Source organism: Parasteatoda tepidariorum, chromosome 10 (assembly GCF_982258835.1).
Source record: "Parasteatoda tepidariorum strain Cologne lab strain chromosome 10, Ptep-v5.0, whole genome shotgun sequence".
NCBI classification, from domain to species: domain Eukaryota; kingdom Metazoa; phylum Arthropoda; class Arachnida; order Araneae; family Theridiidae; genus Parasteatoda; species Parasteatoda tepidariorum.
In genome coordinates, this window is record NC_141764.1 from 86,947,680 (window position 1) to 87,091,858 (window position 144,179).

At 28.1% G+C, this 144,179-nt stretch overlaps 4 protein-coding genes across 4 annotated transcripts; all 4 read right to left on the reverse strand.

Moving 5' to 3' along the window:
• Positions 1-3,931: 3,931 nt before the first annotated feature.
• LOC107441398 (uncharacterized) lies at positions 3,932-13,170 on the reverse strand. Its single transcript, XM_016054637.5, has 3 exons — positions 12,978-13,170; positions 9,167-9,222; positions 3,932-5,232 (listed from the first exon to the last, which is right to left on the reverse strand). Exons 1-3 carry the CDS (start codon positions 13,057-13,059, stop codon positions 4,528-4,530), a joined length of 843 nt encoding a protein of 280 aa, XP_015910123.3. The 5' UTR covers positions 13,060-13,170; the 3' UTR covers positions 3,932-4,527.
• Positions 13,171-21,327: 8,157 nt separating this feature from the next.
• On the reverse strand, positions 21,328-28,915 carry LOC107441396 (uncharacterized). Its single transcript, XM_021146368.4, has 3 exons — positions 28,686-28,915; positions 24,115-24,173; positions 21,328-23,424 (listed from the first exon to the last, which is right to left on the reverse strand). The coding sequence occupies exons 1-3, from the start codon at positions 28,723-28,725 to the stop codon at positions 21,871-21,873; spliced, it is 1,653 nt and encodes a 550-aa protein (XP_021002027.3). The 5' UTR covers positions 28,726-28,915; the 3' UTR covers positions 21,328-21,870.
• A 14,102-nt stretch (positions 28,916-43,017) lies between these two features.
• Positions 43,018-44,886, reverse strand: LOC147803070 (SCAN domain-containing protein 3-like). The gene is made up of 3 exons (XM_087152876.1): positions 44,152-44,886; positions 43,473-44,094; positions 43,018-43,409 (listed from the first exon to the last, which is right to left on the reverse strand). Exons 1-3 carry the CDS (start codon positions 44,884-44,886, stop codon positions 43,018-43,020), a joined length of 1,749 nt encoding a protein of 582 aa, XP_087009002.1.
• A 21,459-nt stretch (positions 44,887-66,345) lies between these two features.
• On the reverse strand, positions 66,346-110,787 carry LOC107448282 (uncharacterized). Its single transcript, XM_087152877.1, has 4 exons — positions 110,553-110,787; positions 96,745-96,800; positions 87,110-87,433; positions 66,346-69,441 (listed from the first exon to the last, which is right to left on the reverse strand). The coding sequence occupies exons 1-4, from the start codon at positions 110,605-110,607 to the stop codon at positions 67,624-67,626; spliced, it is 2,253 nt and encodes a 750-aa protein (XP_087009003.1). The 5' UTR covers positions 110,608-110,787; the 3' UTR covers positions 66,346-67,623.
• Positions 110,788-144,179: the final 33,392 nt, after the last annotated feature.

Here is a 144,179-nt window from a genome sequence, read left to right on the forward strand (position 1 = left end):
CTTTTTGAACGATCCAGTTTATAGTTTGCATGTGAAGCCATTATTCATTATTTAATAATTCTTTTATCGGTATTATAAATCAGAAAAACAAATTACAATAAAAAAAGCTAAGAACAGAATAATAAAGTGCTATTGAGATTTTCAGAAACTTAGAAAGCATTCTTACTAAGTCTTGTTTGGTCATTCTGCTTAAAATGCTCCAATCAGATTCTCAATTTCTAAATGTGTATTTCATGTGAGTTTCTATGTGAATTACAATGAATAAAATGAAAACTGAAAAAGGGCATGAAAGATGTAGAAATGAACAGTCTAAAAGCAACGCCATCTATCATTTACAAATGAAACGATTTAAAAATCTAAGAAACCAAATCTTTACCTAATACATTTTCAACAATTTGCTTATGGATTAAATATAAAGGTTATTTACATCGAGATGAGGGTAAAATGTTCACGCAAAAATTATGTTAGAATTCTACATTTTACCTTTAATTTTTAAATGTTAAAACTTTTTTCTTCAAAATACTCAATTTTTGTATCTCCTTTACCAAGAAATGTATTACCTATTAAAATTTAACATCAAGAACTAATTAAAAGTTATTTTAAAATAAAAATTTAGAGAGCTTACAAAAAATTTAAAACCCGAACAAACGTTAGATCAAGTAGTGCAATCATCTAAACAATATATATTTTTTTAATTTTGCACAAATATGTAACTATTTTATAGCAAGCTTGATTTCTTTTTTTAATTTTCAATTTTGTACAATTAAGAATATAAAAGGTGAGGAAGTTATGTTGTTAATTTAAGAGATGGAGAAGCAAACAAATTTATTATATTCACTACAAATTTATTTGAATTCTTGCAACATTGATCTTGAACTAAAAATGACAAAGAATCTTAAGAGTTAAATTTAACTAGGTATACATGACTGGTTTTTTTCTTTTTTGGATTAGAAATTTTTATTTACCTATATTTAAATTCTACTGTAAGCATTAAATTCTAGAAAGAAAAAAATTAAGAAATTTTGCAATGAAAATAAATTTAAAGTTAAAAATAATTTGAAAAAAAAATTATCTTAAAATTTACAAAGAAAAGTTTTGGTCACGCTAAAACATGCATTGTAGTAAATTTATCATTCCTTGTCGTTTAAAAGAACGTCTTTTAAAATTCAAAGCAGCTTAATTTATTCATTGCTGTATAATATACTTTAATATTAAAGAACATTTGCAAAATTTTATGAAATATTTTTGTTATTATGTAACTTTTAAAGTATTTTACAATCTCTTAAGAATTTTGTTATACTTATTTAAATCATAAGTAAATGTAATCTTAGTAAAAAAAGAAAAAAAATATTGACTTTTTTTCTATTAAGCTTAATGTTGTTCACTAGTACTAAAAGAAATATTTTCTATCAGTTTACATTAATTATTTTTTTTAATGTGTAGCAAATATTTTTGAAATTGCTATCTTTTTTAATGAAATATCTAGAGTGAAAAATTGAACTGGACTTCAGAAAATCATTTGAAATAAAATAAACAAATTAAAATCAGTTATTTGAAAAATAATTTCTAAAAAAACTGCGAAAAAGCTTTCCAAAATGTGTCCGTTTTCAATTAAAAATTTTTACATAATCTTATTAATTTAAAATTAAAATCAGTAAATCGCCCGAAAGCGTATTTTTATTGCACCTAATATTAGTTTCAGTACAATATATTTGAAAAATTATGTTTTCTTCTTCTTTTTATTTTCTTTTGCTTTAAATGCAAGTTATAGTCATATTGTATAACATTCCCCTAAATGAGCAATGCTTTTAAGCTACACCAAATGATAATTATTATCTAATTCTCTTTAAAATGCGTTTTTTTATAAACCCTATATATTTTGAATTTAAATCAGAAAATAAATTGCTTTTCTGATCCACATATAAATGATCCTGTTATAAAAAAGTATTGAGTATTAAGAGTATTAGTATTTATTTATATTAGACATTTAAAAGAGTAATATAAGATTTATGAATAAGTTAACAGAAATAATAGTTTATTCCAAAAAAAAATTGAAAAAAATGCCTAAAGCTTTACATAAAACAATTCATGCGATTTGAAATCATTTTAAAATACCATATTTACATATAATAAATAAGTCATATAAAACTGTCGAACATGTTTCCAAAATGTTTAATTTTTTTTTTAAAATTGAAACAATATTTTTTTACCTCCGTACCTAAGTTGTTTAACGACAGCTAGTTTTTTCAAACAACTTGTATTATGAATGTCACTATTTTGGGTATCTTTTTGTTTCAATTTTCAGAGTCTTACGTGCTTTTGCATTTCAATGCTGACTTTATTTATGCTAAAAGAAGTCTTTTTTTTTTCTTATTTTAAAGCCGCTATATTTGACATTGTAAATTTTTTTCAACTATTGAGGTTTTAAACGTACTTTGTGATTGTGGCTGTACTATCTATACGTTGAAAATTTCTTACTTTCAATATGAAATATAAAAAGTTTAAGAGCCTAGTCTAAAATGAAGTAAGAAATATACACATTAATAATCTCGTTTTAACGTGTTTTTTTTAAATACAACTTTTATAACAATTTACAAAATTATTGTATACCAAAGCTAGTTTTAATGTCTAGAGAAACTGAAAAAAGTTTATAACAATCCCTCTTGCCCTCATTTTAGTTTCCTCCTCCAATGAAACTGATTTTAAAGTTTTTAATCACGTCTTCCAATGTTATTATCCGTCTGAATTTTATAACGGATTTTTTTTAATCCCTGGTGTTTACATTTAACTACAATATTTACAAAATACCTAAAGATTTATATTAAGGGTGGTGATTTGGAATCAGTACCTAATTTCCAACGATGTTCAAGATTTAGAAAATAAAACTTTTGCTTTTTTTCTACGAAATAAATTTTTATATGCTGGTGAAATACACCGGTTAGCTTTTCTTTTAAGCACACAAAAGAAAGAACCGTGCTTGCAGAAAACTGAAGCATTGGTTTTCTCATCCCACAAAAAAGTGTCCCCCTATTTAAAATATTCAACAAAGCTTACAGAAATAGTTATCCACCAAAACTTCTGCATTATTTTTTTTATCGTTATTAGAGTAGACCATGAAAGTTGTAGTGATTTAATTCTTAGTATGGAATGTTTATGCTAAATTTCAGAGATCTGAATTGATATCTTCTGCCACCTTAATGGGCTATAAATTATGACAATCTGACTAAAAATACTTGTTTTAAAAATTATATGCAGAAAAGACATAGATTTTATTGATCCCCTTATAGTAGTGCTTTACAAGTTACGATTTTTTAATACGAATATGAGAAGAAAGTTTAAAGTTATAAGTTACTTTTTGCAGACGTCTGAACAGCATCATTCACTGAAACCGCAGATAATATCGATTCGGATTATTCAATTCTGCCGCCTGTGTGGATCAAACTTCGATTCTAATGATGTGATAGTAGATTGAATAACCAACCAAGAGTTTTTTGTGATTTTGAGCCTAGAACTATCAACTTATGAATTTTTGAATTTCAATTCCGAGTCAATTTTTGGTTATTTCTTGACGATGATTAACAATCTTTCCATGTTATACGTAAATATTAAAAATACTTATACATTTTTCTCCTGCCTTTTAAAGGCAATTCTAAAAAATGTTTTTCACGAAATTGTGCCAAGATTTACCTAGTTTATCAAATATTTAAAGAGTTTATTCTCTATTATGCAAAACAATAAATAAATAAATAGAAAATTTAATGTATATTAATTTTTCTACAAAATACGTTATTTAAAAGTTAACTCTCTTGAAGATATTAACTAGACTTTGATATGAAAAAGTATTGAGAATTGGAGAAATGCCTGTGAATATTCTGTAAATATTCACAGGCATTTAAGTCAAATCAAACATATAAAATACAAGTTTCTCCTATTTTTGTATAAAATATTTTTTATTAATTACATTATTTTACATAATTACAATCATCTATTTACAAGCATTGTAGTAATATCATGAAATCTCCTCATAAAGTCTAATACTTTTTTCTATATTTGTGACGCGTGTAGTATTAATTACATATAAATAATCAGTTATACATAACATTTTAAAATAGTAAAAATTTTCGAAAATATTTTTTTAAATGCTTCAGAAAAATTCATAAATTTTAACATTTCCCAGGCTGCAAATATTTTTTCATATTTAGTTTCTAAATAAAGAGACACTTATATTTAAATGAATTCTGAAAAAATTGCATATTTAGAAGCACTGAAAATACTTCACTGAACCAGTTCTACTATCTTTTTAAAATTCGCAATCGATAAACACTTCTTAAAATTAATAAATGGGGGCGTTACTTTAAAAAAAATTTTTCGTTCCCCAGGACTCTTATTTCATCTTCATTTCTATAAATACAATACTGATGCGGTAATTAAACTTCTAAAAGTTGTAAATTATCTGGTTGGTGGTAAAGATACCAACTTCAGGTAATAACTTTAAAGACTTTTACCAACTCTTTCTACATACTTGCTTCAACCTAATTTTACCAGGGGTTTTGCCCCAACAGGACCGAAGTAAAAATTATTTCCGAGCTCAACACCAAACATAACTTTACCGCCAGCTGTTAAAACTTTGAAAATTCTGGGCAACAAACTAATGAGTCCTCCAACAGAAGTAATTGGTTTACCAGCTCCGATTTGAATCGCTATTTCCTTCCCTTGCTGTCCTCCTGCATAATTATTCCCTCCCTGATATCCATTACCAATACCTACTCCTCCCCCTGATTGATAACCATTACCAATACCTCCTCCCCCTGATTGATAACCATTACCTAAACCCAACTGAATACCTATACCACCTTCTCGACTTGATGGAACATTTTGTTGGGGTTGGTATTGCTGCACTAAGTTATTTTGGTAATTGAGATCCACAGATCTGGGTTGCTGCAGCTGTTGAAGTTGCTGTATTTGCAATTGCTTGAGTTGATCTTGCTGCTGCTGTTGTTGCTGCTGGAGCAGATGCTGCTGTAGTTGATGTTGTTGTTGTATGGTTAAATATTGCTGTGATGGGGCAGCTTGCTGCGTTTGTTGAGACTGCTGTTGTTGAGATTGCTGAGCAACAGGGTTTCCATTTAAGAAATAGCTCACTAAATCAAACCCACCATCTTGCCTTCGACTTATTGTCTGGTTTGAGTTTAGGTTGTCAATATCTGTAATATTTTCATTTTTTGCTCCTACCTAAGTAAAAACGAAAGGTATAGATATAATTTATTTATAATATTTAAAAAAAATTTAAATAATATAATATTTATTTTGTATCAATATTTAAGCATGTAATTTTATTTCATAATTAATAAATATTTAATATTATATAGCACCGTTCATAAAATGTTAGGTTATGACCTAAATAATTTGATTATATGCTTACATTGGTGCATGTCTTTGGTGGAGTCGAGATTTGAATGGAATTTTTGCGATTTTTCGCCGACCTTGTTACATTTTTACCTTGGCATATACAATTGCCTAATTTTAAGGTCATATGTTAAAATGGATTTATAAAGCAAAATAACGTGAATAAAGGACAGAAATGAACATATTGGATAATTTTGGTTCGATGAACACGAACCTTCTTCAGTGTCGGAACACAAAAATCATTGTGTTTGAAACTGAGAAAGGTTCATGCTTACGATGAATTCATAATTAAAATCACTAGAGTGTTTTTGTAAATCAAATAATTTTAAGGTAAGTAGATAATCTACACGTTATTTCTATACATTTAATAGTTCCTATTTATTATCTATAATGACTGTTGAAGACAAAAAAAACAATAAAAATCAACATAATTGTGTAGAAAATGAAATTTATATTACTTTTCTAAATCTTTGCATTACTCATTTTTAAACTTTGAGTTGAACTATTTGAATTTAAAAATGTATTTATTTACAGTATTTTAAGTACGAAACATAGTGTCAACATTATATCAAATTTGCATGAACTATTATCGTAATTTAAAAACAGTTTAAATAGCCTTTTGTAACTTACGTTTCTACTTATTTTTAAAACAACTTCATTTAAATAAGAATTTAGGCTTACTAAATAAAAGAATTGCTTATCGGGTCGGTATTCTTTTTAAGTCATGATAATGCTTCTCTGCTTAAATCTTGCTTGAAATTTAGCCTATTTACTATTTTTCTGCTTAAGGTTTTCTGTGGAACACTTTTCAGTAATAGTTGACCATTTCTGCATAAACTGTTTAGAGATGAGCTAAATAGCTGTAGCAATGAGCTGCTTAGGGATGAGCTATTTTTCTGCATGAAGCATAAACTGATATTTCTATTGTCTGTCACACTTCTTCATTATAAGCCGAATGATAAGTGAATTTTAACAAAGATATAGTAACTTTTCTAACAGTTAAGGAGATAGGAATTTTTTATTCGACACTGTAAAAGGTTCCGAATCAAATTCCGGGAAAAATATCGGCACCCACTTTTGCAGCTGATACTTTTTACAGTAGAATTTCGTTTCTAATTCTATTCTTTTTTCATTGAAAATTAAGAATTCAGGAATAAAGAATTAAGTATTAAACTGTAGCGTCGGCTTAGTTATCCCATACATATTCATATGTTATTCCATTAATGCCATTTATGTAATTTAATTTAATATTAATGTCTAGAACTTTTTACTTCTTTTCAATGGATATGAAAATAATAATTGCAATAAACATTAAATTAATAACTGATATAATTAAGATAAACTCATGACATAAAAAGCACATTTGTGTTTTCGATTGTCTATGGTTTCTGAATTAAATCCAATTTTGTTTTTATTTTATTTTAAGAATTATCTTAGCAGTTAAGATATTTATAATTGATTAAGTGGCATCAGACGCAAGCATCCACTTAAAAAAGTTGTAAAGAGACAATTTGTCTCCATGACCTTCATTATTTCCATATATTTTACATATTCTTTAATTTTTTTAAGTAAGTTAAAAACTTTATAGCTAAGAAAAATTTATCTTATTAATAAATGTTTCAGGGATGGCTAACAAGATAACATTTATAATATTCAAATAAGGCATAAGGAAAAGTAATTAAACGAGTGACATAAAAGAAAAAATATAAATTAAATTTCCTAAGGCGCTTTTAACATTTTATAGTTAAATGGAAAAATGAGTTGAAATAACGATTAAAAAATTTAAAATAACCATAAATTAACACCAGAGAAAGTTAAAATAGAAACCAGAACTTAAAATAGCAAGCGCACCATTTTACTTAAAGTTTTGTTAATAGTTCATTTTTTTCAACGTATTACTTAATATTATAATATATTTTAAAATTTTGATTTTATAAAACTAAAATCTGATCTCACATTCCAAAACAATAATATTCTCCTTCTCAACTTTCCATTTATTTTTTCGCGGTATTTTTACCATCGCTATCTCTCTACTCGATAAATTTTTCCATGCTCCACATTCTTGGATCAATCACCCAACAGTAATTTTGTCAAGAAATTGGGGATGAAAGACCTTCAAATAACTTTCTTTTCTCTAAAAAGAAATACCTTCTTCCCTTTCTTAACAATCTTGTTTATTATTTTCAATGTCGATGAAGAGCTTGAGTAACATAATGAGTGAAATTATGTTCGTAAATTTGAACAAACAGAACAGAGATATCAGGAATAACAAGATAACCAGGTTATTGAACGAGCAAGTAACTTATGTTTCAAACTTCGTTAACTATTTTAATACTTACACGTAGTGTTGCTCGCAAAAAATTACTGGAAGAACTATCAGTTTTATGCCTGCTAATTCATTTTTCCCTGATAAGTTGTCAAATTAAGCGGAAAATTGTAGTTCTTAAAATGTTTTTGCTAGAAAGTTTGTTAAGGTGGAAATAATTTATTTATTTGAAAAAATGATAAATTTTTTAATTAAATTGCCACAGATAAAATTTTTAAGTTAGTGTTTTAAAATAAAATTTTTCAAAACATTATATTGCATAAAAGGAAATAAAAATTTAAGTCTTAAAACAGTGAAACAGTCCCTTCAGAAATTTAACGGTGCTAAAAGATATACCGAAAACATAAAAAAATTATGTTTAATTAAAAACCTAAATTTTATCTATACATTTTTTCAGGGGACTCCTCAGTATTTAATTTTATCTTTTCAAAAAAGTATGGAGGTTGAATGTGACAAATTTATTTAAATTCAATATAGGCTCAATAATGCCTATAAAATATCGGAGGAATCGGAAAATTCTATATATTATTCACCAAAATATATTTTCATTAATAGTAGCTGGAAATATACGGGAATATATATAGATCTTTATAAAGGGTTTTCATTGGCTGGATAATTGCTATAATTTATCGAATGGATCAAATATTTATATACAGGTCCTATTTTGGCAGATTTGTGGCTAAAAAATATAAGCTACATTGTACAATTATAAACAAGTCCTATAATGACTAAATAATGCAATAAAATATTGATATTTTTATTGGTCCAATAAGATGAATGCTAAAATCAGAAAAAAACTGATATTGAATCGTATAAGCTCATTTTTATTAGCCTTCTTTATATAATTTTATACATAGGGCAAGCTTAATTACTCGCAATTTGAGAATGGATTACATGTGTGAAATTTAGATTTGAGAATAGATTACAGGTGTGAGATTTAGATTTGAGAATGGATTACAGGTGTGAGATTTAGATTTGAGAATGGATTACAGGTGGGAGATTTAGATATGAGAATGGATTACAGGTGGGAGATTTAGATTTAAGAATGGATTACAGGTGGGAGATTTAGATTTGAGAATGGATTACAGGTGGGAGGTTTAGATTTGAGAATGGATTACAGGTGTGAGAATTAGATTTCAGAATGGATTACAAATGGGAGATTTAGATTTGACAATGGATTACATGTGTGAAATTTAGATTTGAGAATGGATTACAGGTGTGAGATTTAGATTTGAGAATGGATTACAAGCGTGAGATTTAGATATGAGAATGGATTACAGGTGTGAGATTTAGATTTGATAATGGATTACAGGTGGGAGATTTAGGTTTGAGAATGGATTACAGGTGGGAGATTTAGATTTGAGAATGGATAAAAAAAATCTTTACTTTAAATTGTGACGACATAATTAAGTTAGATGTCTGAAGAATACTTACTTTCGCTTTATTAATTGACGATTGTGCGCTTGTAGCATCTAATAAGAGGAAACCAACTGAAAAACAATAAATCTTATTTATTTTTATACAAAATATGGCACAGTTAATAAATTTCTGATATGTATTTTTAAATAAAGTATATGAATTTTGAAACAAAATCGAATATGAATACTTGAATGCATTATCGTATTATGCAACAGTCATATTAACAATGGGCAAAATCAATGAAAAATTATAAAAATTCGTCTAATTGCTCACTAGTAGATCTTTTAAGTTTAATTAAAGCAATTTAGTTAGCTTAACCTTCGCCATAAGCCTAAACCTTTTAGAAGCAGTTTTAAACAATGTTCTATTTTAGAATAATTTGGTCTAATTACTATAATTAAGAAGAAAATGAAGTTGTAGTGTGATTCAAAAATATTTTAAAACTATCTTTATATAATTTATTATCAAGATACAAAAGTAAACTAAATTTGAAATTTCTCCATTTTTTCAACAAAAACTATATTTAAACTACGTTTAAGATTTAATTAAAGTTTAGGGGAGAATTTTAGTTCTGAAGCGGACTCGAGCAAATGTCTCGAAATCTTCTATTTCTTAATTTCGAAATGTTTGAAAGCCTAACTTGGATGAACAGCATTATATTTTTACTTGATACATTTACCATTTATGCCAAATTTATTTGTTTGACAGCTATGACTCAAAACAAAATTTACTTTAAAATGTAATCATGATAGAGATAGCAACCTCGAAATATGATCGAATGTTTCTAATTTCCATTGAAGTCCAAAGTTTGAAAATAAGTTCAAACTTTGAAATACTTTAAGTTCTATGCCAAAAAAACTGCTGAATCAGCCGGTCAACACAGATTGCCATTGTATTGCACTTTAAGATTTTGCTATAAACTTTGTTATAATCTCTGCTATTATTTTTATATATTTTGGGTTATCGCCTTCTGAAATACGTTTTGATTTTACATCTAATTTACTGTTGCTAAATAAATTTAAATATAAATGTATGTAGTCAAATAAAAGAAAATTTCGCTGTTTATTTCAGACTTTTAAACTTTTGCTAGAATTTCCATTGCTACAGTCTCGAATCCTGGCTGAACAGTTTATATTCTTAAGACAGTTTTAGAAAATTCAAAAAGAAAAAAACGAAAGAAGACATAAATGTACTGTTAGCTACTTTTTATTCCGTATACTAGAAAATCAGTTCTAGATTTCTAGAGATAAATAAATTTTCCTATAACAATACATAAAAAAATTATTACTCAAAGTAAAAGAAATACGAAAGTATTCGCGAAAAGCATTAAAAACTAGAATTTATAAATAGAAATCGACCTAAAGTCATAAATAAAAACGACTTTTCAACCCAGTTGAATTTTAACGCTCCAATTTATGTGGACTGTTAAGCGGCCCGCATGGTATTTTTTACAAATTTTCCAATTACATTCTCTAACTAAATACTCAATTTTCATTTTTTTCTGTACATTTTCCTACACACCTTCGTATTTACAAGTCTTGAAGTTTTTATGCAGTAAAACAAAACGAAACGTTAAGTTGATCACTTTAAACAGTAATGTTATCGCTTACACTGAGAAAAAAAAATCTGGTAAAATTGCTGTACTGAATGATAAGGATATTTCTGTTGAAAAAAGTATTGCTTTGGTTTATTAAACCAAAATAAACAGTATTTAATAATTTTTTCTGCTCATATGATAAATGTTTATAGGAAATTCCGGCATTCAAAATTATAGTACTTATTACCACACATTTAGTAAGAAAAACAAAATTGGAAAGTAAATTTAACCGAATAAACGATTTTTATGCTAGGTTTTAAGATATCATTATAAAATTAGCCAAATTTTACTACAAGTCTTATCACACATTATAAAATCATATTTTATTCCAAAACAATGCATAATAAAACCATAGTTTATTTACGAAAACCATTACCAAAGTGTTTCGATAAAAATTACGGTACTTTTTGCTCTCATTGAGCAAAAATAGGGAAAACGTTACCATATTCTGGTAGTTTTGACCATACTTTCTTTTCAATGTACATTTTTTTTTAAATGGAGAGAAAAATATAGTCTCAATTACAATCAAAATATTAATCTCGCGGATAATTATATTCTAGATAATTAATTCCTTGAATGAAATAATATAATTTTCACTTATTTCCTCTAAAATTGCATTTATTTTTAATAAAATTATTTAAAACAAAAAACTTAAATATTATTGTTTATATATAGACTTATTTTCGTGGATTAACTCTTATTTAAAATAATAAATTTCCATAAAATTTCAAATATATTGAGATATTTACTTAAATTCCTAACATTTTTGTTATATCTTCCTATCTTGATGACCTTTCATTCAGATCGATAAAAAAAATTCAAACTAACTTTGATTATTATAATTTCGATAATGTTTGTAACAAACAGTTTAAGAAATTTCTATAAGGGTCTTATCTAAACTTTTTCACCAAGTTAAAATAGAATAAATGGCTTTAAGGAACTAAAATTATCTATATTTATTTCCAATTCGATTTCATGTTTCCAAAAACTAAACAAAGTATTTACAAATCTTAAACGTGTATAATTATGTACAGTAAAAATAATCCGAAAATCAATAAATTAAACGCATAATCTTTACCAAGATTAATTTGTACAGAGCGAACTACAAGATAAATTTCTAGTTGCGGAAAATAAATTGTTCATTTTTTCTACTCAAATATGCATAGAATTATATCCGTGTATGTATTAGTTGAGATACTTGATGTTATGAATTTTTAACTGCTAGTAATCAACTGCAACGAATGTGTTATTAATTAAATTCTCTACGCTGTGGCCTCAATTGTATGCTTAGTTTTGATCAAAGTTTTGTATTTCGAAAGCATTTAAATTTTGATTGTTCATTTCAAATTCGATTACCAACAATAAAGATTACATATTTCATTTTTCAAAGAATAAAGTATTTCAAAACCTAAAAATTTCCTCATAATATTAGTATGATCCTCAATCATGACTATTTTATGACAAAAGTATATTCAAAATTTTGTTAAAGTAGTATTTATTTTTAAATCACTAAAATTGATGATCAATAATCAGCTTATACTTGCGCACTGGTAATTTAATGGAAAATGCAATTTTTTTTTAAACCTCGACTTTTTATAAAATTTGTACTTTCAAATGTAATAATTTACAATTTTTTTTTCTAGTAATCAGTCATTTTATGAAAATAATTGCCTTTAAATTAATCAGAGATTCTAAGAAAAGGCCGGGGGAAATCTTATAAAGTTAATAAACAATTTTATTTTGAAACTAAATTAAAATATTTATAAAAAAACCAGTAAATAATTTATTTGAATGTTTTCACACGATTGTTTTTCATAGAGTATAATGGAAAGAAAAGATCAACTTACTTTAAATATATCTGTATTTCCATAAAAAAATTTATCAATTTTACAAAAGCCATTATTTAATTAATAATATTCCTTATGCTAAGCATTTGCTTTATGGGTTTCAGTTGCACTTATATTTATAATATAACGATGTTTATTAACTTGAAAATAGTAATAAAATGTTTAAGAATCAGCAAATAATCAACTAACAACTAAAATCATAAATAAATTAACGTTCTATTAATCTAAAAAAAATTTTAAAAATTAAATATCAAATTAAATTTCATGTTAAAAAAATTCTTAATCTCATAAAAAATATACCAGATTAATAAGCTGACACTCATATAAATCAATATAAAACAATAACTTTCACTTCAACCGTAACGAAAGCTGAAAAACTTACCACAAACCATAATACACAATGCCTTCATGTTCAACCAATTGAAATCCATCGTATCTTGTGATGCTACACTACTGATCCACATGAGGTTCTATGAGGAAATGTATTTGCTCTATTTACTTATTATATATGAATGTTTGTCACGTGGGCATACGTTTTCTCTGATTGGTCCAGATCTTCTATCTGGCGGGAACAATAGAGTGAATTAGCCGGCGAACGTTTTTTTGTTTTTCTGTTCTTTGTGAACCCGTGGTTGTTGTCGATTCCTAAGATCCACCAAGAATTGTCTGCAAATGAATAATTAACTTCACCAAAAACTAGGTTTCCTTGTATAATGGTCGAAAATGATATAGACTTATCAGGAAAAAGAATGGACCTAGAACAAAATATTTTTCTTCAGACGTTAGAAAATTGTTTTGATAATTTAGGCGACTTCCGAATGCATTTTACCATTCAGTTCCGCCAAGTAACCACAGGCAATCATTAAATTATTTCTCCTCCGTGATTTACTTTCACTCTTTTTTTTCTCATTGCGTGCAAGATAAGAGATTTTATAGCTTAAAGATGACCAATCGAATCATGGTTCAGTTATTTATAAGCAGTAAATAGAATTAAACACATTTAGATAGACTATCTAATAGATAATAGCAAGCAGTCATAATTTTGTTTGCGCGTTGACTTTATCTCAATTAAGCGAAATATGTTAGTGTGTATAAGGAAATATTCGACTTTTACTACCATTTTGAATTTATAATTATTGTTTACAGGTATGGAAAAACAGTATCTGATTGTTAGATATTAATTAGTGATACTGCGCACCAGAATCGGAATGATCTTAAATTTATACATAAACAATATCTTAGGTTTTAATAACACTACCACTTTAGTTGTAATCATATTCACCATTGAACATTTTTAGTTAGACAGACAGGAAAGAAATATTTTTCGCAGTAATAGCCTTCTTGGTAATTACAGTTCTTAAAATGAAGAGAGGTAGTCTGAAAATAAAAATTTTATCAGCAAAACTACTTTTTAATAAAATTAATAAATTCATTCAATATAAAACTTTTCTTATAACAAAGATCTATCACCTAAATTTATTTTCCACTAAAAATATATACTTTTATAAATATATTATTAATAATTACATAATTTTGAATTGAATGGCAATTGTTGCGTTTTCTTATAGACAATAAATTTTTGTTTCTTTTTTCTTACTCATTTTACGGAGACATTGAGTTATTTTAATGCGTCTGCATTATTTTTATTTTCTTCAATTTTTATTTCAGGCAAAATTAATACTTAATTCTTCCTTTACTTCAGTGAATGCAAAGATCCAATAAAATGAATAATATTCAAACATTACACGCATTAGAACTCGCATTTTAATATTTAGACAAAGAAAAATATAGTGTCTCTCTTTTTATTAGCTATTTGCTAATAGGTTATTTTTTTATTTAGATACTTATTTGAGACACTAATATGTGCATTGGATTTTAGCTCTGAAGATTTTTTTTCAAAAATGTTTAAAATAATTATTAATGTTTTTTTTGCTGAATGCGTGATTTTATTTAATTTCCTGTATGCTTAATTTTCCAAATATTAATTGTTTTTTTTTTCAGTGTTTTAATTTAATTTCTTTTATAATACTGTAAATAATTTAAAATGATTTCAAGTTTATAAAATTAATTAAACTGCCTTTCAATATTGATATTTGATTAAAATCTGCCTAACCATTTGCACTTATTGAACACAAATCTGTAAATTGAGTAAAAAAAGATGTCAAACTTAATAATTCTTTTTCTAATGATCGATGTTTTCCGAACTGAAACCCACTCTTAGTGACTCAAAGTGATAAACTTCAAGTGTGCAAATAAGCTAGGATTGGGTTATGAAAGCAGACAATTAATCAATATGTAAGTAAAAAATATTTTGTAACAATCTATCTATTCCTGAAATATCCTTGTGTAGATTGTAAATGTAGGGTAAATAACCAGTGAAGGAACACTTCAGCTTCGCTTGCCTTTTAAAAAAATCCTATAAATTTCAAAATTCGTAATTTTAGTTAAATGACAGTGTCAACATATTTGTTACTAATTGCAAATTATGTAAAAAAAATTGTAGAGAACTTACAGAATATTGTTTTAAAGTTTTGGAGGTTCAAATAACAAGTAGTAAGAAGACCAAGTGAAGGAACAGCTCTTACCAGTGAATGAACACCCAGTAAAGGAACACTTAATTTTGGTTATTTTTTAATGATCTTTATGAATTTATTAGCCATACAAATATTTAAAAACAAGCCTATTCTTGAAATTGTAACCTATAAATACTTGGAAAATGTTAACTTTTTTTTGTAATCATGAATTGAAAATTAAAGTGTCAACATATTAACACATACTGTTTATTCACTGGGAAATCTATGCCCAGTAAAGGAACATGTCTGTTCCCTCACTGGTTATAAGTTGTTTTTCGTATTTTTAACATACTTTTGATGCGGAACATCACTTAAGATACAAGAAAATTAAAGTTTATCTCTTATTTTCATTAACTTAGAAAAAAATCCAGTAACGGAACACTTGTTCCTTCACTGGTTTCTCATCGTTCCAGTGAATAAACACCCCCAGTGAATAAACACCCCTTTATCTCAGTACTTTATTATGCTATGATGCTGAAAAAAAACGTAACTTCAATAACTATATTTTGAATTTTCTTTTTCACAGTGAGAAAAATAAAACTATTACATGCAATTAATTCCACTTCAAACATATAAATACAAACACTCACGATCAAATAACTAATCTTGACATCGATAGGAAGACAGCAACTACTCTCATCAGACTAAGAACAAAACATCATAAAAACATGAAAATTTCTACAGATGGGACTAGAAAATATCAAAACTGTGGCAACTGTCTTAATGTGGAACTGACACCATATCATGTTTTTAACTGCCCTGCAGTCGCTGCAGGCCTTCACCTCTTAAACTACCCCACAGAAGAGGATTTGTATTCTTTTAATGCCATACAAATAACAAAAACTATTTAAGCACACAATGAAATATGATTCAATAGAGGATACGACACGAACCAACCAACCAACCAACTCACCTTATAATTTTTTCAAAGAAACAAGGTGCTGCAGAGATAAGAACAAATTCAAAAAATTTTTCAGAGAAGTCTATTTGACCAGGTAATCCAAAACATTGCTAGATGACTTCCTATTGCTTGGCAGTAAAGCTATTGTTACCTATCAATCTAAAGAAAAACTTTCAAATTCTTATTTTTAATGAAATGTTCCTTCACTGGGTAGTGTTCCTTCACTGGTTGGTTTACCCTACTAAAATATTTTTAAGCTTTTATAAAAACATAAACACATAACAAACTACAACGCCTTATTTCTCAACATACATGGGGTAAAATTGCATAAAATATTTTTAAGAAAATATTGCCCTTTTAACTGTTTTACTGAAAACCTTTAATAAAAAGTATTTCAGTAAATAAAATATCAACAACATTTTTTTCCGATGCGAGGGTTTAAAACACTAACTAAACATTAACAGTGAATAACATATATCTGTGGATATATCTTTGCATCTTTTCTCTGCGGGAACATTGTTTTTCTAAATATATATAAAAAATTTTATTTATTTAATTAATTTTCTTAAGTGCTTTTTTTTCCTTTTTTATATATATTGGAGAATAATTCATATTAAAATTTAAAATAAATTTTAAGTTTGAAGGACTCACTTGAATGCACATGGAAAAAAGTTCCGGTAAATTACTATACTATGAAACAATGACATTTCAAGTAAAAAAAAATTATATTTCTGATTAATAAAAACGAACTATATGTATTTAAGCCATGCATTTGGTAACGATTTATTGTAAATTTTAGTATTAAAATTTATAGTTCTTATTACCATGCATTTAGTAAAAAAACACAAAACTGGAATGTAAATTTATCCAAACAGATAATATTAGTACCATGCTCAAAAGTATCATGATAAAGCTACCAAATTTTACCGCATTTAGCAAATATTATCGTATATTTTAAGATTTTATTCAATTGTTATAATCTTAGCAAAATCCTTAGCAATACTTACAGAGCTATATATAGTGTTCCCCTAGAGCCAGAAATACGGGAAAATTTTACCATATCCTGGTTAGTTTGACCATGCATTTTTTTCTCAGTGCATGTAGTGAAATAATAATAATTGGAAAAAATTCAATACAAAACTTTTGTTAAGATATTTTGCGTTTTAATAAATGAACATTTCATAAATAACAAGTCATAAACGTTTTAATTTTGATTAAAAACATATCTGCCCAATGTTTAAATGTAAGTGTAATGTGAAATGTTATAAATAAGAAATATTTTTATATTTGGACTTTATTTTTAAATTAAAATTACATTTTAATGCATTTATTATAAAGTAAGTATAGAAATTGGCGGAAATTAAATCTTAGACGGAACAAGATTCCACCACTAATTTTAAATGCCACATGTCTTCATATGTTTTCAAATGTGCATGCACATTCCTTGAAAATTAAATTAAGAAAAAAAAATAATTGATAGCTATTCATTTTTATGGGTTTGCCAAAATTCAAAATTTGAAAAATAGCAGTTTCATCGTCAGCAGTTTTTAAAACTTTAGTTAACGATTTGTCCGTAAGATGGAGCTGCTAACGGTTCGTAGGTTTTTTTCCTTACTGAATGATATAAAAATAATTTGACTCCTTACCACTTGTTTCCTCTTTTTGTTCGACGCTGCTTACATGATTTTTTTTCACGTGTGGCTGAGCAATTTGATATTTCCCACAGTCATTCATCAGAATATATTATTCATAGTCTTCAGTCATAACAAGAATTTATTCACTTCAGAATTTATTACATTTTTAATGAATCTCGGAATAGTTTTAAATAAATTATTTTTTTTTCGAGACTGGCAGAAGTTCAAAACCGGAAGTCGGATGTATTTTTAATTAATATGAGTAGAAATTTCACATGGCTATTATATAACTTATTTAACCATTTTATAATTGAACAATTGAAAAGCTATTGTTCTAAAGAAAAGTGAATACATTTTTCATTTAAATAAGATTCATATTTAATTTATTACGAAACGAAACCAAAATACACCATAAAAAGTTTTGTGCTAATTTACGAAAGAACTCTTATTTCATAAATTGTTTTTGTTTTATAATAATTTCATTATTGCCTTCCCTTTTCCTTCGATTGTCAATATTTACTTTTCACAAGAATTTTTAAATATTATTAATTTAAAAAACATATAAAGATGCTTTAAAATAATGAAGATCATTGGGTTAAAAAAGCTAATTATTATTATAAGTGTTCTGCCCATATCTTACAAAAAATGGTGCTTAGAGAATTTAGCTTCAAAAACATTTTGACAAGTCTATATGATAATAAAAATAATAATTTGGAAAATTGATCCAAAATCAAATTTTCTCATGATGCATCGACTAGTGACTGCATAATTTTAGACACTATACAACAAAAAAGCGAAAGCGAATTCATCTTTTAATAAAAATGACAGTAAACTAAATTTTTATTGATATTTTGGATCAATTTCACTACACGTAACACAAAGAAAGTGTATCTTATTTTAAAATTTTAAACTAACTTTACGTTCTTAAAAATCACCAAGAGAATTTAAAATTCTGACCTAATGATCAAAGTTTCGACCTAATGATTGAATTTTCTCGTAATTTGACAAGCAATTTTAACGGTTCGGTGGTAGGCCCTGAATATACGAAGTATTTGATACAATATTTTATAACTCACCAAATCAGATACTAATACGTTCTTTCTCTGATTAGACATACCTTTCTTTTCGGATGATTCAAGAATTTGAGCCTCATAATATGTTTCAATTTGAAAAATATCGTCCCGGCAATGTAGCCAAAGCTCTTGAATATTAGATCTTACTACGATAATTTTTGTCCTTGTCTTTTTCCTCGACTATTTTTGTCTTTGTCTTTGTAAATATTTTTGCGAATTAAAATAGTCTTCCAGATAATCGACAATATCTCTTTTATCTAAAATAATTTTATGCAAGGTACATTCAGCATTTTTTTATTTAAATTAAAGAGAGTGAGATATACAAATTTTTACATCATTTAAAATGACGGAATCAAAACCTTACTTGAAATCGATTGGATATCGTTTTCAACATTAAAATTCCAGAAAATTCGTATTTTTAAATTTTATTAACTATCTTCGTTAATGAGACTACTATAAATGGGTAGTATTTCTTAAGGACTCACAAAAATATATCCTATTATGATAGCAATTGATTTTTCAATTAATAGTTGCTGGATTAGCGGAATTGGGACACGAGTTTAATGGTGCTATCAGGGATGTCTGTAATTGGAGTAAGTTGTTGAACTTTTTTTTCTGTTAATAATACTTCATTGTGTCTAATTTTACTGGCAAAATGGTTCATTATTTCTAGTTCATGATTAGTATCATACTTATTTGCTGTTGAGCTATTTGATCCGAATGCTAATGTGTAATTGAAATTATTAGGTTAGATACTAGACTATATTTTCAAAAATCTTAAGTTGAGTATTATAGGTTTAAAGCAGGTCAAACTAAGAAGTTATGTGCTAATTTTTTATGTAATAGAAATATGAGACAATAAAAGAGTGTGATAGTTAGCTAATTTTTCAAATTGCTCTTTAAAGTTTTTGCTCTTCAGAAAAAAGAGATTTGAAAATCAAATTCGAATACGAAAAGTAATGCACACAGCTTAATATAAAATAATTCGAAAAAACTTCTGATTGGTAATAATCACTAACGAAAAAGTATCGTAAAAATTTAGCGAACCTTGGAGGTATCACCTTGCTGATCATTATCCAATAGAAATTCATAGTAATGATAAATATACAGTTCATATTTCATCTGTAGAGCTAACAGCATTAATATAGAAACTAAAACTAAATTTCTAAATTATAATACCAAGACATTCCAATCATTAAATCCTTAAGATATTCGAATCATTAAATTATTAATATTTGATACTAAATTATTAATCATTATAAATATTTGGGAATCAAAGACATGATTCGTGTTTTATAATTACGAATTATTCTTTCTGATAAGTTTTTTAAAAATTTTAAATATTTAAAAATCATAAAAATAAATCTTGATCAGCCGAAAATTTTTTATAATACAAAATTATAAATATGTTTAAAAATTTTATTTTATATTTAAAAATTTAATAATCTGTTCTAAATCAAATGTTTACATAGTAATAAGACTAGCTGAAAATCAGTCAAAATTGGGTTTCAAAAAACTCTCAGGAAAATCGATTTGATGTTGAACCATAACAACCGTACCTTTATCCATAATATTTGTACCTTGAGTCAGTCTATAGAACAAAATTGCTTTTTTCTTAATAAGGTTTTATGGTGAGCGCTTTATTCTTCTGCAAATTGAACTATATTATCGTATAATGAAGACGAACTAATTTTTACAATAATACTGTTCAACACCGTATAAAGGCTACAGAAAATTCCAAAGATATTATAGTTCTATATTAACCAAACCTTCTAACAATGTATGATATAAAACATGACTTCAAATAACAACATACCAGAATCTAAATTTGCTCGAAGTGTACTTACTCAAAATTTAAATCTGAACCACTGCGAGCAGAATTTAAATTGCTCATAAAAATTTCGACTTAACAAATTTTTGACTTAACAGACTAACAGACGCAGGAATAAAAATGATAGAATAATATAATGTAATATTTAGGGTTTTATTTTTGTCAGATTTAAAAAGATGAACCTTGGGTAACCACCGCACATTTATTACCACCGAAACACTTCTTTTCCCCAAGCTTTCAAAGTGGGTATTCGATGATATTCGTTTTAGATTTTTCCCAAAAATAGCTCTTTAATCCACCCTAAAAATATGGTTTTTTAAATTGTAATTTATTTGAATATTATAAAGCATTAAAATCAAATCATTAGTTAAGTAAGTGTTCATAATATTGTGTTTGGCATATGTTTGGTTAGTAAAGAATGCAAAAGTAAAATTATACATGAATCATACACTATTTTTTATAAATTATTATGAATGTCGAATACGTTTTTCGAAAATTCATATTTTTGCTGCCTGCTATGTTTATTTATCGAGATATGTACAAAGGAATTATTCAGAAAATAATTTATTTTGTATATTTTTATTTGTACACTTCTTTCTTTCGTTCTGTAGATATCTTCCTAAATTTTATTTAAAAAAATTTATTTCTTATTTATTTATATTAATATAAATGAAAAAAAGACTTTTCATAATTATCTAGAAACAATAAAAATTCACAAAATATAATAAAATAATAAAATATTTTATTTTTTAAATAATTACAAACATTATTTACAAATTTTGGCTCTGAATATATACAAGTAATTTACACCTATAAACATGACTTTCATCATATACAAAAATATTCACAGTTTATACACCTAATGCCTTCAAAATGATATAGCGTTGCTCTAAAGCATAATGGACTAGTATATTACATATTTACAACAACCATGATAAAAAAGTTTAAACAGAAATAATTTCCTTTTAAATGTATACTTTATACATATTTTTTCCTACATTGTATTTACATCTAATATTATTTTTTTCACAACTTTGTACTGCCACAAATGAAATGCTAATGTGAAAAAATTCTTTCTATAAAAGATATTTTTTTGCTTGAAAATACAATATAAAAATTTATAAAAATTTCATATAAACTTAAAAAACTCCTAAACATAAAACAGCTGAATAACATATAAAGTTTTAAAATAATAGATTATCACAAAATTTATTTTACAAAATTTATTTTACAATTCTATTTACTACCTTTTTAATATTATTATTAACCTATTGGTTTAGTTGTAAGACCAGCGTTTTTGCCCAACTCTATTCCAAAGAAGATTTTACCATTCAGATCAAGTAGTGGGCGTGGTAAGAGGGATAGAAGTTTTAAAAGTACTGTTAAAGGATCAGGTATTGGACCTAAATTGAATGCCAAACCCGATCCTCCACCATCTCTGCCCGTAATGTAATTACTTACTGCTGGTACATCACCACCTCCTAAATTTAAAGCTAAATTTCCTAACCTAGACAACAAAGTCGATGCTGGAGTATTACTGGTTGCAAGAAGTTCTCCGGCTTTTTGCACACCGCTACCCAAAGGAAGAGTGGCTAGAATCGTATTGCTAGTTTGTGGGTTAAAATTACTTGTTTGTGGGTTAAAATTACTTGTTTGTGGGTTAAAATTACTTGTTTGTTGATTAAGATTGCTTGGTAGCGGATTAAGTGGAATATTGTTTAGTGGCCTATTAAAATTTTGAAAGTTTGCGTTTGGTAACGGCAATTTGTTTTGGTTTTGTACCAAATGATTGTTGCTTGCTAGAGGTTGTTGATTTATGTTTGAACGATGTGGATTTGGGCTAGATAGGATTTGCTGACTCAACAATCTTTTCAGAAATTCATTTGGATCCATTTTTGAATTTGAAGCAGGAGTAATTGCTGGTGGTTGAGTCGAGCTTATTCTTGACTGCTGTTGAATGAAACTTGCAAGCAAAGGAATCTGTTTATTAAGGTTACTGATAGTCTTTGAATCGCCGTCAATTCCTGAGCTTGGCAAAGGTTTATAGTTGCTTGCAACTACTTGGCGAGAATTGTCGACAAGTTGAGTAGTGCCCATAGAATCATCGAATTTAACTTGCTTTGAATTTCCGGGAATAGTTGTTGGATACAGATATGGTTGGGCTTGAGTTACAGGGTTTGTCAGATAGGGTAATTCTCCGATTCTTCCAGTGATTTTATTCGTTAATCTATCTCCAGAATCTTTCGCAATGCCCTTTGGAGTTTCTACTTTGTCTTCCATTTTATTATCCGCTGAATTGGCATTATTCGCGTTATATTTGACGGATTTTACAGTTGTCGTCTGCAGTTTATCTTCAGTTGTAGGTGCAGTTGTTGTGGTTGTAAACTTGTTTTTGCTGGCCAAACCAAACTTGGGTTTTTCTCTTGCCTTAAACTCAATCTTGGGTCTTTCTGTTGATCTCGTCGTGTATGATGTTACGAATTTTTGAGAACTTTCTTTTCTTCTAGCATCCAGCAAGGCTTTTTGACTGTTCCAGAAACTTCTGACAGCTGGCTTCTTGGTAGAAGGTCCAGGTGTTGTTGGTGGAGGGGACAACATGTATGGTTTTTTTGTAGTTTCTTCGGAAGTTTCTTCATATGTGTAGTAGTAACTGGTGTCTTCTGAGCCATCAGCTTGCAAAGTAGTTTCCGTATAAGGAAAAGGATAGGCTGGCTGGTTTCTAACGATAGAATGCTGAACACTAATGGATGTTTTTGGTGACAAAGATATTGTGGTGTAGTCATATGGCTTTGAAGTCGTTATGTGGGTCGATGGCAGCTGGAAAAAAGAATATGACACTATTGAAATGTTCACTAACTCACAATGTACATATTTTAGAAATATTTTTGCTAAACACGCCTCGCAGTTTGATAAATGACAATCATAGAAGTTTTAACAGTTTTTACTTTGTCAAAAGCAAGCGGTGCCAGTTTTTATTCTACAGCCCTTGAAAATATTTACAAATAAGCTATTCTGCCATCATATAAATTTTACGTACAATATATAGTATTACCCTGTGCTGTATGCTAAACATTTCATAATCATTTAACTAAATATACCAATATAGATCAAAGGATGATCTTTCGTTACTTTTAAATAATTTTTCATGTAAAGGAAGTTTTATCTATAATTCTCCTGAACACAGATTACACACTGATATTCATTAAAAAATTTACTTAATAAAGCAAGAAATACATATTTAATATTGAATTTTATCCACTATTGATGAAATTTAAGGTTAGTGTTACAATACTGTCTTTTTGTTTATCGTTCTTATATTGCGCTACTAGTGAAAGGATTTTGTTGTAGTTAAACGCTTTTATCATATTTTATTGATACCATCATAAAGTTGGTATAAAAATAGCAATAAATGTACAGATTATTATAGCTTCTAACTCATTCGGTGTTTTAAATGTATAAGCTTATGCTTAAAACAATTTTGAAGCAATTTTTTTTAATCTACTGTACCTGTTTTGGTCTTTGAACTGTTGCATACACTTGATTCAGTTGTGCAGAAGCACTGTAAGCTGTAAAATAACAAAATAGGTCAGTAATGTCTAAATTGACAAAGATAAAACAAGATAGCAAATCTTTATCATGTATGAAAGATTTACTATAGCACAATAGAAATTCCGAGGAATCATATAAGGCTTCTTCGTAGTCACTGCCCTTAATATATATTTAAATCCAAAATTGAAAACAAAATTAAAAATATTAATTTAAACGAGAAAAAACAGAAACATTAGTGAAATATGACGAATAGCTATTGAGTAAAGCATGCTTAAAAAAAACAAAACGAGGTTGTTAGCTTGTAGAAATTTCAAGGTGTTTGTGATAATTCTTGTCACTGCCTTTGCTTATTCAAACATGCTTTAATGTTTACAATCCAACTTTCCTCAGTAGTGATTCGAAAAATTATCGTAATACTTCAGCTTTTCCTTTATGCGTGAGCTCTTAAAAATATATATATTCTTGAAGCATATAATTATGACGTTTATTACAAAGCAGCCTATGAATAGGTTTGGAATGATTTTTAAGTAGAATTATAATTAACAAAAATGAGGGAAATTATAAGATTATCTTTCTCCATAGTTTTTCTGCATGTATTGACATCATTTCATTAATTCTTATTCAATAATAAGATCTGCAAATTAAAGATGTGACGCTTTCAGCTTGCAATTTTCCTAGATTGGTTAAAACAACACTTTAACCTTAAAATGGTCGATGAAAGTCACGTGAAGGCCAACAGATTAGACAGTCAACGAATTTCTCACATTCCATACCGACAGTTACCGAACTAAAATTACGCATTACAAAATATCAGTCAGATTCATGAGTTGAAGCATATGAACTTCCAAACTCCATTTAGCCTATTTTTATTTTTTAAGCAAATTGGACTTGGTGTTTGTTAAATCTGTATAAGCTGTCCTATTATGACTTTTCCTTAATCTTCAGTTCTAATGAAGTCAAAGATGTATACACACTGGAGTTCCCGAATTAATATTTCAGCAAAGAAAAGAAATAAGAAAGATATTAAACCTTAACGCATCGCTACTCGATAATGCGGGGCTAAATACATCTAAACCTGTTTGAAGTTTAAAAGAATTTTTAAAAACCCATCCATGTCCCTTCAAGTAATCAAGCTGGTTTTGAGGCTTTACATCCCTTTTACCACAATAGCGATTGGACAGATTTTAAGATGGAGTATGGTTTTTCCTCGTCTAAATAGTAGTTCATGATCCTTAGTCTATTATCTTTTTAGTTTGCTTTTAACAATGATTATTTATATTAACCTCCTAACCATCGGTTAATTTTTAAGAAAACTGTCATAAAAGTGCCTATTTCTTTATACACGCATAATATACACGTATTTGATTAGTGCTGACATCTAGTTTAAAGTAAACTAACTATCTACAATTACCTTAAAAATATCCTGGTACTGCCATCTGGTGTGTGAAATGAGAAATAAAATGTTTTTCGGTCAAAGGAAATGAATTAGTTTTATTCTTACTGGCGTGTTACTACTGAACACTCCAGTCCGGGAATAACACGAGAGCGAGAAATAGAGGGCGAAACCTCACTCCGTCATTTTCACGCGAGCGAGAAGGAAGGGGTTAAAGGGTGGTGATTACTGTACACCAAGCAATCATTTGTGACAGACTACTTACCTATAACCTAATTATTAACAATTATAATTTATAACTTCAATTTTATTCCTTAAGCAGATAAACATTCTTTCCCATCAATCTGGAATATTCTAAAAGATTGGTGTTTATTTTGTTCAAACTATAAACTTTTTGTTAAGGAATCTTATTGACCTTTTTCAACCAAACGTATCAATTAGAAGAAAATAATTTAAAACACATTTCTATTTTTGTTTTATGTTAGCTGAATTTTTGAACTTCTTCATAGTCTTATTAAGAACAAAACACACTATAAGTTACACAAAAAATATATAATAATTAAAATGGTAATATTGTTTGTAGAAAACATAGACTAAATGATAAAAGTGTTTCAAGATGCATGCGTTTATTTGTCAGAATGTATGTAAATGATAGATTTATCTTACATTTTAGTATTCTTATGGAAGACAAACATTTTGAATTTTCAGTATGGTTTTCTAACTTTTTAATGCGACCCTAATTTTAGAAATTTTGTAAAATTCATTTATTGAAAAATATTTACTAATTTATACCCAGTACGATGTCGATATTTTACTAATTTATAATTTAAAATTTATTTTTAATAATGCATAGATGAATAAAATCAATTTCACGCATTCCTTTTCAATGAAAGAAAATCTTGAAAAAACTTTGGAAGTAATTTATAATTTTTTATATTTTTGAAATTTATTACATTTCAATTCAAGATATGCGTTATTATTCAAAATTCATTGCTTATTTCAAGCAAAATATGTATATTTCATGGTTGTAAAAATAGTGCAAAATAAATTATAATCAATCCTTTGTCTCAGTGTATTAACTGTGACACGATAGATACATAATCAGGATCAATTATGCAATTTTCTCAGCTTTGTAAGATTAATCATTCTAATTTTATTAAAATTAAAAATATGTTTCAATAATAGTCTTCTTGCCAGTCTTAATAATAGTCATTTAAAAAAAAAATTAGTTTTTGCTAGTCCAGAAATTTTAACCAATATTAAATCTCAATTGGTCATAAATATAAAAGCTGTCGATATCCGGTTTACAGTATGTAATCAGAATTAAAGAATCAAAATGTGAAAATCAGAAATGAAATAAAAAAAATTTCCTAATGAAGTTTTTTTTTTGCCGTTCCTTATATTTTTATAACAAAAGTTTAAAAAAATATTGCTAACTATAAACCGGTTACTTTTCTTCTTTTTTTGAAGGAAATGTTTTTTTTTCCTTAGAAATTTTTAACCACTTCCAATATTGTTTAAATGAATGCAAAAATTATTTATTTTTATTTCTGTTTATCTTAAATAATTATACTCTCATAATAAAATAAAAGGATAAAAATGCTTGCATGACATTTTAAAATTCATAACTGTAAAATTATAACGTTTGATTGCTTTAGAAGGATTTGTATTTCTCTTTGTAGTTTTTTTAGCATTTGTTATTTACAACGAAAGAGTTCGAAATGTTACAATACAATTTTGAATGTATTTTCAAGGAAATAAAACTTATATTTATTCGTGTTCTTTCGGATTTAAAGGAATATATACATAATTCCCTGTTTAAAATAGTTGTTCTCGTTAGATTTTAGTCTATAATAAATATAATTTTTTGATGCGAGCTTCACTGCCTTTTGAAACGAAGAATTTCGAATTAATACCCGTCTATACAATTTTAATCTTTTATAGTATTATTCATTTTTACCTTCCTTTTTAAATTGCAATACTTATCTGTCACTCTGTACACAGCAAATATTAGGGCTTAAGTGAATTTAATGAAGGACAAAGAATTAAATTTATTCTGACTTATATTAATTTTAAATGTAAATTATGTTTGAATGAAAAATACATGTCATTACAAAGTATCCCTTTTTTTGAGAAAACTCAATACAGACATTAAAATATTAATTAGTATTAAAATTTAGTTCATAAGAAAATATGTATATCCATTTAAAATATTTTATTAATTTGAATAATCTTCAGTACTGTTAAAACTTAATTTATGTTTAAAAAAAATCAAACATTATGTAGGTACTTGAGTAAAATAGATTTATTACTATTATTTTTAGTCAAACAGGATTAAAATTTTAAGGAAAAGGGCATGGTGAACTAGCTTTTTATTCAATATAACTTAAAGCTAAACTTAAGCTAAAATCATATGATTTTAAAAATTTTAAAAAAGCACTTTTCTCGGGCATTTTGTTGTACTAATATTTCATGATAATTCATAATATTTCTTTATATTTCATGAAATTGGTGTCTATCTTCATAAAATGGCATGAAGTTTCATTTTAAAACAAAAAAAGCATGCAGGTTCCTCATTTAAATAGTCCAAAATAAAGCTGTTTAAAAATTAATAAATTTTGAAGAAAAATTTTAGATAAAAGACCAAATAAATAATATAAAAAAAGTTCTATTTTTTGGCAACTAGTTGTAATTTTCTTTAAAACCTGAAATAAGCTTAAGTTAAATTTTTAAAAAAAATTGATAAAAGAAATTTGATTTCCTAAATTATTTATTAAAATAATCTGATATAGCTTGAACTGTCATTGAAATAAGGAGAAAGTTATAATTATAAAACCTAAGCAATAAAAGAATTTTTTTTCTGGACATGCAGGACATTTTCTGGACACACGTTTTTTGGGACTATAACGCAAAATAGTGTATGAAATAAAATATATTTTTATAAATACGATGCTATTGCTAAAAATACCATTTAGATATTTAACTAATTTTATTACAAAAAAAATTATAAAAATGGGTCATAAAAATAAATTATAGCAATAAATTTGATAAAAAAAATATTTCTAATAAAAACAGTAATTTTTTTTACTAAAACACTAACTTCAAAACGCACGAAACAAAACGTATGTTTACTTACCGAAGAAGGTAAGAAGAGCAAGAATCACTTCCACTTTCATTTTCAGTTCTGAATCTTTTCTCAACTTTCACTTATGGCGGGAAAACAAACACTAAAATAATCCAGCAAGGTTGAGTGAATTTTGTTTTATACCGCTTTATCTCAAATTCTCCCGACCATGTCCAATCACCCAAGAACTTTCTTAATACAGTTTGTCGATGCAAAATGCATTTCCTATATACCTTCACATGAAATCACTTTTCGACCAATAGGAAGGGGTGTTTTGTCGGCCGGTAAATTTAACCACTTGACGCTTTTGATTGAGCTATCTTGTTGATGCCCGCTGTGTCTTTTTTTTTTTTTTTTTTTTTTTTTTTTTTTTTTTTTTACTTCTTTATTATCTTGTTTTTAGCGTAAATAAAGATGGTGAGCAATTGTTTTCCGGTTAGTGCTCGCAAACTCTTTGTAATTGGATGGTCATCATTTGAAGATATTGTCCGTAGAATTATTAAGCATGCTAATTCATCGGGACGGATATTTGTTTAGTTTAATTAGCTGCCGTAGACTTGCAAGACAAATTAAGGATGTCTACCAGGCAGCTGTTACATTTTCCCTTTGCATTTTAAATTTTACTTGATTATGAAAATTAGATGTCTGCACGAATTGATTATGCTTGCTATTTTGAAAGCAATAGTTCCTCAATAAGAGTGAAAGTAAATTGAAGTTTATGACATTTAAATATATTTGTCTTACGTCCGCACCAAAATCGCAAGTATTTCTCTATTTAAGTTATAAGAACTTTAAAGTTTTTATTAAAAGCTTTTTTAGTCAAAATAAGTCTTATTGGAGGAATTAAAAATATAATCTCAACAATAGATTGTGTAAAATGCAATAATACCACAACGGTTTCAGATTTGAAAAAATAAATTTAAATATATTTACAAAGTAGACTCAGAAAAAAAGTATGGTCTGAACTACCGGTATCGGGTAAAATTTATCGTGTTTCTGGTTCTCTGAGAACACCAAAGGCTCGGTAATTTTTACCGAACCGGTTTGTCGATGGTCTTGGAAAAATCTTAATAAAATATGGTTCTATAATATGCATACATGCCAACTTTTAATCCTTTCGAGGATGATTTTTCCCAGTGATAGTAAAATAGAATTTAAATTACAATTTTAGGCAGAAACATACGCTGTATTTTGAGAAAGCTTAAACCGACTATCACGAAAGTATTACATATTATTATATATGCTTCATTTTTTAAAAAATAGTGGTGGTCAAAAAGATTATAAATTAAGTTAATAAATGCAAGGAGTATATAGAAAGCATACAGTTTACTACCATTTTAAATGTAGAAATGTGTAAAAATTGGCAGAAATGCGTAAAAGTTTTTAAGCCAAATGCGTAAAAGTTGGCAGGTATGAATTTATGATGAAATTTTGGTAATTTTATCATGATACCTTAGAGCATGGCATAAGAACCATTTATTCGATTAAATTTAATTTTCAGTTTCGCATTTCTTACTAAATGTGTAGTAATTAAAACTGTAATTTTCAAATCCAGAATTTTTTGTAAACCGTTACTACACTGTTAGAATTTTCATTCTAAAATTACGGTAAAATAACTGGCAGCAGTCTGTCCATCCGATTAATAATAAAGTTTATGGTTAGGAAAATTCTTTTACTTTTACGATTTTTAAACTGTTTACAACTGGTAACGTTAAAAGAAGAAACATAAATTCAAAACTGTAAAGTTTCGTAACCATTGTTAACATAGTTTGTATCCACTGTTAATATAGTCTCTAAACCATTAAAATAAAATTCAAACGTACTTTGTAGCTCTGTTTGTGCTACCATTTATGCGTGAGTGATAGTTTCGTATACTAATAATCCAGGTCCACCGATTGAAGATTGCAGGACACTGGAAACTACTCATGTATTGAGCAAATGTGAGGAATATTGTGGTGTCAAAGCTGGGATCCGAAACCCTATTCAGATCGTCAAGAAATTGAGTAGCACAGAACAAAATGACTTCTTAAGGAGGAGCTAGCTCGCGCGGATAACATTCTGGTTGTTAAGCAGTATTAGTTAAAAACAATGAATAAGCGATTTTCTCACAAATAACAGTTTGAATTTCATTTTTATAGTTATTTGATTGTTTGTGTTAAATATGGTAAAATAATAATTGAGTAAATTGCTATTTAACCATTTTTACCTAAAAATTTCTAACAGTAGGGGAGAGTGGGGTCAATTGTGACAGGGTACGATTGTAACAGAGCAAAAATTTCGAGTGTCGGGTTCTAGATCTGGTTCCTAGGTGGTGCACAAGGTGTATTTAACAAATCTACATGTACACCCCTGATGGCAACCATTTTTATGTACTTTTGAAAGAGTTACATCACAAAAGATATTTTCACGTCACGCAAGTACTTTTTTTTGGTATTAGAATATTTTATTGTAACAAAGTAATTTTGTTTAAACAAATAAAAATTAGTAACCGAATATGTAAGTGGACATCTTAATTAACATTTCAATAAAAAAAAAGATTTGTTTTGCTAATTAACTAGCATTGTTTTTAACAAATGAAGCTGAAATGGCGTCTTGGGGACAATTGTAACAATAAGTAAAGGGACGATTGTAACAGCTGAAAATAAATAATCTTATGTTTACAAACCATTACTTAACTCTTTAAGAACCACCAATAGTTTCCTATAGCATTTATATTATGTTGCATGTGCATTATTTTATTTGTCACCTTTCACAGCATAAATTAAAATTTTTAACCCCCTAAAGTTAAAAGTTTAACCCTTTAGGTCTCTGCTCATTATTATTTTTACTCCTAAAATATCACTACTATTTTGATCAATAAAAAAATATATCACAACTATGATAATATATATAATTAACTATGTTTTAGTTGAATTTATGAACTGTTACAATTGACCCCGTAAGTGGGGACAATTGTAACAACTGCACGACTGTCAAAAATTGTTAATAACTAGTATAATAATATTTAAAATCAGGTATTTAATTTTTTTTCTAGTAGAGGATAGTCTACTTTACTCGTCTGTCAATGAATACTAACAATATATTGGATTTTTTGTTAGTTAAAAATAGTTAAGTAAAAAATGTTACAATTGACACCACTCTCCCCTATATATGAACCGAAAATTGTGAAATGAATTCTTTAAATACCGCATATATTTTTTTTTAACCTGAAGTATGTTTTTTTCATCCAGAATTATGCCTTTTTTCAACAAAAATGTTCTTACTATACAATACGGTAATTTCACCAGAAATTTTTCGCTGTGTATTAAGTATACTTTAATTGCGAAAATTAAATACCTTTGTGTAAACATCGGTTGTTATTGCATTGTCTAATCTTACAATTTTTCAATGTAATTTAGTATGGAACTTCATATTTTAAAGGAATATGAGATTAAAAAAGCTTTCCCTGTTCAAAAATTTTAAACAAATGGATTTTTTTTATTTATTTAAATTACTTTTTGGAAGCGCTTAGTATTTATGAATGTTCGTTTATTGCCCATTGGCAAAATGGGTCTTGGTTTGGATTTGATGGCGTCCTCACATTTTTCAACTACAATAATCAAGAGTAATGGTAAACAGTGCTCATGCGTCGTCATTGCATGCGTTGCTATGGCGACCGCTGCTGTATAATAAATTTTTTAGAATTCTTTTTTACACTTTTAATTTTGCTATGCATTAAGTTGGTGGGTTTATTTTTGAGATATGGTACCAGAGAGATCCCATAAATACTTCTTGAGTTGTGAATAAAAGAGAATTTCCTCATTTGAAAGATATTTTTGTTTTTATTGCTTTAATTAAGAATCAGAAATTCTAACCTACAGTTCAAACTGGATCATTTTCAATACTAATTCAGGCGAATGTCACAAATAAAGAGGATCCAAACTTTTAGGACGTTTTTACCTAATTTTACAATTATCGCAGAGTAAAAGAAAGATACTGAAATTTCTTTTTTTTTAATTAAAAGATAGCTCTAGATATTTTTTACCAAGGAGAATTAAATTGGTGTCCCCATTTATCTGCACAATTCCATGAATTTCAATATTTTTAAAAAATGTTTTTAATGATATAATATAAAATGCAGTTTACTCCAATTAACCTGAACCAATCAGCAGTATAATAGATTTCCAATCATTAAATAGAATTTCGCAAACTTGATACCTGGGGAGGCATAATGACAGAAATCGGAAGTAATAAAAATAGATGGACACATCCAACCAATCCTTAGTTTTGAGCATTTTTGTAAAAAACTATATTGTGAGATTCTATTAATTCCAATGCTTGTGGTAATTATGATTGACTATTTTAAATCTTAGCGTGTTAGAATTTGTGCATATGGAACTTATCTTTGGACACATTTATTGTTTCATATACTTTCTTTCCTACATTCTATACTATAGCCTTCTTTTAAGAAATAATTAGTGGCCTTTTTTAATAGGCCACTTACAACAATTTATAATTAAAGGATTTGGGGATACTTCTTTCGATAAATTAAAGGTATATTATGAAACCTTTCATAATTTAAAATTAAACTTATATAAAAATTCTGTTGTATGTAACTTAAATTTAATCTTATATAATAAATTTAAACTTATATCATGCGACGAAACATACACGGAGGAAACACTTCTGCTGAAATTACTAACGTACTGTATGGCAAGGACATTTAGCATCTATGTTTCCACAGTTCGGTAGTATGCAAATCGCTACCGTACTGTAATAGTATGGGTTTTTTCACAAAACATGCGTAAAAAAACAAGATGTTGGTAATAAAAATACAAATATACAGTATTTAAACAATTCATTAGGAAATTTTTTCGCTCATTTGATAACGGTTTAACAGAAATTCTGGTTTCAGGATTATAGTCCTTATTACCCCACATTTATAAAAACATTCAAAACTAAAAATTAAATTTCTTGAATAAATGATTTTTATACCATGCTCTAAGGTATAATAACAAAATTATCAAATTTCATCACACATTATTTAGCAATTCTTTTGTCCATTATATATGTTTTATATCCATTAAATATTAACCAGTATGTATGTTAATTTTGCCAAAGTCTTTACAAAGAGCTTTGGTAAAACTTATCGAGTTTTTTATGTTCCTATAGAACCAGAAACACTGTAAATGTTACCATATTCTGGTTATTTGGATCAAACTTCTTTTCTCTCAGTGTACCAACAGTACACAACAATTTTATTTGAACATTTCGGTACCGACACAACGAATTTTTTTTTTGCTTCTGAAAAATATTATTAACTTGCAAACGTAACTAAATATCTCGCGAAAATTTGAATTTTGAATAAACTATTCAAAATTTATTATCAAATTACCTAAACCTTTATTCAAAAAACAAAAAAGTTAACGTGATGATCATTTAAAGTTGAGATGGTATTCTAAAAATTTACTAAGAGTAGGGCATAGCTTTTTGATTATAAAGAAGACGCAAAAAGTTTCTGCACTTATTTAATCTGTTGATTTTCAATTTTTTAATTAGGATCCCGATTAAATCCGCACTGTTCCACGGTTGACCAAATCAGTCTAACATTGAGAAGCTTTAGAATCGTTTTAAGAAAACCTAATCTTCTGTAAGCTATGTGGTCTGAGAAACTTTGACTGAAAAGTGACTTCAAGTTCAAGAATAATATCTTACATCTTCAAAAACAAATTGTTCATTTTAAGCAAATAAATAAAAGCCCGACACTTACGTGTATAAAGAATTGATGAACCTTGCTCAAGATAGTTTTGAGGAAAATTTCTTAACTGATTCTAGTTTTTATTATGTACCCCACATGGTTTGTTAGATTATAAAAAATGGTTATTAAAATAAGTTTCAATAAGTTACGTTGATGCATGATTGAAAATTTCATTGGCTTCCAAAAGATATTAATGGAAAAAAACGAACGACATGTTTTAAGTACTCAAAGGTAGGCTCCCATTTTCCAGACTTGCCAGGTGAGGTAACAAAATGATTTGAATTATGAAACGAAAACTCGTGTTTTACTCATATGAATGCTTATTCCTATGTTAACGACATTTGTTCCTTACCTATAGCATGTGGAAATGTATTTTGCTCTGTTTTACCACTTTTAGCTACTGTGGTTTTTCTTGTTCGTTTTTTCACCTCTTTTTGCTCTAGCAATTGTAGTTTTTCTAGTTTTTTCTCAAGTTTTTTTTTTTCATTTTTATTTGGCAACTTTTAGTTTCATATTTGAAATCACTTTTGTTTCTTCGCATTCACGTATGGCAAATCTTGAAAATGGTCACCTGTTTTTGCGTGCTTAAAACATGTTGTCTGTTTTGATCTATTGATACATTTTTTCAGAGAAGGAAGTTTTTAATCAGGTAAATTATTAAAGCTCATTTTAATAGCCTTTTTAATAATCTATCATATCATGCGGGATATATAACAAAAATTAGAAATCTTGTTGAGAAATTTTCCTCAAAATTATCCTGAAATTAAGTTATCCTGAAATTATTGAAATTAATTATGTTAAGAAAAATCCTCCCCAATTACTTAGCATGCTTTAGTTTCTTGGGATTATTTTTTTAAGCTCTAATATTCTTACAATTGATATATGCATAGGTATTTAGCTATAATACAATATGCTTCGTATTTTAATTATTAAAATTGGATTTCAAAAGACAAAATTCAAATCATTAATAATTGAATCGTCACTTCTCCAACCATTCAACTCCAAATCAGTAAAATTTCAGTAATGTATATTTGATTTTGAAAGACTATTATTATAGTGAATTGAGTGAAGGTGTTGGAAGGACATTCAAATAAAAAACTTCTAAATTTATCGTTCAAATGTCTAATATATTTCCATTAAGGACAAAATAGTGATGTAAATTGTGAGTTAACCTTCCCTATCAGATTTAAACGCATCTCATTTAATTTCAAAAGACTCCACTACAAAAGAATGCAAGGAATTTCATCATTTGATTGACTGAACATTGAGGTAAAGGCAAGAAAAAGCTATAGTACTCATGCGTATAACGTGGGAACAAAACGTTTTACACCAATTATAGATTCATGATCTGTCCTTTATTTTAAAGTAAGCACAAATTTTCATTGAATGGACAAGATTTTTACGTAAATTTACTTTAAAAAAACTTGCTGTGAATCAGAGTTAATAAATTTTAAAGACAAAGTTAGATTTTATCTCATTAATTAAACCTCTTGTGATGATCTTATTACTTAAGAAGTGCGGTTTTTCAAGATTACTCGGTTTTCAAGATTTTAAGTTAGGTTTCTAAAGATTGTTTCCCCTCATAAAATCATTTTATTAGAAAAAAAGAAGCTAATCGATTTTGACCCTGTCAATGAATAATTTCAGGAAATGTATTAAAATTAATAAACTTTTTGATTAGCTTTTGAATTAACTTTTTTGATACTTTCTTAGCTTATAAATACGCATCAAAAGTGGAGCGGAGTCTTGTGGAATTCTTTTCATAATCCAAATGTTGCAAAATGTATGATAGAAGTGTTCTACAATGGGTCAAAGTCTCAAAAAATCTATAATTTTTTATGCTATCTATATATATATTACTCTTACACGGCGATAAAAAAAAAGCCTCATTACAACTCTCCGAATGGCAACGTTAGAAAATCAACCAATAATTGCTGCTAAAAATGTCACATGGCAAATGTCACATGAGGTGGCTCAACATATAGCGCTTTTAAAAACGGAAACAATAACCAGAGTGAGCATTATCAGGTTGTTCTATTCAGATTCATGCCCTAAAAACATGAAAATATTTAATTTAAACTCAATTAGGAATTAATTAATTAATTGAAGTGAGAATGCTTTAAAAGGCCGCTGTTGAATTGATATTTTTCTACTGGGAGCTACCTAAACGTCTAAGTGTTTGTACTAAATGCATTGAATTTCTTTATATTTCGCGTTTATTTACGCATTGAATTTTCACGCTTTAAAATGCAGAATATTAGTGAAGCTGCTAGGGCTTTTAAACGTAATGAAAGAAAACGTGTTCGAAGAGCCCAAGAAAGTGTTGAGGAATGTTATGGAAGACGTAGATTGCAGAGATCAAGTGCAATAATAACTGTTCAAGATGTTACAATAGATGTCGAAGAGTATAATATCTGCCAAAATCAAAACTCCCCGATTAGAAATGCAGCATGGCGACCTCCACTTGGTATTTCTCGGGTAATGCTAACAGCCATTCATTTTAATTTATTGTATGTAAAACATCCTTATTTTGTTCTAAACTGTTATGCTTAATTTTGTTCTAAATGTTGCTTTATCACAAATGTTAATTAATACAGAAATTGATTTCAATAATGCTGATCACCAAAAAATATTTCATTTGGCGATAAAACAAATTTTTGTGTTCTTGAAAATGAAAGACTTTTTGAGGATTATTATCTCACAAGTTAGGGTTTAAAGTTTATATTTTCAAATAATAAATTTTTTTTCTAAAACTTTCAAAATTTCTAGCATTAACTAATTTATTATACACATTTAGTTGAATTTAGGTGAGTAACTGCAATATTTGATAATTTATTTTGCTAATATGTTTCTCATTTAGCTAATGTTTTGATTTTTTCACCATGTACAATCTAAATAGCTAATAAACTTTTTTAAAAGCCAATAAGAACATTGATAGAATTCTTCTACATAAGTGCAATACTATGTCTTTGATGATAAAATACTATGTCTTTCATGATAATATACTATGTCTTTGTGCTAGAACAATGCGTTCATTGGCGAGCGAGCGCAGCGAGCCATGGTTCACGGCGTGAACCACATAGGATTGCGTAGCAATTCTCGGGGGTTGGCGAGCGTTAGCGAGCAGGGGGCGGAGCCTCCTAGTAATTATTATTCCCTTCAGCTCTAGCGTCCCAGTACATTTCTCGTCTTTAAGATTTTTAACGGCTAAACCCAGCTTAAAAATACGTGCCTGAACCTTATGTAATAATAATAATACGTGCAAGAATAGAAACAAGTTATATAATTTGCTCAGTTCATATCAACACGTCCGCAACAGAGAAAATTAAATAAAAATTCTAGTCCTTTGAGGCTAAAAGGTAAATGCATCTTTTATTTTAGAATCTCATCATATGTAACTCCTTATTTCATCTTAAAAGTGTTCCACAGTACAAATTAGACTCTTCCTGCCCAATTCAGTACTTTAAACTGAAAAAACTATTTTAATTTTGCTTAGTTACAGCTTGGTTTCCTTAGTCATAGCTTGCTTAGTTATAGCTTGGTTTAGAACAATTTTTTATTTGTATTAATGGTAATTTGTCGAATGTTATATGTTCCATATTTAAGATACTTATTTATAATACATTGTATCTAAGCAGTCATTGGTTTATTTATCTACGCGATTCAAAATTCAGGGTCGAAGATGTAAGAAATTTAAAGAAATGATTTAAATATCATAAAATGAATAATAATATTGCTTTTAGAAGTTTTTTACACTACATAAGCAAAACATACAATTTACGTCATTATGATAAGCCGGAAACGAGAAGCGAACCCCAGAATTTCACGATGTCATCTCTGTACTTGATACACTGAGTCATCGCTGATCAAATGGAGTAATTTTGTATAACTCAGTTAAAAGAAATGTGCGAAATCTTTTGATAGTTTCCTATAGATAAGGCGATGCATACAAAAGAGAAAATTCTCATTAAAAGGCTCAAGCTCTTTACCGCTCTCAATCAAATGTATTTGAACCATGTTACTCAAAACCCCGAACTGTTAAATCTTAAAAATCGAAATTTCTTTAAAAAGAATTATGTTGATTTATAGAAAGTGCATACTTGGATCTGATTTCATTATTTTAAATATCATTTATATCAATTAATGAATTGATTGAAATATTTCAGGTCAACTCATCAAACAATTTAGATTCTAATACAACAAACTAAGAAAAACCGGTTTAACATTGTATCATTGTATGGTGGTACTTTGAACCATAATGTGGTACAAATTTTCCGCAACTTAAATATGTAACCATGTTACCGTTAAAGGTTAAGTTATGATAACATTAGTCAACTCATCAACGTATTCATGTTGAACCATATTTTAATTCACCCCAAAATTTTGACAGTATGCATAAAAATCAAATCTTAAGTTTAAAAATATAGTACAGTTTTCTTATAATTTTGTATAATATTTGCTCAATAAGCGATTTTCTGCATTATTAGAGCTAACTATAATTCGTCCACGTAGCAGTAGAGTTCTTCAGAACATCCTTTGGGAACCACTGCTCTAAGCAACCCCGTGATGAATTCACAGCCATTTGTACTTCGTGACGGTAAACAGACTGTTAGAACAAAATTTAAAAAAATTAAAAACCTACAGTCCCTTTCCAAATTATGAGACGCACTAAAGATATTAATTATCACGATCACGATCTTAATTATCATGTAATACTGTACAGCTGTATTGTTTTTACGCGACTGAAACCGGTTTGCACTAATTTACGTCCGTATATTAATTGGTTAAATTAGACGATATATAATATAAATTAGACGATATGTTATATAAATTTAGAATATTTATTATATCAAGTATTATATTAGTATATTACAATAATTCAACCAAATTATTAGACGCATTGTAATTTTTTTAATAATTACATGTTTTGCTCGAGTTTATGGGCAATACTTTTATATTTAAACATAAATGTAATGGGTTATTATTCAAGAGATTTTTATATACTTCCTATTTGTATTTATTTCTAAAGCATTGCATTACAATGCTAACCAATTAATATGCGAGCGTAAACAAGTACAAATCGGTTTTAGTCGTGTAAAAACAATAAAGCTGTATAGTATTACATGATAATTAAAATTTTATATAGAATCTTTAGTGCGTCTAATAATTTGGTCAGGAGCTGTACTCAATTAAAAGTTTTCAAAAAGACAACATTTATTTTATTATATTAGTACAGTTTTAGTTTCACAGATCCATTTTCCGATTATAAATTAAAACAATTCGCATTTCCGCAATAACTATACGAAAAAAAAGTCTGGTTAAAATACCGGTCTCTACCGTAATGACGTTTCTGGTAAGAGAAAAAAAAATTCTGATAACCAAAACCAAACTTTACAATATTTACACCATTCATTTGGTACTTTCCCTTTCATATGGTAAGAGTTTACCGGAAATTTTGGTTTTCTGAATTATAGTTCATATTACCCCACAATTGGTGAAAAATACAAAAGTGAAGAGTAAATTTAGAAGAAAAAATACTTTTATACCGTTCTCTAAGGTATCACATTTACTAAATCTTATTCCATTTAACAATTTTTACCACATACTATTAAATAACATTTATTTTTTTGTTAATTTTACCAAAATTATTAACAAAGCGTTTCAGTAAAAGTTACCGAGATTTTGGGTGTTCCCATAGAGCCAGAAACACAAATGTTTTTAAAAGACATACAGCTGGTTATCTAAGATAAAATATGCTAGTAAAAAATATTGAAAGAGCTCCGAACACTTAAATGTATTTAGTTTTTAAATAAAATAAAAATTACAACAAAACTTTATTGAACGAACCATTCATAAAATTGCTTATCAAAAAGAATAAATATGGAGTTAGAATTTAATTTTAACTCCATTCATCAAGAAGAAAAACATACATATTTTCTCACGCGACTTATCACCTAAGAGATAGCTCAAAATCGCTTTAGGATCAGGAAAAAATTCGTTGGGTTCTGATTTAAATGTCTCACTTAGTTAAACTCATTGTTGAGAGGAAATAATCATTTATTCCTTCAGGGTGTTTTCAGGTGACTGAGTTGTAATTACGAACCACAAAGAGATTTTTCATTTAAAACCTCAAAACTGTTTTAACAATAATTTAAATTGAATTGTACGTAATTTGATTTTAAAGATGTCAAACTAAAACACAAAATCAATAGTTATTATAAACATGTTTTCGTGGAAAGGCAATTGTTGTAGTAAAAGGAATATTTCCCTAACTTTTTTCTTCCCTTTTTCACAACCTGGGAGAGCCACGCAATCTAAAATAACAAGGGGAAAAAACAAAATAGAACGAACTGAAACTCCTTAATTTACTTTTGAATTTCTTGTAAAGTAAGCAAAAAAAGAAAAAAAAACTGACCTGAATAATTTTCGATCTAATGATCGGATCTTAATGTTTTAGGACTTTATCTTAATGGTTCAAATGGGTGAGCTCAAATATGCTAATTAATTAGTACAGACGATATTTTAAATTATGAAAACTGACACAGAAATGTACTTTCTCTGAATAAACATACCATTTTTTTGACGGATACGGGTTTCTAATCCCCAAACTATAGGGGGTTGCCACAATCTGGGAAATGTAGCCCCAGTAGTTTGATCAGGAGAGCGGTCCAAAGTTTGAGCCCTGTAATGTTAATTTTATTTTGCGTGAATTTCGCCATATCTCAAAAACCGTTTAAGCGAAATGAAACATTTTTGTACACAATTATAAAATATTTTACAGATTAAAATAATTCCATAAAAAAAAGTTTTTAGTAAAGCTTTAATATTTTTTATTGTTTCATTTAATAATTGTCGAAAAAATTTGTATTGCGTGTATATATATATATATATATATATATATATATATATATATATATATATATATATATATATATATATATATATATATATATATATATATATATATATATATATATATATATATATATATATATATATATATATATATATATATATATATATATATATATATATATATATATATATATATATATATATATATATATATATATATATATATATATATATATATATATATATATATATATATATATATATATATATATGGGTCATTCTCACAAAAACAGTCATTTTCATGTCCCCAGTATATTTTATGTTTGTTTTACAACTTACAAAAAAAAAACTTCAGTGAAAGTGTCCTTCGGAATGCAAACTAACAAAAGAATAAAAATAAAATTATCAATTTTTATTTTTTATTTATTTTAGGTAATTAAAATATGCCAATATGTCATTCCCTCACTTGTCCCCACTGCTGATTTAAAAAAAGAAAAAAATTGTTTCTGAAATAAAAGTTTTTTTTTACAAACTCGTGTTTTTTATTTCAGAATACTGAAATATAGAATTCAAAAAATCAATTTTATATTTAACTTCTGATAAAAATATTAACACATCACTATTTTAAACTTTGTCCCCAGTGTTTCGCGTCATTCCCTCACAACAATGTTCTTATCACCTGCAATCTTCTTAGAATAAAAATATTTTAATAAAAACTTCAGAAGTTAACAACTGGCATCATAGAACAAAATTGCAGTATGTTTCCATCTTCAACTTAAATAAGCTTTGCTGTGGAATAAATTTGAATGAATCAAACCAGGTAATTTTTTTACATTTGTCATTCCCTCATGTCATTTTTTAGAGTAAACTTCATCGAGAAAGTGGATAATTATATGTTGCTTTCTTGTATGAATATAATTGTATGTGATTGACTTTAGAAATTAATTTGGCCTAACTGTTATTTTTAAATTTCATTGAATTCGTCATTCCCTCACTAGTGTATAAAGTGAGGGAATGACGCTGAAGTGAGGGAATGATTCAAGATGAGTATATTATCAAATTTTTTTTGTTCAATCGTGCCAGCCAATTTTATTTCCAAAACCTGTAAAAACTATTAAATATATAAGACTAAATTATAATAAATATTAGATATACTTAGTATGTTATCATTTTCAAACTTTAGGTAGATGTAACTTAGATAAAAACATGTATTAAAATAAAATATCATTCCCTCAATATTAGTGTCATTCCCTCACTTTTTAAATAGTGAAAATAACTAATTTAGTTATTAATTAATTTTAAAAATAAATTAAAAAATTAATAAATTAATTTATTAAATTTATTAATTTATTTATTAAATTAATTAATTAATTATTAATTATTATAAATTAATTAATTATAAATTAATTATTTAAAAATTAATTAATTTAAATATTAAGTATAATTTATAGGATATATACTTTCTTTATAATGCCATTACATCAGTGCTTTCCAAACTTTTTGTACCTGCGCCCCCCTCTTTGGAAAAAAAATTTGTTGTGCCCCCCTTAATTTTTCTAACAATCCAATTTCATAAACACTCATCTGATATTGTAATTTATTTAATGGGCTACAAAATAATATACAGTATTACGTATAAAAATACATAAAAAATAATTATCTATTTTAAGAAATAATAATATAATGTAATAAAAACAAATCTTGCAAAAGTACAAAAAATAGAATTCAACATTAATACAACATTATAAAAATTTAATGTGAAGGGTGAGCTTGTTTTTCAGCACAAATTTTGTCAAACCGTGGTATCATTGAAGATATCGCGGTTCTCAGTTCCTTTTCAATCTTTAAGCAAGATCGATACTTTGTCTTTAAGACAGCTACTGCAGAAAACCCAGTTTCACATAAGTAAGATGTTACAAAGGGCAATAAAATTTCTAAAGCTTCATTTGTTAAAGTAGGAAACTCGTCCTTTACTCGTAACCAAAACGTGACAATATTATTTTCGTGTTGAAACATCTGCTTTAATGTGCTGTCACTAGATAAGTCAAATATCATTTCCTGCTCTGCTGTCGTAAGGCCAAAATCATCATATTTTTCAATCACAAACGGGTTTCTAATCCATTCATATTTGGACATGTCAAGATCTTTAAAGTAAAACGAGAATTACTCCCTTAAACTGGTCAAGTGTTTATTAATAAGAACTTTACTTTCTTCTATTTCATCTGCAAGACAGGTAATTTTAAAAGTGGGAAACATGTCGAAGTTATTATTTTTCAAACTTATTATCCACAGTTCCAATTTTCTCATAAATGCAGTAACCCTGTCTTTCTGGACAAAAGCATGAATTTGAGGCCCTTGCATTGATTTATTTAATGTACTGAGTCTTTGAAAAATATCCACTAAATACGCAAGTTTTACAAGGAATTTCGTGTCATAAAACAAGTTTGTTTCATCTCTATTATTATCAGTAAGGAATATGGCGATCTCTTCTTTTAGCTCAAACACCCTTTGAAGTACTTTGGAACGAGAAAGCCAGCGTGCCTCACAATAATATAGAAGTGATGTATATTCTGAACCCATGTCATTACACAGTTTTGCGAAAAGCCTTCCTCTTAATGGGCTATTTTTGATAAAATTTACAACTCTTATAATAACTTGAAATACTGTTAGTAAATCTTCACCCATATCTCTTGAAACAAGTGATTGTCTATGAATGATGCAATGCGTCCAACTTGCCCGAGGAGCCACCTTTCGAACTAGTGCCTGTAGACCAGCGTTTTTTCCTGCCATAGATGGAGCTCCATCTGTGCATAGTCCAACACAGTTCTCCTACAGAATGTTATATTCATTGAAAAATTTATCAATCATATTAAAAACTTCACTTGCTGTAGTATTGCCTTCAATAGGTTTACAGAATAACATGTCTTCTCTAACATCAGTTTCCACAACATATCTTACATATGTAATCAAGTGTGCATCCTTAAGAACATCTGTAGCCTCATCTACTTGCAACGCGAAAGAAGATAGTTTTACTTTTTCTATTAATTGATCGCAAAGATCTTCAGATATATCGGATATTCGTCTTCCCACCGTATTATCTGCAAGTGGGATGATTTTAAGTTGATCAGCATATGATTCACCTAGCATCGTAGCTACCATGTCAATAGCTGCAGGTAGCACTAAAGTTTCTCCTATTACATGGGGTTTTTTGCATTTAGCAATTCTATAAGAAACCTTATAAGACGCAAGCAATGCTTTTTGTGTAACAGACATGGTCTTTGAAAACATTTCTTTTTGTTTATTTAAATTCTCCAATTTCCTTTGGAAAAATTCTATTGTCTTGCCAACGTGATCCGCATGTACGTTTTCGAGATGCCGTTTTAATTTATTTGGTTTCATGCTGTCTGAGGCCAAAGTATTGAGACACAGCAAACACATTGGTCGTTCTTGGCCATTAATGACTTTACATGTAAATCCAAATGATAAGTACATTGGATCATATTTTCTACATTTAGGTTTACTATTTTGCGAAGATGTTCCGCTATTTTCGTTACCTCTTCTTTTGCCGTCTGCTTCTGCTTCATTCAATTTTCTTTTCAACCCAGTTACGTATTTATCCATCTGAAAGGGTTTTTATTTTAAATCAAATAAAAATACTTTATAACAGTTTTGAAATTTACCTCAATATTAATTTAGAAGTGTACCAAAGCGAGTTTGTAGACAATCTACGTGGAAACGGTCGAGTTTAACCAACGTTTCTTAACGAAATGCCTCGTGTCTGCTCTCGTCTGGGCGCACGCATCCAGGTGTAGTCGCGTCGTCCGAGTTTGAAAAACCCCGCAGTCGCGCGCAATTGCTGATAGTTCCACACCAGATGTAATCAGCGCTAACGTCGTCGAATTAACGACGGCCTTGGCTCATAAGCCTTGTCGGGGCCTGCTGCCTGCTTCTGTTTACTGAAGTTTGGCGGGAGTAACCCCGAGAATACCCGGGATGATCCGAGTGCTTATCTAGTGTGCGGCTCCAAACGGGAAAGCAAGATGTTTTTGTTCCAGCAAGAGTATGGATGGATTTTTTAGCATTTATACCCGAGAAATTCGCGGCGAGGATTGTGGATTACGTATAACCGTTTTTCTGATTAATTTTTTTGACACCTATTCGACTTTTTTGGTTTGTATTCGAAAATGATATTTTGGAATCAGCTGCGTGCCCCCCCTGCAACAGTCTCGCGCCCCCCTAGGGGGGCCCGCCCCACAGTTTGGAACACACTGCATTACATATTTCTATTAATATAAAAAGTTTCAGAGCTTTTTATTCACTTTACATTTTTGGGATTTTATGAACTGAAAAATGACAATTTTCGTGAGAATGATCCATATATATATACAATATATATATATATATATATATATATATATATATATATATATATATATATATATATATATATATATATATATATATATATATATATATATATATATATATATATATATATATATATATATATATATATATATATATATATATATATATATATATATATATATATATACAGTAAAACCTCCGGCGAACATTCAAGGGATCAAAAAAATTGTCCGTTTATGAGAGTTCTTCGCTTACGGGAAGGGTGCCCTAATAACGAAGTTTAACACTATTGTTTTTAGAATATTTTCAAAGATGTCAAAATAATTAAATAATTTACAATAACTAACTACAAGGATATTTATTTTAAACTTTAAGAAAGATATTAATATTTATATATATATTGAGAAGTTTGATATAAATACATAATTCTAGATGTAGCTACAGATAAATGAATACAATTGTCCTATTAGCATAGATACTCAATTCAGACATATGATACCGAATTGGAGCTTTCAGTCCTCAGTCGATTTCAATTATTAGGTTTACATCCCCTTACACCAACCTTTCATTTCATAGGGAACATGGTTAATACCTTATTGAAAGTAAACCTCCCATGATTTACAGTTAAGTCATTAGGACCTATGGAGCTGATTATTCACAATTGATCAACTATCAAGCGTCTAAATAAGTGCTTCATTTATATGAACATATCGAAGATTATATTTCTGTTCTCTTTTTTACCCCAGCTGTGTTAAATATAGTCTTCAAATTTATTACAAAATTTAAAAATATTTCAATGGGGAAGAAGCATTGAGAGCATTTAAGATGTCATTTTAACTCGAGGGGACTCATAGCCTGTGTGGTCCAGGTGAAAAGATTAAAAGATGCCGCTGTTCGAATTATTTCAAGCGAGCAGTATCATTTTTACTCCTTTGCTTACAAAGGTGACAGGAGAAAGACTAACTCTTCAGTATTGAAATTGCTTAACAATATATTTAGTTATGATTAAGGAAGAAAATTTACATGTTTTTAAAATAGCGAAAAGTTGCATTTTTTCCCTTGCAATTTAAAACAAAAATAGCTTTTTTTCAAACTTAGAAAAAGTAGTGTCCGGTTTGAAGAGATAGAAAATAACGTTTCAGGGTAAAAATAAGTGTCCGCGTCCGGTTACGGGAGTGTCCGCTTTGCGGAGAACATACATAATGGTTTATTCATAGAAAATTCCCGGGGAATTGAAAATATGTCCGTATTGAGAGGCGTTCGTTTTGCAGGAGTGTTCATAACAGGAGGTTTCACTGTATATATATATATATATATATATATATATATATATATATATATATATATATATATATATATATATATATATATATATATATATATATATATATATATATATATATATATATATATATATATATATATATATATATATATATATATATATATATAAAGTTTGAAATTTTGGTTATCTGGTTGACATTACCTTGGAATTGCCCACAATACAAATATAGCACAGAAAAGTAAATTAAACTCATGCCTGAAGAGGGATTTGAACCTATGTTTTACCAGGCACAAAGTCAACTCCTTAACCACTACATAAGCCAGTCGCCTTTTTTTTGAACGTCTAGTCTTTATCCTAGTTTCGTCATTCTAGTTAACAATTTCCAAAACACTATGATGGACACTATGAACACTATGATTCGAGGACACATTTTCGTCAAAAATTTGAAAGTTCCTATTTCGTTACAAATCACGTGATTTTGAGTAGAAATAATTATTAAAAATAAGGAAACTTTGCTCATTGTCGCAAGTGAAAGTTTTATTTCTGGGAGTATAATAGAGTTTGAACTAGACTTGCTTCTTAAGAAACATTTACTAAACTACGACTATTAGGGCACCTTATATTTGATAGTCTATGAGTTTTCAAAAAATCATTGCAAGAAAAGCTTTCTTAATTTTTGTTTTAAGCGATCTTATTACCTATGTATAATGGTCAGTATGATTCCACTTGAATACTGTAAATTCATCTTTGTTTGACCTTTTAGTTCAAATAAAGAAAAGAAAATAAGCGAGTAGGCTTTGCTTTTGTATTTGGAAGTAAATTATGATTTAAATGCTTATTGTTAGACTCACAATATTAGTTAAAATTTGTTTTTATTTCGCTTTCATTTATATAAAGGTTTAAGATAAGCCATCTTTTACTACTTTTGCTTTTTATTAGAAATTTTACGACTTCATCTTCATCATAAAACTTTGGCATAACATGATCGCGTGAGATTTTTACGGAAATAAATATATTTTAAGCAACGTGTGCCTGGGAACACTTTTAATTTTTTACCTGCCTCTTAGTCTCTCTTATCTAAAAGAAAAAATAAACGTTACTTGAGAAGAGAAAAGCAAAACCAGGAGAAGAAAAAAAGGATATTAAAAGTTTCACTTTCTAATAATTAGTTTTATTTTTCCACATAATGGGCAGTAAAAGTTTATTCCTTTGTTATTGTTACTAGCATAATTTATTGCTATATAAATGAAGAAAAAAAGTCTTCATTTGTAGGTTAATTTTTCAATCATAAAAATATGGGCAATTAAAAGATCTTTTTTTAATTCTGAAAATGAAATATTTGATTTGTAAATTTAATAATTTTCTTTTTTTAAAAAAATTTATTAATAAATCGAATTTTCTAAAACCCTTGGAATTATTTGTAGTAAAAAGGCAGCTTTTCCTCACTTTTGCAGCTTATTATTTTAAAAAAATAAAAATTACACTTTTCTTGCGCCTATTAATCAGTACTGAGTCATCATTAGGGAATGATTCAGAGCTCCACCGTCTTTCTAAATAACCCCCGTGATTGATTCGCAACCATTTTTGATTCTTAACTGTAAACAGAATGTTCGATCAAAATTAAAACACACTCAGCTAAAAGAGAATAACATTCCTTTTATTATAGTAATGCAATTTTAGTTCCACAGATTCATTTTCCGATTCTAAATTATAACAATGCTACGACTTTTACAAAAATAGAATAAATATTAATATTTTCTTGTAAATTGTTGAAAAATATAAATATACAAACGCATCGCAAACACATATTCTGGTAAAAGTTCGAAATTTTTATAACACATATTTTAAGATATACGAAATCTGATCCTGTTTAATTTTGCATTTCATTCATTTTGGTGAACGAAATTACATTAAATATCAGTCCGTTTGTTAGTGCTTACTTTATATTGCACTCCAATTTCGAATGCTTTGAGGTCTGTCAGTGTTGTTCTATAAATGGAACAAACTAAAGCTTGGTAATGAAGTATTAGTAAGGATAAGTCTCATTAGCAAAGAGTTAAAGAGGAAGATAGTCAAAAAAGGTTTACCTTGGGCTAACGTGATTTATAATTAAGAACTGTTTGGTGCACGTACTTATTTGTTTGTTTATAAATAAAATGGTAAAACTTGAATAATTTAAAAGTCATACTGTAAAAAGTTCAGGATAAAATTATGGTAAAAAGTGACGAAACAGTTAGAACTCTGGTTCGTTTTACCGTAAACTCCTATAAGATAGCTACAAATATGATAATGCAAATATAAAAATGTTATCGAAAAGCAATAAAAATATTTTTTATAATTCTTTAAAAAATTTAATATTCAACTTATTAATAGCACCAAATTTTAAGATTTATATCTTTTTTGCATTATTAAAAAAGTTTAATTAGTAAATCTAAAATTTAAACGAAGCCGGTCAAATTGTTTTGAAGGAGAGATAATTTAAGAACAATTACATAAAAAACTAAAACTTTTTTACACCAAAATTATTAGACTGACCCAAATTTCGTATTTTGCCACTTAAAATTGCATATTTCAAAATAAAGAAAAAATCTGAAGACCTTGCAATATTTAAAGCAATTTTAATCCTTATTAAATAAAATAGTAAAAAAAAAATTATATCTTAAAAAAATATATTTTACTTAAATCTTTGAATGAATATGTTTTACAATTGCATGCAAAACATTTTTGATTCAAATAAATAGTTTATGAAATGTAGAAAATTATACAAACAATTAAAAAGACGTTAAGTTTCTCAAGTTTTCAGATCATGTTTTGTAGTCTACCCATCTACCCATTTCCTAATTTGAGAAGAAAGAAAAAAAAGCATATTCTTTCAGAAAAAGAATGCTTATTTTTGTCTAAATTTGTAGCTAGTAAAATAGTCTGCAATGATTAATTAGCATATTTGAGCACCGATGAAAAAAATATTTGAGATTATGGGGGTTCTTATGATTAAAATGCAATAAATGAGTACAAATTTAATTAAATTATCTTAAAACGAAAATATAATTAAATATTTAAAGCAATTTAAAATTCCTTCCTTTAAGTTCTGCAAACTTTAAACTTCAATTTGAGTCTTAAATCTTAAGACTAAAATTTTAAAATTTTAATGTGTTTCTCGATTTAATATAAGTTTTTAAAAAAGTTTTATTAAATATAAGTAACATAAAATATTTTTCGACATAAATAAAATAATAGTTAAATAGTGCATTTCCTAAATGAATGCCTTTATTTGGCAGGCATTTTAAACACGCAAACTTTTAAATTTATCTTTTGAAACAAAGTTATTTAAAATTACTTTTTAATTAAAATGAATTAATTAAATTAATTTATGGTGCAGAATGACATCAATAAAAAGTAACCACTATTTAAATTGTATGCATTAAAATTACACTTTTATATAACCCTGATACGTATTAATAGAATAGCTCCGGACAATATAATGATAAGCCACATTTTCAAATAAGCTATGATGGCTCAGGGGTTTAGGCAATAAACTGTACTTGTAAATTACTAAGGTTAGGGTTCTAGTGAAAGCTTAAAGCAAAACCCACTTGATCGATAAGTACCGGTTTGTTTGGGAAGTAAAGGCGGTCTGCGCGTGATGAAACAATCACACTGTTGTTGCTCCTGAAATTTTGGTACCTTAACATTCGTAATCCTCCTGGCCTACACCGGGCTGTTGTGGGATTACTTTACTTCACATTTTCACATAGTTAGAAAAAGTATTTTTTGTGAAATAGAACTATGATTTCTAGGTTGGTTTTTAGTACTTATGTAGTACAAAATCATGAAACCTGTGAAGTATTTTTCTGGATAAAATGCTAAGAAGCACTTTTCGTAAAAAGTTTACTTATGGAGAAATGTGACTTTTACTAACCTAATTTTTATTAAACACCTAATTTCTATTGGAAAATAATTAATCATTTTACTTTGTTTTTATTTAATTAACTGCAAAATCAAATTAATTCGATGTTATTTATCAAAATTATAATAATGAAACATGACGTGAAAATACATCATAATTCATGTTTCGTGTCTTTATTGTTGTCGAAACATTTTCGTTTCCTTTCTTTATGAAGCATTGCGTAACAAATTTTCACTTAAAAATATTCATTATATCATCGCCAAACCATCAATTTTCATCACATAATTTCTCTTACATCCGGATTATATGTAGAATTTCAAATATGGTAAACAAAAGTACGAAATTCAGTTCGCAATAATTGTTAAAGGAAAACCCAACACAACTTTATTGGGGGTAACTGCCAACGGAAGAATATGTTTAAAAGTTTTCGGAAATTGGATTCTTCCCCTGGTAAAATAGACAAAAATACTTCCCTCAATCAATTCAATTTATTCTCTCATATAACGTGAACAAAAAAGCTTTTTCCCGCTTCCTGTTGGTTGCCACTTCGAAGTGGAAAATGTCGCTTCACAAACTCCATGTTTCCATGCCAAACAAATTATGGTCAGTTCGTCATTTTGCTGATAAAGCTGATACAATTTACAGATTGAGTGCATTTCTCTTGTGAGGTGATACGCTGTGTTGGAGGCCTAATTTTAGGATCAAGTGTGCGATAAAGATTGCTTAAGCGATATAAATGGAAAATCGGAAATCTTGTCTTTTTTTTCCCTTCGTATTAGATTTATTCTGTAGTTGATTTAACTGAAGAGAAAATGCTTCTGTAAAAATAAACTCAAGCGGATTATAACAAATGTAAGAGTTTATCAAAGACTCAAGCATTAACGGTTTTTCTGACATTATCTTTGTTTATTCACACTTTTTTAGATTCATTCAAATGGTCTCTATTTAGTCTCTGTTTCTGCAATGATATTTCAAATAGCTCTCTTTAATTTATATTTTAATTCAAAATTTTAGAGCAAAATCGAAAATTTTAGTTTTTTTCAAGCTAGTTAGAGACACACACAAATTATTTTCTGATTGTAAACAATAATAGAATTGTTATTTGCTTTTAATTAGTATTGCATACCGTTGAATAATTGACATATCCCGTGACAACAATTATGATCAGTTCGTTATTTTGCTGATAAAACTGATACAATTCATAGATTTAATGTATTTTCCCTACGAGTACAATTGATTCACTGTGTTGAAGGCCTAACTTTAGAACAAGTGTGTGACGAAGATTTCTTAAGCGGTATAAATGGAAAATCGGAAACAATGTCCTGTTCGAAACAATTTTTTTGAATTAGATTTATTCTGTAATTTATCTAACTGAAGAAAAAACTCAAACACTAATGATTTTTCTGACATTATCTATGCTTTTTCATGCTTTTTTACCTTCATTAAAATTACTAATCTCTACTTCTGAACTGTTTCCTTAAGTTGTTCCCTTGCATTTTATATTTCAATTTAAAATTTAGGAATTTTTGTTTAATTTAAATCCAAAAATTTCAGTTTTTCTCCAAACAATTTCATGTTACCTAATTAGAAAGTATGAAGCACAAAAATAATTTTCTTATAGTAGACAATAATCAAATTATTATCTTTATTTAATTAGTATTAAATACCGAGAAATAAGTAATAGAGGCCCTGCTCAAATTATAGGCTTTGCAGATTCTTTTACTTAATGCATTTCAGTAAAACTACTACATTACTACACAACTTTGTTTTTTCTTTAAATTATTTTATTTCTTCTGGATTCATAACTTACAGTGTTCCATTGTAAAATCTAATCATATAGTAAACATTTATTACACTATAAAATATTCGTGAAAAAGTTAAACTCTCCAAATATGTACCCTAGAAATTTTTACATTCATGAATAAAGTATGTCAGATTGTGTAAAAGCAAATGAAAACACGAAAAAATTCAAATAATAAATTTTTCCAATTAAAAATACGAAACAAATAAGTTCAGAGGGGAGAATCATCCAATTAAAAAGAAAATTGTTGATGTGAATTATAAAAAAGCCCTTCTGAAATCAAACATATTTTATATCATAGACTATTATATCATAGACTATTCAAAATTTTCAATAAGTAAAGCATATCTAAGATTAATCCATAACTAAATGTATCCTTAAATTTCATCAGGATATTCTTTCCTTCTGTTTCACCTTTTCGCCAGAGTATTCTTGTCTGTTCACATCCAGTGTTTTTTAAGAACCAATCAATTCAGTCAATTCCCAGACCGACTTCTAATTCGGGTACCAATTGGATTTAACATGGTTTTTCGAATCTCTTTCACCAATTAAAATAAAAAAAGTCACAGTTACGGTACCGTATACTTGAAGCAAAGCAATAATTTTAAACTACATATACTGTTTTTCCGTGAAGAAATATCTGGGCTTAAGAATAGACAAATAACTTAAATATTTTAAAAATTATTAAACATTCTTAAGCATCGTCAATTTATCGACTTATTTTTCCTCCAAAACTATCAAAATCAATGCCTTATTCTCATTGTTTGCAATTTTTTTTTTACTTTCCAGATAATTCAGCATTGGAGAAAAAATTTCAAATAATAAGAAATTAAGCCAGAAACACTTTTCATTTTCTCGAAACTCCATATGGATGTTTTACGCCACTTTCAGAATGTGCATAGACAGTGCTATCTTTAGATAGGCTGAATTTGATCTAACAGTCATAAGTAACTGTCGCAAACTCACAGAAGTTATAAAAATAGCGTATTATTCACAAAGAGTATCATTTCTTGTGATTACGCAGCCTTCGAAAAACTACCTTATTAAAGTTTACGGTTTTTTTAAAGGATAGGTCTATTCTGTTGCAAATTCTATGCGATTTGCTTTAATCGAGTTGTTAATATCAGGGGGTCTGTCCAGACATTTTGTGAAAGGCCCGTTTTTGTATAATTGTGAGAAAATTACTCGTAATTTGTGAATATAAAATAAACGGTAAACCAGGAATTCAACCAGGGTCCGCTTTTGTGAATTTGTGCAAACAGGGTCCGTTATTGCAAAAAAGCTTTTTCAAGGAGTTTTTAAATTGCAAAGACATACAAGAATATGCTCAACACTGTAAAATTTTACTTAAAAAAATTACATTTTCAAAAATAAACAGCAATTGCAGCTACTAAATGAGCGATGCAACATACAAATATTTGGTATTTAGGCTATGCTGCTGAACGCAGAATATTCATTTCGGACGAATAAAGGAAGAAGCGTCTGCCGAAGACAAATTTTAGTTCGTATACACCTGTCTTTCTCCCCCCCCCCATTCCTGGGAAGGGTTTATTCGATTAACAAAACAATAATGAAGATAAACAAATTTGTGAAGTTACCGATTAAAAGATAAATTATTTTGTCAAGGGTCCGTTTTTAAGTTAAAATATTTTGCGAAGGGTCCGTTTTTATGAAAAGATATTTTGTGAAGGGTCCGCTAACGGACCCAAATTTCTCTTAAACAGATTCCTGAATATCTACCTTTTCATAAAGCTCTTACAACTCAAAATCTAAAAAGCGAAACAAAATTATTGCTCATTAAATTCACTATGAATCTTTAGGTAATCTTGCAACTATTTAGTAAGTGATAATTTTTATGATAATAATTACTTAGCAGGATACTATTTGCAAATGGTGGCCTGGAAACAAGTGACCCTTTAAAAATGTATCTTTCTAACCGTTCTATTATTTCCTCGCATTCTTGTGCACCCAACAGGGGATCAAAACTGGATTACGAAAGTAATTTATATTAGTGATTACGACCATGTATGTTTAATTTAGTGATTCTAATCAGCTTAATATAATTCAGTGATTAAAATCAATTAATCAAGGGACTTGAATCCATTGATTATATTTTCCATCCATATATAATTTTTCTAGATATCCTTTTATATATTATACATATATTTTTCCAAGATACATTTTTTGCTAACTAGACCAAGATATATTTTTGCAACTGACGCATGCTTATTTTAAAGAATTTGTAAAATTGTATCACATAGTAACAATATTCTGATTATGTTTATTCAAGCATGCATAAAACATCCTCTCAACTGATACCGATTCTCGACCAACTGCGTAATATCTTACTTTATAATCATGTTAACAAGATAAACCAACTGTTTCATTGTTATTCATTCATGAAACTGGAAGAATAATATTAGTTTTACTATCATCTCACAGAGCTTTGAAGAATATTAATGAAGTGAGATTAGAAGGAAAAATGAATAGAAAAGAAGTTTTAAAATTCTAAACATTTCCCCTTTTTTCCTTCATAAAAATTTATTTTATTACCTTCATAAAAATTTATTTAAAAAATTTAGAAATTTATAGTGTAACTTTTACGTCCTTGAAATGACATGTAAATTAAATTAAAGAATTCTCAGTTTAAATTATTCTTAAAAATTAATCACATTTTAAAAAATTGTGTGATGCCACTATAGGCATTACATATTTCCTAACTTTTAAACGCTTTTTTTTAATTTCATAAATTTGTTTTTTTTTAATCATTCCTAATTCAATTATAATTAAATCAAAGCAATTATTTTATTTTATCGCATTTTATAAAAAGCGAATATAAAATGCATATTTTATTATTTTTTTAACAATCAATGTTACGTCTAACTTTTTAACTTAATGCAAGTGTATGACTCATTAATTCACTGTCGCAACAATTTGAATATCAAAATTTATTTTTAACTTTATTTTCCTTAAGCTGCTCTGTTTCTATAACCACAAGAATGTTTCGGTTTCAGGGTTTCATTAAATTCTCACGGTCTTTTTGGTGATTAAACTGTTACCAGATTATTTAAAAACTAATATTTATAAAGTGGGGTTGGCTATAGTATCTATCGGTAACTCGCCAATCCCCTGCCCCTAGGTGTGCGCTGGTAACTATTCATTCACAGGTATTTTAAAATTCTTGGAGTTAGAACTAGAATTTAGTCCCTCAGTTCGACTACGTAGTAATCTTTCTTTCATCACTAAGACGCAAATGTACTAGGAATTACCACTACAACAACCACCTTCACAAAACTGTAGGAAATCATCCTTACCCAATAAAACTGGAAATAGTACCTCCATAAGTAAATTTTAACATCATAAAGAAAGTTGTATTTACTGAAAACCAATAAACATTTATCAGGTGCTAACGAATTTGTTTCTTAGCACGGAATAAGTCGAATAGCGAAATAAATTCAGGTGTCAACGAGGGTTGAGCTATTTAATTAAACAAGAGATTAACAAAATTATCAAAGATTTTTTTTTCCGATTATGCTATAATGATATTTTTTTATTAATTGAATAATTATTTTAAAACTACGCAATCATATAAACAGTATTACTACATAAATTTTCATAATTACATAAACTACACAGATTTGAAGTAAAAATTAACTTTTTACTTCCGTGTAAAAAACTTTTAGTAACCAAGATAATTTTTAAATTTTTGTAAAATTATTTTTAATAACGTTCTAACATAATGTGACCAAAAATGAAACAGGCGACATTTTAAAGGAAACTATCAATTTTTTTAACTTTATAGAAGTGGAATAAACTGAATTAAAACTGAAAATAAAACGAGTCAGAAGTAAGGTGAAAGGTTTAGTGAAATTTTTATATTTTTGCATCTGCAAGAGGCTCCCAGACGTTTCCAATATGCATTATCCTCAAAATATTTATAATTCATTGGAATCCCATATCACATAATTTTTATCAGCTGTATAATATTTATTATATATTGTATGCATAATGCGTGTAAGACTATAGAACAGATACTCAGGAAGTAAGTGGGGAGAACGTAGTTAATAAAATTTATAATGAAAAATCTCACAAGTTCTGATATTTCACAATTTTTACAGTTAATATTTACTGTAAATCACTAATTCGCTGCAATTAATTAATAACTACTGTGAAAATTACAGTATATAACTTTACGGTAAAATTGATTTAATGCATGCTGTACTCCTCAGGATGCGTGTATTTTTTACCGTAATTTGTTTCGGGGCTTCTAACAATGTAGATTTTTCATTTAAGACAGCAAACTTGCAAAAGTATATTTCTTTCTGTTCCTTCTTTTTTTCTCTTGAATTTTTTTTAAAATCAAATAAGTTTACTTTGATACTTGTTTCCCTTAAAAAGCAACATTGTACTTTTCAAAAAAAATTACATTAGATTTGAAAATATGTGCAGTGCGAAAAAAAACTGATCACCTGCATAACTTTTAATCTAATGATCGGATAATCACGTTTTAGGACTCATTCTTAATGGTTCAAGAGGGTGACTTCAAATATGCTAATTAAATAATGAAGACGATATTTCAAGTTATGAAATCAGAATCTTTGAAATCGATGGAATCAATTCACCTAGATTCAATGACTTAGTTGAATACAATAAATTAAAATTAATTTTTAATGTTTGTATATTCAATATTCACATTTCAAAGGTACCTAAATTTAAAAGAATATTATTTTGTAAAAGTTAGATTTGAATATTACATATTATTTTCATATTTTGAATTTAATATCGGTAAATGTCTATTTAATCACTATTTACTTCTTTCATATTTAATTATGAAGTTAATGTATAATTTAAATTGGTTTCAAGTAACAGCAATAACATACCTTAATTTTTATATGATTTAAATGAAAAGTTTTTTAAAAGACTATATTTTTAAAAAGGGAATTTTTACTAATTAAAACACTGTTATTCAATACAAAGCTTTTAAGAATCTACTAAATAATAGCTAGCATAATTATAGATTGTTTTTGGATTTCGGAAAGATCTTTTCGGAATTTATATTTTATTAAAAAATACAGTGAGCAAAACAGGGGAACACTCGAAATAACTTTTAATCTAATTATGGGATTTTTAGATACTGAGACTCAATCACAATGATTTCAAAACTTTTTAATGGAATTGAAATATTTTTGCACATAATTTTAAGATTTATTTAGCAAAACATAACTTCATGCTGGAATATTTAATTAAATTTGATTTGAACTATTTGCACCACAACACTCTTTTAAAAATATGACTGTGCTTTAAAACTGTCTTGAGAAATTGTCCTTTGCTGGATGGTGAGGAATAATTCGCATTCCAAAGAACATAAGGTTATTTTTGCTCCCCTCCCCTATATTTCAGGAAGCAGTAGTGTTCAACTCATAACTCCTAGAAGTATATAAATTATGTTGCTGATGCTGGCCCACACGGTTAGCGGAGCTAAACCAAGTCCATGACTCCAGAGACTCTGAGCAAGTCTGTAACAAAAAGTGGATCTGAAAAGAGGTCCACTTTAGAGATATTTAGGCATTGAAGTATATGTTCAGGAGTAGCTTGTTGGTCGTTACACTTAGTGCAAACAGGGAAAACTCTTGAACCATTACTGAACAACATAGTTCTTAGGTGACCGCTTCGAAATCTTGATATAACCGTCTGATCCCGCCTGCTGCACTGAAGGGTCAGGCTACCACCTGGGCGGTTACACAGATACCAATGATGAACAGGAGGGGCCACAGGATCACGAAGCCTGTTAAAACGGGAGTGGAGCTCCGAGAAAGTCAGAGATGCCGAAGAATGCAGGGGCAGATCAGTTCCGCTCTTAGCCAAGGGGTCTGCAATCTCATTGCCCTCAACATCGACATGAGATGGGATCCATTGCAAGTGTATATTATGGGAGAAAGAAAGGGTCTTCAGCTTGGTTATAATATAAATTATATTATATTATAACCTTCGTTGAACAGCCGACCCAATTTATTTTTTTGGGGGGGGGGGGGCGGGGGGATTTACGACTACTAATGTTCAACTCCGCAGCCTTGCTATGTTGAACCCAATCCAGAAGACAACGAGACTCCTGGATCAAGTATTGGGAGAAATTTGCCTTCAAGGAGGGCTTTTTGATGGAAGTAACCCGCATTTGCGTTACATGGAGAGGAAGACCACGGGAACCTCCCACGGTTAGTCTGACGGCAAGGGGACTTTAACCCATGATGCGTCTACCACTGAGGATATTTCAAGTCAGCACTGTGTTCGGTGTAAGCCGGATGCGGAATTCGCCTCGACCAGCCATCGCCGGGATCGAACCCCAGTTCACTTCATTGGAAGGCGAAAGCTCTATCCTCTGAGTCATCGCGGTTCTCTATGAATTATTGTCGTTTTACTCTTTGCACAGTAGAACCCGAAGTTCCCCCGATTTCAAGTCTCTCTATCCACAAAAGTATTGAATTTCACGATGCCGACTAATAAGAAGTGAATAAATTTCACAATAAGCTTTTTTAAATTTTCGATCTGATTCCATCTGACACAAATTTTTTTTATTTCAATTTGAAAAAGGATGAATGTTCACTCATATAGTTTATGTTCTTACCAAGAAACACAAGATTTGAGGCAATATTCAGGTTATTATTATATTATATTAAGAATAATCGACACTTTAAAAATTTATTTTTAGCTTTAAAAACATTTCAAATAAAACTTTTATTTGTAGTGAGGAATTCATTTGACTTGAATTATCTGCATCATTATGCTAGAGCTGTTTTGAAAATTTGACTGTGCTTTAAAATTATCTTGAGAAATTGTCATCTTCAACCTGAAATAAAATTCCAATAAATTTTAAGTCCTAATTGAACATGGCAAAAGTCAGTTTCATTTCAGTTCGATTACTTTTTGTTCCACTAGTTAAGCTGTCAATAGTTATATGAACATAATTGATTTGTTTTCTAATATTTTAAGTTCAAATATATAGTAATTGTTTGATTTATTAATATAAGTCCTTATTATTTAATGCTAAAGTACTTTAATTTCGGAGTGATTTTTAAAATATAAAAAACAGATGTATGTTAATTTTTATTTGCATGTGACTCAAATAATATGAACTTGGATTTTTAATAAGTTTAGATAAATAAAAAATAAATAAAAACTTTACTGTATAAATTTGCATCACCAAACTGTAAGAAAACTACACCTAATTTTTGATACATTTTCTGAATATATTAATTAAATAAAACGCCACCACTTGGTGTGAATGTTTTAATAAAAAATTCGTTAAGAATTCTGAACTTTTTAATTTCATAAGTTAGGTGAGAAATAAATCTCTTACAATATTTGTAAGGGTTTTATTATAGATTTAAGCATCTAACTGTACTTGTTAAATATTTTTTCTCAGCCTAAAATATTATTTTCGTTTATTTATTGGTAAAACAAAATGCTTCACTGAATTACTTTGTTATTTAAAAGAATTGTTTAAAAACATTTTAAAATGTTCTTCTATTTCAAATATCCTGAGGAACTAAAAATTATTTTTACTTTAACTAAATTGTTCTCCCTATAGATATTTTCACTTCCTCTAAATATGTAGTAGTTTCGTGACAATTGAAAATCCATTTCATCTTTAATCCCCCATATCGTGCTGCTAACATGGCAATAATTCATTCATAAAAATACCCTTACTTCGCCAAAACAATTACTAAAAGTTAAATATAAGAACCACCTTTTTAATAAACGTGACATTTAGTTAAATATAAAAATCGCCAATCTAAATTTACATCACCAAAGTAAAAGAAGACATTACTGTTCCTTGTTTCGAGGCGATAAAACTACAGGAAAACGGTATCCAATTGATTTCTGGTGGCTAAAAGGAAAAGGGCTATTTAGAGCAATTGAAAAAAATTAAATTGGAGAAATAAATATTGCACGAAAAGTCGCGTGCCTATTATAATCTGTCAAATTGCCCGAAATAATTTCGCTTTCTAAACTGAACTTGGTTTAATTTCTAAAAAGGTAATCTTCTTGTTTATGTCATGGTTTGGTGCCGCTTACGGCATTTTATGTTCATCATTTATAGAGGATAAGTTTTTGTATCGTATCCGGATGTAATACAATACGCACGTGTGAATTTTTGCGGAAGTGGAACACTTCTTATCCAATTTGAAATGTGATATTGATGTTTTAGATAAAATTAATTAATAATTTTTGTTGTCCCTAAAAAATTAATCATTGTTTAATTGCAAAAAATACAATCCCCCATTCTTCAGCTTATTGTTTTTGTTTAATAAATTTTAAAGCTTAATCATTTAAAAAAAATGTTTATCCTTTATAGAAGATAATTTTTCAAATTCAGAAAAGAGTTAATCTAATTCAAATGCAACGCTATTCTCATTTGTGAATATCAGAGGAAATAAAACACTTGTCATTGCATTAGAGTTTATAAAGTAAATTTGACAAAAGTCAATGTAATGCGTAAATTGTGAGAATAATTTATATTTTTCTCGTATCAATTCAAGCTATTTTTTAAGAATAGTCTCATCTTAATAACTTCCACTTTATTAACTTCTTAATGTTTCAGTAGTGAAGTTAGGGGTTTAAGAAAATTTCAGTTTAATTATTTAAAATTAAAAACAATAATTAAGGCTTGTACGGACTGCAATATGAAGAAAATTAAGCAAATTGCTACCGAGAACTTTTTCTTAATAAATTAGGTAAAATTTTACAATTCAAACTAAACTCAACCTTAGCAAATGTTTTTTTACACTATTAAATTACTTTTAAGTTTAAAACCCAAAACGTAAAATAAAATAATTCCCCACCCAAAATAAAGAAATTTACTGTGTTTCTGACTTCATGGGAGCACTGAAAAGGACAGTAACTTTCACCGAAGTACTTTTGTAATGGCTTTTGGTAAATTTAGCAAAAATATATTGTTTTATAATGTGTGATAAGCATTTATAAATGTGGTAACGTTTAATAATTTTATTTTACCTTAAAGTCGGGAATAAAAGCTTTTTTTTTTTGGTAAAATTTGCTTTTCAATTTTGCATTTTTACTAAATATGTATTAATAAGAACAATTATTTTAAAAACCGAAATTTCCTGTTATATAGCATTTTTTTTTACCAAAACTCTCTTTTTCTAATATTGGACGATGATTTTGCGAGAATATTTTACCTGTGCAGTATCAATTGCACTTTAAATAAGAATTTCTAATGTAGAAAAAATACTTGCCTCGGACCATTTTAATTTAAAACAGCTATTTTTAACAACCAGTGTGTACAAAGATTTGCAATGTTTATGTTAGTTCTACGTTTTCCATTCACTTATTGTTATTACTCTTTTTTTTTTCAATCCTAAATAGAAGGTGAAAAAATTTATGTGTAATGTATTTGACATTCTAAAAGAGCTTTGAAAATTTTATTGCAAAGAAATACACAAACAATTGATTAATATTTTTGCTCAACCAGAACAATTGAATAGATAGAGCGTTTGCTTATTGCCTAGATAAAACATGTTATAATAGTGGCTGAACTCTTATCTCGATCACATTTTAAGCAGATTAGATTTCTAATTTAGTGTACTTCAATGAGCCGTGGTGGGTCATAAAGCATTCGCCTCCCTGTAAAGCAAGCCTGGTTTAAATATTAGAGATGCTGATTCATACGAATTCAGCTCCCGGCTCGCACTGCCCGCAATGCTCACATTAAATATTTTCAGTGGTAGATGGATCATGGGTTAGAATCCCCTTGCTGTTGGGCTAACTGTGGGAGTCTTGTGGCTTTCCTCCCCCATGTAAAGCAAATAGTGCGGGGCCCTCTACGAAGGCTAGTTTAATCTAAGGCTTGATCCAAGGGTTCCCTTGTCTTCTGGATTGGATTCAAAATAACAAGGAGCTGAATTTTGATGGTCGTTAACTTGGAATTAGGTAATCTGTTTCTATTTGTTCAAAAGTAGTATTTTTCATCTTATTTGCTTTGAATATTTAACATGCATAAATTGTTGTAGAAAAATTGTTTTTTTCCTCACGAGATCTTTATTTCTTTTTTATCTAAGCTCGCGCTTGAGTAAATGCTAATCAAAAGTAGCAAAAAATAGAGAGTGAGAGAGATTGCATGTTGCCAGACCTTAGCGTTCATAATGAAACTTAAAAGAAAGTAATTAATAAATAGCGATAAAAATCCTTCATAAATCAACCTATAGGAATTATTATAAGTTTCTTGAACAAGTAAAATTACTTTGCATTTATTTCCTCTTTTTGAGTTCGCAATCTTTATTCCTTAGGTAGTTTTTTTTTTCAACTGAGGATGATTATTTTCCAAATCCTGGTAATTGTCTATTTCGTTATGATCAACACATTAAAAAAAATATTCTTACAAAAAGTTTCTACTATTTCATACTTAAAAACCGAAATATTCAGTATTTTTGAAGAAATACTTAGATTTAGGAAGAAATTGACAATGATGAATTGAGTAGAGGAGCGACAAGGTGGTGAATCCTTCTAGATAAGAAAAATTTTTCGCCATCAAGCCTTAAAATAACGAAATAGCACTAACTAAATTGCACTAAGTAAATGGTTACCTGTCTATAAGGAATAATCAGGTAATTTTTACGTGATTCTTCATAGTATGGCGTAAGAACCAATTTTTCTGGTTAATTTGCTTTTTATTGTATTTTTGCTAAAAGTATGAGTAATAAAAATTAGAACTTAAAAACCGAAATTTCCAATGAATCCTTACCATAGCGAACAAAAACTACGAAATAAATTACATTAATTTAAATACTAAATTTTCCTATCGATTGAAAATTCTCGTTTTTTCTTTCATTAATGTCTTTCCCATATAAATATTGTTCTTATGCCAGTATACAGCAGCCTGTTTGCCTAATTTACCTCTAAGTTTACGGTTAGCAACATTTCTTTACCTTTACGGGTTTGGAATCATTTACAACTGTCATGGTTTTAAAACCGTAAACATGAAATTTAACTGGACAATAGAATTAGGTTATGTTAGGCTTTTCATTAGGAAGTGAACATTTAAATTAAGTTGTGGTTGAGTTTCGTTTTGTAAAATGAGCAGTGGAATGTGGCTCAAATAATTCATCTGGTGATGCCATCTATCGAGAGAGATTGGAAATACTAGACTTTTTTGACTTAAGCAGCTTTGTGTCGCTGCCGACTACGTGTGAATGAGAGTTTCATGTTTCAATAGTTCAGGGCCACCAATTGATGAGTGCAGGAGCTGAAAACTTTTCATACGTAGTAGAAATGGAGCAAATCTAAGTTATTTATATTATTAATAAGTAGTTTAAAGCTGAGATTCGCACCTACGTTCATGATATTGACAGATTAAGTCTTTCGCCTACAGCATGCAACCAGCTGCAAGGAACTAAGTGACTTCCTAAGGTGGGTCTAGTTGGTGCAAATAAAATTCTGGTTGTTTATCTGTATTAGGTGAAAACGGTCAATAAACGATTTTTCAAATAGTCAACAGTTTGAATACCATCTTTTTTATTGTTATCTGACTGTTTTGATTGAATATAGTGAAAATAATAAAATTAATTGTCATTTTGCAATTTTTTTTTTTCTGAAAAATATCGAACAGTGCAGAGGATGCAGCTGGGCTAAGAACAACTAACAATTTATTTTAGAGGAAAAATATTTCTAATGGAGAATCAAACATATGGCATAATTTATTTATAGTAGTTAGTAGTTATATAGTTAATTAGAATTATGATATGTTCAGCTCTCTTGCAATATACACAAAAAAGCCCCGAATATTTTAAAACTTTATCCAGAATTTTGATTGTTTTTAAAATTTCCTTTCGTGCTATAAATTTCAAATCAAAATATTTAATTTAAAATACTATTTTTTTTCTTCTCGATCTTAATCTTCCGCATTTTTTGAAGTAAAATTACCTCAAAAACACTGAATCACTCTAATTAAATAAATAGTACTGTAAGAATTAAGGTGTAATATATTAATATTTTAAGGTAAAAATGAATTTCACGTTAACATGGATATTACGGATAATGTACCTAAAGTGCTGGTACTTCATAATGCATACGGGCCAAATTTTTTGTTTAAAGTAATCACACATATCATCAAATCATACTTTATCGATGATAAGTTTTCTCTATACTTAAATATTTAATTTTTCAAATTTGTCCAAGTTTACCAGGAACGTCTTATCTTTAGTAATTAGTGGTGGAACTTAATATTAACCCATATATCATTTAAATTACTGTGTTGGAAAAGTATATTTTCCTGTTTCATAAGTATCTACTTCTTTTAATCAACTTTTGCTTTTACTCTTTCTCCTCAGAAACAGTCATTGAGTAGTCTTTTATGAAATTTTTGTTGTTCCTTATGTGTTAAGGAATATTTCAAGTGAAATAAGGTTTTTCTTAAGGATTTACATCTAAGATATATTATAGTATCTTGGATGATAATAAAACGTTAATAAAAGTATTGTTATTGGAAATATTAAAATAATCTTGTAGAATGTCATAATAAATACTAATCTATTGTGTGAAAATTGCAAAAAAAGTTTTTAAAAATTTTTCAAAAGCAAAATAATTGTCAATCTACTCAATGATAAAATATTCACCCATTTTTGCTACCTTGAAAATAATTGCAAGTATAACTATGAAAATACTTTATGGACAACTTAATTAACAATTAACTAACATTTCAATTTTTAGAACTTAAAATTCACATAAAAAATTACTAAGAATATAGAAAAAGTTAAAATTTATCATATATAGTTGTAACTTTGTAGATTAAGATTTAAACATACATTGTTTAGTATTCGATCGAAGTAAAATAAGTTTTATAATTACCATGCATACTTTAATTAATAAAATTGCAATATACCTGTTCCAATATTGATCTTGTTTGAATGCCTCAAGCGTATAAAACTCACAAAGCTGTAAAGATAAATCTACAAATTTCAAAGTTTAGATGCATGATCTGGTTAGAATTCTTTATTTTATGAGGTAATTTTTATTGAGAAGGGCATTTAAATAGTCAAAGTACTATATCAGAAGCATAACAAAAAAGTGAATTTTTAAAGTAAAATAAGATAACATTTATGAATTTATGAACAAACATTTACAAATTTATAAACATAAATAATTTACAAACTTAAATTACTTATGGATTTCTAAACTTGAGTTGATTATTTAATTAGGGAGCATAAATTATAAATAAATTTATAAATTGCTAATTACCAAAGTATTAACAGTGTAATTTAAAAATTTAAAAGTATTTTTATGAACATTTTTTAAAAAATTTAATTATCTTTTTTGTTTGTGTTTGTTAATTCTGTAATGTAAAAATTGCATCGATATTTTCATATCACAACACTATCTTTGGGAAATATCATGCAGTTTATAATACATAATTCAGTTTTTTATATTGCACATCGAAATCTGTTGATAATATTCTTCTATATTTGTGAAATATTTGTGACAACTTACGAATTTATCGATAATTGTATCAAGATGTTACTACATTTCTCTTTATTTTGTATTTATTATATCTATATTCTTCATTTATTTTTTTTTAAAAATAAATATTTGTGTATTAGAAAATGAAAGAGAACATTTTTATAAATAAAATTTATTTACAATGAATCAGCATTCCATACATTAGAATGAATACAAAAATATATTTTCTACAAAAAAAATATGCTTTACAGTATTTACAAAAAAAAAATAACCAAAATTATATATAGTTAAACAATATGATAATGAGTTTAAGTTTCATTCAAAACTGAACTACATTTTTTCAATATCAAACAAGGATTGGCTGAGCGCATTTAAGCATTCAAAGCTATAACGCTTTTCTCATGTAACAATATTAAAGTTATTTTTTAAGGTTTAATAGTTTAGTATACCTTGTTATTTTTGTTACAAAATTGTGTACCACTTTAGCATTCAGTAAGTCGATAAAAATATTATATTTTATGAATTTAAATGAATTTAAATGACATGAAATATTTTAGCTTTCTTTCAAGACCCATCATGTTATTTATCTTCACTGTTCATTAATTTTAACATTAACATGTTAGCATTAACTTTAATATTAACTTTAACACACACGCGTCATTAACTTTAACATTCACGTGTAAATACTAGTCGTTTTAAAGAATTAGTAATTTCGTCTTAAAAGACTTTAATTGCGTAACAAATACTTGTAATTCTATGTAAAATTCTATGTAAAATTGTAAAAAAGTAGGTATAAGCAAAACATATAAAGATATATCAACACTTCATTGCATAATCACCAATAGGCATATAGTTGCCATTACGTTATTTACAAATTTTAGTTTTCTGTTTTCTATATCTGGGATACAAACGTTTAAGTAATAATGTTAAGAAACAAATCTCTCCAAACTTCAAAAAAAGGCACTTTTCCATTTATTTTTAAAAAGATTGTTCAGATATTTTCCGCTTCTTTCGATTATCAATTCAAATAACAAAAAAAGTTATTATTTTTAAAAAATTTCTAAATTAATTCTTAATAATCTAAAGCTAATTTTTAAAATCAACTAAATATTTAAAAAATTTGAAACTATACAAATTACATAAATTTTACAACAGTATTCTATAATTCATTAATAATCTTTAATTTACAGTATTTATTTCAATATCAAAATGCAAACATTTTTATGTTTCAAAATGAGATATCAAGAATGAAAATGTTTAGTAAAATAGTGTAAGGATTCTGAAATAAATAAGTTTCTTAATCTATTTTTTCTTAGCTATGCTTCATTTACAGTTTCTCCCCTTCACGTTTGACATTTTGAGACTCACAATTCACTTCTTCTAGACAACTTCAGTCTGTTACTAAATAATCAAACCCTTTTCAATCTTATGGCAATATCAGCAATAAGCTGAATTAGACTTCAATGTAATTTTTTTTTCAGCCAAAATGTTTGACTGTATGGCTGTAAATATATATTAAATTTGTTATTATCGTCCAATTCCTGCATTAACCTTAACGTCTTTCCCTACTTCTGCTCCTAAAAATAATCTACCGTTAAGGTTAAGTATTGGCTTGGGCAGAAAGCCAACTGGTACAAGGGGCTCAACAACTGGAGGTGCGGCAATGGGTTTAACTGCAATGGGATTATGTAACTGAGGGAAAGGTTGAATTGATTGAGCAGTAGGTTTTGTAATAGCTACATCTACAGCTGGTTTTATACCCACATTTACACCGACTCCAATAACATTCCCTCCAGTCGATAAAGAAGTTCCTGGATTAGCCACAAAGGAAGTTGATCCTAGGTTTTTTGCTTGCTGTTCATTGCCAAGCTTTTCTATACTAAATTCATTTTCGTGGTTTGGTTTATGAATGTTTTGTTGTTGCTGATTATAATCACTTAATTCCTTGTAAAGCTGGTCTTGATTAGACTGTTGCAGTCCTTGAATTCCGGGAAGCTGTTGATTAGACAAAAGTTGTTGAATAGAATTTTGTAATCTTTGAAAATTCTCATGTTGTTGATTGGACAAAGTATGCTGTTGAGGTTGTTCTATTCCTTGATGTTGCTGGTTGGGCGAAGTCTGCTGGTTAGAGTGCTGTAATCCTTGAAATGCATTCTGATTTTGGTTGGATAAAGTAAATTGATTTTGTTGTGGCGCATGAACTTGTTGATGAAAGTCTATCAAACTCTTGATACTGTTCTGGAGATGTTCATTTGAAATTCCTTGGTGCGCATGTTGAAGCTGTGGAATACTTGCTTGCTGATGGTTTAAAATGGGAATTTGCTTTTCTTCAGAATTTAAAGATTGTGGCTGACTATCAAATAATGATTTAGAACCTAGTGGAGTGTGGTTATTTGAATAACCTTGTTTTGTTGTTTGGACGTCTTGGAGCTTCTGTTGATGGTTTGCTAAAGAAACTTGACTTAGCAAAGGCTTATTATTTTGCTGATTAAAACCAATAATTTGCTGAATACTTTGAAGTTGGGGCTGCTCATAAGAATTACCTACATTTGTTTGCTGAAATCCGGGAATGGAATGGTGTTGCACTGATTTAAGTTTTAAGTCCTCTTGGTGTTGTTGCTCTTGTAATTGCTGAATTTGTTGCTTAATTTTCTGTTCTTGTAACTCCTGAATTTGCTGATCACGATACTGCTGAATTTGGTGAATTAATTGTATTTGTTGTTCACGCGTCATCCGAGAAAGCATTTCATTTAAAAATTGCAATTGTTGTAGTTCATCAGCCGATAGTGGTTTATCTAAATAAAGGTCGCCCAAACTTTCCTGGCTGCTTTGATACTGTGGCTGTCTCGGATTCTGATGGAGAGATGAAATTTCTAGAGGATTTTTTTCTAATTGAGTATTGGCCTTAACATTTTGATTAGGCGAATAGAAACTTTTCTGGAGCTCTTGGAGCTGTTGTAAGTTTTTTAAAAGTTGGTGATATTGCTGTAAATTTCTAAAATTATTCTGCTCGTTTATATTTACATCAGATGATGATTTGCCTAAATTTTCACTCTCAGATTTAATTCCACTTGGCAAATATCCTAGAGGTAAGTGGGGTTGATTTGAATAAGTTATTTGTGGTGGTGAGTTATATGAAGTTGCACCAACACCATTTTGGTAATTCGGATTGTTTTCTTTAGAATAAGATTGGCTATCACTTTGACCTTTTTCAAAAATATCTTTAGTATTGTTATAATTAAAACCTTTATTTCCAAATACAAAGTCTCTTGGATCATACTCTCCGTTATACGCTTCGCCAATCCGGTTGGTCAGTAAAGTTAACGGCCCACCAGCCTGAGTGGCCTAAAATGTAGAAATATTAAATAAAAATCAAATAATAAAGTACACCCTAAAATAAGAAGGACACCGTTATAAAACTAAATGCAGTGAAATCTGTTTAAGTTGATCTCCATTCTCAAGAATCGCATTTATCTGACGTAATGAGAGGGCAGAAAATCATAACTTTATAATTTGTCTATCTTGTATATTGACCGTTGAAATGAGTCAAATTTATTTGAAAATACTATTAAATCCCCCTTGATAGGAAGAACAAAAAAGACTTTTTTCAGGAAATTTTTTATGCTGTTATGCTACATATTAGAATTTTATTGAACTTGTAGAATAGTAATAAAAGCTAATTTAAAACCCTTTCTGAGATGTTTATGAAGGATAACTATTAAAAGGTTTATTTACAATATGTTTGTAAGTATATGTAACAAAATAAATTTTTAAATGATGAAAAGATTATAATGTTAAATTTTCTAATTACATATTCTTCTGAGCTAATATTTAAAGAAATTATTCATAACAAGTACTTAGCATATATCACTAAAATAAAATAACTCTTTATTTTTTGTAAAAAAATATCAGTTTAATATTAAATTTAAGCTCCAAATGATAATTCACATTAGCAGTTAATAAATTGAATTTCTTAAAATATGTTGGATGCTTGTTGAATAAAATTTTTTGGTTATGTTAAAAAATTAATTGCATTTAGTTATATATTGATTAATGATTTTAAAGAAATATGCGAATAACAAGGTAAAAATATATATATGTTCAAATTGCTCATAAAAAATGAATATTGGAAGATATATAAAAATAACATGATAAAATAAATGAAGATAAATAACAACTCATTCTTTTCTATAAGTTGAATCCCTATCTAAAACAATGCACCACCAGTGCTTAACTTATACAGATTTCACTGTATATGAATATGCAGGTAGTTCAGTATTAGATACCCTATATATATATTTCTGGAATCCTTAGTAAAAATGAAGACAAGAATTATATACATTGGGAGAAAAATAAAAAAGCAATTAAATTATGGCGAATTCCGACTGAGGAAGCATGAAATATCAAAATCAATTTTATTTTGTTGAATTTTGAGGTTATTTCCATGCGGAGAAAAAAAATCAGGTCAAAATTATAGTACTCTACGGTAATAAAATGCCTGGTTAAAAAAATGTTTTTGCGGTTAATAAAACCAACCTACACGGTATTTAAAACATTCATTTGGTAGCTTCTCCGTTCCTGTGGCTCATGGCTTACCAGAAACTCTGGTGTTCAAAAATTGCGTAGTTCTTATTACGGAAAACTTAATAAAATATTCAAAATTGAAAAGAAAATTTTACCGAAATGATTTTTATGCCATGCTCTAAGATATAGTGATAAAATTAGCAAATTTTGCCACATTTACCAATTTTTTTCACTTATTATAAAACCATGTTTTATTGTTAATTTTACCAAAATCATTACCAAAGTGCTTCCAGAAAAACTACCGAACTTTTCGATGTTATCAAGAAGCTTGGAAAATTTTACTATATTCCGGTAGTTTTAACCATTTTATTTTTCTCAGTGCAATAATCGTCTTTCATTTCCACCCTGTTTCTCCTGTGAAACCACAGAGGAACCTTTTGTATCTTCCTTAGTTATCATTCGTCCGATTTCAATAACATTTCTCGCTTAAATAGTAAGTTGCGAACCCATGTGTCTGTTGGGGCTTCATTTTTGACAATGATTCTGATAATATATATATATATATATATATATATATATATATATATATATATATATATATATATATATATATATATATATATATATATATATATATATATATATATATATATATATATATATATATATATATATATATACATATATATATATATATATTATATATATATATATATATATATATATATATATATATATATATACATATATATATATATATATTATATATATATATATATATATATTATATATATATATATATATAATATATATATATATATATATATATATATATATATATATATATATATATATATATATATATATATATATATATATATATATATATATATATATATATATATATATATATATATATATATATATATATATATATATATATTCACAACATGGGAGTATAACAACAATATTCCTTTTTTTCACAACATGGGAGAGCGACACAATCTAAAATTGCAGGGGAAAAAAATAAAATAGAACGAACTGAAACTCCTTAAATTACTTTTGAATTTCTTGTAAAGTAAGCAAAAAAAGAAAGAAAAAAACTAACTGGAATAATTTTCGATCTAATGATCGGATCTTAATGTTTTAGGACTCAATCTTAATGGTTCGAGTGGATGACCTCAAATATACTAATTAATTTGTGCAGACGATATTTTAAATTACAAAATTAGGCACAAAAATGTACCTTCTCTGAATAAACTTATCTTCTTTTTTTTTGACGGATGCGGGTTTCTGACCCCCAAACTATAGGGGGTCACCACTATCAAGGAAATGTAGTTCAGTAGTTTAGTCAGGAGAGCGGTCCAAAGTTTGGGCCACTTAATGATATATATATATATATATATATATATATATATATATATATATATATATATATATATATATATATATATATATATATATATATATATATATATATATATATATATATATATATATATATATATATATATATATATATATATATATATATATATATATAATATTAAGGGTGATCATTACAGAACACTCTGCATAGTTTACAAATTACAGTTTCAGTTTTTTAGTTTATAATTACATAAAGCTTATTTCCATGACTCCAAGGAAGTGCGACTATTCAGTGCATTAATCCACATGCATCTAATGCCATGATTTCAGAACGTTAGAAATTTCATTTTTTTTTCTTTTGAAAAAAGGAAAAATCGTATTTGAAATTAGAAAGAATGAAAAGCTACATTCCATTCTCCTTTTTAAAACTTTGAACTGAGTTGTTTTTTTCTAAAGGAATTCAAACCATTTTTTGAAGATTACACAATTTTTCAAGACTCGATTCTCGATATACTTTCAGTGTTATATTCAATGTTTCAGTTCAAATATAAAATTAAAATTTCCTTCAAATTCATATTCCAAATATTCGTGAATAATAATTTCGTGATAATAAAAGCGCTTTCGACTCTAGTAAACTTCACACAATTCTGAAACAGGTTAAATTGGTTTAAAAATACCGTTAAGGCCGTTCGCTCGCTCGATCGGGAGAAAAGCAACCCCCATGTTATTCTATGGACAGTTCAGCCTTACATAAAATCGTCAATTTTCAAGATAATAACATTCTGTTTTTTGAAAACGAAAGAAAATAAAAATATCTTAATTAATGTGGAGGAAATTAAAAAAAAATTTTTTTTTTACTATTTTTTAAATTCAGAAAACTCAATCCAACTTCAAACAATTTTTATCGATAGTAGTTTTTCTCTCATCGAATTCTTAATCCGTGTAAATTAAGATTATATTCTTATCTTTCATTTAAAAAAAAAAAACTAGAAATATTTTGAAATTGGACGAAGAAAAATTGCGCCGAAATTTGAACTTTAAATCTAAGCTATCTGAGTTATTGTGCTGCCATCTACAACGAAGGCGTCTATTTACCTAATTATGCGAAGAGAAAAAAAAGCAACCCCTTAGTCCCCTCGGAAAGAACTGGTAATTGATTGGTTTAAGGAATGGCGGTTCATTCGAAAGAAAGTAGCCAAAATTTAACCTCTCCTTACTGGTGGAATAAGTAATTTTCCTTACTTGTAGAAATTTCTTAATGTTTTGCGAATTTTATTTTGGAAAACGCTTTACGTCTTTGATGTTTCCTTCGATTCTTAAAGTTCAGAAATGAAAGATCAGAATTAATATTATGGGTATGCATTGAAATCTGGTATTATACAAATAGAAAGACACTATACTTTATTATTATTATTATTGTTTAGTCAGCAGTTAGTAACCCCTCACCGAGCTTCGATACCGAACTAGGCAGTGCGTCCGTCTCATAATCAACCCCCTTCCCCTGAATGAATGATTCTGTATTTTTTTCATTAAATTATAGAAATCTACAAATCGGAAAATTTGCAAAAGTTTTTAATAAATTATTTTTGAGTTATCGGTAAAAAATTTCACAAATTAAAAACATTAACTATGAAATTTTCTGTTTTACTCTCAATAAATTTTATTTAAATCGAGTTTGCAAAATATACATTTGCCCATACATTAAAAACAGGAATTCAGGGGGAAAGTTATGTGAAGCTTTATTTGGAATAAATTGATTGTGCGATTTTTGCAACTTTCAGGTTATTATCAAAATACAACTTTTTTTTTTATTTCAACAAATAGTAAACATTATTTTCTTCTGAAAAGTAAAAATATGTACTGTTATTAATTTTTTTTATTATTCGCAATTTTAATAGCAAAACGGCAAACTCGCAAAAAAAAAAAAAATTTAGAAAAAATATACATTTTCTTATGGGAAATTGAATGGAATAATCCAATTTCGATGGAATGGGAAATTACATTATTTAATAATTTTAAATTTAAGTTTTGAAACTAGATACATGAATTTATATTCAGAAAATAACACATGATTTACCCCTTCAATAAATAATAAATTTTCGAAAATAACACATGATTTACCCCTTCAATAAATAATAAATTTTCGAAAATAACACATGATTTACCCCTTCAATAAATAATAAATTTTCTTATAAATAATAAATAATACATTCAATAAATAATACATTTGTTACCGGGGTAAAGTATAAGACACCGGCATTCCATGACATTGCATGGAATGTCAGGTTTTTTTTTTTTTCCTCCAAACATGAAATATGAGAATTATTACATATTTTCCCTAGACACTATATGTAATAGCTAGGCATTCTATAGAATGACAAATGATATTTAGGCAAAGTAAGAAAAAAGATCATGATAAGGCTACTATGTAAATCACGCGCATTCCTCAATAATTAAAATGTTATACGCAAAAAATAATGAGAGAGAGAAAAAAATAATAAAAAATAACGTTTATTAAATACTGCCATTAAATAAATGTATTCAAGATGCGTAGAGAAAATGAAAGTTGGATAAAACAAAATTTATGCCTTGTAGAATCCATGCCATATAAAGGGAAACAAAATTTTCATATACAAATGAAGAAATTAAAATTAATCTACTTGCTCTGATATGGTAAGCTTCAAAGACGTTGAATTACATTTCATTACATTCGAAACGAATCATAGGCATATTTTATACTTTGCAGGTATTTCATTACATTGAATGCTTAGAAAATGTGAGAAATAAGAGTCCTTTCAGGCACTGGCTAGTTTAGGTATAACAACGCCTTGACATTCCACAGAATGTTGACTTTCAAACTTTGCCGGTAACATACATATCAAAATGGAAGAGCCGTGGTTGCTCAGGGGATAGAGTGCTCTCCTCCAAATGAGGTGATTTCGAATCCAAGTGATAGTTAGTCATACGAAATCCGCCCACGGCTCACACCGAGCGCAATGCTAACAAAAAATATCCTCAGTGTCAGACGAATCATGGATCCGTCAGACTATCCGTGGTAGGTTTTCGTGGTTTTCATGTCCACCTAACGCAAAGACGTGTTAGTTCTCTCAAAACGTTCTCCACGAAGGCAAATTTTCTCCCAATACTTGATTGAAGAGTTACTTTGTCTTCTGGATTGTGTTCAAAAATACAAGGCTACGGAGTTGGTAGTCATAAACTGGAAATTGGGTTGGCTGTTCAACGACAATTACTAAAAAAAAAAAAGAAGTAAAAGAAGGGAGGGAAAAAAATGGAAATATTGGAAACCGGTAAGAAAATCATTTCTTATTTTTAATCCATAAATATCAATATATTTTCGGACAGTTATAATAAAGATACGGGACAGTTTTTTTATCCGAAAAAAATAAATGTTGATGAATATTTTGTAATCACAAATAGTGAAATCTTATTTTATTCCTTATGATCTTAATTTTTTTCCTGACAGTTTCCAGTTTTTTTTAAAGAAAATAGCAAAATATAATAAATCATTATTGATAAGATTTCGGAAATAAATAATTTATACAATTACAATTTTCAGCTGTATACAATCCTTATCCCCCCCCCCTCCATGTATTCGCATCTCGCCTCCGTCGCGCGTTTACTTTATATTTTCGAAACAGCGTAAACAGTAAGAAACGAAAACTGAAAAAAAAAGAAAGTAAATAAGCTAAATAATGAATATAAGAAAAACAAGAAACTGTATCCATCTCTTCCTGTTACTATGGGGTATATGCATAAAACCGGTTTTTTCTGGCTATTCAAATGTGTAGTTGTACTAGCAGGGACTGATATAGGGGAGAAGACGATTTTTCAAAGCAAAGCCTACTATGATGAATGAGATGGTGGATTACTATGAACTAAGATGCCTCGCTTGCTTAGCTTTTATGTATAATAAAACTAAAATAAGACTTTCTGATGCATAATAACTGAATGCTAAACAACTTTTAAAATATAAAAAAATCAAATTGTTTTATAACACAAGTTCAATTATATTAGTATGTATACGATTGTTATTTCATATGATAATCAACGTTATTGACATGATTCACAAGCTTTTCGCTTATTGTTTTCGAATAAGGTATTCAGAAACATTATTTTTGGTTCTTAATTTTCTACCGGTCCCTCAAATCTCTAAATGCTTTAAACTTCAGTAATACATAGGAAAAAACGCATGACTTTAACACTTCAAAAGCTCTAAAATAATTTTCTAAGTATTCCTTGAGAAATATGAAAAAATACGTTGGTATTGGATTGTTTCGATTATTTTGACGACCTATATATATATATATATATATATATATATATATATATATATATATATATATATATATATATATATATATATATATATATATATATATATACACACACACACACATATATATATATATATATATATATATATATATATATATATATATATATATATATATATATATATATATATATATATATATATATAAACATTTCAATGTATTTGTTTTATCGGAATCTTCCATAAAAAATGGAATTATATCTGTCGTATATCTGTATATATAAAAAATGTAATTATATCTAATGAAATGTCGATAAACTAATACCGCTGCTTAGTTTTCTAATAAGCATTTAATTTCTGGTAAATCCTTTTTTCATACAATAACTTTAAACTACTAAGGATTGCCAAATATTTTGATTACATATTCATATTTTTAAATATTCTGAGTACATTTCTTACTATAAAGATTATAAATTTGAAGAAATTTTAAATGAGCACGCAGAAAATATTTATATGCCATTTACTACGCGCAACGATTTGTCTTCAATTTATATAACAGACATTCAATATTTTCACAAGTAGTGAAGAATCGACTAATATTAAGTTTATCATGCTAGATTAAATTAGTTTATAAATACGTCTTTTAATCAGAAATTATACAGCAATTTTTTTATAAAATTAATGTTAGACTTATTTTAATTAGTTATAACTTTTAAAGTCTCTTATCATTTCGAAACTGATTAATCTATAACAATACAACCGAATTCAATGGAACACCTGGATTATATACTCCTGAATCCAGCATTGGAACAAACTAACCTTCGTAGCTTCATTGAACTAGTAACCGGCATTCACATTACATGGCGAAGAAAACCACAAAAATTTCCCGCAATTCGCTCAACTGAAAATGGAATTCTAACCCTGAGCCGTCGACCACTGAGAATATTATGTATCAGTACTGTGGTTGGTGCGAGCTGGGACCAGAATTCTTATCAACCAGTCACCTCTGGGTTCGAACCTGGGTCTCCAAATTAGAAAGGGTATGCCTTATCCCCTGGGTCTCCGCAGCTCTATTTATAATTATTTTACTTAATTTTATAACCGGTGTTGAAAAGCCGACCTAGTTCTCAGTCTACAACTATCATTGTTCAATTTAAAAGTCTTGTAATTTTGAACCCAACCCAGAATACAAAAGAACTCTTGGATCAAGCATTGGGAGAAACTAGCCTCCGTGAAAAGTGTTTTGATGGTACTAACACACGCTTGCGGTACATAGGGAGAAAAACCACTAAAACTTCTTATGGTTAGCTCAACTGAAAGGAGACTCTAACCCAGAGTCCGTCCACCACTGGATATATTTTAAAACAGTACTGCGGTTGGGGAGTCGCAGGGTGCAAAATTCATATCGACCAGCCATCACTGAGATTCGAAATTGGTTCTCATTTGGGAGGCGAGCTTTTTATCCTGAGTTACCACTGATCTTTTATAATTATTTTTTATAACCATCGTTGAACAGTTTACCCAATTTTAAATTTACGACTACTAATGTTCAACTCCATAGCCTTGTAATTTGAACCAATCCAAAAGACAAGGAAACTCCTGAAGGACTTTACGAATCGGCAGATTTAACGTGCATCAGTCACCTTGTCAACACAGGGAGTGTTCGGCCGGTTGGGGTCGAACACACGACCTTTTGGACATGAGCTCAGTGCCCTATTAACCAGGCTATCCCGGCCCCTTTTATCATTCTGGGAATTTTTCTGATTCAATTACTTATGTATTTGTTTTTAAGAAAAATGCGTTTCTGAGTTACGTCTAAAGAATAAAGTACTCACGGCATCCCTTGTGCACACGATATATGTATAAACTGTTGTTTATTATTTTTTTTCTTTGTTTTATTCTTCATTTTGAACTTATATATATATGTATATATATATATATATATATATATATATATATATATATATATATATATATATATATATATATATATATATATATATATATATATATATATATATATATATATATATATATATATATATATATATATATATATATATATATATATATATATATATATATATTATATATATATATATATATATATATATAAGTATTATCATGTTATCATGGTTAAGGTATTTACCCAGATCCCCTGTCTTAATTATATTATTCAAAAACTTTAAAAACTAAATTCGATAAAATACCTTTAAGTGATTTATTTTTAAAAGTTAAACATAATATAATTAATGCTTTTCACTCTTCGAAGCAAAACAAATTAAACAACCATTGAAAATAGTTAGCTTCTTCACAGATTCTACAATGTATTTTTAGAAAATTGGGAGTACATCCTTCTGCTTGCAGTCGCTCTCAAACTACTCAATTACTCGTGATATTGTTCTAATTCACTTTTTTCACTAATACCCCAGTTTTTATAGTTTAATTTCTTTTGCACTAAATTTTAAATGTATTGTTGGCTGTTGTCATCGGAAATAAACACTGCTGATAGTCTATATATAGGATATTATCACATATCGAGCAATATATTATATATTAACACATACCGAGCAATGTATTATATATTAACATATATCGAGCAATATATTATACAATATTTAAGGGGCCTACATGCCCGAGAGCTTTCATATCTGAATTATTGGAACTTTATTTTCCAGATTGCGGTTACATCTCATATTTTCTAGATCACAAATGAAAATCAATCTAAAAGGATACATTGTGATAATATGAATTACTAGAAGGCTTTGCTTCATACTCGCTTCGTTCTCCAATCCTCGCAATTGCCTGTTATTTTTAACATCCTCACGAAATTAAATACTTAATATCCCCTCAAATAATAGTATACTATCCCCTCAATGAGGGGATAGTATACTATTATTTGAGGGGATATTAAGTATTTAATTTCGTTAGGATGTTATCGAATTAGGAATACTTCAGTGACCCAATCTGTCATCTTGATTAAATAATATAACTACAGATGAAAAGGGACAATGACTTGATTTAAGAACTTCACTTAGATATTATCCGAGATTTTGATTTCAAATACTCTTTAACGCATTTATTGGATTTTATTAGTTAAAACACTATGGCATAATAAACATGTAAATTAGAAAAATATCTTCGTTAGTTTTCAACTCTTTCATCACTTTTCTACATCTTATACATTTTTGTAATTAAATGGATTGTAATTAAATATCAAGAGCAGATTGGCTTGCTTTATTGTAAATGTCTACTAGTTTTAGTGTTTATTAGGTGAGAGTAATTGCATTAATCATGGAATTTCTTTATGTATGTCATATAATTGGATTATAAAGTGAATTAAGTTGGATTTTAATTTTTAAATTTTTTTACAAAATTTGAAGAAAAAAATATTAAAAATTAATTTTAATAAGTATGCTTTTCATGCTAAAGCATTGATGCGAAAATAAAAATAATAATTTAAAAAAATAATAATGTAAAATAAACTGAAAATAATAAAATATTAATAATAAAATAAACTAATTTTATAAAAATAATATTATAAATTATAAAAGCATTAAAAAATTACAAAAAAATTACTATGGATAATCATTAAAATAATTATTTTTATTCCCTACTAGCTCATGGCTCTGATTGAGGCTGGTTTCCAAAAGCCTTCTTGGCACTTGTTTGGAAACAATTCTTAGGGGTCAGGGTTTGGGGGTCGGGGGTCAAGAACCAGTTTTACTCTCCCCTGAACTAGGAGGGGGAGGGAGTGTTACTTCCGCGTCATTGCAAATAGTCTGAGAATAAAATAATAAAGAAAAGAGGATACCCTTTTACTACCCGCTAAACATTTTTATTTGGAAAAGTATGCATGGAATACGTAGAGTTTGTTTAAAATACATTATTATCAAAATGATAATATTGTATCTAATAAAAAGAGATAAACTGAAAACTGCCGAGATCTGTACTTGGGTATTAATAAAGCATGATTTCGTTAGAGAAAATTACTTAAATGTTTCTCATCTAGCTTTTATGATATATTTTAATTTGTATAAACTGCTTTACTTATTCTTTTGCTTTGTGAAATACTTAAATCAAACACTTTTTAATCCAACTCATGAAAAATTCTTTAATTTGTACAAGGAATTTTGTTTTATTTGAAAACTACGTAGGCTCAGTGGTTCTTACTTCTTCTGTGTCGCGAATTATGGGATGCGTTAAAATTTTTGTTATAAAAATTAAATTGAAAGAAAATTTTAAATTTTCGGTTTTAAGGTTGACTACCGCAATAGTGTACTCGTCTTAGTACATAAATGTTCTGCTTTTTCCTAATGAAACGAAGTAATGTGTTATAAAAAGCTCGAATCGCTTAACAGTTTTGTTTGCTTTTTTTCATCTATTTTCATCTACAAAATTAAAGTATCTATACCTGAATGCAGAAAAGTTTATAAAATTATTAATTTAAAGTTAAAGGAAATTAATTGTACTTAATTTTGAAATGATATATTAAAATATATTTTTCACTACTATTTTTTAAGACCCAGCAGATAATAAATTAAGATAACTCTCATGTCGAAACATCATCCTCTAACTCGTTGTTATAAGTATTTTTGAAGAATCCAATTCAAAAACTAGAGTAAGTATATAAATTTGTTAGCCAGGATCTCTCGAACCAGTTAGATATATAGATTTTTTTTATTTTACTTGTTTTTTGTTTTGCTCGTAAACATATTAATGTTTACATTTGAAAGTATATGCTACCTTTTATTCATTTACTAAAGTACCACCTGTGATTGTTAAAAATTGTAGAGGTCTCTGATAAAATGCTTGTTCTTTGATTTTTGTCAATTGTAATTTAATGGTAAACGTTAGTTCTGTTTAAAAAATTTTAAAACAAAATTCTTGTCTTAGAATTGCAGCACTAATTCAAACGATAAAGATAGCTTTAACAAAAAAAAAATCTAGTATAACGGTTTTTAACTGATAACATGTAAAAAAACTAGTCTATAGTATTGTTATTACACATTGTTTTATAATATATACGGAGCACACATTTAAGAAATTATGCTATTTCTCTTTTATATTTTATTTAAACTTGGATTTTATGAATTATTATTTTGTTTAGACATTGTAAAAATATTAATTTCACATTATGTTGTATTTTCTTTTAATCCTTAAATGACTACTTTGTTATTTTAAAGTTACTTACTTTTTTTTTTTAAATAAAACATTTGTATCTATTAAAATGCATTAAATTTTTGAAAGTTTATAATTTAATTTTTCAGTTGTATTCTTTTAGATCTATTGAAACTGCAAGTTAAAATCTATTTGAAACTCCAAGAGAATGTAGAAAAAGACATTAAGATTTATTCGTCGTGAATCATGAAAAATAAGTTCTCACATTTTTCAATAATATCAGAAATATAGAATAAACCTTTGAATATACCTTTAGGATCAAGTTAGTTGTGCCCGGTTTGGTAAAACCCTTGCGCACTTTAATTCTTAAGTAAAATATGGTCTGAAATATTCGGAGATGTAATGACTATATACACGCTATATTACATAGTTACGTGCGTGAAAGATAATTCAAAATGATATCGAGGCTGTAATATTTATTTACTGTTGGGGATACGCAGAAAGAAGATTGAAAGACCCAAAACAATTTATACAAAATTATTGTTAGTTAGACTATTAATATTTATAATATAAATCTTTTTCTTGAGCAGAGTAAATGTTTTAAAGCATTCCTAATATGAAAGAATAAAAAACAGTGTCATACATTATTTTAAATTTTATTTGATATTACCAATATTTGGAATGATGAATGGTGGAAAAATAATTAAATAAATAAGAGGAGTAACAAGGACACTACCTCCGTTTTATACACCAAAAATAGTAAAAAAGTAATAAGTATAGTTGCGTGATCTATTTTTGGCGCACCCTTTAAATATTGAGTTTTGCCAAAAAATGTAACCCGGACTTCCATGGTCGCTCAGTATATCTCCACCCCCTATGTCCACTAATGTCCACGCCTATTCCTCCCATTCTCCCACCCATGGCTCCTTCAATTTGACTTGTCTCTCAGCGTAGAAAGGGCCTTAATAAATATAATTATATAAACATAAATATCAATAAATTTTACAAAATTTTTAAAATTACTTCAGCTGTAAAAATTTGAGTTAAGATAAAGCTCTCGAAATGTAGTATTTGATGTTTATATTTACAATTCCAGAAAACAAATTTTCTTAGGTTGACAAATTTCATTACTCTAAAACAGGTGTTTCAGTTACAAGAAAATTATAATTTTAAAAAACTCATGATTAATAAGTTATAAATAGCACATAAATATTAAAATACAGTTATTAATTATAATGCAAAAATTATAAAAGCAATATTATTAATCGAAATTCGAAATCGAATCCACTCGAGAAATTTTACTTCCATTGTTTTAACTAATTTATAATGATTAAAAAATCATTCAAGTGAGACAGAAAAAAATGATGATTTTTTCATAAAATCCGTTACTAATATAAAAATAATAGTATGCATATTTATTGAACAATTGTTATAGAAATTGCCATGATTTCTTTCAATTAAAAATATAATTGAAAATATAAATGTTTCTGTTTAAATAAAACTAAAAATAATCTCATAAAATTAGCCCAAGAAAAGAAGAGTAAAAAAAAAGATTTGTGTACAATGTGGCCTACTTTGTTAGAAACTGAATTTACCATTTCTTAAAACAAATGGACCGGGAATTGTTTAATTCATAAAAACTCAAAGAATTTCTTTTTAAACACGCATATCCCTGCATGGGACCCTGAAATTTGTGAATGACATCATCTTTAGTTACTCACACATCAGCAAGCAATTCGAAGCTATTTTCAATGTCCCCTGAGTAAAACATTTATGCTCTATTGATATTATCTTTAGGTCATTTTCTAGCGATGCATTTGACCTAGAATAGCATCTCCACTTTTTTTATTTAACCTGACTTTGATAGATTTTTAAAGAGCTTATTTAAATCTTCATTAAAGTGATACTCTGAAAATGAGTAGATATCCTGTTTCATCATCTCTACTTTTTTATTTAACCTGACTTTGATAGATTTTTAAGGAACTTATTTAAATCTTCATTAAAGTGATACTCTGAAAATGAGTAGATATCCTGTTTCATCATCTCTACTTTTTTATTTAACCTGACTTTGATAGATTTTTAAAGAACTTATTTAAATCTTCATTAAAGTGATACTCTGAAAATGAGTAGATATCCTATTTCATCATCTCTACTTTTTTATTTAACCTGACTTTGATAGATTTTTAAAGAACTTATTTAAATCTTCATTAAAGTGATACTCTGAAAATGAGTAGATATCCTATTTCATCATCTCTACTTTTTAATTTAACCTGACTTTGATAGATTTTTAAAGAACTTATTTAAATCTTCATTAAAATGATACTCTGAAAATGAGTAGATATCCTATTTCATCATCTCTACTTTCTTATTTAACCTGACTTTGATAGATTTTTAAAGAACTTATTTAAATCTTCATTAAAGTGATACTCTGAAAATGAGTAGATATCCCATTTCACTTCAGTGAGAAAAGGTAGTAAAGTGCTAATACGTTTTATAAATGCAACTGAATATTTTGTTTCTTGATATTTTTTGAATTATATATTGCTATGTTTTAATATTAGTTTGCTAAAACTATCATTCTAACATGTACAATTTACAATCATTTCTTGAAATAAAACTTTCATGTACATGCATAACATACAAGAATTTTGTTTTTAAAGCATATGTTAAATAATGGTTTAAAAGAATTAGCAACTTACTATGACATACGTACATGCTAAAGATGTAAGAACAACGTACAAAGTACGTATCCAAAGCAGTATGAAATAAAAACAATTGAGAATTTCCTTGTTTATCCGTATGATTTGGTTACAGAAACATCATTTAGATTGATTGCAGCTGAACTTAAATAAGAAATTAAGATTGAAGTTTTATGTAAAACAAATATTAAAGCCAACGATTTTTATTATTAAGTTTCTTGAAACATAAAAAATTATATTCTTTTGTTCTATGCTTTTTATTACACTGTTTTTAAATTTCCAATTTTAGATTACTTTAATTACCTAAAATGATATGCTTGCTTTTATTTCTTATTGTTTACTAAAATAAAGTAATTATATTGTATATCCTTTACATATTACTATATTTCTTGTCCTAAGTTTCTTAAAATTCAAAATTATTTACCAAACTACAATGCCACAAATATAAAATTATTTATAATTCACCTCAGCATTATTAATTTTCATGCATATGAATTCACTTATACCTTATGACAGCAGTGAATAAATTTATAAAAGTAGAGCAATTGTATAATATTTAATGCTAATAAAGTATATGTCACTGAAATAAATAATAATTAAAAGCAATAGACTTATAAAATAATTTAAAAATGTCTCATATTTCTCAGATTTGTTCCATAGAAAATCTCCCACAGCTGCTTCTAAATTTGTACATTTGTTATCTAACCATTCGTAACTAAATTTAATGGCTAAATTATACACAGTTCGATACATGCATTTATTTAAGTTAATATTAAATGTTGCATCACAACAATTCTAGAGTCAAACTAAAAGTTTTATATTTATTAATGTAAGATTATTCAATATATATTTTCCTTCTTTTTTTTGCATTTTTCGTTTTATAGTATGAATATTTTCAGACTAATATAAATAGTCTGGTGCAATCCTTATAGAATAAGAGCTATAAAAATTTCTTATACACGTATATTTTCTTAATTCTAAAGAAACAAGATTTTCTCATGGTGTCTTGTTTTGCCAATTGTTTGCTCTTTTTGAACTATTTATAATAATGTAATAAGTTGGATTAAAAATAATAATCAAAACATATTATAAAATAAATAATTTAAAAATCAATATTATTGATTATTAGCATTATTAATGGCTAAGTGATTATTAAAGTTCTGCCTAACTTATTTTATTACTCTTTATATACTTTTTCCATACATTTAAAACAAAAACAAGTACAATAGAGTATTTTTTTATAGAAATGGTACTTATATTGCCATGCAATAGATAAAAAAAGGAATATGTTTAAGTAAAAATATGTTCGAATCAATTTTTTACCAACAAATTACTTGTAACTAGTTTATCAATACACTTTCGGATTTTTTTTATTTAAATTTTGAAACATATGACAATAAAATTATTACCTTAAGTGCATTAAAAGTCAGAGCGATAAAATAAAAGCATATATAAGTAACAAATATATCATAAAATCATATTACAGGTATAATCAATGTCTCAATACAGAATTATATAAATGTTTACAAGAGGATGGTATTATGAAGAGTTGTTCTTTAACTTAATTAAATTTTTGATAATAGGAAAAGTTAACCGAAAATTAAGGTCTATAATAACTATCAAATCATTAAATTTCAATTAATTGCATGATAATAAGAATATAAGTGTACTAAAACTTTGATATATATCAGGTTTGAACCATGTTTTTGCTCTAATGTGTTACTTTTTGGAACTATAATGTGGATAAATTGAATGTAAAATTAAACCAATGTGATGAAATATCGTAAAAAATCCTCTTTTCGAAATTCATTCTCAAGAACTATTCAATCAATTTTATACAAATGTTGCATTTTGTTATGTAAAATTGCATTCTTTAAAATTATGTAAAAAATAATATACCTTAAAATTCAATTTTTTTCGACTATTATTAAATAAAATAATAAATACTTATGAAAAATTATTTTTTGCATGAAACTATCTCTGGATAAGAAAATTTTATAATTGTGTGCAAAGATTCATCAATTCACTTAACAAGTTCAACAATTATAGCGAAATACGCAAAAAATAATATTAAGATTTTGGACATCTTCCTTAACCAAACTATTGGGACAATATTTCCCAAATTGTGACTGCCCCCTATATTTTGTGGGTCAAAAATCCAAATCCGTCGAGAAAAATGCATGTTTATTCAGAAAAAGTACGTTTTGATTTCTGGTTTTCGTAATTTAAAATATCATCTACACAAATTAATTAGCATATCTAGATTCAAACGCTTCGCGCTGTCTTGCCACAGGTCCCTGGTTCGATCCTCGGCTCGGGCAAGGTTGACTCAGCCTTTCATCCCTTCAGTGGGTCGATAAATGAGTACCAAGCATGCTTGGGAACTAAGCACTGGGGCTTCCGCTTTCGGCTGACCACCTGACCGGAACATCTGCTCCTGCACCCCAGAGCCCAAGGTCAAGAAAACTGAGATGGGCACAGTAGGCCTTGGCCCTCATGGGCTGTCGCGCTGCTGAGTTTAGTTTAGACTCAAACATCGAATCATTATGATTAAGTCCTGTCCTAGTACGTCCAATTTTTTTGCATCAAAAAATATTCAGGGTGTTCCATTTTTTGGGCACTGAACATTACAGTCGTACATCCAAAAAAATTTCAGAAAAAACGCTACATTGACGCTATTCCTCATTATTTCAAAGAATTTAATTTTACATGGCGAAATACAAAACTTGAACGAAATTGGTCAATTAGTTCCTGAGAAATTGAGTTTTAAATATACGGCTTTTTTAAATACAACGATTTTGTTTCTGATTTCGTAACTTAAAATATCGCTCCCACTAATTAATTAGCACATTTGAGATTACTTTTTTGAACCGCTCGAATGATTGCGGACTATACATGATATAGACTATTATATGATTAACTTAATACTTCACTTTTATAAATTAATTAGAGGTAAAAAAAAACTACTTCTTCTACCTGTCTTCCGCAGAGTTTACCAAAAGTTTACCTGCCGTAAAGGTCTTCTCAGTCCTAATCCAAAGATCCTTGGAACAATTCTAAGTCTTCTCATAAGCCTTGTCAATCGAAGCATTCTTCTTGCTAATATCAGTCTGGATACGATGTTTCCTGCAGCGTTGGGAATATTGGCATCTCTTACAAAGACAACGGAATTGGGATTTGCCTGTTGGGCTGCTGCAATAGGCTGATCATACTGCTGACCTTGCTGATCAGGAGAACCCACTTGCTGGGAATTTCGATTCAGGAAGAAGTCTTCTAAACTCATTCGCCGATCTGCTGTCTGTATTCCATTGGTTGACGTTTGAACTGTTGCCTTTAATTAAAATTTTTATGTTAAAGAAAATTTATATCTAATTTATGAAACAATATAAGGTGTAGTAATTAAAAACAATATCACATGAGAAAGTTCACTGTAAGAGATTCCGGATTGAATACTGGAAAAAAGTACCCACACTCAGGGTGCCGGTACTTTTCACCGTGAAATCCATTTTTACCGGAACACGTTATGGAACAAAAAAATCTGATATACCATAGATTTCACAATCATAATTACCGCAACATCACCGAATCATTTTAATTAAATAAATACAGTAAAAATTATAATATAATAATTTTACTGTAAAAATGGATATTACGATATATTGGAATTTACGGATCAAAATGCCAATATTTTATACCGCAATTTCATCCGGAATTTCATCCGGAGTGTAGTTGATATACTATATAAATTTTGAAAATTTATAAAAATAAACTTATTTCTCTTGAGAATAGGGTAGAAAGTTTTTATGTAAATAGAAGTAGTTAAAAATAACAACATTCATTATTTTGAGTAAATTACATTTTTAAATGTAAATGTCAATATTAATTCTTGTATATATTTATTCTTAATAAAACAATAAAAGGTTTAAAAGGAAAAAAGGCTGTATAAAACATAAAAATTTAAAGCTGTTGATTACATGCGACAGGAAGATTACATTCTTAGGAATTAAGAGGGAAACAGGTTAAAAGCAACCATTTCCATCTGTAAATTCTATAGCCCTAACTCCTAACCTAGAGTAGAACAGAGAAAATGATACTTTTTCATAGAATAAAAAGATCAATGAACGACTTTTTAAAAAGTTAAGATGTTAAATTTTTTATTAATTGTTATACATTATAGAATTTGATTATTATTGAACTTCATAATTATTTCAAAGTAAAGAAATATTCATTGGTAGTAGATATATATTGGAATATATATTGTTAGCAGAAAATAATAAAGACTTATTTCTTCTTGTTTTCAGAATACGCAACTAAGATTAAAATTTAAAATATTTTATTCGAAATCTTTACTGATTAAAAATTTGACTAAATTTAAGCAGTTTGAAAAAATTAAGAAACTTTTTTAAAATTTGTATTGTTCAAATTAGTGATTCTAAACGAATTATTTTCATCATTACAAAATTTTACCTATAGAAAAAATTTTAATTTGCAGAAAACACTACAAAATAGTATCTGATTTGTTAAAGTGCAACACATGTCTGATTTTTATTATACAGAAGATGGCCTTTAACAATTGATTGCCTTGCATAACGTAAAATAATAACTTCAAATCGACTTATGATTGATATTAAAGTTATATTTACTTTCTCAACTACAAATTTGTTTATCAATAACAAAAACAATTACATAGTTAGTCAGAACTTAATAAATAATGTAAGTTGTTGTAAGTTGTAAACTAAGTGTTCTGGTGCACTACTGATGTGTAAGAGACAATCAAAGTGGCTGCTAAAAGATAGAGCCCGGAAAATGGAGCTAGGTACTAAAGTCAAAGTAGGAAGGTGTGTGCAATTAGCAATTAACAGTAAGGTGGTGTTGGGATAACAATTCAATAAAAAATCATATAAAATGCCGGGTATCACTTACTCATAATTTAGAACTGCTTAATAAATAAATAAAAATTATGTTATTTTGAGGCGATTATTAATTATATTGATCATTAATTAACATCAAAAGAAGAGTCAGTTTACTATTAGAAATTGATTAATAAATTTCTAGTTAGAATTGATTTTAAAAAATTTTTTTAATTAAATTAAATCAATCAATTTGATTGTATAAAATTTAAAACTTGTACTTATTAATATTTCAATTCCATTTAAATTTACTCTTTTTTGCTTAGGGATATCTCTAAATAGGTAAAAATGTCAAAGTAAATGTTCTGTAAATAATCTAAAGTAGAACATTTTTAGTTATTATTTGGTTAAGTAAATTTATGAGTAAAAGTAAATTAATCAACGTACTGCATGAACAATTCTTATATGGTATCATAAAGCAAATAGCTTACAAAATTGTGATAAACTGCGCGTAATTATTTTTGTTTATTAACAATAAACAAATTACTATATTAAAATTTAAACCTATTCAATTAAATGGTTCCAAAATTTTTATATATATGATAAAGTCATGGTTCCATAAATTCTAGATTCTATTGGTATAATCAGTCACTTTAACCTAATCATAATTACCATTGTAACCATTTTTTAAAAAAATTCGTATTTAATTTTTGGTAACTGTGAAACTTGCTTGAGTACGTGATTACTTAGGTTGTTAGATCTATAAGTTCTTTACTTTCAGTTACTAAGTGTTCAATCTATAAAAATTGTTTTTATGCAAAACGTAAAATAAATTACTTATTCTTCTAAGTCTGATAAGCAAAACATTCCTGTTAGTAATCAATTTAAGAATAAACTGTAAGTTATGAGATTTAAAATGCATAAACCTTGAAAAATATTGAAATTTGATACGGTTGGAAATTTTGCAAATTTATTGCATTTACTGAGTTTATTTAAAAATTTTAACAAAGTTTAATTTAAAAATTTTGAAAAAGTTTCATTTAAAGAAAAGCAATTTTTTAATAATTTTTTATGTCTAAAAAACACAAGATTTTTTTTAAAAAAAAATAACTGTTGCAATTGACATTTTCTCAATTCATTTTCAAGAGTGCGTGTTAAGCAAAGAAATTTACTGTTAAAAATGTTTTTAGATTGCATGCTTTGTCCTACATGTTACATTAAACCTTTCATTAAAAAATGATTGTAGAGAAATCTCAAGGAAGATAATAATAATGCATTTAAAAACTAATGATTATTAAATCTGATTTGAACAATAAAATGAGCAAGTACCGTTGAAATTTTATAACCCTTTTTAACTAATTAACTAGGATTTGTAAAATGCAAAGCAATGCTAAGATACTTGATCAATTCCACTTAATATTATTGCAACATTATTTTTTATTGCATTACAATCTAACAAGCATACAATGTGGACAACACAGCATTAATGATTAACTAAAGATCAATGACGATATTGAATGAAATAGTAAACCAAAGTTAATTGTTAAAGTAATGCTGTTTGTTGTTAATGTCATATGAAAAATATAAGCAATTAATTTAATGAACCATAGTCATGTAATGAAGAAAAAGCAATAAAAATGACAGAAACCATATAATGAATAAAAAAAGGGAAATTATAAAAGTTCTTCGTAAATTAATCTTTAAACATGTGTTGAATTTAAAATGATAAAAAGAAAAAATGAGAAAGTAATCATTGTTTTAAAAGGAAAATTACACATAAAAAAGTAATCGCTGATAATAAGATAATATTAATTGATGAAAAAAGTTATTTCTACAAATAATGAACAAAATGAGTATATTGGAAATTATTTTAAAGCTTACACTTGACTTTAAAAATTTGCAGATACGGTAGAGATTTATAAAAAAAAATTATATTGGTACTAGCAAAGTGTCTCATCTTTATCATCAGAGTTTGTGTTTATTTTTTTTAATTTTATTTCCTTCCCGGACAACAACACAAAAATCCTTTAACATATTGTTTCATTCATATCAATGTTATACAACTTTTAAATCTAACTAATTTTATTTATCACTTTAGCAGTTTTTTATTATCATGTTTTTGACAGTCTCAATAGTATTGCATGTGAATTATTACTATTTTTACCCTTTTTGCTATCATCCTTTTTAAGTACTCGGCATAAATCTTAGTATCTCTTTTGTAAAATTGTGAACGTGAACATTAATTATATTCTGATTACATATTTAGTATTCCATATTTTGACAACAGCAGTATTTGGTATTCCATGTTTTGGCAACAGCAGTTCTTGTGTACGATATAGATTTTGAGTTTTTAGAATAACGGTGTGCGTAAATTTTAATAAAAGTAAACAGTAAATGATCTGCGTTTGTTTTGTTTTTCTTTTAAAAGTTGTTTCTTACATTATCAGAAGTGGAATAAACAGGCAACTGTAATTAGTTTTGAGTTTAAAATGGCATTTTTATCGCGACTTCGTAAAGATCAGTTACGTTACATAGCTAATGAGTTATCTGAAGATGTTTCGTCTACTACTTTGAAAATCCCTGACTTGAGAAAGTTAATATTGAATAGCGAGAAATACGATGAAGAAATGGTTCGAGGAATGGTCGAAAATTTGGTTGAAGACGCCGAGCGCCTTCGTCAAGAAGAGAAAGAAAAAGCCGATCGGGAACATGAATTGGAACTCAAGAAGTTAGATATTGCTGCTAAAACTTCAGAAGTAGTCGAAACTGAAGTAATAACATCGTCGCGAAAAGTTGATTGGCAGTCACAACTGAGAAAGTTTTCTACGAGTAATGAGGATAGCAGCCTTTATTTAGTACATTTCGAGAGAGTAATGAAAAGAGTACAAATACCAAGTACATTGTGGATGGCATGTTTAATTAACCAGTTACCAAGTGAAATTGTCCAAATGATAATGAGAGAACCAGACGAACAGTCAGAAAATTATGACTATGTTAAATCTCTTTTGCTTAAGTGCTACACAAAATTTAGACAACTTTTTTTGACAACTACTTAAGTGTCCTGAAAAATTTAGACAACTTTTTTATTCTCATGAGAATACTGATGGAAAGTCATGGAAAGAATATTACCACGAGCTTGAAATGTATTTTAATGGGTGAACTGCAGGACTTAAAATAAGTAGTTTTGAGAGTTTAAAAGACCTGATCATCACAGATCGAATGAAAGCTCGGGTGCCGCCAGATATACGAGAACGTTACTTGGATCAGTGTGCCCATATAATTTTACCTTATACATTAGCTGAAAAGGTAGATGAATTTATTGAACTCAAAGATGTTTTTAAGAATCATATACAGTATAATAATAAATATAGTAACAATAAGTTTTTGAAAGAAGAAAATATCGCCGAAGGTAAACAAACAGAGCCAAGTCGAAGTACAACTAATAATCAAACTGTTTGCTACAATTGTTATGATACCGGCCATTTTGCCCGTGATTGTGCAAAGCCAGAACGCCCAAAGTTTTGTACTGCCTGCAAAACAGAAGGACATGGTACAAAGGAATGTCCAAAGAGAGCGTCTTTCCCATTAGTCAATGCAGTTTCGTTTTTACCCAGTTCCAGTAATAATACAACGAAGAATATTATCATAGAAGAAGTAAATACAAGTGCTCTTATGGATACCGCTGCTGATATATCTATGTTAAAATATAGTTTTGCACAAACGTTTAATAAAAATATTCATAAAAATATAGTTACACGAATTCGAGGTATTGGAGGTGTAAGGGAGTCACTAGGAATTATCATACTTAATGTGACAATAGACAGGGTAAAGCTGAAGGAAGTTCTGTTTTATGTAGTGACTGATGATACATTTGAAGGCCCGGATGTTCTCATCGGGAACGACATCATTGACTCACCCGAGATAATAATGGTTAGAAATCAAGGCAGGTCCAAGTTAGTTAATGTGGAAGAGTTGGATTTTTTGCATGATTTCCAGATTAATGAAATGCCTGATAGGGTTGTGTTGAAGACTCTCGAAAAGTTCGTGATTGAACCGCGTACAGTTCAATTGGTAACTGTTTTCAGTGCACAAGGATGCTACGTTTGCTATCCACGATGGTAAATCCCAAGTGCCAGTCGTGAATCCTAGTAGCGTAAAATTACAATTAAAGAAAAATCGTGTTATCTTGCGAGGAAATTGGGTATCTGAAAATAGTTACAATTCAATGGTTAAAGAAAATGCAGATTCAACCCCAGCCGTTTTATTAGCAAAAGAAATTGTGCGAAATCCTATCGATAGAGAATGTGTTAAAATTGGACCATCAATAAATAAGGAACAACAGCAAATTTTATGCAATTTGTTAAATGAATTTAGGCTATGTTTTGCTTTAAAAATGAACTAGGATGCATTAATAATACTGTAATGCGTATCGTTGAGACACCGGGTAGTAAACCTGTTTCTCGTTCACCCTATCGAGCTTCGAACTACGAGAGACAAGTTTTAAGAGAAATCGTTCAAGAATTGAAAGATCAGGGTGTTATTCGTGACAGTTCTTCTGAATACAGTAGCCCTGTTTTGCTTGTATCTAAGAAAACTGGTGATCATCGTATGGTGATTGATTACAGACATTTAAATTCACAAACTATTAAGGATAAATTTCCATTACCCTGCATCGATGATTTGCTTGAAAGACTGTCTGGTTTTAATTTATTCTGCATCCTTGATGCATGTCAAGGATATAATCAGATAGCAATGGATGAAGAATCCTCACGAAAGGCAGCGTTTACAGCTCCTGATGGACATTACGAGCCTACACGTTTGTTTTTTTGGCTTATCGAATGGACCAGCGAGCGATGTCATTAGCTTTGGGTGATTTGCTTTGGAACGGTGTATCATGTTTTATTGACGATATATTCTTCGGTTCGATCGGCTTTGATGATATGATAGTGAAGCTTCGCGATAGTGATAGCTAAAATCAATAATATGAAAATTAAATAAAACAAAATTTAAGCATTATTTTTTACTTATAAATTTGTTTATTAAAAATGAGGATTAATAAAAGATTAAATTTTATAAATACTTTTTCAGCAATTAATACTTTAAAACAATGTATTTAAAAGCATACAATTTTTAAAATTCATTTTATATATTTCAGAGCAATTTTCTATACTACGAGAAAAAAACCTAATTTAAATAAACTAACAGATTTTTATTCAAATGCAATTACATAGAGTCATTATATAAAATCAATTTTTATTTTTTCTCTCAAAATTATTTACAAATTCTGAGTCGCACACTGTAGGAAATAAGTAGAGATTTATATTTCTAAATATTCCTAAAAATTTCAATAAATAATTTTGAAATAAAAAACATGCATTCCTCATTCTCATGGTCCCATATTCTCACATTTATTTTCAATAGAATCTAATCTTGAGAGAAAATATATGATGATTGTTTAAAAAGCTCCAAATCTGCTCTGATTTTATTACTTTTATTTATTGACATGGAAGTCATTTAATATGAATAAGTTCAATTCCAAACATTAAACCTTTTAAATTTAAAAAAGATTAATCTTTTGAAAAAGGCAAAGTGTTAGTTTATAACTATGATTCTTGTTTTTGCAAAACAATTAGCTGCTCAAACTGGAGTTAATCACTCACTGTCATTAAAATATATAGCTTCTTTTATTTTTGTAAAATCCTCTTGATTTCAAACATAGTATGAATCATGTAAACTGCCAGAGTATGCGATAAGTCTTAATTTGTAAGCGAAAGACGATAACGTGAAATTATTAGTTAGTAATTATTGAAATCTTAATTTCGCATAATGTCTTTTTTTCAAATCACGACTCTCAAAAGCATATGCTTACTTTTTTTAATTTAAAAAATATAAGGAAAAGTAGAAAAATGATAGGAAATGATCTCTGGATCAGCGGGCGATTATTAGTTGGGGAATGGCTATAACATTATCAAACACAGTAGTCTCAAAAATGGCAACCGACTCAGTATCTATATAAAAAGAAGATCGCGAGTTGCACCGATACCATAGTAAATCCACGCCCTATTTTGACTGTTTTTCCGAAAACTTATTCTATAAATTTCCACTTGTCCTGGTATTTTTTCATGCGATAAAGCTCTTCGTGAATTTCGAATCGAGAGCGAATATCGAATTGAGTAATCACTTTTTGATGCGCAAATTTAGTCTTAATAGTTTATGCATATCCGCATTTATTTAAAATTGCTATGTTTTTTTAACACGATATTACGATTCGCACATATTTGATCGCGTCTGTAAGTAATTACTTTAAAAAAAACTAATTTGTTGATAATTTCAAAGTGTTTCCAGTCGTTTTATCCAAATTTATCACTCTCAGATAATCTTTAAAATAGCGAAATTCCAGTTGTTTTTTATTAAACTTGCTTAATAGAATTATTATTAATGAGCAGGCTCTTCTTTATCTAATAAAAACCTTAAATGATCATTAAAGCAAGTGAAATAATCTGTAAAATTTTTATTGCTTAAATAATTAACATAAATCACTAATTTGCATTTTTTGTACGAAATCGGATGATCCAATTTTCGACAAGTTCCATTAATAAAAATTTCAGAAATATTTTTCTTTAGTTAACCCCATCTATAATTTAGTCAAACCAATCAATGCAAATTATTATTCCCTCAAAACACATTGCCAACACATTTTTTTATCAAATGTTTCAACACATTTTTTATCAAATCATTGCAAATCAAATTAATCAATAATACTTGTTAACTAAATTACAAATAATTTTTATTAATTATTTTTTAAGTATCATCTTATTTGAATAGTTTTTTGAATTATTTAACCACAAAAATATTGAAATGTAATTATTTAATAATTAGTATTTATAAACTTTTGAAATATTTATTTAATCGTTTCTAAATGCTTTCTGAATAAAACAGCAAAAAGCCTTGAAGTTAATCCTCAAGCAAAAATCCTTAAATTTATAACTATAATTTTTTTAATGTTTGAGCTTGTAAATGCGACTGGCAAATTTCATAAACATTATCCTGCAATCTCATTCCAATAGTAATGCTGTAATTCTATTTTTATGTAGTTTTATTTATCGCTATACAATTTCTAAAAACTATTTGATATCAGTATGCGTTATTATTTCGAAAGCCCTATTATTAGACTGGCATAGCGTGTTTAATTTAAATTTATTTATTTATTGAAACTATTGAATAAACGAAATCATGAAAATTATAAAGTATCCCGAAAATTCAAAAGAATATTACACTTTCATTTATAATAATTTTTATTCATTAACTTCATCATCAACATTTGTAGTCTTGTTTTCATCTGGTTGTTTCCAGTTACAGCATTCAAAATATCCCATTGTACATAAACATGATCATTTCTATTTGAATTAATCACTGTTGTTTTTTTCTATGCATTCATGAGCAGATGGAAATTGCAAACCAATAAAGTGTTATTTATTCTGCGAACAACTTCATTTTAGGGAAATCTTTTTATAATATATTCAGAACTGAATTAAATATGTATATTCTGTGGTATATATATAATAGCAATCTCTCTTTATCATTTTTGCAGATTGTGAGGAAATAAAATTGTGCATGACAGAAATAAGTGTAAAATAATTTCTTGAGCATTTTAGCATCACTTTTTCCATATACCAAATAAGTAAAGATTGTTATTAACCCCTTTTTTTTAATACATACTATAATTCGTGACTATAAAGTGCATAGGATCAGAGTAAACACAGTCATTTTATAAATAAATAAATATTTATACCACATTCTGCGTCCTTTGAATTCCTTGGTCGGTGCTTACTCTACCAGCAAGTAAGGCTGAAATAAATTAAATTTTAATTATTGAAAAGAAAATTTCATTTCTACAATTAAATAATACTATGAATAAGTTGACACCTTTTATAGAAAAAAATTAGGAAAAATACGCAAAGTAATCAAAAATTATAATTATTTCAGCATGAAAACTTTTTATGTAAAATGTGTTTTAATATGCTTTTTCTTCTCTCGAAACTTCAAATACAAAATTTAAAGCGTATTTTAGAATTGTGTGTTTTTTTATAAAATAAAAGATTCAGGAAAATTATTATAAAATAGTGTTTTTTGTTAAAAAAATATTTTAGGTTATAGTTTATGTTTTATAAAATAAGGCAAATTTTGATAAATAATTTAATCTCAATAAAAAAAATTATTTATGTATAACAATTTTCTTTTTCAATTAAGCAATTTTATGGTATTTTGTTATTCTCAATATGAAGTAAGACATATTAGAATAAAATACTTATTCTTTCTAAAATAAGCACCTTTCGTGTAATAATTTTTTCTCAATAAATGAATACCTTATACACTTTCGGGAAATAATTTTTCCTCAATTGTAATAAGACATTCATAAGGCAATGTCTTACCACTTTTGGAGTTATAATTTATTAACCAACAGGTTGTAAGTTAATCAAAAATATTGGAGTTCAATTTTAATATAAAAATTGAAGGATGTTAGCGTTTTATAACCTTTTGAAACCTTTATCTAAGGTATCACTTTTGTTGAAACCTTTATTTATTAAGCTTAATTTTAATTATTTCAAGTGCTTAATTTTAAGTTTGATAATTTGGAAATAAAGAAAATCTATAACTTCTGAAAGCATAAAAATTATAAGGTTTAAAAATGTAATCAAACAGTCATATAATTAACCCTAATGGTTACAATTATTTTATGAACAATTATTAATACCTCTTAGGACACCTTGCACTGTAAAGTAAAAAATTTTATTTTATATTATCATCATAAGTAACATTTTTTATCATAAATATTTTAATTTGTTTTAATCGTTTTAGTAATTATTTATGCGTTGTACGCCAATTCTATTTAATTCAATATTATTTCATATCTCTTTAATAATAAAGATTTTTACGTTCTTGGTTTTTAAAGAAATTAGCTAGGGAAACTTAATCAAATGAAATAAAATTTCTACTTATATCTTTATTATATCTTATATTTTATATACTTATATCTTATATACTTATATCCTTATATCTTATATTTCTACTTATATCTTACTTTCCAGTTCCAATTTTTTTTTTAAATAAATTAGATAAATATAAGATCTCCTCTTGACAAACACAAATATTTATTTGTTTTTAAATATTATTTTTATATATGTTTGTTAATTTCATCGACGAAAAAATATAAAGTTTTAACTAATTTCAAATTTTTACATAGATATTTTTTAGTTCAACCCAATGCTGTTTTTATCAATAGCTTTAACGTCTAATTTACCATTTTACCAATGTCTTACATTTTAATAATAAAACTGACAACATAGTTAACTAAAAGAATATGTATTTTCACTAGAGAGTTTTGAAGAACGACTTCGGACTTGTTCCAATTATGTAACAATACTCGTACCACATATTGTTCAACTTTTTTCAACTATATGATGATATTCAAGTAATCTGTGGAATTTGATTTCAATTTGTTGTTTTTTACAAAATTGCACTTGTTTGTTTCAGGAATTATACTAAACTTGAAATTTTTGAATTGAAATGAATTAATTGAATTGAGTTGGTTGAAACTAAATGTTTGAATATTTTCAGAATAGGAATGCAAGAAACATTTTTTTTCAATAAATGTTTAATTTTATTATGTATATTTAATTGTTTTTGATTAAAGTAATGTAATATAATTATTAGCACTTTTTTAAATAGAAAGTGATGTGATATAAATAATTAATATTTAAAGTTATCTAAAAAGTCAAACAAAATTCTATTATTAAAAGCTAGGCTGATATACTTTATTATTAAATTCAAGCTTAAACTATAAATATACTTTAGTTAAAATAAGTAAATATTTACTTAGATTTACAGCTTTTCTTTTAAATGCCTTAATATTTTGCAAAATATTACTTCATATAAATTTTAAATATTATACAAAATTTGAACAGTAAATATGTCTCTTATTTTGCTTCTGGTTCCCCTAAAACAAAAGGCCTTAAAATAAATTTAAAAAGTTGTTGGAGAACACCTAGAATGCACTGAGGTCAAAGAATATATAATGTGAGCCCACTTATATATTCCTTGATGACGTGACACAGGAATGTCGAACTTTTTCTTTGCTGTAAAACTTATTTCATCAAAGAAAATTTTAAAACACCTAATTTTTCGCAGTTAAGGTATTAAAATGTTTTTATTCTCTAATTTGGTTCGGTTCTAAAATTTATCTTAATGAAAAATAATGTACAAGTAAAATTAATTAAGAATATTAATAAAAACTTTTTAGTGTCTGTAAATGCGATAATGCACTAAAATGTTTTGCATATTTCCTTAAATTTACATAAAAAAAACTATAAATTAAATAAATATCAATAAAAAAATTTCTTCCTTATGAGTTATAAGCAATTCTAACACATCCCTCAATAAAAAATTCCATTCAAATTTAGGCAAATGCAACCCTTTCTCACCATAAACGCTATTAGATGGAAATAAATCATCTTTTGTTTCCTGGAATTTTCTTTTATGTTTAAAAAAACTTCCTGAGTCCAACTTCTATTACATTTTTCTATTTTCCATTAATTAAATGCCAACCGGAGCGCAAAGAAATAAATGCTTTCGATCTAAAAACACATTTCGCCAAACGCTAACCAAATGAGGATGTGTCGTGAATCTCATGTCAGCATCGTTTAGTAAAAATTGGGCGGAATTTTCGTTTTAGAGGAATTATAAGGAAGGCAAATGCCTTTAATGTTTCCTTCACAAATAGTGTTTACCGCTTGTTAAAATAACAATTATTTATAGAAATTCTTTCACGTATTTTTGTTAAACGTGTGTTTTAATGTGTGAAAAATTTGTTTACCTAAAAGCAAACAAATTTTTAACCAAAAGGAAATGGGTAATTGTTTGTTAGGGAAAAATACTTATTGATTGTATCTGATTGCGGTTATGATGGATGTTTACTAACTTTTAAAATATTTTTTTATTGCGTATTTTGATAAAATAATTATTTCTAACAATCTCAATTTAACAAAATCATTACAAATAGTTTTTTCATGGAAGAATTGGATATTTTCTTTTTTAAACGCATTTTAAGGAATGTAAATGAATTTGGCAAAAGTTATGACAAAACGTTTTTTTAATTTAATACTATTTTTTTAAACTTAATATGGAAATTTCTTCATTCGACTAGTCATTACCTTTAATTCAACAAAATTAACGTGTTTTATTTTAAAATTTATTCATAGCGTGAATTTATCTAACTTTTTCTAAATCTATTTTTTAGCTTTACTTTTTTCTCAAAAAGCAAATTAATAGCATTTTCCATTCTAATTTAATATGATTAATATTACTTAATATGATTCTCAATTTAATATGAATTTTCAAAAAGCAAAAAATGATAAAAAGCAATAATGATCTCTCATAGCAAAAAATTAGTACTTTAACAGAATATTTATTGAAAATTGCCATGTAAAGAATATTTTATCAACTGACGTATTTATAAATTGTGTGACGAAAGACAAGAAAACGTTTATTTTTGCTTTGAATATGAGACACAGAATAAAAACGAAAGTACAAATTTCATTTTTTCTTTAAATGATCAAATTTTAATATATTTTAACATCTGTCTAAATACAATTTCTTAAAGGATTTCATTTATTTATTTATTTTTATTTTTGTATTTAAATTTTCATTCACGTTTCATAACTAAGAAATACGCGAAGAAATTTTCTGGAAAATTATCGTCCTGTATAGTACAAATATTTCTGGTAAAAAAAAAACAGTTTAGGTTATTAAACCCAAAATATGCGATCTTTAAACCATTCATTTCATATTTTTTTCGTTCATATGGTAACGGTTCATTCTCGTTTTCAAAATTATAGTTTTTATTATCTCATATTTAGTAAAAACTGTGAAAACCGAAAAGTAAATTTATTCGAAAAAATGGTTTTATGCCATTTTCTGGGTATCATGATTATTAAAGGTAAATTGATATTACTAGGCATCAAAATTACCCAATTTCATCATATTTACCAAATTTTATTGTATATTATAAAACACTATTTTATTGTTAATTTTAACAAAATCATTACCAAATTGCTTCTGTAAAAAATATCGTAATTTTGGTGTTCTCATAGCATTAAATTTTCGGGCAATAAATTTTACCATGTTAGGGTAGTTTTGACCACTCCCATTTTTTCAGTGTAAATGAATGTGTTAATGAATGTTAAGTGTATTCGTCCATTTTAAGTAAGAGGACTTACGACTGAGGTCTTCAAACAATTAGACACGTACCGTAGCCCAAGAGGTGACAACACATGTTATGTGAAGAGTGCGTACCTATGAGCATTATACATGTAAAAAAAGATAAATTTATTAATAAATTCTTACCTTCAGAGAAAAAAAAACAGAATATTTTTTCTTCGTGATTAAAAAAAATATTGTTAGCAAGAAACAAACTACCAATATTTGATAAATTAAAGTTCTTTAAAAATACTCTATGCTTATAAAACCTATTCACGAACATGAAATGTATATCAGACATATGTGAATAATATATTAAGACTTAGCCACGTTGTTAAAAGGAATCTAATAAATATTTTGTGTTCAGTATTTGTATATTCATATTCAATTTTTTATGACTCGCTGTAAAATGTAATTGTTTGTTCCAAATTTAATTCAAGCAATCGTTTCTATTTTTAATCAATGATAAACAAATGTTTGCTTCCACAACAAAAAACTCATAGTTATTAAATTTTAAATTTTTTGAACTTTTATAAATTTTAAATAGAATTATAGCTAAGGCTTTCTAAATATTATATAAACAATTAAAAAACAATTTCGCTTCTTACGAAGGAAAGAATGTTTTAAGATTGTTGGCCATACATTCGGCACCAAGATCTTGAAGAGAAGATACTTGTTTATTTTTTTTAACACAAAAATTAAAATACGCTTAGATAGTGACACAGAGTGCAAAAAACCCAGAAACACTTTTGATCTAATGAACAAACCTTCACGTTCTAGGACTTAATCTTAATGATTCCAGTGGGTGACCTCAAATATGCAAATTACTTAGTGCAGACGGTATTTTAAGTTAAAAAATCAGACTCAAAAACGCACTTTCCTTGAATAAATAAGGGATTCGGAATTCTGACCCCCAAAATATAGGGGCTGGCCGCAATCTGGGAAATATCATCCCCATAGTGCAGTCAGGATAGTGATCCAAAGTTTAGATCATATTCTTTGGATCGCCATATATCGAGAACTTTTAAACGAATAAAAAAATTTTCTCACACAATTACAAAAAATCGTTTATCCGAAGATAATTCCATCCAAAATACAACTTTTAGTAAATATTTATTTATTTTCTATTATTTTGCTTAATAATTGTCAAATAAATATTTGAGTTATAAAATATAAATTTTATATCGTTCCAAAGAATGCATATATGGCAAAATACAAAGTTTGAGTGAAATTGGTCCGATAGTTCCAGTGAAATTAAATTCTAAAAATAGTACTTTTTATTTTTTAAAGGTCAGTAACAGAGCAACTGTTTTCGAAAGAAATTTAATAATTTTAAAAATTGACAGCATAAATTAATGCCCTATACTTAACATAAAATATAAATAAATCTGAATATGAAACTTTTTTAAAAATGCCAATTCCCATATTCTTCCTCCAAATTCTTTCATAAAGCTCTGCGATTTAGTTTTGCAGCTAATAAAATGCATCTGTAAATTATCATACCTTCAAAATGAATGTAATTTTGTTCAAATAAATTAAAGAATGCTGCATTCTACACACGTTTTTTTATCGCATCATTGCAAATAATCATCTTTCCCTGACATAACACAGCATCTTTTGGTGGTTATGTCTCACAATTACTGGATTATTTTTAAACAAGTTATCCTTGTACGGTCTGAGTGTAAGTTCCGCGATTATTATGAATTATTTTTAGTTTAATTTTATGTTTGAGTTTCTTAACTGAGTTAAATTTTTTGTTTTGCGTATGTATTTTGTTTGTTATTGAGTAATGATATCAAATTTTAAAACAAACCTTTCATTATGAATCTTGCGTAAATGGTATTACTTACGGTAACCTACTTTCGCTATTTTGGGATAATTTCAATATTTGATTTTTTTTTTCTTTTTACCCAATTTCTTTTTCGTTTTTCTTTTTTTTCAGTGTATTTTATGAATTTCTCATTCCTTACATATCCAAAATAAATGCATTTTTGTATTTACTAAATTTCTAATCTACTCTACAATAAATATCTTAAAACTAAGACAATAGATAGTTTTATAATATAAGTTTTAATGTTAATTATTAGCAAGCAGTATTTTATGTAGTATTTACATAAGCATTAAGAGGGAGATAAAGTCTAATAAAATCTATGCCGATTGTGTCTAAACAGCAAATGTGATAAACACGTGTTTTTCAATAAACGAAATTTTGGTGAATAAAAATGTACAAAGTACTTTGAGCGAACAAAAGGTGTAAAATAAATATAATATACAATAATAGTTTAGGTGACTGACCGTACACTAAAATAATATTTTCAAATTTCGCACTGTAAGTAGGTTTTCTTCCTAACTCACCCTGGACTGGGTGGTACAACTATGATGGTAACAGCAGCCTATTACAAACCCAGAATTCCAAGGTTCGATTTCTGATGGCAGCCAATGAGCATCTCTCACGCACACATTCCTCCCTCCACATCCTTTTTGAGACTATGCATTTTTCCAAAATTGAGTATAAGCTATTTCAATTTTGGTTTTTTTAGAGCTATTTTAACGCATTTTTGCTCCATTTTAAAACACCCTTTACCAAAGTGCACTGACCTCAATGACTGCTTCACAATCATTTTTCCTTTTTGATGATTAAAAGAAAGTTATTATAATTTAATCACTCTTCATTTAAAATGTCTCCAAAATTTTTTTATTGTTTTGACAAGGATCTGATACCACTAATTTAGTTCCCCTTATTATTCAGATTAAAATTTGAACTTGACCATTTTGCACGGCTATCATATCAATATTGTCGACAAGCTTGCATTTTTGCATTCTTATTTTGTTTTGGTTGAAGTTACTATGAAAGTTTGTTAAAAATGTTTTCGTCAAAGAGAGTATTTAGCAAGTACGCAAAAAAAGCTACTTACTAGGATTTCTTTGCAATCTTAAATACTAATTTTGAAATAATTATTTTAGTTGCATGCGTTGACTGAAAGCAATTTGTCTAGCAATTATAACTTTATAAGATTAATTAAAATTTATCTGGAGTTAATTAAAAACGGTAACTAAACATATTCTTTTCATAATACTCTCTATTTTTCCCATGATCTCGTCTTGGTTGAACTTCACGTCTCGTATTTTACGATAGTTACTTTTCATTTGAAAAGAATACTCAATAAAAATATCTAAAATAACAAAATAAGTAAACAATATAATAGAAAAAAAACAATAAGATTGCTTCAAATACCTCATATTATTTCTTTATAAACAAAATCCAACAGATTAAAAATGAAGTTTTATACAAGATAAATCAATTAATGTAACAAATGTTGTTATAACTTTAATTAATTTTATGCTGATAATAGCCAATGATTTCCAGATATTTTAGTCAATTAATGTTGTTAATTAATGTCTGCTTAAGTTTTAACTTTAAACTAATTCATAAAATTAAGTTGCTATAGTAACGGTTCTTTTTTCTTTTTTTTTTTTTTTGTAGAGAAGAAACAAAAATGGCCCTTGAGTTTATATTTATTTATTTTTGAGCATTAATTATATTTATATTTACCCCATTTTATATTTATGGAATGTTTTGAGTTTTATTGATAAAGCTAGTATTTTATTTTTTTTATTTTTTTTTTGTAAATAGAACAATAAAATAAACAATAGAACAATAAAATAGTTCGTGTGTTGTAAAGTTGTTTCAAGGAATAATCAAGAAAACTAACGTCTTTTACTAATTCTGATTCGAAGTGCAAAACGGAATAGTTAATATCTTATCATATTTTCTGGCCAATAAGAATGCGCCGATGATAATGAGATGCAATTTTAGACCATTATCTGATGTAAACTACTCACAATATTGTGGTTTAATTTATATTTTAACAGATGTCCTTTTATCTAATTACCTTTTCTCTGCATAAGCGAATTGTTTCTCGAAAATAATTTCAAGGCAAATTCATAAGCTTCGTGACTACAATTTAGAAATTTATCACAAATATTTAAATGAAAGCAGATAAAATTAGAATTAAATTAAAACAAGTAATCATTTAATTTTTTTAAGTGTGCGCAGGTATTGAATATAATTATAATATTTTGTACTTTAGGTTATTTTCGATTATCTTAAACCTAACCTACAAAAAGTTGAAAGCATTTTCGCACCGGTCTTTTTATAAAAATTATTAATTTAAACAACCGTTCTTAGTACGGTGTAAAAAATGTAAACAATCAATAAATCAATCTAAACAGCATTATGAAATCAGTCACCAAGTGAGAGACATATACCAACACAATTAATGAAGCTAAAAACAATCTGATTCGTTTTATTGTTACTTTCTGTCTTTGCTGGTAGTATTACGTTCTTATATTAAGCAAAATACTTTCTAGTAATTCATTCCATCAAAATAATGATTAACTGCATGCAGTATCTTTTGGCATAATGCTATTGCTTGAGGCATATACTCAAACTCTATCACAATTTTGCAGTTTTCGCTTGTTCTTATCAATTTCGAAAGCTCTTCCTACAATATCTATATTAAAACTGCCCATTATTAACGTAATTTTAATAAAAACCAAATATGATGATTGTACCTTTATTAGTATGTTTAGCAACCATCCAATTTTCTCCTATCATAATATCAAAACTAAGCACCATTAGCGTTAATAATAATATGGCAATTTTTTTACGTTTCACCAAAACGAATTAGAAACATTTATTTTGTTTTTTGATGCATAGCTTATAGTTTTATTTTAATTAATACTCATTATCCCAAAATTAATAAAAACACCATTGGTTTCAATAACAGTATGACGATTTTTTATTTTTTGTTCTCAAAGAATTAGTACCATTTCTTCATTAATTTTGCTTTTTAGTACACAGTTTTTTTTGTTAGTATATATTACCAAAATTAATTAAAAATAATTGCCGTCAAAAAAAATATTAGGGCAAAATTTTGCTTTAACGAATTAGTACCATTTCTTCATTAATTTTACTTTTTAATACACAGTTTGTTAGTTTTTTTTTTAAAATTTCATTTAGTACCTATTACCAAAATTAAATAAACATCATAGAAAATTAATTATATCTCCTAAATGAATTAATATCATTTCGCTATTAATTTTTGCTCATTCTTACATAGCTTCAGTTGATAGCATTTGTAAAAATTTATCAAACGTTAATGGCGTCAAATATAATATGGTGATTTTTTGCCTTTCAAAGTTCCGTCGCAAGGACAATGAAAAGGCCAAAGTTTAAATGCCATACACTTAAGCAATGGGATGGTTGGTTGCAAAAGTGAAATTGTATAGATCTTTTTTAAAATGGTATAGCTCTTTAAAAAAAGCCTTTTACAGTGCAATTGATCGACGCAAATGTAATTGATCAAGGCAAATGATAAGCTCTTAAAGAGTCTTTCCATCATCAGATGCAGTTAGTTTTAAATTCGTACTTTAATTGAAAATAATTCATAATTTGTCACTTTTGCACTCTGAAATTCAGTACTTAATGTCATATACTTTTACAGCAGAGGACCTCTTAACCAGTCATCGAGATATAAAATACATAACATTACATAACGGTAGAAAAGTCTGGGGTGTGCCCCGGCTTTATCCAGTGATTCTTCATGCAGTTTTCTTTGACGTTAGAACTTTCCCGCTCGAAACCCTAATTGCTTAGAAATCCGTGTAAATAGAATCCTGTCGTGGAAGTTTTAGACGTTATTTAGCTGTTCTAACAAATGAAATGCATAGCAGACTAATATTGTCATGAATATCTATTATATATAATTCTCTTACGTGGCTCCCAAATTTTGGCTGTATTTCTTTTCCGCCAGTGGCAACGTTTGCTTTGTTTTGTTTACGTTTTGAAAACACCAAAGCATTCTGCCTTTTAATGATGTGTTTCTGATCTAATATATATAATTCTCTTACGTGGCTCCCAAATTTTGGCTGAAGTACTTTGTACAACTAAATAAGATTCTTTTCACAACACTAAAATATTTACTTTATTTTCTTCATATATCAGTCGGCAAAGAATTCTGTTAGGTTAAAAAAAATTTCGCTAAAAAAATAACGAATTCTAAAAAATAAAAATGCTGTTGCCAGCCATAGAATTTTTTGAAAGTTAACTTAGCAACATAAATCAAAATGGCATAGAAGCGCAACTAAATCAAAATAATGATACCTGAGCACTTGACGTAACAAATCCTACAATTCTATAAGTGTTGTATCGCCAAATGCCCAAATTAACAATTGTGTTTTTAAGGAAATTCTATAAAACTTTTAAGTAAACAACCTACTTCTACAACTGATTCTTGAAGAACTTGGCTCATTGATTAAAAATATTGCTTTAATTCTACAGTACTAACTTTACTTCTACTTTCATTATTGCTATGACCCTCTTTCATTACATTTTACAACTTCATGCTAAATTTGAAGAGTTTAAGTTATTTTGTGGTTGAATGCTGACATTTAGAAATGTGTACATAAAAAAGTAATATTTAGAGGTTAAGAGTTTGCCTCAGAAAAATTTGAATTGTTGATATTGAATTTAACAATGGAAGCAATCGTTTTTGTAAAAAATTGAATTGTATTGTTGACATCAAAACTAAAAATATTGTGTTTCAACTTAACAATACTACCTTAATTTATACTTTAGAACTGCCTCGGAGAAATTTGAATTGTTAGAAATGACTTAAGCAAAAAGTTTTATTTTAACTGACAAATACCATATTATAATTTTAACTTTTTCTATGTCCGTACTCATTTTCTTACTCTTTTCTTTGTTTTTTTATACATTTTATATTTTTGTGATGAAATAAAAAACTTATTGTTGTTCTGCTTCTGAACACCGATGAAAACACAAAATGATGGGCTTCATCAACAATCAAAAATATCTACATTTATTTTACAAATTCCATATTATTAGGGTGGCCTTCTTCAGAGAATTAAAAATACAAAATTATCTTCATCAAAGCCGATGCTTTACATCCGGCGTTCAGTGGCAGACTACTATTTCATATTGTTTTACAACACATGGCTTTAGCCCTCTGGTGGGAAAGACTTTGAAACAAAACTTACAACAGTTACTTTTCTCAACAACTGAAATTTAGAATAGTGTGATTAAGAAAAATATGTGAACTGTTTGCAATTTCAAATTAATATTGAAATGTACAGGTTTAGAATTTTCTACAGTTTGCGGAACTTCAGTATTCAAAAAAGTATACAAAAGTATACAAACGTTAAGAACGTATCCAATGAGCGAGCAAAGCGAGCATTGGATTGCGAAGCAATCCGAAATGAACTGCAAAAGCAGTTCCGGAGGTTGGTGAGCGTTAGCGAGCAGGGGGTGAAGCCTCCTAGTATTTTAAATTTAATCATTACACCCTAGTGAATCTAAATTGAGTTACAAATAATTAAATTATGAATAATTAAAACAGACGCCTAGATTCAGAAGCATTGGTTTAGATCTATTGCTTATGCTATAAAAATATAAAATGTTTCATTATTAGTTTAGTAAAGCCTAAAAATGTCTCTGTTGAACTTTACCCGCAATTTTAGATTGAAAATTTAAATAGAAGTCCATTTGCATGTGATTCTTTTTAGAAACAAAACATTTTTGCAAAATAGTTGTATTTTACACAAAAAATGTCTAAAAATTAGGATTTATTATTCAAATAAATTAAAATAATCAGCATGATAAAAAATTGACTTGAAAATGAAATCATTACAGTAATTAGGCACAGTGTTAGTTTTTTAATTAAATAGGATCATTAATTGAGTCGGATACTATATTTTGAAAATTATTTCCTCTGTTTAAAAGTTATGAAATTCATTCTCATTTAATGGCAAGTTAAACATTTAAAAACAGTTTCATATTCTATTTTTTAGAAAAATCACCAAGAATTATGTTAAAAAAAGAAGAAAAAAACATTTTTCGGTCTTTTCTTGAAGTTTAACCAAACTTTGAATGCAGGTTTTTTACAACAAACTTTATAACTCAAATATTTGTCAGTTTGAATACTGTTTGAAAATGCCTCGTTTCTGCGAAAATTATTTGCCCAAAAAAATCTATTAATTTTTCTAAATTAGAAATTTTAATTAAAATGACTTTTTTTTAAAAAAGAAAAATATTTTTCAGCTTTTCTTCTTAAAAACATAATTAATTATATGTAACTAAATTTTTGCAATTTGTAAACGACTTGAAATGTCTTTATTATGAAAAAAATTATTTGCTCAAAAAAAATCTTTTATTTTTTCTAAGTTTTAAAATTTTAATAAAAAAAGCACTTTTTTATCGAAACTTAGTTCTTAAGATTTTTTAGTAATTTGTCCCAAATTTAAAAGCATTAATTTGTACCAAATGTATACATTTTTCAATGAAAATATTACTCCGAATGTAGAAAATCTTTGCATGCAAATAAAGCAGTTAAAACTTAACGTCATATAACCATAATAGAATAAAAAGTAGTTTAGTGTAAAAACTCTTTAAAATTTATACCTAATTTTAGATTGTAAGAAGGGTGTAGGGTTTTAATATAATTTTTTAATTAAAAACAATTATTACGAAATAGCAGTTTTCAATAACAAAGCACTTGCGACAAACATAGTAAAGAACGATAGAGTCAATATCTTTTTATCATTTTAATTTATCCTTTTCGATTTTTCATTACATCGCGATTGAATGCTTCATAACTTTTTACCTTCATTTTAGATTGTTAAGATCAAAATTTAAATTTAAAATCTTTAATTAAAAACAGTAACTGGAAAAGCAGAAGTAAGTAGCCAGAAGCAATATAAGTAAATCATAATATAAATGTGGAAACTGAAATACCATGAATATCTTTCATATGTTTTTCACTCTTGGAAGAAAATCATTTTCCCTGTCCATTTAATATATGCTAATTGGTTTAAAAAAAAGTTAATTAAAAATCTATAGCAAATAAATTCATGCTCTCTAAGCAAATAAGAAATTTTGTGCTTAGAACTACTTCATCCATCTTATATTTAGGAAAAGAGAGAAGCGAATTATTACATATAAGAATAATTTACTGTTCTGTTACTTAAATCTGAATTTACAATATATATTAAAAGTTAACTAGATTGCATCATATTGAAAAGAGATACAATGCGCACATATTTATTGAAAAATATCACATTAATAGAAGAGTTTTATGGAAAAAGTGTTAGACTCATGCAAGATAGACTCTTTTTTATCAGGAAACACTGTTAAAGAGAAAATAAAACTGATTTAGCTAATAAACGAAATTCAAAAAAATATTTTACATAAAACATACAGAGCTAAAATAATATAAATAAAATATAGATAACATATAAAATATTTATCTGTTCCAAAATTTTTACCCAAAACCATCATTAATCCAAAGACGCAAATAGTGTTGCCAGATGCAGAAGACATTCTTCTTTGTCGTGTTTTCTTTTCTATTCTGATTAAGTTAAAAATATTTGAGGGTGGACAACCCAAACCTGCGAATCACTTCCCACAAAATGTCAATTATTTTCAGTCATTTTTCCTCTGGCCATCGTTCTATATACGGTTCAATTTGTGACGTCACGCATGACGTCCTGTTCTCAAAACGTTCCAAATGATACAGGCAAACGATTTTAAAAACAAACATAAAAAGAACCCAAACTCACGCAAATTCTTAATTTTTAATTATATATCTCTCAATTGGTTTCGAGATTTGAATAATGTTCGGATTAGACTGTTCCCTAATGGATCTTGTTGTCCGTTTTTATGATCCCCAGAAAGAAAAACAATTGTCCTGAATCTATTAGGAACATTTCACTTTTGTTTTCCTTTCCGAAGATTGTTAATTCGGATACGGTTACGTGAGGTTGTAATTGTTGCATTATAAAGTCCTAAACTTCGGATGTAACAGTTACATATCACTAAAATGGCATTTTAATTTCTTTTCCTCTTAGAAATTTAATTAAAATGATTTACATATCATGGTCTTATTATTAATTAATTTTATACGAGAAAGTTTTTACTTGAATTTTATTGATAACTTTCAGGAAATACTTACAGAGTAAAAATGTAAAGAATTTGAATGGGATGATAAGAATTCTCAAAATTTAAATAAAAATTATAGTTAACGGATGTAGATTTTCACTTAATATTTTTATCTAACCAGCCATTTCATGCCGTACATTAATTCAGTTATTTTTAAATAACATTGATTCATTCCTTTTTTCTCTTTTTTCAAAATGAAAGAAACACAATTTTATTTAAATCTTTTTTATTTATGTTCGTTTATTATTTCAACAAATTTATATTCATAATTTTTGCACTAACATAAAATAAAAGTTTGATTTCTTAATTCTTATTTGTGTGCTCCTCAATTGTAAGCAAAAAAGAATAGTGTTAGCTGACAATAATTAATTATGAACGATAAAAAACTTAAATGTCATTTTCAGTTATTTTGCAATCAAAATCCATAAATAAATTTAAATAGTTATAAATACTCATATTAAAGCAATTCATTTACAAGTGAAGAAAGCAATCTAAATTTTAAAAAAAAATCTCGAACTAAGATAATTAACCCCCCTGCAATTATCATAACCTAGTAATTATCATCACGCATTAATGTCAAGCAACATTTTGGACTTATATGAGTTTCCATAAGATCCCTATAAAAAAACAAGTTTCTTTGCAAAAAAAAAAAAAAAAAAAAAGACTTCCTTAATTTAGTATTTTATTGCTTTTCGTGGGGAAACTCTTCCATGTATTTATGATGTCTTTTAATTAATCGAACTTAATGTTACTTTCTCAATTTTTAATACTTAAAAAATTGATATCAAAGTACTTTCATTTGCAAATTACTTTTTTTTTAAAAAATCTGGGGTGAAGCTTCATGTAACCACTTTGATATATAGAGCTAGATATCTGCATTAGACATGCGATCTAAGTTGTTACATTACTTCGTAAGCCGTTGGCTTACTCTATTTTATAACCGTCGTTGAACAACTGACTCAATTTTTGAGTTTACGACTTCCAATATTTAACTCCCCAGCCTTGCAATTTTAAACCCATTCCGGAAGACAAGAAAACTTCTGGATCAAACATTCGGAGAAATTTGCCTTAATGGAGAATTTTTGATGGAATTAACTCACATTTGCGTTACATGGAGAGGAAAAATCCGAAAACCTTCCAAGGTTAATCTGACGGCAAAAGGACTCTAACTCATGATCCGTCTACTACTGAGGATATTTTACGTCACCACTGTGGTCGTTGCGAGAAGGGAGCGGAATTCGTATCTACCAGCCATTGCTGGGATTCGAACCTGGGTTATCTCATTGGGAAGCGAGTGCTCTGTCCCCTGAGCCACTACCGCTCCCGTAGGCTTATTGAAAAATCGAGCTCTTTACTAATCTTTTTTCGTTATTTTACAATGCTTAGGACTAGTTGAAGAAGTTGGAGTTTTTGCTAAGCCAGACTCTTTTTAGGCTTATTACAGTAAATCCACGTAGCTTTAGACTAATTACAAAATTTATCATTCTTTCAAGTTATCATTAAAATATTTTAGGTCGTTTATTGCAATAAGCCTAAGGTAATACGCTTTTGTGTAGCCTTATTAAAGGCTTAAATCAATGATAATTTTTAAAAATGTATTATTAAAATGAGCCGATCGAGTATGTAAAAGAACTCATACAAATGAAAGTGATTATTTATTTACGCATTAATTTATTTATTGTTTGATTTTTGCAATCAATTTTAAAAAATATGATTCAAAAAATAAGAATTAAAAGTGATATTAGACTATTGATCTTTTGACCTCCCTCCTAAAAAAAACTTTTAGTTTGGAGAATTGTTTACCATATTTTTCCATTAAGATTACTTATCTATTTTTAATGGCGCATAATCCGAATGAACCGAAAATTAATTTGGATTATGCGCGATTAGGTTATATGCGATTTGGTTAATTTGAATTATTAATTTGGAAGAGATAATAAATTGACATTCATTTCTTTAAGGTCTTTTATCAGCAAACCATTATTGTTATTTCTCCTACACAAGTTATATGATGGAAATATTATATTTAGATACTTACATTTATTAAATATAAACATAAATCTGTCAATATCTGACACATCATTATTAATTCCACTATAAATATTGTAATTAAAGCAATCTATGTAATTACACTAATAGTTTACTTATAAAATTACTACCGAACTTACTTATGCAGGTACTATTTTAATAGATTTTTAAGACTTCACAAGGAATAAGTATCAAAGAAAATTGCTTGCAAGTGATAAATTTTAAATATCATGAGTTTGTTACAAGGTATATCATCAAGTCAAATCACACGGAATCGTTATTTAAACGAATTGAACTCCTAAAAACATATTTTGCTTAATCTAATAACATAAATTCAGGAAGGTCGAGAAATAAAAATAAAATTTGGAATTATTTTTGTTTTATTAATTGTGTCAGTATATGCTTTTTTCCTTCCTTTGCAACACAACACTGAATTTCACGGATATCACTTCAACAACTAATGGTACTATTTAGGTTCAATGCCTAACATTATGAATTTTCGAATGAATGAAGAGACATTATGTACTGCTTTTTATACAGATAACGGGTACTGCTCTAACACGTCCCCTACACTTGATTTTACTGTTGTTGGTCGCTTGTCAAGAACGCTACTTGGCATAAATCAGTTGTTCCTTAGCAATTGTCAAGCAGTGATTTTATATTACTTAGTTTTATAGTGACACGTTTTGAAAGGGTAACTATAAATAAATTGAGCAGGTGGTTTCGTGATGACTTAAGAAATATTGATTTCGAATTTCTAAAGACAATTCAGCATTCTCTTTGATCTCGCTCAATGATTTTACTTAACATAACGAATAAAAAATAATTAAACATTGTCACATATACACTTAATGTAATGTGACAATTTTATTTCTAATTTTATTTAAGCCTTCAATTTTTTCTTTAAACGTTATTCCTCTTTTTTTATTTTAGCAATCTTTTTAACTTTCTTGGTGACCTTTCTCATAGTCGTTGCGGTCATCGCACTTCCTGCGGGGAAAGTTAACCAACCCCTCTATTCACGCCTTTCTTTTTCCTCTTTTAATTTTAGGGGGGGCTAACTAGCCAATCCCTTTACTTTAAATTTCAAACTCTCCGCCTCTTTAAATTTAATTGGTCGTAGTTTTTCTGGTCTACCCGAGTTAAGGAATTTTTAAGTCTTTTTGAAGACATTTCTCTTTCTCTCGAGCCTTCTGGCTGGTTCCCTTTTTTCTCCGAGATGTGGACTTCGGTCCGTATCGAAGAATTTCTTTTACATTTTTTTTCTTATTCTTTATTTTAAATTAAAACCTTATCCGTAATCAATTTCTGTTAAATTTAAAATCAAAATTTTATACCTTTAATTTTTCTTTAACATTAAAAGTCCTCTCAAATTTAAGTTTTCTTTTCATATTTATTTTATCGATTAAATTACTCGTTCTTTCATATTTTACTTTTATGTATGACGCCTTCATTGTTTTAATTCCCTTATCACCCATTTCTAATAATCGCCATTCTTGTGTAGTAATTGTAACGATCGATATTTGTTACTAAATAAAAATAATTTGTTAATAATTGAATGTAGTGCTGAAGTGCTTATTTCCCCGTCTTCCTCCGATGTCTGTTTGTTTAATATGTCCTTATGTATGGTGAGTACCCTTTTATTATTGTTTTGGGCATTGTATTCTTGATAATATTGGAAACATCAATTTACCCCATTTATCTTAAATACTTATATCTGGATATAGCATGACTTTGTTTCTTTATCTTTTTATCTTTAATTATTTTTTAGTTTCACCCTTATTCTAAATTCGGTGATACCAATTTATCCAATTTGTTCAAACCTCACACTTTGTGACCCTTTGGACCTATTGGGTTATTGTTATCCCACATTAGCATTGTACTACCACTTTCCTTAACGATCACATCCCCTTTAATTTAATTTAATTACCTATATATACTTTCGGCCTTAATTTGTTTTATCATGACATTTCAATCAATTTAACTCATTTTTAATCATGACTATATCCAATTACTGGTACATATACCAATGATTTCAATCTATTAATACTGAAAGAAAACACAAATAATTAAGATCAAAAGGAAAAAACTTCTTTGAAAAAAACGCGCTAAGAAGCAGCAGAAATTTCAGAAAAAAGTATCAATACAAAACAAATGAAATAAAATAAAAATATGACCACCGAAGCCGACGTCTTCAGGGGGTACCGGCCCCGGTAGCCATTAAAAACAAAACCATTTCTATTTGAGGGAGAAGCAAAAGCTTAAAATATCTCCCTCAGTACCCCGATGGTTTTGTATAGAGGTCCAGGAAAAACAAGATACATTCAAAAGAATAAACAAATTACGAAAAGAAAATCAATAAAAATCATCAGAAAATTAAAAACTCACAGTCACAGGTCAAGAATCAACTTCAAAAGCGGAGGAAAAGAAAACACTAAAAATTGAAAAACAACGCCCCCTATAATAATGCGCAGTAAAAGTTTAAAAATGATATGAAAAGGTCAGGAGAAGGAGATACGTAGATAAATTAATAGAATGCTTAACTGGGGCTGCTCAGTTAAGACTAGAATTGCGCCCTGTTAAAAGAAAAAATATATAAAAAAACTTAAAAACCATCAATCATTTTTTTAATTAAAAAATTAACATTACAAAAATTAAAAGGAAAATCATTTTTACTCAAATTATTTAAAAAATTATCCACAGCTTCTCGAAAACTTTCAACATTATTACAAATTTTCTTGATCCTAACTAATTGCGAAAAAACAAGATTTTTGAATATTTTACTACACAAATTAGTTTTAAAGTTGCAGAAAAAAATAACATTAAAATTAAAGGCTTTTCTTTTATCAAACACACCAATTTTAATAAAATTGTTAACAATATCAATTTTAAAATCTAAATATTCAATATTAAAGCAATTTTCATTAGTTTTTTTCAGGACCAAATCACCAGGATAAATTGTATAAATAAAATTATAATCGTCACAATTAAACAAAATCAAATCATCAATGTATCGGAAAGCATTAAGTACTTTATGTTCAAGAAATTTAGCCTCAAAAAAGTGCAAAAAAATGTTGGCAAAAGCCCCAGAAAAGGAATTACCTTGTGGAATTCCAATAATTTGTTTATAAAAATCTAAACCATTAAAAAGAACATTCTCAAAAAGATTAAACTTGCATAAATCTAACCAGTTAAACCTATCAATTTTTTCATCAAATAAATACTTGTCATAAATACCTTCACAAATCTCAATAATTTTTTCATGTGGTATGCTGGTATACAAATTTTCAAAATCAAAAGTGTTAATGCTGGAAATATCATTACTTTTAATAAAATCCAAAACTTCAACATTACTTTCAATAATAATATTTTTCTCTTTTTTAATTTTAAGCAAAATAATTTTTAAAAAACAAAAAAACCTTTTACTAATATCAGAATTATAACTATTAGTACCACATGCTATAAACCTAAATTTAATCGGATTTTTATGAAATTTAACTATTGGAAATAAATATGGAAATGTAATCCTATTTAATTTAAATTTTAATTTTTTACTAAGTGCAATAATTCTTTTTTCAATAACTTTTTTATCTTCTTTTAACTTTAAATAGGTATTATTTGCATTATATTCCCCAATAATCAATTTTTTAAAAAAATATTTACACATAATACAAAAATTATTTGAAGCTTTATCTACAACAGTAACAATGAATTTATCCTTAAGATTTTTAATTTTTCTAGATAAATCATAATCAATAAAAGTACCTTTAGGAAAAGAACTAAAACTGGTATTAAATAAATTAAATCTAACCCTTTCAATAATTTTAGCTTTCCACTCAGAAAAACCTTCAACAGGCCAATGATATTTTCTGGAAATTTTTGCAATAAAAAAATCTAGATCTTTTTTAATGGATAAAATAAAATCTTCTTTTTTCATCTTAACTCTGGTTCTGAATTTTGAACCCTTACTTAAAATGCTAATTAGATCCTGATCACCCACAATTTCCAAATTTCCGGTAATAACATGTCCATAATCATTATCAATAAATTTTGAAAAACCCTCCTCATTACAATAACAATCAGATTTAGAAATACAATTAAGATTTCGACTTAAAAAATTATAATTACACACCTTTTTCCTAAGTGTAGAAGAATATTTAAAAGCAGCAGTAACCCTAATTTGTTCTAAAGGAAAGAAATCAGAAAGACCATGAATAATCTGTGGTAACTTAGCATTTTCAAAATTCTTATCATGAAAATTAATCGTACAAAAAACCCTTTCGACTTTAGAAACATTATTAAAAAGCAAATCAGTTTTATTAACACCAATTTTTGATTTAATTAAATCCAAAACTATAAATTTAACAAGTTCAGTATCAAATTTAATTTTAGAACCAAATTTAATAAGGAAATTTTTTAAAATTTTATTTTTAAAACCAAAAATATATTTCCTAATAGTGAAAATATTATTCAAATTAACAGGTAAGTTACAAAAATTCGAAAACTCATCAAACTCAATAAATTTACCTTTACCTTACTCGGCTTCGGTGGTCATATTTTTATTTTATTTCATTTGTTTTGTATTCAATCTATTAACTACAATTACACAAATAAATTTACTTTTTATTATACGCACCAATTCCTATTTTTATTCAACTCTTACAAATGGTGCCGTATATTTTTTGTTGTGAGGTCCTAGGTTTTATTATGGTGTAATGAATTAAATGAATCAATACATTTGTTCTTATTTGAATTTTTCTCTATGTGTTTTGCTATTTGATTTGGTAGTGATAAAATTGATATATATATTTATAAGAATGTCATAAAATATTCTCAAATTGTTTATTGAACTATATCTAACTGTGTATCTAACTATTTAAATAGGCATATTAATATAATTTTACAATGGTGAATTATTTTGTATTTATGTTTAACCTTAAAAAAAAAAAAAAAAAAAAAAAAAAAAAAATTGGCTACTATCAACTATAATGTATATTTATTAATATTGCTAATCTTATTAAAAGAGGCACTTTGGTTTTAATTTATTTACGCAATTTAATAAATTTTGTGTTTTGTTCCATTATTCTACTTGAAAAATATTTAATTTTGAACTAAATTAATCAATGTTCCTATATTGATGGACTGAGTCCCAATTTTTATAAATTTTGTTGTATGCTGGCCATACAAAACTGAAAAGTCGACTTCAGTAAGTTTTCAAAATTGCTACTTTACCCATCATTTGGATCTTTTTTTAAAATGGTTCAAAGTTTTTTTTTTTTCTCAAACTATTCTAATTGCTTTCCTATCTCAACGTTAATTTGTTTAAAAAAAAAAAAAAAAAAAAAAAAAGAAATAATTATAAATAAATATACTTACCATAATTGTATTTATACGTGATCTTATGTATATTAAGAATTAAATAATTTCCTGATTAGGTTATTTTGGTTCTACTATCTACTGGCTAAACTATTCTTTTGGTCAATTTTCTTTCTTACAAACAAACAAACAAAAAAAATTGTTTTTTCGTCTTTCCCAATTTTTATTATTTAATGTTATCAACTTTTGTGAATTTATGTTTTGATATAAGATTTGGCAGGCTTATTTGATTGGTTTTGTTTCCTTTTTCCTAATGGTGTATCTGATAATTTGGTGTTTATTTGAATTATTACAAAAAAAAAAAAAATATTTGGGATAGTGATTTTCCTGAATCGTGTCTGGTAATACAGATGCCTCAATTATTATTTGGGATTACTTTATTAATATAATTGGGATAAAATATGTCCTGATTGCTCTGGGTAATACCTGAGCTCAACGATTTTCGGGTATGATATTTTTTTAAGAGGTTCTTCCTGATGTTTAACGTTGGTTAATACGATAGTATAAATGAAGTACATTGCGTAATTGCAAAAGCCCAGGTTCAAACCCTGGTCCACTGTTAATTAAGGTTTTATTCATTAAGGAATTTTCTTCTTACTTTTCATTTTTTGCTGGTATTTTAAGCCAGAATTTTTTTTTTTTTAATTCTCCCTGGTCAAAATAGAACCAGAAGTTAATTTTTATTTTTATTTTCCTGATCAAAAATGAATCAGAAGGTTATTCCTGGTCAAAGAAACCAGATGATAAATTATGATTTCCTGGTTAAAGAAACCAGATGATATATATAAAAAAAAAATAATAATAATAATGATTCAAGTGAATTATTAAATAAATTGAATTGTGTTGATGCTCTATGGGAAAAATCATCTGCGTAACCTGTTGAATAATTTAAATATACTTACTAATGTAAATGATTTTAATAATTTACCTTCATTATTTTAGAATAATAATAATTAAGTACCTTTTGAGGTAAAACAACTATTTTTTTGCTTTGTTTAAGAACATTCCTTCATTTGTTAAGTGTATTTAAAAAAAAAGAATTTTTTTTTAATTATATGAATATTTTATTTCGTAAAACAATTTTGTTTGTTACCATCATATTTTCTTTAAAATTGTTGTTATAATAGTACGTTATTTACAAAATCTTTTATAATTAACGATGCTTTAATTATTTAATGACTATTTGTATAAACGAATAAATATACAAAGGGTCATTTGTTTAACTATAAAAAAAGAAAATAATTATACAAGATTCTTTGTATACATTTTCCTACTCAATTAATATATAAATTGTGTAAACTAAATCTTTAAATGCATCATCAAATTTATATAATAATAATAATAATCTCAAATTTAATAAATTAATGTCACTACCAATCATTTTTTTTAACTGTGTTTATCATGAATTTTGCGAACCCTTTGTAAATGTGATCACTATGAATAATATTTAATGTACGTAACCATACACTCTGTCTTTATTTTTAATTTTTTTAGTATACTTTCAAATCAATTTCTAATTTTTTTTTAATCTTATGTTGTATTGAATTTAAGTGACTGGACATTTTATATTTTTCTTCATTCGTTCGATTATGCTCAATAATATAGCTTTAACATAAATTGCAATAATTTTGTGTTTATAGTGTATATCTTAAGTGCTATTTATTAAATCGATATTTCTTCAAATATCTCAAATTTGTAACTGTACTGATATTTTATTGTATCGCAATTCCTGATCATGATAGAAAAGGTTTTTCTTATTGAGCACATTTGGGTGAAAATGGACAATTTCCTATTTTATTCCTCATCATTCCATGCTCTGAGAATTTCAAGAAGAAGAATCTCCCCTCTAATGAATAACTTTTGAACCCTCATTTTCAACTACCGTTTTTGTCTCATGGATGTATGTTCTAGGACATGGTCTCTTATCTAAGGTCATGGGGTGAAGGAGAAAGCGCTGTCCAGTTGAAATCGCACACAACATGAATTTTACTACTTCGACAGGATGTTGTAAAACCCCTGGTCGATTCCTGTTTCATCAATTTCGTTAATTGGGGAAAACACCTGCAGAAGGGAACCCTTCCCCACAATGTCCAAGGTTGAAGGGAGAGTCCTGTGGAGGAAAGGATCGAATGAGGAGATAAGATTGTGCTTTTATGGAGCCAACTGCACCCGGGAATGACCATCAGAACCCTGTGTGTCACCTTCAATAAAACTGTGTCAAGAAAATCCCCCTCCCCCCAACTTCCTCAACAAAAAAAAGGGAAAGATATTTCTCTTATCTGCCTTTTTCAAGCTGAGATTTTTTTTTTTTTGAAAATAGACTTATCAATCACACAATAAACTTTGACTCTTTAATGCACAATACTTGTTATTCTCAACTTGCAATTTAATTAATTGCGATAATTTTTTATCAGTAAATGAGATGTTTCTTAGATAAGATGTTCTTTATATATTTATTTGTTAAACCGTATATTCATGAATAGGAGAATAATTCTTAATTTATTTTACTCATTTTAAGCACTTAGTTTTGTGTTAGCAATTTGAAATTTATATTGCTAATTAATGAACAATTTTTTTCTCCAATCCTTTTATCACAATGTCTAATTAATTTTTTTATTAGAGTGTATGGTTAACATTAATTCTGTTTAGCGTATTTTTTTGGTTCACATATTTTATGATAAATGAATTTGATGTATAATAATCATCTCAAACATAGTGCACTCTTTGCGACTTTTCCAATCAAAATTTCATATTTTTGTTGAAATTACTAATTGACCAATTGTTTATTTATTGCAAAATGCAATCGAATTTACTTTTGATTCCAATTTAATGTTATTATTCCTTTTATGTCATTTTAATTGACATTTATTAGTAATTGTATTTACATATTTTTTTGTTTTATTAGGCCTTATTCGTTTTTTTCTTCCTCGCTTCAGTTGCGTCACAATATGTTTGAGATCCATGTATTAAAATTTTTTTTAAACTTTTACTGATGTTTCCAAGTTGTTGCCCTTAACAATATTTGCTCACCATATAATCATTTGTTATTAGTGTTGATTTGAATTGTTTATTTTCTTGTGTTTATACGAACTATTACTGCTGTTTCTGTGTTTTTCATTCCAGTGTTCATGAAAGAGAACATATCAGATTTTTTGCCTGTAACAATGGTTATGTAGCTAAGTACAGAAATTCAGAGCTGTGTACAGAAATGGGTGACTCTTTTTCCAATTTTATCTTTTTCTTCTTTTACTTTTTATGCTAAGTTTTGAATTTTATTTTATGGTATCTATTTTTTATGAAAAAAAATTTTTTTTTCGTTACTTTGAATTTTAGGCAATTTTTGTCTTCATACTTTTCGGAACATTTGCTATTTGAGGAAAATTCTTATATTTTGATTTTTAATTAATATTTGTTTAAATTTAAAATTTTCTTACGACTTCGAAAATTTTATAGAAATTTCCGGTCTGTCCGGGTATTGTCACATATACACTTAATGTAATGTGACAATTTTATTTCTAATTTTATTTAAGCCTTCAATTTTTTCTTTAAACGTTATTCCTCTTTTTTTATTTTAGCAATCTTTTTAACTTTCTTGGTGACCTTTCTCATAGTCGTTGCGGTCATCGCACTTCCTGTGGGGTAAGTTAACCAACCCCTCTATTCACGCCTTTCTTTTTCCTCTTTTAATTTTAGGGGGGCTAACTAGCCAATCCCTTTACTTTAAATTTCAAACTCTCCGCCTCTTTAAATTTAATTGGTCGTAGTTTTTCTGGTCTACCCGAGTTAAGGAATTTTTAAGTCTTTTTGAAGACATTTCTCTTTCTCTCGAGCCTTCTGGCTGGTTCCCTTTTTCTCCGAGATGTGGACTTCGGTCCGTATCGAGGAATTTCTTTTACATTTTTTTTCTTATTCTTTATTTTAAATTAAAACCTTATCCGTAATCAATTTCTGTTAAATTTAAAATCAAAATTTTATACCTTTAATTTTTCTTTAACATTAAAAGTCCTCTCAAATTTAAGTTTTCTTTTCATATTTATTTTATCGATTAAATTACTCGTTCTTTTATATTTTACTTTTATGTATGACGCCTTCATTGTTTTAATTCCCTTATCACCCATTTCTAATAATCGCCATTCTTGTGTAGTAATTGTAACGATCGATATTTGTTACTAAATAAAAATAATTTGTTAATAATTGAATGTAGTGCTGAAGTGCTTATTTCTCCGTCTTCCTTTGATGTCTGTTTGTTTAATATGTCCTTATGTATGGTGAGTACCCTTTTATTATTGTTTTGGGCATTGTATTCTTGATAATATTGGAAACATCAATTTACCCCATTTATCTTAAATACTTATATCTGGATATAGCATGACTTTGTTTCTTTATCTTTTTATCTTTAATTATTTTTTAGTTTCACCCTTATTCTAAATTCGGTGATACCAATTTATCCAATTTGTTCAAACCTCACACTTTGTGACCCTTTGGACCTATTGGGTTATTGTTATCCCACATTAGCATTGTACTACCACTTTCCTTAACGATCACATCCCCTTTAATTTAATTTAATTACCTATATATACTTTCGGCCTTAATTTGTTTTATCATGACATTTCAATCAATTTAACTCATTTTTAATCATGACTATATCCAAATATTAGTACATTTACCAAACATTTCAATCTATTAATAAACTTACATAAATAACTTTACGTTATCTTATACGCACCAAAATAATTTTTACACAACTCTTACAAACATCAAAGAAAGAGCATTGAACTCCTTTCTTCTTAATTATATCGAATTGTAAGCTTTCGGAGAAAAAAAAACTGATAGTGTCTTAAGATATTTAGCTAAACATATTTCCTCAGCTTAATTTTATAGTAATGATAAATGTTTAACCAATGAGGAAATTTAATTTTTTTAATTGTATCCTCCGAATGAACAAACGGAAATTTTTGAACGATTTTTAGAAACGGAGGTAAAAATGATCCTTTGCAGTCTCTATTCAAATTTCATGATCCTAGCGAAAAAACGGTGCTGGAGTACTAAGAGAGAGAAACCTAGTCAGACTCTTTATTTTGTTATAATAGATTATAATATTTTTCATAAAAGTTAAAGGGAAAATATTGTTCTTTAACGGGAGATATAAAGTCAAAAAAGAGAATTGAATTATTAGTTTTCTATATTTTTATACAGTATGCTCTGAGCTGATCTGAGACCTTTAAATTTTAACAATTAAAAAAACCTTACAAAGCTTATTTTGCAGAAATTTTAGTGCTATACAACGTTAAACTGCTTAGAATAATTTCATCTCTTCTTAGCATTGATTTGACTAATCATTGAAAGTAGGATGATTAATTACTGCTTACATTATTTATTTATTTTGCTTGATTAATATTCTGTTTACTTATAATATTTGATTAATGTTCTGTACAATGATATTTAAGTCTCATAGTACTGCTATTTTTGACTTGCTCAAAATGATCCTGCTTCAAAAATTTTCTAAACTACTTTGTAATTTTTCTTTACCATCCAATTCAAAATTTTAAATTTGGTTTTTGTCAGATCAATTATTACAAGTCATTTTGATTATAATTAATTTTTATTGGCTTTCTATAAGGTTTTCGCAAATTTTTCTGGTTAGTGATAAAATAACGTAAATACAGTTCGTAGATTTTTATTAAAATATATTAATTCAAATTAACGAATGAATACCTGTTTACATAAAACTCATTTCAATTTGATAAATTACTGATTTGCCTCAATGATAAATATTTAATGTACATTAAAATAATTATGTATTATCTCAAACCAATAACAACATTTTCTCAAATTTAAATGCCTTAATAAAAAAAAATATCTCTCCGTAGTATTTTTCTGAAAATTGATTTAGCTACTTTAAAAATCTAGCGCCCTGTTTTCCAATAACCAATTACTCTAGAAACCAACATGTACATAAATTCAAAAAAAAACAAAATTGGACACGATTTTTTTTTTCATGAAAAAAATTTTTCACTGCTTTTGAAAAGGCTAAACACATATTAACACTTTGAAAAGTGATAAAAATTTGAAATAGGATTTTTAGAAATAAGCATTTAATCTCATATGACAACTATGTTACTTTAAGGTTAAATAATGAAAAAAAATTTCAGTAATTGGGATCTTTTTGTCACTTGAATCAAGTAATAAGTTTTCCTATATTTAACACTAGCCGCTTAAGGCGGCCAGCTGTCCGCCACGCTAAAAGTTTTCGCAAATAAAGATTTTTAAAACATAGCAGGAAATCTGAAGATTAGTGGACAATTAAAGTGTTCCTGTCCTGCAATTTTGTCTTCAATATTAAAATCTAAGTGCTTATCTGATGAAACTTTCTGAAAATAACTAATTACATTTGATAAAAACTGTTAAAATAAAGAATAGAAAAACCAAAGAGATCCAAGGTAAGAGTGATCGTTAATTCAAAAACAATTAAATTCCTATTTTATATAGCTACAACGCTTAAGAAAAAAAAACTAAAATGCTAAATACATGAAAAGAACACGAAAACGAATTAATTTTTTATGGTATCAACTTCTATTTCCATATAATTTTTTATGGTATCAATTTCTATTTCTATATGGCGACAAAAATTATCGTCTTCGCTTAAGAAAAAAAAATAGAGCGTGGAAAGAAGAAAAACTTATCACAATTATGAACAACAACAAATATATCAAAGCGAAGCGTTCTATTTACGTATCGAATATGTTGCCACATTTTTAATACAAAAGTTAAACTTTTCTCCACTTTGATAAATGTAAACTAATGCGAACCTTACAATTAAATTATTAATTCATTCATACATTATTCGTTTAAGTTGTCGAAAATTAATATTTCAATTGTAAGGTTAGCATTAGCATACATTTATAAGAGTGGAGAAAAGTATATGCATTTTTCAATAGTTTTTTGAATATGGCTCTTTAAAGACGAAAAAGCATAGATTTTCTTGCAAAATTACTGATAACTAAAAAACTAATCCAAATTTTTGAAAAAGAAAAAAAATACTTCTTCATTATGTCAAAACACAATTATGTGCCGAGTTTTGTGCCTGGGCCAGGCTTCTGGGGAGATATATTGTGATTACAGACACACACACACACAGCCGCGTTTATTATTATGTATAGATAAATTTAAACTGAGGAAGTGTAAAATATACAGTATGTAACTATTCTTAATACATATTTTTAGGTCCCGCAGTGGAGTGATCGTTAAGACACGGTTCCCAGCAGATCACCGAAGTCAAGCATCACTAGCTGCTGTCTGGGTACGAGTGGGTGACCACTTGGATCAGTCTGCGTGAGGGTGTTCGGTATTGGTTCTCGTTAAACTGTTCTACAGTAAAGTGCTCTACTTTGCGTGCAGGTCGTCGGGCTACCGAAGCGAAGGTGCCATCCCTTCTGCAGAGGATCAAAATTGTGATGGCATGTCTTCGGATCATCCTCAGGGATGTTTCCCAGACAGTCGCCAATAGCCCATTGTGCAGCTCTAGTGCGACGTAAATGAACTGCAACAACAACACATTTTTAGAATCTGTTAAAAATTAAATAAAAAATATTCACTCTAAGGATCATATATAATTATTTAAGAGAGTGCAAAAGAAAAACTTTATCAAAATCAAAAGCATTTTTACTGTGCTAGGCGGAGCAGAAAGCATTATAACCAGTTTGAATACCTGGATGAAACTTGAAGGTGGCTCTAATAATAACCATTCGAGTCCTCTCTAACTCTTTCGGTAATCCAGCAGTAGTTTCTTCAGTGTGGATTCATTCAATGCTGATTAAAATTTTTGATTTTATATGGCTTAAATATCAATTAATCTTCAAAAATCGGTAATTTTTTACAACGTTTTAAAGAAGGATTCAAAAAATAATTATTAATAACAGTTTCAACTGAACAGCGTTCATATTAAAAATGTCTTTTTAATCAAATATTATTCTAAATTTTTTTGAATGATAAAGTTTTTTGGCAGTATTAAACTGTCAATTTTCCAAGAAATCTTTAAAATTACAGCTACAAGAATCTCATTACTCTTTTATTGAAATTAAGGAAACTATCTCCCTAGTTAATTCCTGTTTTGAGTAAGCAACTCACCAATTAATGACAAATTCTATCAAAGAATTCAGAGTTTAAATGTAAGCAATCTCCTCTCTCTCATACTTGCGACATTTATTTCCAAGGTAGGTAGGTACCTAATTTACGTCGCACTAGCGCTCTACAATGGGCTAGTGGTGATGGTCTGTGAAATATCCCTAATTATGATCTAAAGACATACCATCGAAATTTGTTGGGCTATTTCCTCATTTAAGACATAGATCTCAAGGGGAAGGACATTTTCACCAGATCCCTGAACTTATAGTATTGCTCAGTGACCAACCAGAACACTTTCTAATCCACAGATCAAGCGAGCACGTATATCGCATGTGATCGGGGGGTCTTAGCAGAGTTAGGGATCAAACCCCGGCCCTTCCGGACTGGGGACAGATTCTCCAACCACTGGGTTACCACTGCCCTGATTTATTTCCTAAAAAAAGTCCTTAAATTTTTAAAATTCTCAGCGTGGTAAAGGTAAGTTAAAGAAGTATATGATTTCGAAGACAGTTATACATATTTTCAAGAATCACTCTCTATTATTAACCCCAAAATTCAGATCCCGACTCCCTTAGAATTAATTAGACGTAGAAAATATTTTTACCCAATCCTTTTTAAATGTGCAGGTAAATAAACACCTTGTTTGTGTTTTAATATCTGTTTATTTTTACTTGTGTTATTTTAACCACCCAATTAATTCAAATTTTGTGTTCTCTCATATTAACTCCTATCACAGTAACTGCTGGACAATTCTGCATTTCCACTATTCTCTTACTGCTGTGATTTCAAACCTTTGTACAGTTGATGCAGCTTTTTTAAAACTTGTTTGATCCAAGTGAAATCTTATTTGAGTGATTTTTTAACTTCGATAACTCTCCACTCTTGTCACATCCACTCATTTTGATGCTCTGGAATCTAGTTAACTCCCTTGTTGAGGACATTTGTTCGTCCGTTTTCCAGAAAGATGCTGAATCTCCTTTTTGTTTAGAAATGACGCCTGTCTTGATATGTCGCTTTCGGCCACAGTTGTTCCCTTCGACTGTCATGTTTTTTTTTCCTTGTTTTACTTTTCCCCTATATTTTAATTCCCATTTTTTGTAGGCAACACTACGTTTGCATTTTTAAATAAGTTCTTTTTTTTTCTTTTCGTGATTCACATATTAAAGAATCTTGTAGATGGGCATCTGGCTTGAACCTTCAAAGCATTTCAACTTTTTCCACCTAAAATTTTGAAGCTATTAAAATTTTCCACTGCTAAATATTTATTTCCGTTTCTTGACAATATTATATAATAAATAATACAGTTCATTATTAAGCCTTATTAAGGGTTGAGTCAAAATCACATATGTCTTTAACCTAATTTCATGAAAAAAATACTTTTACAAAATGCATTTTTAGGTAGTTGGTTACCCAATATATTTCAGAAGAGTTTTTGTAAGTTTTTATACTTTAAGATCATCAACAATTTTTTTTTTTTTTTTACAAAGAAAATACTATTTTTCATTGAAAACATTCATGATCCATTTCGTGGTTAAACAAGGCGGAAAATGATGTATTCAAACGAAAACCATTTCAGCTCTTCCTAAAAATTATGTTCACTGTTGAAATAAAAATTTTCTATTCTTTCATGGGCGGATAAAGAAAAAAACACAGAATAAAAAAAGATATAATCTATATTATTTTCTCTTTAAAATGAAGCATTTTTTTTCCTTTCATTCTTTCTTGCTCATCCAACCAAATCGAAGATACACTCTTGTCTTCGGAACAATTATTCTTGTGGTAAAAAATGGCGATGAGGAAGGAAAAATGTCTTCTTATCATTTTCGCCTTGATATCTCATTGGCACTTTTAATAGCCAATCACTAATTATTTTTCAATAACCAATAAAATCTTTTGTAGGAGTGGTTTCTCATATTTTAAAATTGAACTCTACTTTAAAGTTGATCGATTTCCTTAGTTCGTATATACATATAAATATATATATACATATATATATATATATATATATATATATATATATATATATATATATATATATATATATATATATATATATATATATATGTATATATATATATATATATATATATATATATATATATATATATATATATATATATATATATATATATATATATATATATATATATATATATATATATATATATATATATATATATATATATATGACAATATGCTTTTAATTTATTTAACATTCAATAAGTTAGAGTTTAATCAATTTATAGATTTATAGAAAAGTATTGACAGACTAAGCCCCTTCGGGCGGAAAATGGGAGTTATCGGACAGGCATTAAAAAACATGGGCGGAGACTTCGAAAAAGAAAATTTTTCACTATTTTAATAACTTGATAAAAATTTCAGCTTACACTGACTGATTAAATCCTATAAGTAGTTTAGAAAACTTTACAAAGAAAAAGCACAGGGAAACACAATAAACGTATGAACTATATATAAATACATTGCCCTGACATATATTTTTTACTTTAGATGTAACTGAGTGCGAAATGTGGTAACATAATTATTTTATATCTATATATTTAAAAAAAGTTTTAAAAAAAATCAGTACTATGAGAAATATTAAATACATATATTTCAATAAAAACAACTGGCGTCCATAGGATCCATTATGGAGCTCACTTTGTCGTTCATGTGAATTGAAAAGCTTCGTCATGACCGGTTTATGGTCATGACGAAGCTTTTCAATTCACATGAACGACAAAGTGAGCTCCATAATGGATCCTATGGACGCCAGTTGTTTTTATTGAAATATTTCAGGCACAGATCATGCCTCTTTCATAGTTATACACCCCAGTCCAGGGAGAATGAGGAAATTTTATATATTCAATTCACTTAAAAGTGTTTAAGATGTATCGAAAAAGGCAAAAATTTAAATTAGGATTACCGATCTTCTGATTAAGCTATTTGGATAATATTTTACAAATTGCAACTCTTTGTACTATTGAAATTGAAAATGAGTGTGTCATGGCACCATAAAAAGCCTCCTAAATCTTACGGGGGTTCGGGCTATAACCATGGTAGGTAGAGCATATTACTATGATCCCAGAGGTCCTTGGCTCGAATTCTGATCGCAGCCGACAAATTTCTCTACTACATAATTCTTCTTCCACATCCCTTTTGAGATTCTACATTTTGATCAAAAAAGAGTGCATGAATTTGAAATTGAATAATTTCAATTTTTGAATTTCAATTTTGAACTAAAATATTTAAAGTTGAATTGAATCAACTTTGAATACACTGGGTTTTCAAATTATTTATTATTATTTGCTTTTTATTATTTGTTTTTAAGCTATTTTTAAAAAAAAAATTTACTTTGAGAAGAAGAAAAAATTTATAGCGTTCAATCACGGTATCTCTCATTGATTTACATTGCATTTTTTGCAAAATTGTATTTCTTTATATTTCAAACAATTTTAAGCAAGAAAAGAGGAAAAAGTTTTAAAACTATTTTAAATATGACTTTTTTTTTTTAATTTAAACGACTTAAAACTCCTCATGCACCACAAAGTATAGCATGAGGCTTACAGTTGTAAGTAAAAAACAAAAGGAGAAAAATTTACAAATTTACATTAAAAACAAAATTCCGCAAGGCCGCAAGACTTTCAATACTTTTGACCAGTTCTGATAAGACAGGTGGCCAACAAATTGAAAGACGCCTCAAATCAGTCTTTAAATTCATTCGGGCACTCGCATAGAGACTACAGTGAAGAAGAATATGCTCAGCATCTTCATCAGCATCACCGCAAGCACAAATTCTACTGGTCTGCAGATGGAAACGAAATAAATATCTTTTAAAATTTCCATGGTTTGTTAAAATTTGGGTCAATTTAAAATCAGTTGCAAAGAATTTACATTGCAAGCGGTGAAAAATGGATGGAAAGAACCTTTTCGTCCAGAGCGACCGAGGCGAAGCAAGAAATTCTGCATTCCAGTCCGCAATGATTTTATCTCTAGCGATGCGCTTCCAGTGAGAAGCTGGAACAGACACCCTTAAGTCTATTTCACCACACGTAGCTTCCCTAGCCAATTGGTCTGCTCTTTCATTTCCCAAAATACCGCTATGGCCACGAACGTAAGAAAAATGAATAGTTACGTTTTCAAGAGCATTCAAAATCGAGTGAATTTCCACCACAAGCTTCTCAGTAGAAGTCGTGTCACGCAAAAGAAAAAGTGAAGAAAGAGAATCTGTACAAATGAGATATTTAAAAATTTGGTTTTCACTAAAAGAATTTTGTATCCACTTAACAACCAGGTTTATACACAAAAGTTCAGCCTGGAAAACAGTACATTCATTATGTAGTCGGTGCTTGGCAGTAACCTTCTCTGTTCCATTTTCATAAATTACAAAAGCAAGACCAACCCTTCCATCAAGCTTACTACCATCCGTAAAGCAGATAGTTTTATATTCCTGAAAAACATTATTTACATAAGGAATAATTATAACAGGTTTCCTGCATGCTGGGTGGGGCAAACATGAAATAGGAAGCTTCCCGTCCAGGGTTAGACAATCGTTGTCTTTTATCTTCTCCTTTAATTCAAGATTATTTAAGATAATTAAATCAATAGGCGGAAGACCAGCGATAACAAAGACCGCATCATAACTAACAGTTCTATATCCCCGAATAATTCGTAGAAGAATTCTTCTTTGAGTTCTTCTAAGGATTCTAATATTTATCTTCTTTCTCAAAGAGTTTCCCCAAGATCCTGAAGCATATGAAATAAGTGGTACAATACCTTGATTATATATTAATTTAAGAACATCTGTTTTAACCCCATAAGTATTTTTTGAAGTATTATAAAATCAGATCATATTTTTAGATTTATATGCATTTTAAAAATAAATTAACGATGGTAAATTTAGGTTAAAAATTAGTTCCTGAAAATCCCAAACGTTTTAGGATAATTCTAATGATTCATCTTGACTTTCTTCAAAACAATAAATAAAATATAAACAATTTTCTCATGCAATTTACTGTCTATCGAAACCAGACAAATGAGCATTGCTTAGAATACAAATTAGGAGATGCTATTTATTTTCCCCAAGCATTTACAGTAATTGAAACCCCGAAAAAAACATTCTTTTCTCCAGTTAGACAGCAATTACTTCCTTGACTCTTCCGGTTCATGATAAACAAAACAGTGCGAGGGGGTAACGAAAAACAAAGGATAACAATATTGGGGAAAGAAACTTTTCCACATGATTTATGAATATTTTATCTAATATTATATACTCTAATTTACCTATAATATCGTAATTGGCTTAGTCAAATCATTAATTTCATAATTTGCATTATTTTTCATGAATTGTTTATTACTAATAATCATCATTTACTAATAATTATTATTGTTTTTTGCTTATGAAATGAAGTCTTTTGTTGATTCCCCTTTTTCCACTATCATTAATAAATTTTAAATTTTAATTTGACTATGAGTATAACGGAAATTATGAGGTAGTAGGTGAGGTTTGACTAATTGAAGTAGATGATGGAAAATAGAATAAAATCCATGATAACAATTTTTTTTCATTGCAGACCTCGAGATGCAACTTAAAAATAATATTGTTATCCAGGCACATTTCAAGCAAAATCATACATTTTGTATAATATGAATAAATCCATATTTTCTTTTATTTTCATAGTTTCCAAAAGGAAGCATTTTTTTATGAAACATTTTTTGTTAAAAGATTTCTTCATATTTCGTAAAAGCATTGGTAATTTAAATATAACCCTTTTTAAAGTAATATTATAAACAAAGTAATTGATTGAAGAAAACATAAAAGTTATGCATAATATTTCTTTCAAGAATTTTGCCTTTTATTTATAGGTTCGTTTTAAAACTATATGAGCTATCTAAAAAGATAATAGGGTATAAAAACGTGAATAAAGCAAACGCAGTAGTACAGAAAAGAACACACAATATACTTTCAGTTCAAAAAACAAATACCTTCCGCCATGTTTAAACTCCAAAACTGTTTAGATATTAATAACGGTTCTTGTTTAAGGAAGCAAAAATAACAGTGTGCCCATTTCTGTACTTTTATTTTGAAGTTCCTTTATGGTTTTTGAGCATTTATTCGTTTAATTGTTTTGAAAACACTTTTTCAACACATAGTTTACGAATACTTCATCAGTTAATGATTTACAAACACTCACTCAAATAATCGATTGCAAACAAACATTCATCCAATCTATGGCTTACAATCCCTCACTCAATTAAAGGTTCAAAAACTTTCATTCAATGATTAATCTGATACAAAATCGATTTTTAAAGCAAAGTGTTTGTTGCGACAAAATTATTACCCTCGATTTTTGTCATTCTGAATTCCGAAACAATGGAAAATCTTAATTTGTTTCTCGTACATCGATCTTATTAACTGTAAGGCAAAGTATTCTCCCAAACATCATCGTACAACTTACACTATCACATTTTTCATCTAAACACGAGGTAAAAACAAATATTTTTGAACAATGATGTTCCACATAAGGTCTTTTATGCAAGAAAAAAGACCACACCAAAATCAGTTGTTCATTCTACTTAATAGTTCAGAAAACAAGCCATGCGAAATAACAAGTTTCTTATCCTTTAATGCCAGTAACAGAGCTAAGCATTAACAATATCGTAAACAATCCTAATAGTTTTTTCCAGCTCTTACTTTCTTTTATTGCAAAAAGATATCTATCGCTATTGAAAAGCCTTCGCTTGATTACTACACTGAAAAACAAAATATGATTTGAACTACTAAAATATAGTAAAATATACCCTTGTTTCTGGATCTATGGGAACACCAAAAAGCTCGGTAATTTTTTTGGTTAAAAGTGGTAAAATTTTATAATTTTATTATGATACCTTAGATCATGGCCTAAAAACCATTTATTCGGTAAATTGATTTTTCAGTTTTGTATTTTACTAAATGTAAGGTAATAAGAACTAGAATTTTGATAACCAGACCTCGTCGCCATACGAGGTAAATCGTCGCCATATGAACGGAAAAATTATCAAATGTATAGCTTAAAAACTGTATATAGTGATTTTAAACAAGAATTATGTTTAATTGCCTTAATCAGAAATGCCATTATTATGCAATTCAGTAATTTTAGCAGAATTTTTTTCCCTGTGTACATGGTATAATCTCTGTGCACAAATAGTGAATAATTGAATTATTTCGGTGGAATAATTGAATTATTTCACTTTATTTTTCCTTATAATTCCACTTTATTCACTATTATTATTTATTATCTATTATTTATTCAATAGTTTCACTTTATTCACTTCATATTTCACTATAATTTATACTTGTAATCATTATTATTACTTCATCACTACATACGGTATCTTTATTACTGATACTATCGTTATTTTTATTTCCTTACTATTTACACAATCTTTATATCGGGCAAACTTGCCCGGAGAAAAAAATTCTGGCAAAATTACTGTACTGTATAATAATAACATTTCTGGTTTTAAAAAAAATAATAAAGGACATAATTTTAGTAATAAAATCAAAATATACGGTTTTTAAACAGTTCATTTGGTAATTGTTCAGTTTATTTGGCTTACCAGAAATCAGGGTTTTCGAAATTATAATTCTTAATACCACATATTTCGTAAAAATACAAACGGAAAATTAAATTTAACCGAATGAGGGTTTTTTAACTATGTTCTAATATATCATAATAAAATTATTAAAGTTTACCCCATTCACCAAATTTTATCCCCTATTATAAAACCATATTTTATTATTAATTTTACAAAAATATTTACAAAAGCGCATCGATACAAATTACAGAACTTTTTAATTTGCCCATAGAGTCAGAAACACGTTTAATTTATTTATAAATTTCATTTAAATCAAAGCAGCCTTTCAGACTCAGCACTGCTCTTCCATTGCAGACTTTAAAAATTTGCATTATGGTAGGAAAGAAAATTGCCATTTAAACAACTTATAAGTTTATAACTAGTTCCAAATAAATAAAGAACACTTCACACATTATTTTCTTCTCTTCAAATATATCTATATTCAAAATGTCAACTCGATCATACTTGGTCTACTATTTTTCCTATCAGATTGTTTTTAATCTCAGCGTCACTATCCTATTTATGAATTATATACTTATACTTATAGATTATTTATACTTAATTTGTCATAGGTGGAATTGTTCTGGATACCTCAGTACGAATACTAAGTACAAAAATAGTTTCATTACGAAATCAGTATTCAATAATTTGTGCACTGAAGTGTATTACAAAAAAAAACGTTTTTTATGAAATTAAAACTTTTAAACCAAGAAATTGCTTTAACCGTAGCCAAATATTTTCCAAAGTTTAATCAAATTTAAAGATATAAGGCATAAAAAAATTCATCGAATCAGAAGTGAAAATTTTAGTTATTAGTGTATAATTTAATTTCAATTTAATTTCAAATTAATACAGTAATAATAGCAATAAAAATATTTTTTTAAATATAACTTCAGCTCTTTCAAAATCTACAAGACAACCTTAATTTTCTTTTACAAATACGTATATTTCCGATTTTTCTTCAAAAAATATACATAGTTTTTGATTTTTAATGTTAGGTTATAATTTAGATTCTTGGTCAGATTATTATAATTATAAATTTATTGCAATAGTTGGGAATTTATTATAATTATGAACTTATTACTTATTTGCTCGAATTTCATATTCTAGCCTTTTCTTTTAAGCATGAAAAATTAAATTTGCTGATATTTATGCTATGAAAATTTAATCTGTCAATTTGACCAAAAAATATGCCTGCAGGGATAATTTTTTATTGATAGGAAATTTCGAATATTAAGAAAAAAAATTCGTAATGCACCTTATAGTAGCATATCACAAAAACATCGAACATTTTGAAACATTTTTCGTTGTAAATATAAAAAGTTAATTAGGAACTAAAATTAAAAGAAAATAGCTTAAAAATATCTAGGATCCATATGACTGTAAAATCTACTTTATCCTCATAGACGGTTCTACTTTAATGCTAATTTACGGGCATAATACGATATGAATTGGACTTATCCGTCATTTTCAATGTCTGCAAATGTAACTTAATTTTATCTTTATCTTTAAAATTATTTTACGTTGTTATCTAACTACAAAGCATAATTGTCTTTTTTCAAAATGTGAATGCGCTTAATATTCGACTCGACACGTACAATATTTTTATCTCAATTGTTGTTTTGGCATGAAAGATTATTGTTTAACAAGAATTGTTTCTCTATTCATTAATCTAAATTGCATTTGAGATTTGCATACGTAATTCTTAGCGACTATCTAATAATTCTATCAGTGACATAATTCTATTTTTTTCTTCCGTTATTTCGTCATCAAAAAAGACACTCAAATTTAAAGGGAAGTAATTTAATAATTAATGCGAAATACTTATGAAAAATTTCTTTAAATAGTTATCAATCAAGATTTTAGTCAAAACAGAATACTTCAACTAAGTCACATAACTATGAATATTTGAATTAAAATGAAATTTAAATAGATAAAATGACTAGATATCTAAATTTACATGCAATATTTTCGAAAAATTTCTGTAAATTATTAATAATTAAGACTTTAGGTAGAACAGAATATTAATTCGAAGTGTTATTACTGTGAAAATTTCAATTAAAATAAAACTTAAATTAACAAAATCACTAGATATCTAGATTTACATGCAATATTTTTGAGAAATTTCTTTAACTTTATATTAATTAAAACTTTAGTTAGAACAGAAAACTCTAAGTAAGTCACATTACTAATAATAGTCAAATTAGAAAAAAAGTTCATAAGCAAAAATGACTGGATAACTTATTCGAAAGTTATATTTTTATAAGTCAGGAATTTAAGCTACGCAGACATTAACTCATGTGATCACATTAAAATGAGGTTTAAGCAAAGAAAATTGTTAAAGAAATTCCCCAGTCATTTTATTTTAAAAATAATTATTTTTTTAATTAGAATTGGAGGTTTAACTACATAAAATTACATGCCAAATACCAATTTCCTGTTAAACGATATAACTTATGCAATGGGATACCTACAAGTGACGTAACGTGGGTACCTCGATCCTGATTGGTTGTTAATACGTGGCATTTGTTTACGTTAGCAGTAGTTCTTTCCATTCTATTTCGAGTAAGACAAGCCCGTCAAGTATCAATTCTCTTAAGTGATACATTCTAAATTCTTTCACAAAAATTATTTCTCAAAGATTTCAAATTTTTAGCTATATATTTACACAGATACTTAGCACAAAGACAGGCACGAAGCCATGCTGAACAAAAACAAACTAATTATGCTTTGAAGTTGCCAGGTGCACAAGGCAAAAATATATGATGGTTGCAGTAAAGTACCTAAACAAATAATAAAGTTAAATAAAAAAGGTAGATCAGAAAGTTACATTTTAGCTAATTCGATATGCAATATAACTCTGTATTTAATTGGCTTATCATTAATTAACATTCTAACTTATGTAGAGAAGTTCAGTTCAATTTAAATGCGCCATTTTGCTGATAAAGATTAGCTGCTGCTGACGTCATAGGTCACATGTGTGGGTAAGGAGTTCTTCTTTTTGAAATGCAACTACCCAATTTACAATTATACAAGAAAATTTCATACTGAAATAAATACTTTAATCTATCTATACTCACTCTATCTCTAGCTTGTAATATTTTTTTTCAAAAAATAAAACTTTAATTATATTTTGTAGTTGCTAGAAGAACATACGGTTATGAAAATATAAAGTACTCTTAAAAGTAAATTGTTTTTCTATAAATAAATTATTTCTAAGAAAATTGTTTCTATAAACAGATATTTAAATGCAGTTTTTATTTCTTTTTTTATCGGCAGGAAGCCAAATCCAGTTCTCAAAGAAAAAAAAATATGGAAAGAATAAGGCATTTAGTAAAGGCCTTATGATTTGGCATTCATTTAAGGAAAGCTTTGAAAGTGCGTACTCACATCTTTTATCATGCATTAACATATTTTGGAATTAAAAAATCCAAACCTGCAACCATTAAAAAAAACTTATTCATTAGTTTTTGATTATCAAAAACTGTTTAATTAGCAGCTAACACGTTCATGATATCTTATGTTAAACTTTCAAAAAATAAGTTTGCTTAGGATAATATCTTAAATAAAATCATACGAAAGTTAAAAGAACTAAACTATTTCTTAGATTAGAAAATTTAAAAACTAAAGGTTTATAATTTTATCAAATTAAAATAAATTTATTATTTTATAGTTTTAATAATAATTCAAAATATTTTAAAATATTAATGTAGCAAATTATATTTCTACTATATGGCACATTTACAGACACAATATTGCAAATATCTAATATTGCAAACATCTGGTATTTTAAATAAACATGAAATACACTGAGTGGCCAAATTATTATGACCAGCCCTTCAGTACGGCGCATTGCGCCCCTATACGGCGCAATGTGCGTCGAACAGTCCGTTCAGAGACGTTCACAGTTGCTCCTTGATTAAGATAACTTGCAATTTGTCACACTGTTGCTATCCTGTTGCGCTGCACAACCCTGGCCAGCCTTCTCTCTGATCGAGCATTAAGTACCCTGTGACGACCACAAGTCTGACGTTGAGACCCGGTTTTTTGCTTGATTGTCCATTCTTTGTACACATTAACAACGGCTGCTCTAGAACACTCCACAAGTGCAGCCGTTTTGCTGATACTCGTTCCGACACATCTCGCACCCACAATCATTTCACGTTGAAATTCAGTTAAATCACTTTTCTTTCCCATATCTGAGCAAGAAACACAGTATAACTGATGACTTAAGGTCTGGTTTCTTAGGACAATCGCCTTATCTGGGCGTCAGCGGAAAGTTGACATAGAGCTGAAGCCAAAAAAATACTTTTTTGTTAGCTCAGCGTGAGCAGTCGGTTCAACGCAGACATTATCTCTCATTGCGCATGCGTTAATAACGTAAACAAATATTTATTTTGAATTTGTATTGATTTTGTTATTGTCGACCAGTGTTTTAGAGAACAAATAATGACTTTGTCCAAGAAAAAACTCATTATAGCTGAGCTAAATGAAGAGTGCTATGTTTAATGAAGAAGTTATGTTTAATGTCAAAATCAAAATCTTGGCTGATTTCAATGTGCAGTTGGATGTTGTCCGCCATTGCTTCTGTGGTTAACGTCACGTTGTAATCCAACTGCAGTTGAGTTGGACGGCAATTGTAGTTCAAGATGAGCGTACGATGACGTATACTATCAAACTCACAAATGGACCAATCAGAGGTTAGCGCTGATTTCCAGCTGACGGCGTCCTGTCCTAAGAAACCAGGCCTTTACTTGACCAGCATTCCCGTGTTATAGTTATCTTGCCCTCTAGCGGCAGCGCTGTGACGCAAAAACTCATTTGCATAAAACTCTGAGGTGATCATAATAATTTGGCCACTCAGTGTAAGTCTAGAAAAATAGTTTTTAATGACTAGCTACCGTTTCACCTGGAATAAATTAAAATACAAAGCACAATAAGTCATCCTAGCTTTTGCTAGTGTTTTGAAATAGTTAAGTAAGATTCATAATTCGCAAGTGAGTTATGGGTAGGTATATAAATCAAGACTGGCACTGCACTGGAGAGAAAAACAAAATATCTAATATTAACATTTAATTGTCAAGGTTCTTGTCGGTAATCGCATACAGAAAATATTTGCAGGAATCAGCGTAGTTGTGTTTTTAACAGTTTTACTACTTCTGAAAAACATTTTCGTGTATCTGAACACCAGATATGAGAACAATTACTTTACACACTGCTCGACTAAGTGTTTACAATGCCAAGAAATAAAGATAGTTCCTGGCGAAATAAAACATCGAGAATGTTCTTTTGCACTACTTGATGTAAAATAGCCTCAAACTAGTAACACTACACTGATGGAAATTTCTCAGAAAAAATTGTTTAATAACAATTTATTTCATTGTTATTTAACCATGCACAAACAAAACCGTCAAATAACCATAAATACGATGGCATTCAAACTGTGTGAAAAACCGTTTATTAACTGCTTTCACCTAATGCGATGAAGTATTAGGTGAAAGCCGTTAATAAACGGTATTCTGTTCGATGCATCCCACTCTAACCACGACATCGACGAGGAAGATTACGTAGGTGTAGGGAACGTATTGGTTGGGGTAACCAGTAAATGTCCAGAGTGATGTTCTCCGACGAATCCCGATTCACTATGCAAAGTTATTCCGTTTATCAGTTAGTGTGGAGAGAGGGGGAGGACACGTTATGCACGATAATAGGTTTATAAACGCAATCGGTATTGCCTATAGTGCGACTTTCAGGAGAACTCCTCCAGACATCCGTCTCGCGTCGTGTCGGCTGCTATGATAACGAGGAAAAGTCACTTCGAATAGGGGTGTGGGGTGAATAGTTTTGTCTTAATCTTGACATAGGTCAGCGTGAGTTTGTCAATTGTCACCTTCTTTCCTCCATTTCATTCCCATTAGAGAAGTGCTCTCACTTGTTACCATAGCAGCAGACAATTCCAGACTTTTAGTATGGAGGAGTTCTCCTCAAAGCCGCACTATAAACGTGCCTGTGAGGGCGGGCATCAATCACAATGACTGAGCACCGCTTCACATCCTTGAGCGAGATAACGTTACATCGCAGTGGTATAGCAAAGAGACTGCTCTGGATGTTTTTCTTTTTAGGGGTGTGGTGTATTGTTTGTGGCCGACAAACAGCCACACAGGTGAATTGAGATATCGGACACACTAGGAAGTAAAGATATTGACCCTATGCAATGACCTGTATACTCGTCGGACCTAAATCCTATAGAGTATGCCTAGGTCGCCCTTAGTAGACGTGTTTCACAAAGTACACACCCTTTCCAAACCATACAAGAGCTGAAAACCGCCTTGAGAGAAGAGTGGGAAAATACCGCACATGTCCACATAACTTCAATAGTTTAGTGGACAGCACAAATAACAGATACAACATGTGCATAAGTGTCCAAGGTAATCACACATCTTACTGGGGTACTCATTTCTGTATCATTCCTGCAAGAAGACCAGTTTTTCATGGCTGTTTGGAATTCGTCCAATGAGCATCTTTTTAATTTTTAATTTTTTTTGTTTTACAATGTGCCGATATCTGAACTATTTTGCATAATAATCAATGCACATTGTCTCTACTAAATATGTACTCAGATTTATTTCATCAACCAACGTCTATTATTATTTATTCCGAAAAATGTAACTGTTCCTCAGAAATTGCTAAGTAGTGAATAACTTATTAATACACACTGCTGCCTAAATAATTAAAAAAGATGACAAAGATGAAATTTGTGCTAAAAAATAAATTGTGCACATTATCTCCAGATAACAATTGCATTATTATTTTTTAATATTCTGAATGAATTTTGAAAGGACATGTGTTCTTTAAAGTTAATAGTTTTCAAAAAATCTAATAACAACGTTGTGGTTTAGTATGCGCTATCTGAATTCACGTTCTTCGCACGGGATGAATAAAAAAATACGGAAAAAATCAATAAACCAGAACTGAGAAACACTACAAAATCATGCTCAAAACTGAAAGGCGTGTACCGACATAATTAACGAGCTTGATGGAAGAACCAGGTAAGTGACATTTTTAGAGTAATTAATGAATCAGCAAAAATAACAAAAAATGGTTGCGTTAGTATGGGTATGTTTAATGTAACAGAACTGTTTTTGCCTACACTTTAATATCAACATAACAAATCACATCAGTTTTTAGTATACTTCCATGATGTTTATACCAAATTAAGCAGTGTTAAATAAATAAATAAAAGAATAATTAGTTCCACCTTCTAATAAATTGGTAATTAAGTAGTTGGGATACAACTTTTCATTCGTTCTGGAAATGTCACTTATCTGGTTTTTGTACTAAGCTTTTCAATTAATATAGCTGAAATAATTTTAAAAAATGTATTTAATATTTGTTGCACTTTTCGGAGGCTTATCTTATTGAAGCAAGCAAAACTCAATTTTTGTAATAGTTTTGCTTGCTAATAAAATAAAGATAATAAAAAAGATAAGTAAAATTTATTACCAATAAAATAAATATGAAATTTATTTGACTTCACTTGGCATGATGCTGTTGCTCTTGGCCAACTTGTATTAGTCAAAATTTACCGATATCATGTAATTTTCTCCGGTTCATATCCCTTTCGAGGAGCCGTAAAACACTTATTTCTAAAATATCGGTATTAAAACTGCTTAATATCTGTGTAGTTATAATAATTACCAAACATATCAATATAATATTTTATACCTATTAGCTACTTATTACATGACCCTTCAACATTTGAGTTTTGGCAAAATACATTTGTCAGTGGCAGCCAACTGAAGACGAATTTTCTTCTTAAATAAAATTCTCATTAGAGCTTGATAAGGGTTTTGGAGCATAAACATTTCTCTATCTAACCTTTAATTTACAGATAAATATTTATAAATAGTGGTGGGAAAAAGTTCTTAAAGTTAATCTTAATTCATTAAAATATTAATACACTAACTTTGCTACCAAAGAAAAAAATATTTTCTGAAACTACGGAAAATCCGTTGTAGAATTCTTATCAAAACTGTACCAATTACCATAATATCAGTATAATATATTACAGTCAGTAGTACACAATATTTAAGTGTCATCTGTGAATGGCGATTTTCTACGGTTTTTCTACTATTTCCTATTAATCTTTTCTCCTTTAATGTTGTTTTTTAGCGCATTGCATATTTTATTTCAATTAATACATATTATCAATATTAATAAAGCATTTGTTTCAATGATAATACGGCAATTTTTTACAGCTCCTCAAAATGAATTTTCTCCATTGTTTCTGCTGTTCAGTACATAAGCTTTTAATTTATTTTAATTAACATATTACCAACGTTAATTAATCATTGTGGGGGCGGATATGAGAAGTTAGTGAGCTGCGAAGATCACGCAGTACCTCTAGAAATTGGAATAATTTTAATCGCCAAAGTTCTAATTATAGGAACCGATCAAATTCAAGAGAAGGTTTTTATTGGTACCATCGTCATTTTGGTAAAAAGTCAACCAGGTGCACTAAATCCTGTTCATTTGTTGCTGATTTCGAAAAATCGGAAAACTAATTAGTCCATCGTTGGCGGCGCGAGACGATGGTAGCCAGAATTCAAGTCGCCTTTTTATTTATGATCACTCTAGTAAATGAAATTTTCTAATCAATACTTGAGCTGATGTATCTGTTTTACCCGTTTCTTCAAAACAGAAAAAAATTCCTGATCCAAAATTTTACTTGTATGCTGCTAACGCTTCGCAAGTGCACGCGTTTGGGACACAGCGAGTTTTCCTTGATCTGGGCTTACGAAGAAAATTTTGTTGGACCTTTATTGTTTTGGATGTTTTGAAAGCAATAATAGGTGCTGATTTTCTTAAAGAATACGGTCTTATAGTTGATATTAAAAAAAGAAAATTAATAGATCCTTCCACATCTTTAAAATCCTTTGGTCGACTTGTTCATGTTCCGTCAACTAATTTGACTACTGTGTCGTCTAAAACTACTGATCATAGAATTTATCGACTGTTGAATGAATTCAAAGATATAACTGTAGAACATTCGACAGTCAAAGAGATCAAATATGACGTCTCCCATCATATTATAACAACTGAGCCACCAGTTTTTTCTAAACCTAGACGTTTGGCACCCGATTGATTAAAAATTGCACGAAAAGAATTTGAGTACATGATTGAGCGAGGAATCTGTCGGCAATCAAAGAGCGCTTGGGCCAGTCCTTTACACATGGTACCAAAGAAAAATGGAAGCTACAGACCATGCGGCGATTACCGAAATTTAAATGCTGCCACTATACCTGATAGATATACATTGCCACATATTCAAGACTTCAACAACCAATTACATGGTTGTAAAATATTTTCGACAGTGGACTTAGTCAGAGATTATCACCAGATACCGGTCGAACCCAATGACGTTGAGAAAACAGCAATCTGTACCCCACTTCTGACACCAGAGGTAACTTTTGATAGATGAAGGTTGGCATGGTCGATTACTCCGCCCCCACAGCATCATTGCCGTTAGTGATAGTATGACGATTTCTTGCGATTCTTCTAGACAAATGAATCTTTCTAGTACGTACCTAGCTTCATTTATTTACTATGCATACATTACCAAAATTAATTAAGCATCATTGGGGTCGATAATATTACAGCGATTTTTTACGTTTCTCCTAAGCGAATTAACACCACATTTCCATTAATTTTGCCTTTAAATACATAAATATTTTTTTCCCATTCAATTACCGTTGATTTTAAATGAATAAGTTCAGATAATCGTTTTGAACGAAATATTTTAAATAAAAAAA

What these genes read in the sequence shown, in the direction of transcription:
- LOC107441398 (XM_016054637.5), bottom strand. Translation starts at nt 13,059, where the DNA reads ATGTGGATCAGTAGTGTAGCATCACAAGATACGATGGATTTCAATTGG. An exon ending in ATTGTGTATTATGGTTTGTG is followed by an intron (nt 9,223 to 12,977) that starts GTAAGTTTTTCA and finishes ATTGTTTTTCAG; the next exon opens with TTGGTTTCCTCTTATTAGAT. An exon ending in CGTCAATTAATAAAGCGAAA is followed by an intron (nt 5,233 to 9,166) that starts GTAAGTATTCTT and finishes GTTTTTACTTAG; the next exon opens with GTAGGAGCAAAAAATGAAAA.
- LOC107441396 (XM_021146368.4), bottom strand. Translation starts at nt 28,725, where the DNA reads ATGAAAGTGGAAGTGATTCTTGCTCTTCTTACCTTCTTCG. An exon ending in TGCTCTTCTTACCTTCTTCG is followed by an intron (nt 24,174 to 28,685) that starts GTAAGTAAACAT and finishes GTTATTTTACAG; the next exon opens with CTTACAGTGCTTCTGCACAA. An exon ending in CAGTTCAAAGACCAAAACAG is followed by an intron (nt 23,425 to 24,114) that starts GTACAGTAGATT and finishes TCTTTTTTCCAG; the next exon opens with CTGCCATCGACCCACATAAC.
- LOC147803070 (XM_087152876.1), bottom strand. Translation starts at nt 44,886, where the DNA reads ATGGATAAATACGTAACTGGGTTGAAAAGAAAATTGAATGAAGCAGAA. An exon ending in CTATTGAAGGCAATACTACA is followed by an intron (nt 44,095 to 44,151) that starts GCAAGTGAAGTT and finishes AACATTCTGTAG; the next exon opens with GAGAACTGTGTTGGACTATG. An exon ending in TGCAGATGAAATAGAAGAAA is followed by an intron (nt 43,410 to 43,472) that starts GTAAAGTTCTTA and finishes TTTACTTTAAAG; the next exon opens with ATCTTGACATGTCCAAATAT.
- LOC107448282 (XM_087152877.1), bottom strand. Translation starts at nt 110,607, where the DNA reads ATGTCTTCTGCATCTGGCAACACTATTTGCGTCTTTGGATTAATGATG. An exon ending in TTCAAAGGACGCAGAATGTG is followed by an intron (nt 87,434 to 96,744) that starts GTATAAATATTT and finishes TTTTAATTAAAG; the next exon opens with GCAACAGTTCAAACGTCAAC. An exon ending in TGAGAAGACCTTTACGGCAG is followed by an intron (nt 69,442 to 87,109) that starts GTAAACTTTTGG and finishes TCTACATTTTAG; the next exon opens with GCCACTCAGGCTGGTGGGCC.